General features: G+C 42.5%; 4 protein-coding genes across 5 annotated transcripts in view; all 4 read left to right on the plus strand.

The window, feature by feature from the left end:
• The first annotated feature begins 42,738 nt into the window (after positions 1-42,738).
• zfp64 (zinc finger protein 64 homolog (mouse)) lies at positions 42,739-48,123 on the plus strand. 2 transcript variants are annotated; one of them, XM_080763754.1, is made up of 6 exons: positions 42,739-42,953; positions 43,190-43,342; positions 43,524-43,670; positions 43,889-43,951; positions 45,263-45,514; positions 46,072-48,123. In XM_080763754.1, the coding sequence occupies exons 1-6, from the start codon at positions 42,932-42,934 to the stop codon at positions 47,490-47,492; spliced, it is 2,058 nt and encodes a 685-aa protein (XP_080619880.1). In that variant the 5' UTR covers positions 42,739-42,931; the 3' UTR covers positions 47,493-48,123. The 2 variants fall into 2 exon arrangements, with proteins under 2 accessions (XP_080619880.1, XP_080619881.1); XM_080763755.1 differs by having other exon boundaries at positions 43,193-43,342.
• A 25,592-nt stretch (positions 48,124-73,715) lies between these two features.
• On the plus strand, positions 73,716-80,963 carry sall4 (spalt-like transcription factor 4; the record flags this gene model as incomplete). The annotated part of the gene is made up of 5 exons (XM_080763753.1): positions 73,716-73,782; positions 75,952-78,011; positions 78,384-78,828; positions 78,929-79,233; positions 80,529-80,963. 5 exons carry the CDS (start codon positions 73,716-73,718, stop codon positions 80,961-80,963), a joined length of 3,312 nt encoding a protein of 1,103 aa, XP_080619879.1.
• Positions 80,964-83,072: 2,109 nt separating this feature from the next.
• atp9a (ATPase phospholipid transporting 9A) lies at positions 83,073-116,473 on the plus strand. The gene is made up of 28 exons (XM_080763291.1): positions 83,073-83,196; positions 85,889-86,033; positions 87,989-88,102; positions 88,336-88,444; positions 90,144-90,202; positions 91,235-91,286; positions 92,473-92,567; positions 92,872-92,952; positions 93,083-93,158; positions 93,396-93,472; positions 93,652-93,812; positions 94,022-94,164; positions 96,509-96,621; positions 97,657-97,866; positions 100,871-101,032; positions 102,120-102,212; positions 102,674-102,757; positions 104,530-104,700; positions 105,477-105,575; positions 106,596-106,685; positions 106,876-107,020; positions 108,075-108,139; positions 109,585-109,740; positions 110,990-111,054; positions 111,364-111,472; positions 112,115-112,172; positions 113,052-113,255; positions 114,472-116,473. The coding sequence occupies exons 1-28, from the start codon at positions 83,129-83,131 to the stop codon at positions 114,606-114,608; spliced, it is 3,141 nt and encodes a 1,046-aa protein (XP_080619417.1). The 5' UTR covers positions 83,073-83,128; the 3' UTR covers positions 114,609-116,473.
• An 8,565-nt stretch (positions 116,474-125,038) lies between these two features.
• nfatc2a (nuclear factor of activated T cells 2a) overlaps positions 125,039-144,179 on the plus strand; it is a 30,114-nt gene continuing 10,973 nt past the window's right edge. The window contains exons 1-9 of the mRNA XM_080764065.1: positions 125,039-125,530; positions 125,911-126,874; positions 127,107-127,275; positions 132,134-132,336; positions 133,296-133,468; positions 137,220-137,360; positions 141,671-141,726; positions 141,899-142,031; positions 142,458-143,387. Of these exons, the coding sequence (XP_080620191.1) occupies positions 125,398-125,530; positions 125,911-126,874; positions 127,107-127,275; positions 132,134-132,336; positions 133,296-133,468; positions 137,220-137,360; positions 141,671-141,726; positions 141,899-142,031; positions 142,458-143,387 (2,902 nt within the window). The 5' untranslated portion in view covers positions 125,039-125,397. The remainder of the gene's footprint in view (positions 125,531-125,910; positions 126,875-127,106; positions 127,276-132,133; positions 132,337-133,295; positions 133,469-137,219; positions 137,361-141,670; positions 141,727-141,898; positions 142,032-142,457; positions 143,388-144,179) is intronic.

Raw genomic sequence — 144,179 nt, forward strand, 5'->3', positions numbered from 1 at the left:
ACGCACACACACGCACACACACACACACACACACGGGGGGAAAAAGGCATTCAGGCACAACATATCAGTATTCTTCTCAAGCCTGTATATGGGAGTGAAAATACAATAACTGTTTGGAAGATGCAAGCATTCATCTTTGAATGAGCCCCTCTACCTCACCCCACACTTTGAGACACAACGTAAGAGAAAAGAAGGAGAAAAAAACCCTAAGGTTTAGGAAGAAATGAAAGCCCCAGCGCTGCTCACTCATCTAAGAAACATTAAATGTACGGTTTGTTTACCCGCGTGTGCACTTATGAATCCCAGGGGTGCTGCAACCTGTGTATAACTCACCCTTAGGGCCTCAGAGTATTTTTCACTATGAAATGAAATTTTATAGCATGCGAGATTAGCCGACACTAATGCAAGGTCAAAAATAATAGAATCAATAGGCTGGGCTGGGCGATGTTAACATTTACAGAAAATAATGGGGCTGAAAAACGCTGTTGAAAACAGAATGAAATGAGTCTCTGCAGAATTCTTATTGATGGCTTTTCATTATTTCGAATATAATTTGACTTTCTTTTGTGTACTGGTGCCAGCGGTGTGGCTGTAGCTCTGGTGTTGCGCTTTATCTCCTCTCTCACTCCGAGTGTGTATGTGTTTGTGCGCTCGCACGCACGCACACGCGCAGACACACGTTTGTGCATTTGTTGACGTGTTTGTACATTTGTGTGTTTATGTGCTTTATGGTCAATAAACAGCTTTTTTTTTGCCAATGACTTTCTCTTGCTTATTGGATCTCTTGTTGTAACACAATTATGGTAGTCTGAAAGGTGGAGTTGGTTGGGCACATCAAGCCAAGCTCAGCTTTGTAGATTTGGGCCTTATTGCCTCCAAGTCAGGATCATTCTAAAAACGCTGGCTGTTTATTGCCTCAGACAGCTAGCATTCCACCATTTCTCTAGGAGAGTATAGGAGCTCATAAAGTGAGGTGTCCGAGATAAACCCAAATGACGGTTCTCCGTGACCCCATGTTTTATAGCCCATCAGAGTGTGATCACACGGGGGGTCTGAGATCCCCTCTCCAATATATACCCCCACTTGCTGGTGGTATTGTCTTTCTCTTATATACTAATGGAAGAAAAAAAAGAAAAGAAAAAAACCCGGTTATGAATGTTTTTCCGTGCACTTTGATTGTCACATCAACTGTTTTTATTGCTGTCATTATGGTTTAACATCGCACTGTTAATTCTGTTAATTAAAAAGCTGATTGCTTTTGCCAGTCTGTGATCTCCATTTGGTGAGTCCATATGGTAGAGATTGCTTGTTGTAAATTTCAATGAAGCCCTTATCGCAGTGCTGCTACGTATAATCAAGCAGTACAAGTGCTTGAATTACCTAGAAGCCCCCCCATCATCTTCTATACTGCAACTCTTGTCCACGACTTCAAAGATTACAAGGTCATTGTTTGCTATAGCAAAGCAGGCAATTTAAAACTGCATCTACTGAATAGTACACAATATCTGACACATAAAGAAGATGGACATAAAAAAAAAAGCTTGTCTAGTGTCAATTCAAGTGTGACATCCCAACTTTAAATGGCAACAGTACACTATAAAATGCTGCAACTGTTAACTGGAAATGAACCCTAAAAACGGTATAAAAGGTTGCCAATTGCATATTATGATCATAAACGCGATGCTATCTGAGGTAGATACAAGTATGTTTGTGTAGCTAGCTACCTCAGATACACATAAAACACAATGCCACTATTTCTTTTTCTTTTTTTCTTTTTTTTATGGAGGGACAGACAGTAGGCTGACAGGAATGGGGAGAGAGATGGGGGGGGGTGACATGCAGTAAAGGCCGTTGGGATCGGGAGTCGAACCCGCGGCACACTGCCAGACTGGATTACCAGCCAAGGTGCCTGGACCGCTGAGCCACGGCCCAGGCCACAATGGCACTATTATACTGTATTTTCAGAGCTCAGTTAAAGCTGCTATAAGCAATATGTAAAAATCGTAATGACCTTTTTTTTGGTCTCTGTGACACATTCAGGGGCCAAAATCCGCATTCAAAGATGTTCCTAGAAGGAACATTGTTCGAAAAAGAAAAAAAACTGGTCGAAATGACTAACCAATCAGGAAGTAGACAGGCAAATCGACCAATGACAAAGCTTCTAGGAAAATCTTTGAATGCAGATTGTGGGCCCCTAGATGTGTTACAGAGACATGTTTTTAGTTCAATGTTTGTTTTAAAAAACGCCATTGACAATGAAAGGAAAATTTACGTCATCTTGTCCCCAACACAAACATTAAATGCCATTAACAGTATAGAGGATTTAATGTTTGTGTTGGCACAGTTTGTTTTATATCACCATTACTTCACCTAATCAACATGAGTTAGACTTTAATAGATTAGCGCCCCTCACTTCACACAGGTGTGGTTTTTTGGGAGCGTTTTACCCATTGCTGGCTGTCTGAATACCAAAAGAACCCCCCCAAAAAAAGGTCATTAAAATGTTGACATATTATTGCTTATAATAGCAGCTTGAGGGAGGGACGGACGGACAGACAGATAGATACTGTAGAATTCTCGTTTTCCCAAAGCAGGGAAAACATTACATTACGATACTGTTTACAAGTTTAAATCACAAACACCGGGCTATATACTTAAGACAAATCTAAAACCTATCCCCATCACCAAACTGTGGCTCAGGGCCCAGGACAGCCGTCCTTGTTGCCCCCCCCCCCCCCCCCCCCGCCCCAATGGCAGCCCTGCATATCACTATTCTAAATTAAAGAGGGTTCATGATTCGTGCTGCATGGAGTCTAGAAAACACACCATTCTCAGAGAGCTCCATAACTCTTGTCTTCGCAGGTCTTTGAATTCTCGTTTAAAGTTTTGCCAGATAGTGTTCTCAGAGCTGTGGAATGTCACTGTTTACAGAAGGGAGACAGGGAGAGTGAGCACTCACTGACATGTCTCCCCCTATCAAGCCCCGCTCTGGACACGGACGTCTATCAGTTCAAAAGTCAGGAACTTGCACGAGTCACCCATTTCTCATTTCTTTTCCCCTCCGACAGGCCAGGGTTCTGTCTCTCCTCCGCAGTATTTACAGGGGTGGAGATCTGTTTATGTCACACAGATGTAAATGTTTATGTTTGATGAACGCTTGCTGGAATTTTTACTGTCCAAAGAGATGTGTACAGTTCTGAACATGTTGAGATGGTTCAGTTTAATTTACTGTCATCGTTAGGTATGCAAGATCTGTCTCGCAGAACTGACTTGGTTTTAAACCACTTAAAGGACCACTTCACCACTTTTCAACCTATCTTCATATGATAGGTCCTCACTAATAATCATGAAAAAATGGCGCAATCTTTTTCTACTCGGTCTGTGTCTCATAGGAGGGCTGTGGGCAGTTCAGAAACCGTCTTCCAGTGACATCATCAATGAGGAATACAAGCTAATAAAAACTGCAGGCTTTCTAGTCCTGAAAAGTTACAATGCGAAAATGGAAGCCATCGTTCTCACGATAATGAAAATCTAAACATTTTTGTAAAATAATCTTGTTTAAAAAATAATCTGCCTAATGATGATGTCACTGGAAGACGGTTTCTAAACTGCCCACAACCCTCCTATGAGACACAGTAGAACGAAATCGTGCCATTTTAACATGATTATTAGTGAGGACCTATTATATGAAGATAGGTTGAAAAGTGGTGAAGTGGTCCTTTAATACTTATTTGACTTGGATCTCCCAGGATTTTATACTTGCACCCCCCCCCCCCCTACTTTTTCCCTCTACACCAAATATTTTCGCCGAAAATAGCCAAACAACAAGATCACGAACGTGTTGTAGATCATCTATAATCGTCACTTTGAATATTTTTTGTATTTTACCTGTGAAATACTCAGGGAACAGGGATGCTATAGGGTTCAAGTGGTTTAATGCATGTTGCCAAGTTTATATTTTGAATATTAGTGTCTTCTTTGAAGTGGGAAAAACTGCCTGCATCGCTGTTACTGTAGGTGGATTACATTTGGTGGTTTATTTATTTCAGATTATAATCGCCTCTTTAAAGCATACATATGGCAATTCATGCTTGCAGAATTAAAATACAAAGCATAGCAATTCAAATAAATGTCTTAAACATTAACGATGAAATGACAGGGAGGATAATGTCTATGTTATTCGCACAGGTCTGAGGAACCTGCATGCAGAGTCTAATAATGAACTGGACACAGTGGTGTCATTACTAGTTGATATTTTGTCGAGAGAGGAGAGAGAGGGCAATAACACCTCTAAAACAGAACGCTGCAATCTTAATTTGTAGAGGCCATTGTCCTGTGCTCTTTTCAGGAGGCGAGCCATTTATCATTTAGTCGGCCGTTATTTTTAATGAGTCTGTTATCATTCATTTTAGGGCATCCCACCTTTCCCTGACATGGATAGTATTTCTTTTTATATAGGACATAGGATTTATGTCTCCCTCTCTCCTCTCGGCATCCCTACCTCGCTCCCTTAGTAAGGAAGCTGTCAGCCGGGCTCCTCCTGATGGCTGTTTGGTGGGGGTGTTGGTGGCATGCAGCACAGACTCCCCCCCCCCTCCCTCCCCCCCTCCAGCACATCAGGGCCATGGAGGCTCATAGACTCCCACCTGTCTCTGTGAATTCACTTAAACAACATAAAAATCCGCCCACCCTGTACCCTTTCCTTTCTTGAACTGTACTGGGGTCTGGGGTGTCACCAGGTGTGTTAGCCAGGGATAAAGGATGCTTCAGACATGGGCAGCGGTGGCGAACGGTTTGCGGAGCGGTCTTGATATCGGAAGGTCGCTATAGTTCGTATCCCCGGACCGGCACGTTAAAATGACCACCGCTGAAGTGCCCTTGGACAAGGCATGAAATGTTCTATGAGCAGGGCCTGGCTGTAAACAAGTTCATGAGCTTAGTCCAGTTACCCTGGGTAAACATAGTACCTTTCCTTTCCTTTCCATAGCACTGTGTGGTCCCAGGTCAATTCAATGTTGCTGCATATATGTTTCTGTGATCATGGGCTGAGACTCGCCTGTGATGACATCTCAATGCATGGCATAGACCTGCCCTAATGACAACGAATGCACTTGATGGATGTCTGAATTTTACGTCAAATCTCAAGCTTTGAGATTGTTGTACTGCTACCAGTTTTGAACTAGAAAAGGTACCCAGATATGCCTTCTCCACAAATACACAAAACACCGCCCAGACGGTTAGCTCAACCGTCTGGGCACCTATAAGCTGTTACGCCAGCCTGACGGCGTGCCGTATGGGTTCGACTCCCGATCGGCCTCCTGGTGTCACTATAACATGCCGATGTGAGAGATTTGAGGCAGAGGTTTTTATGTGGCCTCCGGGGAGTATGCGTAGTTTCATGCCGATCAGTCCAACTGTGCCGGAGATTAGCTGCTCACAGACGGACGGACGGACGGACAGGATCTCGGCCACACCTTGGGCCTGGCGGAGACAACAACTTGTGTCCCACCTCCCCTTAAGTAACCTCACAGCAGCTGTGAGATAATGTCTCAATTCCACATTGATTTGACCGACTCAAAACTCAAAAGATCCCGTACTGGATGGGTTCGCTTTATATCTCTATAGCGCCATACAACGGAGCTACTGCATGTACGCTTGCATTGGGCATATACTTTCCTGGGATGGGATGTGATTGCTGTTCCCTTTACTGTTGATATGGGCCATATGTAGTGCTGGCAGCACTGGCAGGTGAATCCGTGTGCATTTCACATCACACATGCACGCACGCGCGCACATGCACACACACGGACAGAAAAACTAAAAAAGGACACACACACACACACACACACACACACACACACACACGCACAACATCGGATTTTCTTGCTCCAATGGAAATGACCCGACAGGTTTGCACAGCGAGTTGTTTTCTGCTCTACTAGATTCGTGGACGGCGGTGGTCTCAGAATGTCTCCTCATTGCCAATTGTTCTTTACAACACATAAGAGACACTACACATTATATGTTTTGTCTTTCGAAGAATGCATTCGGGAGCCTTTATTTGGCTATACTTGAACATATTGAACATACCTTTACCTACCTAACAATGTTTACAATGGAGGCCCCCTGATATTGAAGAGGGATAAAGTAACAGCCTGTTTCACTAGATAGGCAAAGCGCCCTTCATTGAAAGTTATTGCCAGGCAGCCAGGGGTAATACATCACGGCTTTTTGTGAGGACAATGCTACGAAGCCGAATCCGAAGTACAGATGCATCATAGTTGCACAGTGAGCATTTTGTTACAAATAATGTTGTCATCAATTTTCATCTTTTGTTTAAACATATTAGTCTTTTGGACAAGATAGGTCATATTTCAGCAGCTTGATAAATTCTCTCCCCCTCTCCTCTTCACAGAATGTGCACTTAATTAATTACACAACCTTTAATTGGACAGATTATTCCTAATGGTGGCATAGTGCTAAATGTACAAACTCTGAGAGGGCTCAGGAGTAATTATTTTAATGCCACTTTCTCGGCTAGTTGTAATCAGTATATTTCAAATAATTAGTCATTTTCTCTGTGCAAGATACATACGCTAAAATAGACAAATTACATTTGCATTTGTATGTTGGGGCAGATACATTTTTTTTTGCACGTGTGTGCAACATTTTCACGCGCTGAGGCCGTACAGTGTTAAGGAGCATTTGATCACCACTTGATATTTTATGATATCTGCAGGCATTACCTCCTGTTTAATTACCTCAGTAATGTGCGTTGATGTACATGATGGATTTTTACGGAAGTGGGCTTCTTAACTATCGGATGCAACGACATGAATGATCATCTCCGCGCCGCAGTGCTCTTAAAAAGATAAATTAATAATTTTGATTGAGGAAGTCTAACACATTAGCAAAAAAGCATGCACAGTCGAGGAGAGAACACAAACATGAAATGTGCTTACATAGCGCGCTGCATATAGCTGGCAACATGTGTGCTATGCTGTATAGACACATACACCGATACAGGTTTTCCTTTCTTTTCTGTACCAGTACTGTATTTCTGAACTGTATTGCACTGTTTTGTCACTTCACTTGCACTTCTTTTCTGTTTTTTTTTGTCTTTTTCTTGCACTATAGATGTTTGTTTATGTCCTGTGTATGTAAGACTGAGAGTGCTCTGAGGAAATAATAATTCATTGTATTTATACTCTGTATCTATACATATGACAAATAAACCTGAACCTGAACCAGTATGACTTAAGACAAAAACTCAAAACAGAGAAGATCAGGGTTCCTAAACAGCAAAGTGTCTATGTTAATTCATCTGTATACTCTCAGAGTTATTTAAATTAAAGCTGCAATCCACAGGATTTATGTCTTACCTGGGACTGGAACCCAGGTCTCACCGCTCGAGCGCCAACAATTCTATTCCTGAGCTAAGATGGAGAGCCCATTTTGGCAGAGTTATTACGCTTTGAGCTTCACGCTATAACTCTTGTCAACCGGTATAGTAGTCGTGGCCGTGTTAGTTATATTTGTATTAACGTACTCTACCATACGGATTGTTTAAAAAATTATTCACACAAGAAAACGGATAGATTGCAGCTTTATAACACGGAGGGTTTTACCGTGAATACATGCAGTAATGTGGAGGTGGTACAACTGAGATCTAGGGGGGAAGGGGGGTAAAGATGACATTGTTAAAACTTCACAGCTTGACTCTGTTATAAAGAGACAGTGGTTAAACTAATGGCGAAGGCCTGGTTTCGGGCCTCACAGTCATATAATACAGGAGCATGTACGTCAGTCCTGCACTCATTACCATGACTGATCATACTGTCTGCCAGTATCCTGCCCGCCTGGCACCCAGGACCTGCAGGTGGTACTTTATTCGACGTCCAACGTCAATTACTCACAGGCGGCATCTTCTCTGCTTAAGCAGACAGAAATGTCAGGTTTTGGGGTAAGTAAAAGGCAAGGGGAGGGGAAACAATGGCTTTATATCTACAGTTGCAACAACTGCATACACACCTGCTGTTTTACCACCCAGGGTAAAACAAATGCTGCTGCAGTGGAGTGTATCAACGTATTCTGTAATTCTTAGTAGAGGGGGCAGTGCCCGGCTTTCAGTTGGCGATGGACAATACAATTCAATAGAATTCTGAGCATCTCTTGTGGTCCGCAAGCCAAACGCTCTACACGCCGCCAGTCAGGTTTGACAAATCCTGATTTCATATATCTAAGTGCTCAAATGCCCGAGAATCATGCGTCAGTGACCATCATTCTTCCCTCTCCAGCTCCGCATCGATGGATCTTTCCTTTTTTTGTTTTCTCTCTCTCCCCCCCCCCCCCCCTCTGTCTCTTGTCCTTCTCTTTTATTGCTTTGTACAGCAAAGCACCATTACTGATCCCTTCCAAAGCACAAACTAAAAATCTATCCCGTTGTCATTTGCTGCACCGCGCCATCTATCATCGGGGGTGCTTGGCAGCGTCTCCGTACGAGAGAGGAGGTGCTGGAACAGGAGGCAGAGTCAAGGACTTTCACGCGCAACAAAAAACTTGTCACAATTATTTATGGCTCTTGCTGGGACACATAATAGGACACATCAAACTGCTGTTTTTTTGTGTGATGAGCGCCCTCACATCGCTGGCTCCCTTGTCGAAGTGGGTCACAGGCATCTCCTTGCCTTACACATACAATTTCCAAGACAATGGCGGAGCACTTGGGGAAGTGACAGTGACAAATACTGGAGCCCCCACGGAAAGCTGGGCAGGCTGTTACATGAGTGATTGCGCCAATAATCATGCGGAGTCGTCACGTGTCCGTGGAGCAGGAGGGAGATGGGCAGCAGGGGTGGCAGGGGGTGGGACAAGACAGAGAGAGCGACAGAAAGAGAGAGAGAGAGAGAGAGAGAGAGAGAGAGAGAGAGAGAGAGGGGGGGGGAGAGGTGGGGGGTGTATGAGAGTGTGTGAATGAGACAGGGAGGAGCTGTGTGTGTGTGTGTGTGTGTGTGTGTGTGTGTGTGTGTGTGTGTGTGTGTGTGTGTGTGTGTGTGTGTGTGTGTGTGTGTGTGTGGAGGGGGGGGGGGGCAGCAGTTCCTGTGTAGAGAAGTGGCTAACAGGTCCTGGGCAAATCATTTTTTATTTCCTTATCATCCATCTCCCGCTTCCCTCTCCTCAGATGAGTTGCTGCTAAATGACTGTCACTTTGGACGGTGCTGTGATATGTTCTGCTGTAGCGGCCCGTAATTGGGAAGGGGTCACCAGTGCCTGTTTCTCGGCGCGACCTTTCCTAAACTCGGCCGCCCAGGGAATTGGGCAGAGGCTCAGATTAAATTACTTCTCCAGCGCCTCGGCCCTTCACCTTAAGTGCTGGCACTTGGCTCCAGTTCATGGGAAAGAAGCCCCTTGTTCCCGCTTCAGCGCTTTCAGGCACCAAGCACAGACTTGCCCTGTCTGCCAGCCTATAAGCTAACGGGAGAGAGAGAGAGAGCATGTGGGCCTGCGTTAAGAAACCGTACTGGCCCCCAGACTTAAATCGTCTCTACCGCTAAACCATGTATTTACACTGCTATTTACACATGCATTTCAGATAAACAGTGGTTACACTTAGTAAGCACTCATAAAACCTGTTTGCGGTTGAGTGTGTGTGTGTGTGTGTGTGTGTGTGTGTGTGTGTGTGTGTGTGTGTGTGTGTGTGTGTGTGTGTGTGTGTGTGTGTGTGTGTGTGTGTGTGTGTGTGTGTGTGTGTGTGAGCGAATAATATTATGCCATAGATAGGCTACACAACAGGCAATAGTGGTGTGAACAAATATAACCAAAAAGTTAATGTGTTATTAAGTAATCTCCAAAAACAGGAAACGGCAGCTTTAAATGCAAGTAATCTTCTGAAGGCTTTCACATCAAAATTGTTCATACTGCAGTACACAAACAACCGCGTATGAGAAATGGCATATGGCATAACGTGCGGGGGTAAGATGATTTCCTTTTTTCCCTCATATTTGTTTGTGCCGTTGGTAAACAACAACAAAGAGTTAAATGTGAAATCATCGCCTTGCTGTCAACAATAAACCCCCCCCCGCCTCCTCCCTTCCGTCACCACTTAAAAAAATGGCACATTGACCTGACACAGCAATGTGAGGAGAGAGGCAGCTATTCACTGCTCTGTTAGATATGATATAATGAGACGCCACCGCCAGCTGAAAGACTGACAGAAGAAAAAACACCGCCCAATTGTTCTCCAAACATTGTGGGTACATCTAAATAAAAATGTCACATTTTGGCTCTGTATCATGCAAATTAACCCATTCTGGGCGGGAACCCCTTTTGGTGTTTCAAACAATATAGGTTATAATTTAGCTATTGAAAAATAGCAGATCCACAAGCTCATACCTTGTAGGTCTGCTATTTTAGAAAAATCGTGAAAATGTGGCACAAATCTTTGAATATATATTCTTTTAGAGTGAACCTTTTTAACTCAACTCTTTGATTCTAGGGTCCCTGGAACAACATATTTTCAGATGGGGGTCGGCCACCAATTACATATATTTTTGGGGGTCCTTAACATGAAACTGTTTGAGAACCACTGACATAGAAACATGAGGTTTTTCTAAATTTCAACGTCAGGCCTAAATGGGTTAATGGCATATCTGGCCATAAAATAGACATTATGTGAAATCAAATCATCTCCAGAGACATAAAAATGCTCTGATCAAGTGTACGTCCTCCCCTTGGAGAGCCTTCAACAGCCCGACTACCTCCTCAATTACGTCGGGTGTCAACAGACAGCTATCTACAACAAGGGCATGTTTTCCCTCATAATGACAACTGATAGCTGGTGTCAGGCAGGTTATGCTTTTCAATTTGTGTCTCGCAATAATAACAATTACAGCTCACGCAAGTCCTCATTACCTTACAGTATACGGATTCATTTTCCCATGCGCACATTTCCCCAAAACACTCATCTCTAGTGCCCATCATTGGGGACAGACAGCAGGTATAGGACGACATAGTGGAAAAACAAAATGGCAAACTTTCGTTTAGCTGACATATTTCACCGCAGTGAAATAGCTCACGACGTTTTGTCATGTGACGGGTTGTGAGCTTGTACATTTCCCTGTTTTGGAAACTTTTATGTCTATATACAGACATAAAAAATATGGATATCAGGTTGAAATTAGTTCACTGACTTTTGAAAGTTTTGATACAGTCATGGTTTTCTGCCCCACCACAACAACTCACAAGGGAAAAGCAGGGTTTCTAGTTCTTCAATGTCAAAGACTTTCTACTTAGTGAGGAAAGATCCTGTCATTGTTGAATCACTTTGAACAAAGGCTTCTACTTTGGCATCTTTGAAAGACAACTTAAACTACTGGTAGCAGTTTTGTATTAACAAAAACCTTTGCTTTTGCAAGGAAACATTGTTCCGCATTGTTAATAAGTCCTGTTTACAGGCTTTCCCCAAGTACCAGGGCAGAATAATACAATGCAAGAATTAAATATATTCAGCACATGAAGATGAAGATGTTATTAATAACAACGAAAGACAAAAATACAGCACAGTAACGAACAATTGTTTAGACTGTAAACAAACAAAGCACTAAAATAATATGAAATCTGAGCATGTTTTCTTGCTCCTTGCAATTATAGCTGACCTGAGTTACTGAATGCAAATACAACAAACAGATAGATTGCTGAAGTTGTGAAGTGAAGAATAGTTGCATAAAATCTGGGATCTGACAAATATAATTGACAGCACCTTTAAGCCACGCTTTGGTAAAGTGTAGTTACTAGTTACTCAGATATTGAGAGCCAAGTAAGATTCCTTCATTAGTACTTGTTGAGAAAAACATAAAAGCTATACTGTCATTTTCTTGTTGGACATCGAGCGCCAGTAGAAACAAGACATCGAGGACACTATTATTGTGTTGTGCTGCACTGGAGTCTGGAACACTGCGTACTGTATGTCTAGTTTCGTTTACTTGCCGGATCACATGCAGTGTGCTTCGGCCCAAGAATTCATATAGGATCTATTTTAAATATCAAATATCCAATGTTTTTAAGCATGAGTTCAAGTCTGTTGCTCTCCCCTTGTCCCCCATATATGGGGACTAGGTTGGTGGAGGGTGTGTAGAGCCCAGATGATTGACACAGGGGTGAAAAATGGGTTACAAAATATATTAAAAAAAAATCCAATGTTGCTGGCTAGAAAACCATCATGGGCGCTATACTATTATCTTCAAAACAAGTGCAAAGTGACGGCGTTATCACGGCTTTGAATTCGATACAGTACATGAACCCCAATTACAGTAGGAACTATAGGAAACCACAAGACATTGAGAAACATTTACAGCAAGGCTGTTCAGGTCACTGTTTCATTTGATTTGAATGCTGTTTGGCTTATACAGTTACATGTCTGTAACAAGTGTGTTGGCTACTGACAGTAGGTGTTCCATGGCCAAAAGGTCGCCACACACCGGGCGCGAATTCGGATTTTGAAGCTGCGTTTCTCCATCGGTTTTCCGAAAAACGCGGCCGGTGTGCGACCACCATAATGGCAATGTCAGGATAGGGACACTACGCTAAGAGTGGCAATAGAGGAAAGCACGTCTGGTCTTCAACCTCCTAACATTTCCACGTCTCCACTTCTGTGCTCTCAGTCCACTGGCTCTCAGTTGCTGCTCGTATATCCAATTCAAAACACTAGTGATGACCTACGAGGCAACCAAGGGCATGGCACCCCCCCTATACCTGCAGGATATGATTCAGACCCCTTCCTGCAACACTTCCATCAGCAAACACAGCACGTCTGTGCCTCCCGTCCCTACGACACCCTGGCCAATGCTCCAAGAATCCTCTCTTTTCCCTCCTGGCTCCCAGGCTGTGGAGTGACCCCCCTCTGTCAGTCAGGATGGCAGAGTCACTCCTCATCTTTCCGCTGTAGCCTGAATGCTCACCTCTTCATACCCCACCTCAGCTCCTAGCACTCCTTATTTCTTTGTTTTTGCCTATTTAGAACATTATCCGTGTATATTTACTTGTTCACATATGCTATATGTAACCATTTGATCCCTAGTGTCCCTATTCTGTGCATGTCATCATAGGTAAACATTTCTGCAAAAATAGCCAATCTACAAGCTCACAATGCATCCTAAGGCTGTTCTTCAACAGCATTCTGTCACATTGGATCTGCACCACTCACAAACGGAAAAACCTATACAGCGGGTGGTGCATAAACGTGTGTAGTCAAAGTTCACCCTATGATCAAGGACAGTCAGCAGCACCTCAGTCACAACAACCTCTTCATCCCACTTCTATGGCTATAGTCTACGGATTGTACGGAAGGAGGTACGGCAGTATCACATAAATGCAAGAGCACCAGATTTCTGAACAGCTTTCTTTCAGCTATACCATCAGACTGTTGAACAAGGCCTGAATACACATCCTGTCACCAAGCTGGCCTGCCAGACTGGAACACTTTCCTTTGACTGACCGTTTTCCTATGTTGGATTAACTCCCTTCCAGTGGATTGTTCCCCTATGAGATCTACATTGCAACCACTCCTATAGACAGCTATGTGTGTCCCTGGGTCCCTGGGTCTGTCCCTGGCTGGGTCCCTGGGTTTGTTCCGAGCACGAAAATAGCGTTAGTAAGTGTAAGTGTAAGCGTAAGTGTCACTGTTGCACAGCCTAACACACATGCACACACACGCACACATACACGTGCACACACACACACACACACACACACACACACACACACACACACACAAAGGCCAGGGATGAGGGCTTGTAAAGTACTTACAGCACCACTCACTTCAGACGGGTCTGATTTTAAACTTGGATTGTTATCTGTGACGTTTTTATTAGAATCACCAGACTCGTTTTTATATATTGCATGATTTAGGAGGGAGTTCCACGGGTCTTCTCTCTTCTGTCCTTTCTGGGGGGGGGGGGGGCATTTAATGACACGGAATCACCAACCACAGTATGGTTTATCATCCTTCAGGAAGGAATTAATGCTTGCTCAGCATATTTACAATTTAGGCATTTTGCGGATGCTCTCATCCAGAGCGGCATACAGTAGTCACTTAGTGCAAATCAGAGTAAGCAGAATAAGCCTAATCAACAAAATGACGGTGTAGTGCACTGTAGTTCCTCAAATAAACTAGGATACCGGGTAAACATCAAACCTAGCACACAATGTATGGAGAGAAAAACGAGGTCCCACGTTCGTGGCAAAGATTGTGTTTTGTGCATAAGATAACATAACATAATAACAAAACGGTTAATTAAAACCATGTGAACACTATAGTATAGCATCCATTTTGTACACACTCAGGATTAACACTGATACATGGTCTCCACCAGGCCGAAGGCGAGGGAAGAGTGTATGTTTCGCCGTGTGTCCGTCCATCCGTTCCTCTGTGTGCAGCTAACCTCCAGCACCGTTCGGCTGCATGATCTTTTTTAGTCATGTGATCAAGACGAATCTGTGTGATTCTTTATATTCTATCGTGGTTGGCTAAGATTTACATCTAAAGTTTGTAGGTGTGGCCTGTTTTGAACAAAATGCCTCGAATCATGAACAGAGCGTCCAATTGCTGTGAAACTTTGCACGCACATTTCCACTACGTTGAGGAACAATATTAATGCCACCCTTTTAACATTGCCCTATAGCGACACCAGGAGGTACATTTTTGCACACACAAAAAACACACGTCTATATTACTCCTACACATTTTGTCCAAACACCAAAAATGTTCCTGACCTGGTGGAGACCTCTAGTTTTACTATGTACTGAGCCTTGTTTTTGTCACCATCAGTACTTGGCCATCATTAAAGGAGATATAGCTCACTTACTTACCACTCTCCCCCCCCCCCCCCCCCCCCCCCCCATTCACGAAAGTTAATTGATTGAAGAACAGCTTCCCTCCCAATAACGAGTTACGTTTTCATTGTTTAATTCGCGTTTTTAATACGTTTTAACTTACAGAGTTTCCATCGCACACAAGTGGGATAGGGGACGCGTTTTGATGACAACATCCGTCGCACTGGCATGCAAAGGGTTCTGGGAAATTGAGGCCCGGTGCATTTCAATGTGGCGGTGGCGCATTCCTCCTTCGCTCTGTTGTTGTGGGATAATCTTTCAACACTACGACATAGGATCACACCATTTTAAGGAGGACTTTCATGAAAAGAAACGATGACGTCGGTCCGGTCGTTCTTCAAAGGTTAGTTTAATCCAGGCAGTGAACGTGGCATTGGGATTTAATTAATTCCGCAGTCAAACTGTTAACAATAGGCAGCAATACTGTAAAGCCTGTAAAGTTATTGTGTCAATCGCGGGAGTTCCGCACTGAAGATATAGCAGATCTGCAAGCGCCACAGCACGTTGTCAACGTGTATACATATCCTATTGTCTGTGTGCGATACATGTGTGTGACTAAGTATAACTCCGGCTTAAAGAATGATATTAACACTGCATTCACAACAGTAAAGGATTGAGCTGAGGGTCACTGCATCTGTCACTGTGCTGTAGCTTCTCATTTTCAGTGCTTGGCATGAGGCCCTAAAGTCACCGCCCTCAGACTGTAGCCTGACTTGGCATATAGAACAAAGAAAGAGACATGCTTGGGCTCCATAGCCAAGGTCTACCCACACCGGAAAGCTAGCTACTCTTGGGGTTTTTTTAAGTCACAGATTTTTTTTATCTCGCTCATTTTTGCTTTCTAGTTTTACAATCTCATCAATCAACATTTTGTCAGATAAATACACGGGGGGAAAGAAAGAAGAAGGAAAAGAAGGTGAAGCCTAAATATTTGATTTTCAGATGGAACCCGTTCTTAAGAAGCATACTAATAGGCCTACATGTACTGTATGTAGCCTGAGTCCGATCTGACCCAAATACGGTGAAATAGCACGGATTGGCAATTCCGTACATACTGTACATACACGCCTAGAAAACCCCATAATCTGTACATATTCCACTACTACAGTTGACCGCGATTTTTGGGTGAGTTTGGGTTTGACATTAGTGTGACATCTGTGCCATTGGGTTACAACTTGAATGGGGCTGAGTCGGCTCTACAGAACTTCGCAAAGTTCGACACGGCAAGTCGCTCGCTTTAGCTCGCTTGGTGGTGTCTCACGTGGCTCAAGTTCGGTAGAGGTTTCAGTGTAATATGTACAGATTTTCTAGGCGTGTATGTACGGAAATGTCAATCTGTGCTACTTCACAGTGTTTAGGTGAGACCGGGTTGGTAAGCCTACAGTGTGTATGACTATGTGTGCATTTGTGTTTTTCTTTGATGTTGTATCCTACTGGCTAACTTGCCAGTGAGGAGCCCCCACCGGGAGGACTGTGTAATGACAAATACCGCCGTGGGAGCTTACAAAAATGGGCCAATTGTGTTCGTATATACGCTCGACCAAGCCGAATGCACTGCAGTGGATTCGAACCTCTCAGAGTCCATGTGGTGGGCAGGTTTACCACTGTGCCACCTGAGTGTGAATGTGAAGTGTGCCAATTTAGGACTTAAATTGTATATAATTGTAACTCAAGAAGTAACACAAGACTCTAGAAGTGTTACATTCTGTTATTCAAAGTGACCCTTAACACAATCAGTGCCGGGATTCCTTCAAAATAGGAGCTCTGGGGTGCGGCGCTTTTACTCTGAAAGTAACCCTCAAATCCCTAGGAGGTGTACACACGTCCAATGCATCCCTCGATTGGATTCCCTAGGATGTGTGGCCAAGTCCTACGGACGGAAACGGTTAAGAGTTACTCTCTCTCGCTTTCTCTCTCTCTCCATATACAGTATAAAATATGAATCTGCTAAAGGTTTTTTTATTTATAAATCTCTACCTGGGCACGATGATGCCATTACAAGCAACAGGTCCTCAAAAAGTCTACAGAATATTCACTGTTACAATAGAAATATGTTGGGATTAAAATGGACATGATTTTGGATTATTTGAAGCTACTGTATAGCACATGCACTTTCAGAGGTCGAGCATAGTGCAGTGAGTGAGGGATTTAACAGATTCAGTGCGCAGTCGTCACTAATCCTAGTGGACATCTTCTAGAGGAGGGATTGTATTGCACTGGCATCCATGTGTGCTGCCTCCTTTTAACGCCACAGATGTGTGGCCAAATCTGCACTGGAGTATGATACAGCGCGATGCCCCCCTCAAAAAGCATGGGAGTGGGGGAACTTGTTAAATAGGACTTGGACACTGCAGCATGATAATGTTCTATCACGGCAGCCTATAAGTATCTGACAAGCCCGATGCTGACTCGGCAGTCTGTTACAAAATGGCAGGCGTGCCCTTTTATCTCGGCACATGTTTCACGGCAATTGGACAATCAGCCACTGCAGTGAAAATCCATAGTATCGATCGGCCGCTGTATCTTCTCTATAATTCTCCAAGCAGGAAATCCCTGATGACAAATTATATCTGCACCAGTTTTTGATTGGTGCTTTGATGTAAGCGATCTCCGAGGGCAGGCTTAGGAACCGGTTTGAGGCTTTATTAACCGCGTCTAACCTGGGTTCTCGGTATATACTCTCACACCTGCCCCAAAGCCAGACGTCCTGTCAGAGGGGGGGGGGGGGGGGGGTACACTCCAGACGCCTCGTCAAAACCTGCTTCAGCGGTTTGGAGTTTACAGCTGTGCTCACGGGCCACCCATTTGTAGCGAGGACCTGGTTGTTCTCAGAGGATAGCTATAGCTGTGAAGGTGACCGTCTGCCTCTAGTGTCTAGACTTCAAGAACTCTCTCTCACTCATTCACACACACACACACACACACACACACACACACACACACATGCTCGTGCGCACACACACGCGCGCGCAAACACGCATGCATGCACACACACGTGCATGGTGACACGCATGCATGCCAACACAAGCACAGAACAATAAATCTTGCATCAGATATCAGACAACTTTTTTTTCTTTTCCCTTCCTGTTTATTTCCAGATCGGGAGGAAAGTCATTGCTGTATTTCATTACAATTTTACAACACATGTACCGCTTTTTTTACAAGTCCATCCTGAGCCAGTCACTGGCTTTTATTATGGCTTTGTAAATTGTGCTGCAGTGTTAAGTTTCAATTTACTGTCAATGTAAGCAGCCTTCTTTTTTTTTTTCATGCAATAGAGGAGACCAGGTCCTAAACCATCCCCCTGCATCTGCCATTATGATCCCGCTACAGTGCAGCCAGCCATCGTCTCCAATCTGCTGTTTATGAATATAAAACAAGAGCGATGGAAAAGGGAGCAAGAGACAAATCAAATGTGATGGTGTTCCATATTGATTCTGAACAAACACATACACTCTCTCTCTCTCTCTCTCTCTCGTGCGCACTGCTTTCAGGGGGCTTGATGCGCATAACGAGCCTTATCATTATGCACTATGTACTAGTACCGCCATCTCCTTCAGTTGATAACCCCTGGACCACAATGCACTGCTCAACACAGTGGATGGCACACATCATAAGAGGCCCCCTTTCTAATCCTACTCAAAGACTTAGCAGGCGTCAAACTTTACCCAATCCGGTGTCATAAATCCGATGATTCCTGAAAGGAGAAGAGGAGAGAGAGAAAGCCTTTTATTGGAGAGTGTGTGTGTGTGTGGGGGGGGGGGTGGGGGGGGGGGGTGCAGACGTAATCCAGCCTCTGACAGGAGGGAGGGGGGGGGGCAGCATCGTTTACAGAGAGGCATATGCTCTCCCTTCCCCTTCACACAGACATGAACTACAGCAAAGCAACCTTTTACCAGCCAGTCAGAGGAGGATAATCTTTCCCCTCGCAGCACAATGCGGGAGATTACAACGGAGAACATGTCAGTCTGCACTGGATTTGCCAGACACCAGATCTCTTGTCCCTATCGATTTGCAGGCTGCTCATCCATGTTTTCACACGGGGCTCACAGGCGGCGTATAGGGGGCCAAAAGCATATGGTTGGGGAGGCAGCCATTCTCCTCTTTCCGCTCTCTCGCCCCCTCTTTGTGTGGTTCAGAGTCCAAGTGTGTGTGTGTGTTCGCATGTGTCAAGGGTGTCTGTGTGTGTGTGTGTGTGTGTGTGTACGCTTGCGTTTGCGGCTCGCATTTGCACACGATCGCAGCGACGGTGTCAACGCAACACCTGCTCCCGGGGAAATGCGTTTTGTAATCACAGGACAAGTTAACCTCGACACCGCAGACTGCAGATGTTGTAATCCCCCGTGCCATTCTGTCGCTGTTGATTTGGTGTCGCACAAGCACAATCCTCGCCCTCATTTTAGGGGTTATCGTTTTCCCCGAAGCTTTGCGTTTATTAATCAATTATTGCGTTACACCCCTTAACCCATTCTGAACGGGAACTCATTTTGGTGTTAGCACCATGTTATGCTTTAGCTATTGAAAAATAGCAGATCTACAAGCTCATAGCGCGCCACCGAGTGGCGCGCTACGAGCTTGTAGGTCTGCTATTTTTGAAAAATCTAAAGAACGACTGACATTTTTAGAATCTGATCTCAGGTCAGAATGGGTTCATCAGACCAGCGTGTGTCCCAGTGGAAACCTCGTATGAATCTGATCTCAGGTCAGAATGGGTTAAAACAAACAAAACGGGCTGCAATGGTGCCCTTGCCACTGAACCCAGGTGTCGTATACGAGCTCGCCGACGAGGTTCTTTCTATGTAGTGTTTAAGACAATGCCCGTTGTTAATGCGTCACTTAGGATCATTTAGCTGATGAAAACAGTGCTTCATTGTGCTCCAAATGTATCTAGTTTTATTCAAGTACATTATTTCTTAGTGTAGCTAGACAGGAAAACCACGGGCGGCGAGTGACGGTGCCTTCGGGGAAATGCGTGAGCTGACGTCAAAGGAACAGATCAAGTTTAAAAATATCTAATCTATATATCTTGAGACGGTTAACTTGTAGATCCATAGAATGACAACAAGCTGGTCAATGTTTTCGAAAGAAAGAAAGGCAGCACTATAGTGTTTAACCACTTAAACCCTATACATATACTGTTGACCGATGACCCCCTATTTCCCCCCTTGCCGAAAATAGATGATCTACAACTACAACCTCACATCATGTCGTAATGGTTACATGTTGTGAGCTTGTAGATCTTTCTTTGGCGATTATGACATCCCTAGAATAGGAATCAATGGTTCATGTGGTTGCCTCATCACATTTTTTCATAGAAAATCTGTTATTTCTGCCCACTCGGTATAAATTGTGCTAAAGGCAACAGAGAGCTTACCGGGACATTCCTAGATGGTCCTATAGATGGTAAAAACCCTTTACATTTTCATGGGACTCTGGTCTCCCAGTTTGAGGGCCCACTACTGTGGTCTCCGGTGGAGAAGTGCGGAAAACTCACAATGCCCAGTTTAAGGGGCAGAAAACAAGAAGTCCTCACTCGAGCGTTTCCCTGGTGATCAATATGCTAACTCGAGGAATGCTAAAATGGTGGCAGACGCTTGACAAAGATGGATAGATTTGCACCGTCCGTGAAATGTCACCGATTCAGTGGAGGATGTCACCTCCGGATCGCTCGGCTGTGTGATAAGCCTGACACATCAGCTTGGTGCTCTCGCTCGCTCTCTCTCTCCTCCTGTCAGAGCAGACGGATGACAGCGACCACCATGGCAGCAGAGAGAGAGGCCCCTTTGGGACCCAGGTAAAAATGAACACAATTAAAAAAATGGATGAGTTGCAATCTGTGCGAGGAAAGTCAATGTGTGGGGTTTCGGGTGGTTAGCGACTCAGTGGTCTCGGGAAGAAAAAAAATCGTTAATTTCCAAGTGAGCGTTGTCAATCTAGATTTGATGCAAACAACTTTGAAGTGCGGCTAAAAAAAACTTGGCTGTCTTTTTTGGTTTGTTGTGTTTTTGAGCGGTGCCCGTCTGTATGTATATCTGTCTGTTTGTTTAGAGTACCACATGTCTGTTTAGAGCTGCAATCTGCCAGGGATGTTGTTGAGCAGCCATGGCCACGTGTGTATGCCTCACTCACACCTTCGCATCTAGCATACAACATTAGTGGATGCTAGATGTAAACAAAGGGTAAGTGTCATGGCCGCCCCAATGCATTTCCAATGGAAGTCACATGGTTTGACACAACATTTTCGGCTGTGTTTCGACTGCCCCCCTCCCCCTCATACAACAAAAACCATGTGACTCCCATTGGAAATGCATTGCGAGCTTGCATCAGTCAACACGTCTCATGCATCAGCTATACAACAATCTGTTGTGCAGGTGTGAGTGAAGCCTATGTCTGTCCTAATGTTTGTCTTTAGTTCAATGTTTGTTTTGTAAACGCCATTGACAATGCAGGGAAAATGTACGTCATAATGTGCCTCATTACGTCATATTGTCTCTTAATTGTTAATGGCGTTTAATGTTTGCGTTGGCACCGTTTGTTTTACATCACCATTACATCACCTAATCAACATGAGTTAGACTCTAATGTATTAGCGCCCCTCACTTCACACGGGTGTGATTTTTTTTAACTATACATTGCATATAGGCAGGGGTGGCCGAACGGTTTGCGGAGAGGTCTTGATACCGGAAGGTCGCCAGTTAGAATCCCCGGACCGGCACGTTAAAATTACCACCGCTGAAGTGCCCTTGAGCAAGGCATTGAACCCCTACCATGAAATGTTCTATGAGCAGGGCCTGGCTGTAAACAAGCATCTCGAGCTTAGTCCACTTCCCTGGGTAAACAAAGAACTTTGCTTTGCTTTGGCATGTGCTCCTGTTTAAACAGCGGAAGTTAACTACTGTACATAATCCTGACATCATACTGTAGTAGTGTACGTTCATATCCACAGTAATATATTCAGGCTTACATGCATCACTTTCATTTTTTTCTCTCCAGAATACCAGCCACGGCCTCGCTGCAGATCGCTCTGATGATAGGAACAAAGCTCGTCATTTTCCATACATAATGTAGTTGCCATAGGCGATGGAGCCATAAAAGGTGGCAATAAGGCGTTTTAATTTTACTGTCTTCTTCCAGCGTTTGACCCTACGTGATGCCCCCCCACATATCCTAATGCCTGAGGCTGAGACATCCCCCATTTGTTCAAGATCAAAGGTCTGTCTACCAACAGCAAGCACAGACACGCCTGGCCCGCCGCTCGCAAAAGGGATACAGTGAGAGATTCCTGTTTACTATTTACCTCATCACTTTGCAGGGAGAAACCACTGTGTGCGTGCGTGTGTGTGGGGGTGTGTGTTTGTGTGTGTGTGTGTGTGTGTGGGGGGTACAGGGTACTTGTAGCCTGGCATCACTATTTTGTCATTGCAGTCAAATGTCAATAACAAAAAATAAAAAAATTAAGATTCTTACATTTGAAAATAAATTCAAAAGGTTCAATCTATAAGCTCACAACCTGTCAGCTTAGGCTATTCTTTTGCTATTAGGCAACGAAGTATAGGGTTTAAGACCAGTCAAACTGACCAACAATCCTCTCTACTGCTTGTATCTCCACCATTAACTTCTGTAGCCTGGAATACTGTTATATTTTATGTTCCCCTCTGGCAGATTTTGACTGATTCCTTTTGCTTAGACTATTGCCTTTTTTGATGTGTCCAACTCCTGCCCATCTTCTCCGTTTCTCTTCAAAGCACCAGGGGGGGGGGGGGGGGGGGGGTTGAAGAGATTGTAGACTTTGATTGTAATCCTGTTGCTTTCTGCTGGATAAACAGAAGAGCTTTGACAGAAGACAAAGCACCATCCACCCACAGGATCGCGTGTAACTAATAGCCCAGGTCAATGTCTTGTCCTTTTATTTATAATCCCCGGCAGCGTGAAATATGAAGGTGGTGGATTGAGATGCATAACTTCACCCCCCACTTTGACGACACCCCCCCCCCCTTTTTTTTTAAGCAGGAAGCCCTCGGACACCAAAAATGATGAAATGCTATGGCTGAGAGGTATAAGCTATTAATAGTCTCCTCCACCTGAAACTGTCACTGTGATCCTTGCTCTCCTACGGCCTGGTGTACCTTTCAGGAGCACCTTTCAGGGACCCGTGAAGGGCTTGCTGAGAAGGACTATACCACATATGTTGAGGTGCACACAGCACACATACTGTACAATACACAAGGCTATCGGAGGCCGACACCTTCTATAATACATAGGAACATGAAAGTGTGGGTAACTGTTGATGGCAACGATGATGTGCATGTGAGCAGAGCCTCGGCTTGTAGAAGATTCAAATGATGCCGATTCTGGGTACATAACTGCGAATGGAATACAACAGCCCAAGTGTTGAGTCAAATGGAGGATGATAGTGAGATGGGTATTAAGAAAACCATGCCTGCATTTTTCATGGACGACTAATTAGCTGCTTCCCCCTAAGAAGCATGATAAGAGCTCTTGTGTGTCACTAGCGTCTGGCATGGATCATGAATAAAATGCTCATTTTAAACATTTTGGGGACAACTTCCAGGATGTAAATCAGCCAGCAGTAAAGTTATGTCAGAGGAAAAGTCACTGCCGGTAGCGACCACATTCCACAAATGATCATTTATTACCCAACACTATTTTTAAAGGGGAAAATGGCAGCCTCCCTTTGTCAAATCTAACAAGGGAATAGCTTTCAGGTGCTTATACCACTATAACTCATCTCGGTGACCTTTTGAGCAGGAATTAGGGCACTTTCATCCTTGCTCAGGTGCTTGTAGAAGTCCATTAGCATTTTTTAAAAGTGTTATGGAGTCTAAAGAAAAGCAGGAAATCTTTCATTAATAGACCCAGTGAACTTTCAGACGTTTGCTAAATTATGAAATATTGTCCAAAACCATTGTCCAAGACTGTCTAACCATCAGGAGCAGAGTGCAAAATGACTCTTCAGTTGATTGTGTGTCTTCTGTCTAACAGTAACTGGTTTATGAAGTATTTCCTATTACAAAGCCAAAATGCATGACGACTTGAATTGCACGCTTTTTCACATTTCCTTTCTTTCATTTCTGCCATTATGTACTCAAATGTGCGTCTCCTTCAGGGAAATTACATAGCCAACCACCTAATCCCAGTCACGGTGAATGCCATTCTACGCCAGCAGACCAAATTAAACATCTGACTGAGATTGGTGGGATAGACAGGACTATAGCAGCCTTCCAACCCATTCTCTCTTTTTGACGCTTCGAAATAATTCATAGATAAGACAAAACACAGCAAATACCTTGAGACGTGTGCTAGCCAGTAAATGAATCCCACAATATGAAATAGAACTTTATTCTGCGGCTCAAATTGAAGCAATACCACGATATTAAAGTGTGTGAGAGAAGGAAAACATTGCAACAAATAACAAAATGCTACAGGGAACTGCAGCAGTATTATGGAGGGCGGACAAAATACTGTTTAATTTCAGAATGCGGGACATGCGGCTCAATATTAAGTGTTATTGTCTGAAAATTGTAAAAATTATAAACATGTGAACCAGTTGGAAATTCTATTAGCTGTAGTAATCCGATCCATAATACACATGTATTTGCATTATTAAATATATACCCTCGTCAATCTACTAATAACAGATGACTAAAGAACTGACAGCCACCATGCTTTCCTTTGAATTAACAGTGGAAAACAATCCCGACAGAGCCAAACTTCACTAGTTTTGGGATAGTTATAATAGAGACGGTCGTTTTGAATTACCACTTTGTGATCAGAAGCATTAATCTAAGAAAACAGAAAAACAAGAGGGGTATGTGGAGGGAGGCTGTTGTCCGAGAACAAATATCATATTTGTATCGCCCATTACTTATTAATCTTTATGTTCATTCCAGGGCTACTAAGACACGTCACCTACGATGTCCTCTGAAAGCAAATGGCCCGGCACGGCGTATTGAATTACACATTTGCCTGTTTACCGGAAAAACAGGTCTTGGAGATAACAAGAAAGGTGATATTTACAGTGGCCTGCGACAGTGTGATGTGCCCTTCCACATCACAGCTCAGGTGGGGAATGCTTGGGCACTGATCCCATGTTGGGGAAGGATGTAGAGCAATGGTTCTCAAACTTTTTGTATAGTATTTTTCCACAGACCCCCATCTGACAATATTATTATATACTTTTTAAATAGCAGCTATTGTCAAATATCTGATGTCCATAGGGTTAAAGTAAAGCGGCACTATGTAACTTACTTAACTTTTTACATAATGTAATTTTGTAAAATAAAAAGGTCTCACCTAGACACAGGACGTGACACGAATTTTGACCTGTTGGCCAAGATTAAATGTATCCCCTGAGCAAGCAGGCAGACTCTATCAGCTCAATTGTAAAAAACGCTAGCGAAGAGGAAAGTTAGTGCAGCGATTTTGATGATATATTAACTCATTTTGCTGTGAGGGACCCCCTGGAACACCCCCGAGGACACCTGGGGACCCCCTGGAACACCCCCGAGGACACCTAGGGGTCCCCGGACCCAACTTTGAGAACCACTGATATAGAGGATGGAGCCAAGGAAGACAAGGCAGGATTATATAGGCCTATATATAGATTATATATACCGGTAATAATAATAAAGGTATTTAGATTGTTGTCAATTAAAACTGACATATTTTCTCTGTCGTTGACCTCTAACGTAATGACCTCTATATACACACGACACATTTTAATTGGCTTGCGGCGACACATGACTTTTCCCGAGATACGGTTTACTAGAGACAGACACACTCTCAGTCTGTTCTCCTGTTATGGTTAATAGATGTTTTGATCGTCGTCATGTAGGCTCGGGGAAACAGGTGCGGGGGAAACAACTGGAACACATGGCGTGAGCCAGAAGCCCCGCACACCTGTTCACTTCCTGCTAAACAGCCAGTCTCTGGAGCACAAAGTAAGTTCCTCCGTCTCACACGCGGCCATTCCTGGAATTCTAATTGTAAAGGAAATGCGGAGAGAGAGAGAGGACATTTGTTCCTTTCAAGAGCCAGAGGAATGGTCATAAATGGAAGCGGGGACTCTCTCTTTTGCTTCTGGAAGATCTTAATGCATTTTTACTTTGGATCTGTGTGTAGACACAGAGCTCCGCAGGGAGGGAGGGGAGGATAAGTAACTGTAGGAGGTGGTAATGGTATGTTGGTATCGGGGCTTGGTGTTGTTTGGCCGAGCTGTATTGAAGCGGTGGTCCCTGAGGAGAGCCCCGGCACAGGGAGCCGGGTTTGTCAACCTTGTCTGAGGGACTTAATATGAAAACAACACTAATGAGAACCATTTCCATTGCTCTGTTTATTTCCAGAGATGCATTGAGCTGGGCATGCACACACGGCTCAGTGATCGCACGTTGCATTGCATTCATTATGGGGCCCTGGATGGACTACTGATACATTACACACAAACACGCATAATTGCATTTCTTTTATACTGCGTGTGTGCGCACGTGCGTGTGTGTGTGTGTGTATGTACATACATACACTTATATACATACTCATACACTATATATACATAGAGAGAGAGAGAGAGAGAGAGAGAGAGAGAGAGAGAGAGAGAGAGAGAAAATAGCGTCCATCTGAAGAAAACGCAATCATAGAGTTAGTCTTCTATTAGAAATCCCACCAATTCTGGCCGAGAACTATATGGTTTCCGTCGGTCAGAACTCAGCAGTACCAACTCTGTAAAAACAAGACTTCTCTCATACACCCAAACGCTATCAATCTTTAGATATAGACCCGATAGCGTACAGAGGTATTCTCTCCATCGATAAATGACAAGCTTGAGCAGACAAGTATCATTTCCTCGAGCAAAATGAATCCTCCCGACATCCATCTATTCACTCACAGACATGCCATTTTAGAAATCTCTCTCTGAAGTGACATCACTCCGCAGATTGAAACCACTATTTCATTGAGCAGAAAATTGCTATTGAATTTGGAGCTGAATAATTGGAAGCCATGTTCCAATGTGACCGATGGAAAAAGGTAGACTTATGTTTTACTGTCACACTCAAACCAATGACATTCTGAAGCTGAGCGGCACAAATGGTATGGGTATTGTTGGATGGGACATTGCCCTCCTTTGTATATGGGCCATATCAAGCAAAGGAGTTTGCAGAAGGCAATTTGGAAAGGATGCATTTCACTTTCATTTGATAGCAGGCCTTGAATGTAATGGAAAAATCAGCATTTTATAGAAAAGATCCAACCACTCAGCTGAATTGTTATTTTCTTTATATATATTTCTTAAAGCATGGGCTACATGTTAATTGTCCAATATATCTGATACATATTAACTGGACAACACAACTAAATGCTATCTTTCTATAATCATTCATATGATTCACATGATCAATGCTGCTGATTGCTTAATATATACATTTTAAAAAGTAAAATCTTTGGCTGGTCCTCATTGACATAGAAACCCACAAGTGCACTTAACAAAATAATAACTGCTTCAACAGCTCTCCTAGCTGTCCATTTGCTGTATTTCTTGTGATGAGGCTGGCCGCGCTGTCTCTTTTTCTCCCCCCCCCCCCCCTGCCCCTCCCTTTAACCGGTGATCATTTTGTGAACCCGTTAGCCTGTCATTGGTTTAGAGACTCCAAATGACCCTGTGTCTCAGCAGAAGACCCATTCATCCGCTCCCTCTCCCTCCCCAGGCCAATGACAGTACTGATGACCACGAGACACACATGCATCTCACACACACACACACACACACACACACACACACACACACACACACACACACACACACACACACACACACACACACACACACACACACACACACACACACACACACACACACACACACACACACACACACACACACACACACACACACACACACACACACACACACACACACACACACGAGAGAGAGTGTAGCACAAAACCACACGAGAAAAGATTCATGCAAACATGCATGCGTGCATACTACACGTGCACACACACATACTGTACGTACAAGCATGTACATTCATGTGAATATAGACATGCATGTGGAAAGACATGCACACACACACACACACACACACACAGACACACACACACACACACACACACACACACGCACGCATGCGAGTGGTGGCTGCTGCGGTTTCCTGGTGTAATGTGCTTTGTTGTGTGAAGGTATCAATCAGAGGGGAGCAGATTATTAGAGTGTCTGAAAGAGATCAAACAATGTTGCCGTCTGCACCCACACATGGCTGATTTACAGGCAGGCTGATAAAGTACTGCAGCTCTCTGTCAGGGGCTACATGACGGCTCGCCACGCTCTTAGGATAAATTATTGCAGAGGCCCGCGGTAATGTCTCTCCACCTAGCAACCAGCGGCCCCAGTGGCTGCCAGGGGAGCCCAGCCTCGTCTGCCGTAATGGCACAGTGTCCGGGGTCAGCAGTTACTGTATCGTGGCAGGGGGTGTGTGCGTGCGCGTTTGTGTGTGTGTGTGTGTGTGTGTGTGCACGTACAGTATAGGAAGGAGTGGGGGTTACATACTTGCGCACTTACACACCTATACCACCTTTTCTCAACACCTGCCATTGGAGCCCGAAGCAAAAAGACTCAGGGATGACTGTGGGTGGGCTGCATAGCCATGGGGGGAGGGTGTCTCACTGGTGTCTCGCTGCAATATTGTAACATTTTGAAAAAGTGACACCAAGGTTCCATACAAGAAGGAACTCGAGACAAGGGGTGATGGGGTGGGGGTGGGGTGTCAGTGTGTCACTATTATCAAAAATAAGCCCTGGCGAAGACACGATATAAAACCATTCACAGGGCAGGTAGTTCCTCCTACTCCATCTTGATGTTGGCCGTGTAAATAGATGTTGCTATACAAGTATACTTTTACAATAATATAAGTTAATTCAGTTAAATCATCTCTTTTGCAGTATATCCAATTCAAAATACTGATTTCTGCACACAACACATGGATGTACACTGTTGATTTATGGAATTAATCTTTCATGTTGATAAAAAAGGCTGGTAGGCCAACATCTGCTCTTTTTTGTGAGTCAAAACAACGGCATCTAATTGCCATATCCTTTTTTTCAATACGAGGCTGTCTGCATATTCTGAGCAGTGCCATGGGCCATGGGGTACAGTACAGAGGGATCTAGATAAGACACATAGGCACAGCGGAAATCAAAATGAATAAGTCACCTCCTCCAAGTGGATTTCAGTTCAGAGATGAAGCATAACTATTTCATGCCCTCTTGGAGTTTCTTCCCTTATTTTATTTACTCAAGAAGGCATTTTTCTGGACATTGAGCAAGGTCAAAGAAAGTGGAGCGCGCCACCAGAAATTGACAGGGAAGAGTGGGAGATGCTAAAAGCTAGACGCTGTCAATTGAGTGAAATTAATATTTTACAGTCTTTCTCCATTAGAGCATTTTGACAGTATGATAAAGAAGTCGCAAATGGTAAGAATACAAAAAAACAAAAAAAAACATTAAAAAAAACATATTCGGTCTGAACCAGGTTTGGACAAAAGTACAGTAGGAGTTGCAGAAACTGTCTTTTGGTAAGTCGTCTGCCATTTTAGCAGTGACTGGCTGATCGCCTCTTCCCTGCCCCCTCCCTCTCCTGTGTTATCTTGCTCAAAGCAGTGCCATCCCTCCATTGTAATAATGCTGCTTCCCGGCAGCCCTTGGAATGACCTTTCTTTAATTAACTGCATCTTGATGAGCAGATCTACATAGAATGTGAAGGTTAATTAATGAAGTATCACTGCTTAGTCTTAAAACCATCACCTAACGGATGACAGCCAGCCCACCACTCTCAATTTCACTCTCGATCTCATTAGCAATGGTCGGCCAATGGACAGCTCAGCTTAGACCGGTGGAATTCAAGTAAATTGTATCAAAGACGAGGCTGTTGATATTCTTCGTATAGCTAGATGGTTCTGACCCTGCATGCGCTTTGAATTATATATGAGAGATACACAAAAATACATGCACAGTCTTGCATCACATAATACGTGTTCGTGTTTTTCTCTAAGGTATGAATCTAGTCAGTAAATCCCATAAATAATTCAAATGAAGGTAAAATAATATTTCAATTAAGATCCATGTAATCTGTTTCCCGGCAAACAAATACATGATGGATGGTGATGGATAATTCTCGTATTATTGCACAGTTTCATCTTGATAAGCTTTCGGTTTCCGCGTGATTTCATTTCAGGGCACATCTCAGCATTGCTTATCGTCGCAATTTGGAAAGAAGATCCACATTAGCGCATGTTGGCCGACTCCTAGATGTGTCTTTCTGTGGCAGTTTAAGCGGTAAAGGATGAGGACGACGATGATCTAGGGTCTACAATTACAGCATATTTCCCCAAAAACTGGCTTTGCACAAGCAGCTTTTTTTGTCTATCTATAATCTATCACACTATAGTATGGAGGTGAGATATCACCTCACACAGCACTTAGAGCACTAATACCAGGTGGAAATGAGATGTTATCCAAAGGATATATTTTGTCGCTTGTTGACTGCAAGGTTGAACGTTCCCCCTAGTGCATTACAGGCCATACAGGCCACCTGGCGTTGACATTGGGGGGGGAGAAAAAGAAGTATATCCCGGGTATGCATGGGTTTACGGCTACTTTTATGTTGAATGACGTAAAACAAGAACAAATTACATAAATGTCAATTTGTGACTGAGATAACCTTTTCCAACGAGCCATCTCCCGTCCTGGCGTACAACCCACCCAACGCTCCCAGACTGTCCCTGTTCTAGAACTTTGCGTGCTGTACGTCTGCCTTCAAATGTACCATTTCACTAGCCTGGCATGGCCAGAATAATATCACCACGTATAGATATTAGTCTGGAACTTCGGTGTGGGAGATTTATTTCCAAGTGGTGGCTACAAACAGAGAAAGTCACAGTGGAAAAAGTCTCACTTGAAAAGAGGGCTCTAATTGGTCACCCACAACACTGGGGTGAGCGAAATGTACCAGACCAAATCTCCCCAGGGATTGTTTTCCTGTGGCAGATTCATCTGGTTTCCAAGGCTGCCGTTTCACATAACAGTGACGTCACTGACTAATCCTTGGTATCTTTGTTCTAAACACCCGCCGCGACTAGTGCCTTTATTTTATTTTTTCACACTTGCGGTAATGAAACACTAGCGGAATTATTATTGCATGTCGATGTCAACATTCAAAATCTCTGTCTCAGTCCGTCTTGTCTGTATGACTTTGTATGTAATTCACGTATCTCGAGAACCTCCCATCCATATGTGGGCATAAAAGGGACACAGACAGGCAGACAGACGGGTACAACGGGTACTCCGACAACGGGTACAAAGGGTTACAAAATCAGGTGGGGAGTTTATCGCTCCCTGGGTAGGTGCTGGTGCTGGTTTACGTCTAGTATTAAAACATTTAAATATGAGGTATTAAAAAGCATTTCAGTGTGTCATTTTACCTGTATCGTTTCTCAGGCGTTTGTTTCTCAGGCAGGATCCCGGTGACACTCACTGGATCCTGGCGCACGCACACTTCAGCCTCTCTTCCATCTGCACAGATCAAAACAAATTCCACATTCGTAACATGGCCCAACAAAGCAACATATTCCGTGTGAGTCAAGCAATGTGATATTTTGATCACGTCCGGTGCAGATCATGTACATTACAGTAACACTCACCGGACCAACAACTTTAATCTTCTGGATATTAATTTTATTACATGTTTATTTGTATCTGTTAAAACTCAAATAAAGTGTATAAAAGAATGAGATTAACATAAATGTTAGTTGTTCATGACAATCGTTGGCGTCTTGGCGAGCTCCCTCTTGTGGATATAACTGTACTGACCAGTTCAGACATCATGTTTTATGCAAAATAATATATTAATAATCAAATAAAGTTCAATATCTTTCAATTTTTATTACTGAAATTCTAATGTAATTTTAGAGCTCAAATGACAGCCCCAGATGTCACAGGCCGAACACCTATCAGAGCCGCACTAAAGACATGCATTGATCAATGAGGAAGTGATTGTGTGTGGCGGTGCGTTCAGCGTTTGCACTTACAGTATCTATGTTTCTGTTTGAACGTCATCAAATTCTGGGGCATCAAATCAAATCCGTAGGAATGTTTATTATGATTGAATATTAGGTGAATGGGATTGTGGGGGCATTATACATTTGCATATTCATAGTTCCTGTATAGCGTACAAAATTAAGGCAAAGCTAGTTGTGGCCTGCGGGATATTTTGTGGGGAGAGAATTCAATTGAATATACACAGATAATATCTGAAGGATTTAAAGCACACCAGGGGTGATGGGGAAGGGGACTTTAAGACTCGGGTGGGGGGGTCGGTGTGTATAATGAAATATAATAAATACACAAGTCTATGTGACTCAAGTTAACTTGTGACTGGTCTCCCATTAGCCAGTCATAATGTAAACAACAGACAGACGACAGAGTACAGCACCTTGCACTGGGTCCACAAGAATCGACACACCACCAGGATACCCATGTACCTGTCTAGATACTTCCTTAACGTCAACGAAGTCCACACCCACAACACCAGAGAGAGTTCAACAAACCATGTGCAACCTCGATTCGGCACAAACAAGGGTCTAAATCATAGACTGTAAAAAATATGGACAAAGCGTTCCGCGGGTCTAACATGAACGTAAAATGAAGCCTGTCAGTCCTTGCAATGGAAGTCGCCATCTTTCTAGATCCGTTTGGGCCCAGCGGGCCCATTGGCTGGCCCAGTCAACGAGGCGGGACTTCCCCCCTTCTTCTTCGTTGGTTTTTATTTTGACTCGAGTGGGTGGGGGATCCCGTTCATAGACTGTAACGGTAGCCACGCCCCTCAGAATATGCGCAAATTTATGGTCATTTTTTTAAATAAATGGGACCATAATTTTCCAAAAAGAATATTATGAAATTAGAAATGAGACTTTAAACTAGTGACTGGAAGCAAAAAGTATTCATGACCATGTTTATTAAGGTAATACAGTCTAGGTGAAGTTGGGCCCAAATCAGGGGGGCAGTCAGACAGATATTTTGTGAAGCCACTAAGGAAATGAAAGTTCATATAATGGCCTGTTGTGGCGCTGTCATTGGGCTCAAAAAAACCCATAGCCCCATAGAAGTCCATGTATTTGGGCCCAACTTCACCTAGACTGTATTACCTTAATAAACATGGTCATGAATACTTTTTGCTTCCAGTCACTAGTTTAAAGTCTCATTTCTAATGTCATAATATTGTTTTTGGAAAATTATAGTCCCATTTATAAAAGAAATTACCATAAAGTCGCGCATGTTCTGAGGGGCGTGGCTACCGTTACAGTCTATGAACGGGATCCCCCACCCACTCGAGTCAAAATAAAAACCAACGAAGAAGAAGGGGGGAAGTCCCGCCTCGTTGTCTGGACCAGCCAATGGCCAGCTGGGCCCAAACGGATCTAGAAAGATGGCGACTTCCATTGCAAGGACTGACAGGCTTCATTTTACGTTCATGTTAGACCCGCGGAACGCTTTGTCCATATTTTTTACAGTCTATGGCCCAAATACATGGACTTCTATGGGGCTATGGGTTTTTTTGAGCCCAATGACAGCGCCACAACAGGCCATTATATGAACTTTCATTTCCTTAGTGGCTTCACAAAATATCTGTCTGACTGCCCCCCTGGTCTAAATTCATTTCACTGCTATGGCACTAAAATGTGGAACCAACAGTCATTAAGACATGCGAATCCCTTGACTCCTTCAAAACCGCCCTCAAAGGGCACCCACGGACGGCTGCAATTCGAAACTGGCACCCGTAAAATCTGAATCCCCCCCCCACCGCCCACCCCTTTTTCCCCTCACTGTATATGTTTCTTTTCCCTTTTTACCTCTATGATGAGTTCCTGTTTTGACTAGTTGTGTATATTCGTACGTCTCTAATTGTTTTGATGAATTGAAAATGGTGGGCCCTATTGTAAACACGTGTAATGCTTTATGGTGTCGTCCACTCACAGTTAACAGTTGTTGTATTGAGTTGTACTTGAAATGTACTGTAATTCTGCAAACTGTTAATAAATCAATCAATCAATCAACCAACTAAATGTATGACTAACATAGGCCTGCTAATAATACTTGGTTCACCAGCTATAACAGTAAGACGCCCTGAGGGTGAGAAGTGCTGAAACAACACAGCTTCTTAATACGGCACAGTTAAGAAGCAGGAGTTATATACTGTATGCAGTGTAAATGAGTTTGTTTGATGAGGGCTAGGTGCACAGAAGAATGACATACCAAAATCGCCATCGTTGCCAAAGATATATTTCTTCAAAGGTTTCCAAAAATTAAGGTTCAAAATAATTTCGCAAGAAAATATTTTTCACAAAAATAAAATATAACTTCCAAATAAAATGAAAATAACAAACTTAAATGACATGCTTAAATTCAAGCACCCAGTCTGGACATTACCAGTCCTAACACTGTCCTAGGGCAGAGCTTCCCGCATTGTGCTCCTTTTCCCCCATGTCTCACCATGGACTCATTGGACTGACTACATCAATTCAAACTCAGGCCTCTGACTAGTGGCCCATACCATCTGTCTAGAGACAGGTTTCCCCAAAGCATTCACTTACAAATCTAGTGAACATGTAACACAGAAAACATTTCCCAACCTTTACTGTATACTTGTCAATACTAAAGTAATTAACAAACCAGGTTTTAAACAACCTGTCTCGTTGCAATCATACTAAAATAGTATGTATTGCCAGACACATGCACCCCTGCAACATGGTGCAACCCAATTTGAATCCTCCACCTATAAAAGGAGCAGTGGATTCAGTGGTGACTCTTTTGTGTAACTTTGACCAGGAAATGAGGATGGTGTGAGTAGTGGGTGTTTGACAACATAGAACATAGTAATGATAACTTAAAACTGTTTGACTTTGAAAGGAATAAAAGTATGTTTGACCAACCAATTGTCTCTGTCCAAATTATGAAATTAAATAGAATATATGCATATAAAACTGTAGAACAAGTCGAGATCAACTGATTGCTAACTTTAGCCGGCATAGTTAGCAAACAGTGTTTGATAATGACCATTGGGCATTGACTGACATGTGGGAATGTTGAGTATGAAATGAGGTTATGATAAACAGAAAATGAAATGCAATTAAACATGTGTGGCTCAAGAGGAAATGTCTTTATCACAAGGGACTAGTGGACAAGAGATCCAGTATAAGTAATTTTATAGCAGATCTACAAGCTCACAACGCATCGTGTTGCATCACGTTGTGAGCTTGTAGATCGGCTATTTTCAGCAGGTGTAAAATCAGCCATTACGACCGCATCAAGGCCTGCCAAAATACTAAATCAACTGTAGATTTAGTCGACTAAAATCTTATGATATTTAATTTAGTCAACTAACACTAAAACATTCCAGGTGACTAAAATGTGACTAAAACTAAATTAAAATCATTCAAAATGTGCTGTCAAAATCAACCCTGATCAACATATGGAATGTCAAAACAGGTTAGCTCCATATATGAATTATGTACTGGCCATATATGGAGCGTGTCTTGAGTGTACAGGGTTTGATGAGGTCAGATCAACATTTGGAATGAATTCTGTATTGGCCATTGCTTATTGCTGCCTTTCACTGTATTTCTTTGTGTGTATGTAAATAGAATTGAATAGCATTTCACTCTCTACTCTCTACTGTGTTGTCACTTAGATCTCTGTTCCGCATTTGTTCTTCATGAATTGTTACTTTCTCAAAGGTGTCCATTAAATCCTTAATTAGTGTTGCTCTCTCTACCGCTGATAGTGTCACAGATGCGCCTGATGACTGTCAGGTAAACTTCCTACGTGGGAACGCAACCCCACCCTCTCAGTTGTAGCATCTATCCGTTTTTCCTTTCACACACCGAATGACACCACGCTAAAAGCTGGCACAATACGCCCTTCCCCGCACATAGCGCTGTCACCAAAGACAACTTGGGGAGAGAAGCGAGTGTTTTCGAGAGTTTGAAACAAAATAGCTGCTGCAGCATTTCCCAGTCTCCGTCTGAAATCCTTGACACTAGAGGATTTGCAGTGAAGTGAGGTGGTGTGGGTGCTGTATGGAACGAGCCACGTCGGGGCTGGGGGGGGGTTGGAGGTGGGGGGCCTCGCGCTACACTGGTGCTGACAGGGATCCTCCCTGTAGCGCCACACTTCTCTTTTTTCCATTAGTTCCTTACTCACTCTCTCTTGCCCTCCAGACCCACAGACTGAGGGAGATTTAAGTGGCCAGTCAAGTGAAATCCCCAAGGTTTGGCAGGTGTGAGGCCTGGCTTCATTATCTACCGACACCTCTGTCCAATTATGAGCCTTACTCCCTCTGTGACGACGATGCTGCTGCTGCTCCTCCTCTCTCTGAGTGTGTGTGTGTGTGTGTGTGCGCGAGAGAGTCAGACAGAGAGAGAGAGAGAGACCAGGGCATGAATGAGCCAACCCTGTTATCTGTCTAACTATCAAGATTCTCCTGACATAACAACATCATTGACAATTTCACGCACACACACACGCGCACACATACACACCTATTTCTTTTGTCAAGCTTTAGTTCGGTATGTCTGTCACAGTCTTTTGTATAAGGCCTGATTTTCTTTCTATGTTCAGTCTTCAGGAGTTGAATTGTGAGTGATGATAATTCAGAACTCACTATTAAAATAACATAACAATGATGACAACAAAAATAATTATCTCATAGTCAAAACGATTCGCCAGGCTGTGATGCATCTCTGCTGCTAAACTATTTTGCTGACCCCACTGGTTCCAAAATGTCAGCTGCAACAAACTGGAGCAGTTGGCTTGAACGCATGCTGGGCCTCTTTATGTAGCCTGATTTTGGACACCCCCTACTGACACTATACTTAATTACAAGGCACCTCCTTTCAAGAGCAGAAGGCGCTTTTAAATATTTTGTTTGGCTTCAAGTGCAGTTTTGTAAAGAAAAAAAAGGTTTAATCACCCCGCCCCCTACTCCACTCACATTGATATTCACATATAATTAGCATACCTTCACTAATAGTAACAAAACCTGGATTGTGTAAAAATGTAGTGTAAAAAAAATGTAGTGTAAAAATGGACCATAGGTCTTTTTGAATCCATGATTGACTGGGGATTTTTACAGTGTAAAGGAGTAAACAACGTATAATCTAAGTCAGAACTGGATATTGTTTATGAAGCCATGCAAACCCTCTACTCATCAGCTGCAACCCCATCATCTGCATCAGTTGGCGGATACAAAGAGGACAACGCACTGGTTGCGTGTGAGCATGTGCTCCCTTTGTGTGCAAGTGTGCACTGTTCAATGTTCATATGTGTTATTATACTTAGTCGTACAACTGTGTCCTGCTTAAAAGTAGCCAATCTACAAGCTCACAACATGCGTTGAAAGCTTATAGATCTGCTATTTTTGGTTTAGGACACTGCCACACCATCGTACGACGGTACGACATGCTAAAGCACCCCTGTATGCACACCGTCTTTTTCGGTATGATAAAGTGGATTGATGCTTTCCAGACTTTGGGTCTGTTTTATCTGATGCTGAGATGGCAGCTGTTGACCAAAGGAATTCATACATGTGTGTATAATTTGTCTTGCAGCTCAAAACAAACATGCAGGGCTTGTTTGGGGACTTATTTTTTCCCACCCAATTTGACATGTAATTAATAGAAGGGTACCATCAATGTTTGGATTCTGTGTCGCTTGATTATAACTTGAGGGATGGGATAGGGGGCTGGTCTATAAATAGAAATAGCTACAGTATTATTAATGTACATTGCACAGTCTTTTGTTATTTTTGTGTGTGTATATATAACAGAACATCTTCCGCACGACTTGAAACAATGCAGGCAGAGGCATGGCCACGGCACGACTTTGAACTCACCATCTTATTTGCTTCCTCGTCTTGATGATGATAATCTTCAGAATGGCAACTGCAAATGAGCCTCCACTGAATCACACAAAAGGGAAAAAAATATATGACATGAATTAGTAATGTGTAAAATTACTCAAACTCCGCACACCACGACCTGCCGCAGCACGGTAAGCAGCGGGCCCTGAGGTGACATACCTAGGTAAATATTTTATGTATAAATATGATTTCGGAGGGTCCTGGGCTGCTGGGCTGACAATTCCACCCAACTCATCACAACACACACCTAAATCATTAAGCTAGGAGTATTCTTAGAACCAATTTTCTATTTCTATTATTCACAGAAGCATGCTCAAAGTTCAGTTTTTCCCCCCACTGGTGTCCAGCATAATATGAGCCGATCTCTTGAGTAAATGGTGTTCCTTGGGTGCACTCTAGTGGAGGCTTGGTATAATTGCTGTTGACAACTTACAAGTCATTGTGCAATTAAAGCATCTGCCTCTCCTGTGTGGCAGCGGGCTGTGATGGCTTGTGACAGCTCTTAGCCATTAAGGAACTGTAAGCAGCTGGCGTGCCTCAGTGGGGGAAAATAATGTGACAGAGGCGCTCCCCCCCATTGTTGCCCTTGTCTCGCAGGGGAAAAGAGGGACATTACATCACTCAGTGAATACGGGGGTGTCTCAATGAATGGGAAACGGGGAGTGTCTACAAATTAGAACTGGCACAGCTGGATGTCCAACTGATATTGTATTCCCGGCGTAAATTGTTGAATAAGCAGATCATTCCACAAAAATGGCAGGGGAATTTTAAACTGGTATCGAAACGTATTTCAGTGACAAAATAATCTTCCTTTGATGTCTTGTAGCATTGGCAGCGTTTCATTAGAAGACGATTAGCACTGGGAACCTTAAAATCCTCAGTGTTCATTTATCCATTTGTCAATTAACACTAACGGGTTTTACTGAGTACCTCAGAACGTATTTGGCTGCACAGCAAAATGATCAAACCACCACACAGCACAATACTGAGACGTCTCCAGCAGAATGAAGAGTGGAGAAAAGAAGCCTCCTCCTGGATTAGGGGGTGTCTGTCTGTCTGTGTGTGCGAACTTAAGATCAAAGTTGTGAACGGCCCATTCTCCACTTGCTTGCCGGGGTGAAATAAGTCGTTCTTTAATTACTCCATCTGAGTGTAAATGTGGTCTTTTGATGTAAACGAGTTTGTGTTGGGATTTACGTGCACGTGATTTCGATGTTCTTCGGGTCAAGCAGGTTTAATTATTTATTTAATTATCTTCCTCTCTTTTCTTTGAACCAATGAAATGTCCCAATTCCTCTTCTTACCCTGAAGTGATGAACAAATCAAGGCTTATTAATATTACATAGATAAATGTGTGACTTGTCAGTCACACATTTATCTACACCCCCAAAACTTGAGGGGCACATTTTCTTTTAGACCAGAGGTAATGAAATACTGGCTTCATGAATGTGAACCTGAGGGGGGGGGGGGGCTGGCATGTTTCTGTGTGGACCCTAGAAGTTGCATATGCACTAGTACAAGGTGCATGCCATTGCCTGTTTGCAATGCATGTGCCTTCCCATTGTCTCTCAGGATTGCTGCTTCGGCAGTGAAGGAATCATTTCGGTGCCTCCTTTTATCATACAGTACAGGAAAGTCAGTGTAAGGACATTCCTGAGGTTCACAGTGGCAAGCAGGCAATTAAGTTAAGGACCTGTCACTGAAAATGGAGCTGCATACAACTATGTTTGTTTTGAACTTGATTGTTTTATATTGTGTCCACTGTACAGCACTTTGTAACCTTGTTTCGAAAGGTGCTTTATAAATAAAATGTACTTACTTGCCCACCTGCCCCTGGCAGTTGAGTTACATTTTCGGGCAGGTGGAGTTTGCTTTCAGGTTTCCCCGACCAGAAAATGCTCATTTGAGAGTGGGCCCCCCTTACCACGTGGCCCGCGATTCGGTCGTGGACGGATATTTTGTTTTCATTTTTCTGTAATTTTGGGGTACCCTGCAGCCCCCCCAAAAAGAGAGAGAGAGGCAGGCAGGCTTGAATTGGATTGCAAATATGCTGGAGCCCCCGGGCTCCAGCCCAACTTAGCCCAACGGTAGATCCGGCTCTGCTGGCGCTATACACCAAATCAAATCATGTGATTCACGTGCACGTAACATAATCAAGAACAACCCTTTTTTTCTGTTTTCACGCCCAGTGAAACACTGATGTGCGTCCAGCGCACCGCCAGCACTACCACCCCTGCTCCCATAGAGTTATAAGGCTGCTCCCTGACGGTGGATCTGCTATTTTCGAGTCTCCTCTCCCACAGAGTGGTTAAGAAACTGTTGGACGACCAAAAACACTAGCTGGGGTTCCTGTGTTGCGTCACATTGAAATCGGTGACTATGAATACGGTTTCGACGGAAGCAACAGCTATTTGATATAGTCTCACACAGGGCCCTGCAAGCTGCGGGCCCCGGAGCTTAAGCTCCACAAAGTTCCATTGTTAATACGGGCCTGAGTGGACGCAACCGTCTATAAACACAACACCAGATATCTGTCTAAACACCTGAACGTGGCCAGAACACTCTGTCTTCTGGTCTGTGGAATGTAAAATAAGAGCAATGGTCACTGCTGCAAACCTGTGGGGACGCACAGTCATATTCATAGCTATTTAGGTATTTCACATAAATTTGAAGTACGTATTCACTTGTTATCGTAAGTGTCATTTATATTGGACCATTTCCTTTTCGGGCAAGTGGGCAATACCTTTCTTTGGGCAAGTAGAACATCTCTGAGCGTCTCTGAGACCTTAGTGTCAGCCCTGTAGAAGTGAAGTGTGTTTATGTGTCTGTAGAACTGAAGTGTGTTTGTGTTTGTGTCTCCAGACACAGCATTTCTCATCTCTGTTCGCCTGCATGTTCAGTTCGGTACCTGCTTGGTCCCGAGGTTCGGGTTGGTTCCGAGGTTCGGGACCCACCCCTAATCTCAGCTGTATAGTCCCGTCCCTTTTCAGAACGACGAGGGTACCAGGAAATAATTCCCCATTAATTTTCCACATAGACTTTCCAAAAAGAAGCAGAGTTGACAGTTCATGACAATAAACACTTTTTTGGGGGGGGGCGGAACAGATAACTAGAAAGACGGAAAAAAGGGCAGGGTACAACACTTTTTTTTCCTTCTTTCTGATTATTTTTTCGGCCCAAAAATGTGTTTATTGTCATGATTTGTGCGAAAGGCCATTACTCGATCCTCCATTATTCACGGTAGACAAGTAAGTTTGAGTGTTCACCTTGGCTTAAGCAAGGTCACAGAGAGACAGAAAGATTTCTATATAGGTGTCTAAAAAGGTAAGACATGTCAGAGCTCTCCGGGACAGACATGACAGCGCTGGCCTGCGCTTCAAGGGGCGCCGCGACCAACGGATTGATATGATCGAATGATTTGATTTGTGATGTAACTGGTCATATTTGCTTTCATCCATGTGATTTGCTGTTCACATTCATATCACATGGACACATTCATTTTGGGATAGGTATCCCGGGCAATCATTAGAATATGCCAGTTCTTAAGATTCCATTACTTTTTTGTTGGACTGTTTACTGTTTATTGGACTTTATATAGCCTTTGAACAATAACGAAGCATTACTATACCCCATGTTTTGGTGATCTAGGAATGCAATTAGCATATACATTATAGTCAAGCAATTACAAGTACAATTATATATTAAATCACTTGGTTATAACAGTGTAATTAAATTGGACAAATGTGAGGAGACCTTTGCAGTGCTTGCTCCTACTATGTGGAATGCCCTGCCTTTGGCTTTAAAAAAGTCAGTCGACATTTTTAAAAGCAGGTTAAAAAACGTTTTTGTTTCGTAAACATGTTGTCACCTGATTCTCTTATACAGCTGTTCTATGTTTTGTTTTGTTTTAATCCTTGAGTACTGACTCAACAAATGTTAAATTAGTTAATTGTCTGTTGGTTGTGTTACTTTACTTGTGTATCAGTTGTAGGCCTACTGTAAATGTGGTGGTGTAGGGCTTGTTTTTCAAGTATTTACTCGACCCGAAAGGTCAGTAAAGTATCTGCTGGTTGTTGTGGGCCAGTCTGGGCCAAATTCCGTGAAAATGTCCGGTGTTACAGTTTGACTTGTGCCTGGTTTGTCTCAGTCCAGCCCTGCTGCATGTCACTTTCATGGGTTATACAGGGGTTCTGCGGTATTAAAAAAAAGGGGGGATTTTCGTTCACTTACCCAGAATCACTCAAATTCCACGCACTTTTGTGTGATGGACGACGCCTGGGTTTCCGTAGCCTAGCACTCGAGTGACCTACAGTTAATCGATGGAGAGCATAATATATATTAGGCAAATTAAATGATGCTTTTGTTTCGACGCTAACTGACCCAAATTGGGCCGAATTAACTTTACAGCTGGAAGTTCTACAAAGATACTACAGCTGAGCTGAGTAAAAGCCATGTTATTGGTTAATAAGCGGCCTAGGCAGGATTGTAAGTGCGACTTCTCCCCTCTCCCTTTTAAAATTGTCAACAGTCAACAGTCAGCAGTGCACCTCACCAAACCAGGTGTGCGTTACCTTTCCAGCCACATAATAATGTAATAATAATACGGCAATATGCATAATTCACATATACATGCAGAGCATTTGTTTACATCATGTATAAACTGTCATGAATATGTTAACGTTACATTACACATTTCTGTTTATGAGCTACAAACCTTCAAGGAAAGCATGCATGCATGGTTTTCATTCAGACGATCTCCTGCACAATAGGTGGCAGTAATGGTCGTGTGATTGATTCCACGGCCAGACCAGACTGTCCCACCGCCGCAAACTTGCCAATGCTGTCGTAAAAAACGAGCTGTGTTTACAATGTTGCCAAAAGAAGTGACTTGAATCGGATCCGTACATTTGGCATTGATGTAGACATTATATAGTCGCAGCGTTCGCTATCATAAAGGCATGAAAATTGCGCTGGCTTGCTTTATTTTTGGGTAAGTCACGTTTTAGCTGTTTTGGGACCCTGAAAATGAGCTGATCTCCACCAAAACAAGCGTGCAAAATGGCAACATATAACACCGAAGGTAAGGAGTCACACTAACTAACGTTATCGAGAATTAACTATTGATTAAAATGGTTGACATTTCAATATAACTATGAAGTCATAACAATCAACGTGCTCAACAACATTCTTGTGCAGCATGTAGGTCTGCTTCAAATCCGTTTACATGATGTAATGCATAGTCGACAGTCGACTCGTAGTAGGCCATATCAACTTGTTTAATGATATTTTTCATGCCCTCTCTTCCACTGTCATTAGCAGGTCATTCTGTTGTGTTGGAGGTTAGCCCAGATATCCACATCTGTGGTTTCTGCAAGCAACAGTACAATAATTTTGAAGTCTTTCTTGCCCACAAGCAAAATGACTGCCCCATATCGACCCCTGACATATCGGCCACCACTACTCTTACAGGTAAAGTATGGAATCTGTTTGCAAGCCGTAGATCTGATCCTATAATTTAACGCTTAGGTTTATGTCTGACTCTGAAAACCCCACTGATGCAAATTGCAAAACTGCAAATCTGTTCGTTTTCCAATACTGCACTTTTTGTTTAGGATGTTGCAGTCAAACACCTGCTGTTCTTTCTCATCAGATTCCAGCACAGAGTTTGTTTTTGAGGAAACCTATCAGACCTGTGTCATGAGAGGTGTCAAAAAGATCCTGACCAAAGCACAGAAGACACCTTCTAAAAAATTAAAAACAGCGCTCACTTCAAAGAGGCACAGCTGCTGTTTCTCAGGTGAGTTGCTGAAGCTTCCTTCAAACCAGCTGCCAACCAAGGTCAAAACTGTTGGACAGTTTGTTGATTTTGATGCAGTAATGGTCTTTCTTTCTTTCTTTCTTTTATATTTTGAGGTATTAAAAAGTCTTGGTCAATCTAAGTCTTGACTGACTTAGATTGTCACTTCACTGTCATCTTTTAATGATATAAAATACAATATATCTCCTCTGCTCTAGGTTGCACTTTTAAGACGCAGTATGGCCAAAAAGATATGGAGCGGCATCTCAAGACTCATACGGGTATGTTGATGACAGTGTTTTTACGGCGTGGCCCCTCTGAGGCAAGACATCTACTAGACGGGCCTGTCTGTCTAGGGCAGTGGTTCCCAAAGTGGGTTCCGGGGACCCCTAGGGGTCCTTCAGAGAGTTCCAGGGGGTCCCCAGCTAAATGATCATTAGGAACCAAATGGACTCTTATGGGACTGTAAACTCAGAGAGTGTTGTTTTACATTTAACTCGAGAGATGACACTCTCAGAGTTAAATTAACATTGATTTTACAATATAAATTGGGGTCTCGGAGATATAAATGACACAATTCAATTCAATTCAATTCAAAGGGCTTTATTGGCATGAAAAAACATACGTTTACATTGCCAAAGCAGAAAGAACAATACAACGATACAGCAATACAATCAGAACAAAAATTATGTACTTTGAAGGTCGGAATCTTCAATAGATCAACTTCTGTGTACCAAGATCACTTGATGCAGGTATAGTGCAGGAATATACACAATGATTAGTCTTTAGGGTGGTTGTGTTCCATTTGATATCCTTCTCTCTGACACAATGACGTCATTAAATGGGGGTCCGTTAGCCTAATGCATGTCAAGCTGGTGGTCCTTGAAATGAATCGGGTTGAGAAGCACTGCTAGAGCCATACAAATCTTCTCTTATGGGGGTCCCTGGCATATCTTTTCAAATGGGGGTCCGCAGGCTAATTAGTGTCAATTTGGGGGTCCTTGACATGAAATGGTTTGGGAACCACTGGTCTAGGGTTCATTTACCTCCCTAATTTCTGGACGGATCAGTGATTTGGGATTGCAGTCATTTGTTTTCACATTAGATTTTTTACTTTTCTGAACTGTAATTTTATACTGGAAGTCCATGGGGGACTTGATTGGTCTTGAACTGCCCAAATGTGGAGATAACTAAATATCATCGCGATTCGCCACATGATGTCTGATATTTACATAGATGCCACACTATTATTATGCCCTATCTTGTTCTCTGTTATTTGTATAGGACTTTTCAAAAACAAGTTTACAAAAGTTTTAGTGTGTTTATGTTGTGTCTTACTGTCTTAAAACATTTTAAAATAGTGAAAATAGCTAGCTAGGTCACAAGCCTGCAAACGTGTTGTGACCTTGTAGATCAGTTTCAGTTATAGTCACTACTTTTGTGTGACATGCAGAAGAAGGCATTCATTTACAAAACGTATATAAAAAGTTGAAATAGGGGGTTCAAGGTTTTACAATAGTCTATTGAGTAAGATTGATTTCAGGTCATTGATGTACATCTTGTGTTTTGCTACCTGTGTCGCTCGTCTTCAGGTGAGAAGCCATTTGAGTGTGAGCTGTGCCACAAGCGCTTCAGCCGGCGAGACAAGCTCAACATGCACAGCCGCTCGCACACGGGAGAGAAGCCGCACAAGTGTAAATACTGTCCCTACGCGGCAGCGGACAGCAGCAGTCTGAAGAAGCATCTCCGCATCCACTACGACGAGCGGCCTTTCAAATGCCAGATCTGCCCTTATGCCAGCCGCAACTCTAGCCAGCTTACTGTTCACCTCCGCTCTCACACTGGTGAGTTCTTAAACGTCCTGCTGGTCTGGTCTCACGATGTTCTAAGAGTTTGGGGGGTCCAGGTGTTACAGGGGTAAAGTTCCTGCCCACAATTATCCATGGTGCCTCTAGCTTGACCGGGCACTCCAAAGAACATAAGCTAAGCCCCTCCCCAAACTGCTATGGTCCAATCACAGCTAAGCATAACATGGGTTAGACAAACCTCTCCACCAATAGTTTTCCTATCTGATAAAACACTGTTTTAAAAAAGAAATGCCACACACATATTTTTACAATGCATATGGCAGGCCTTGTTGACCGATTTGGAAGAGATTTTGAAGGTCTGGTTCCAGTATATGAACCAGTATTTAATGTGTAAACTCCATGATATTTACATTGGAAAGAATGAGCCCGGCTGGAAAGTGTCTAAGTGGGAGAGGCCGGGTCTTAGCTATAGGTTGTGTGTGTGTGTGTGTGTGTGTGTGTGCGTGTGTGTGCGTGTGTGTGTGTGTGTGTGTGTGTGTGTGTGTGTGTGTTAAAATAATTTCAAGTCTTGTTTTATTATGACATTTCTGCAGGGGATGCACCGTTCCAATGCCCACAGTGTGACGCAAAGTTCAAGATCAACTCAGACCTGAAGAGGCACGTTCGGATTCACTCCGGCGAGAAGCCATACAAGTGTGACTTCTGCGACTACCGCTGTGCCATGAAAGGTAACCTGAAATCCCACATCCAGATCAAACACGGCACTGACAACTCCTTCCGCTGCCCCGACTGTGATTTCCAGTGTGCCAACAAAACCACCTTGCGGCACCACTCGCGAGAACACCAACCCACACAGCCTATTCAGTGCTCCAAGTGTACTTACTCCTGCTCCAGCAAAGGGGCACTCAAAGTCCACGAGCGGATCCATTCGGAAGAGCGTCCGTTCCGGTGCGACTTCTGTAACTTCGCCTCCAAGCAGCGTAGTAACCTTGTCATCCACAAAAAGAAGTGCCACTCGGATAGGCTCGAGAAAGGTGGTGGTGGTGGTAAAAGTGGAAGAGGGGGGCTGAAATCTGGGGGAGGGGATTCTCCCAAACCCCTAGGCTCACGGTACCGGGCCAAGCTGGATGCGGCGCGGGCCTTCCGTTGTAACTTGTGTGACGCGTCCTTTGTCAGGGAGGATTCCCTGCGCAGCCACCGCAAGCAGCACCGGGACAGCCAGAATCCACTGCAGCTTCAAGTCACCACTCAGTCCACTAACATTGACTTGGATCCCGCCGTGCCCTCGCAGGACAGCGCCCAGCATCAAGTCCCCGTCACAGCTGAGCCTCTTATTGCCTCTTATTGCAATGCAGATCTCAAGGTGATCATCGCCCACCCTCTGGGCCAGGAGAGCCCCTTATTGCGGCCTAGCGCAGACAGCCAGCAAAGTAAGCCTCGCATGGTACTGCTAACGCCCGACAGCCAGGACATGGTCGTGAACTCCATGTTGCAGCAGGTCAACTTACTAGCGCCCATGCCACACCTCGGCTCCTCCCAATCGACGGAAGGCACGATGGTGCCACAGACTGTCCTCCTGACACAGCTCGGCCCCGACGACAACGGCAGCAGTCGGCTTCACCGGGCCCTGCTGCAGACTACCATCGCCTCACACCACGGCCCCAGTGGTGCCACGTCACAGACCTTCATAACGTCCTGCTCGGACCTAGAGGGACTCAACACCTTGATCCAGGAGGGTGGGAGCGAGGTCACCGTGGTGACGGAAGGCAACGCCACCTTGGCGGCCATGGCTGCAGCTCCCGGTGGTTCGTCAGAGGACGCGTCCAAACACACCGTCTCCGCGGTGCACAGAGACAGCGCTTTGCCCTGTGGTGACGACGGCTTGCTGGTGCCAAACGTCAGCATGGGCGGCCACGGTGTGGTCATTCACGGCCTTCCGCTAATAATATCTGCCCAATCAGGGCAGCAGAGTGCACTAGAACAGCTAGCCCCTCAAACCCTCTACTCTGAATAGCATGCCCATAGAAGGGCATCCCACAAAGACTTGGGTAGGGGGGGGTTAATAAGCTATATTAGCCTATATACAATAGTTGCATCGTAAGCTATTTTCATGAGTTCATTTCATGAGGCCGAGTATGAACGCCAAGGCCTAGACATTGACTGTGCAAGCTATACAAAATGTAATGACAGCTTCACTCTTATCGTTACTTTGGAGAACATGATTCTGTTTCAGCTTTTAGAATAATGGTAGCTCTGTAATCCAAGACAGAATATTCGTGTTTTTCATTCTTAAACTATGACATTCAAATAAACATGTAGGCCAATCAGAAAGTGAACACGATGGAACTCATTGTGAGGTGGTACTCTATATTTTCACTATTTTATATGCTGGACATAGATTCTTAATTTCTCTCTCTCTCTCTCTCTCTCTTTGTCTTTCTCTCTCTCTCTCTTTTAAGTTGTCATTTTGTATTCTCGTCCTGGAGGCATCAAATTTAAGTATGATTTTTTTTTTTGCGTAATTACATTTCTGCTTCGATGAGAATTACGTGCTGTCACTGTCAACACTTATGTCAAAAATATGTTATTTTTGTCAAGTCACACAGCACTTTGTCGCAGAAGCATATATTATGTTTTAGGGCAAAAACAGAAGTGGTGTTGAATGCATCAATTAATAAAACAATTGCTTGTTTCTCATTTTATCTATGTAATGAAGTTATCCAGTTTGTCCAGAGGGTGGCAGCAGAGCATGCGAAGGCAATACAATTTGCCTTTGTATTTGGTGTTTGGCCCGTCTATGGTTTGGCCTCAGATAATGTTATGCTTAGATTGTTCAAAGTTTGTGTTTCCCACTGCAATTGCTCTTGGACATTTTTAAACATGGACACAGATGCCATTATGAGACCATATCACCGTCTTTGGTTTCTAAACGCCTTGCTCAGCTCCTAGTAGACTTGAATAGAATCAACGTTGATATTGCTGGTGAGCTATTCTGACTATTTCTAAAACCAAGATTTGCTTTTAGATTCACTTACAGTAAAGAAAGTGAAGGTTGCACCTACATAAGTCCCCCTTCCTGATCTTAGATGGCCACAAACTATGGTAATTTTAATTAATGCCTTTTAACATTTTAAAAGGAAAACATTTTGAATGGGTTGGAAGACAGCTTATATACAAACAAAGCAAAGAAATTAATTGAAACCCGTAGATGACATGTAAAACATGATATTGAAAACCTTTCTGTACTAGATGTCTGCCAATTAGAGTGGAGGAAAGGTTATCAGCCCACTCACTATATGATAGCATGATTCTGCATTGGACATATTGATTGAATGTGATACACATGTGTGTTACATCACATGCACTGTCAGCAACTTGAGGTGCAGCATATTACAGCACATGATGATAATGACATGAGAAATCCCATTTTGGGCAGCATGTGGGCTGGGCTGTTTTATGCACTTAATCTGTATTCCTTATTGTGAAAGTCTTGTGAAATTCCATTTTGCATGAGCCTTATGTATACGGTGAACAGATGTAAAAAATGGCACGTCTACAAGCTCAGGACGCATTGTACCACAACATGTGATCTTGTAGAACGTCTATTTCCACTACTTTTTTAAAATTGTAACTTAGGTGATTATGGCCCTGGACCCTGTTTGGGGTGTTTCAAAAATATGGTCACCTAGTTATGTAGGAAAAGCAAAACGCTGCTCTCTGATGCATCTCTTTGATCTATTATCTCACAGACTTCCAGGCACTAATTCCAAGCACCCTTGAGGAGGACGTAGGTTAGCGGCAGCCCCCCCCCCTCTCACATTCTGCATGAGACATCATAGCTGGGTTAAGTGCTTTCTCTACAGGCTACAACAGAAACGTGCTCCTTCCTGAAGCTTTGAACGGGTCCATGGTGTAATCTTGCGTCACTGTGATAAATTCAAAATTGGATTCATGGTTTTTGAGTGTCAGATGTATAATGATGGGTGTGACATGTTAACATATGTTAAGTGCATGCACGGTAGGGGGTTTCAGGTATATTTAAGAAGAAATGGCTGACCCACTCCATAGTTCTGTTTTCAGTAAAGGTGTTGAGGTCTGAGGGCTTTGTCAGATAGGCTACAGGAATTTTAATTTGATCTCTTGATACTGTATGGCACTATAGTTCAGTTCCTTCCTTCCTGTGTTTTGAGATGTCAACCTTTGAATGGGGTCATAAATGTCTCCTTAAAAAGCAATTTCCACTCACAGCTGCCTAAAGAAATTATGCTTTCCTTCTGGTTATAAACAGATCCAGAGAGGTCCAGGTGATGGGATGGGGGGGAGAATGACCAGCACTATCGACTACGTATGATCATTAGTAACATGAGGTAAATACTCTTGATGGTGTGGAAATATTTAATTATAAATTAATTTCACTCCTCTCAGAGATAAAGTTGTGCATCAATCTATAGTGCTCCTATTATGCAGCCTTGAGAGCAATGCCAAGCTGCTTTTAGAAACCTTTCTTCACCTTCCCAACGGCTTCCCACTTGCAATCTCTCTGCATTGTCCCTTGTTTTGTGTTGGATTAATAGAGTAATACATTTTCACCTTTGCTTTGTTTGCACACAACATGCTCTCCCGTCCCGAATGCCTTACTGTTTGGCCCAGAATTGACATGTACTTGTTTTTCCGATGCTAGCATCTTTTCACTCTGACAGCACTATTGACATTTAAAGTGATTTTTCATTCCTTATGACACTTACGTTATTTTCTAATTGTTCCTATTCAATAGTTTTTTGTCTATGTGAGAGAAATACAGAAGATGATGGTTCCTTTGATGGCCAACCAGATTTAAAGACAAATTAATGTGCTCAATGTGTTTGAATGAGGTTAGGTTATTTGTAGAGTCTAACAGTGAATTCCACATTGAAATTTAGCCTATTTTTGACCTAATAAGTTTACTGTCTGATCTGAGTGATTGCTTGTTTGATTCTATAGAATTCTTGCTAATCAATCAAGTTAAGCCTTCTTTTTTTTTTTTACTAACCATTTTGTCCTGAAAGTATTGCCTCCTAGATTTGGCATTTGAGTGTTTAGGGTGTTGTTTTTGTCTTTTTGTCTATCTTGGGTTGTCAGGAAGCATTACCCTGACAGGGTCTTTTGTTGTTGTTTCTTTAAGATTGAAAGCAGTGGTTTAAAAGCAGTCCTCAGGGGGCAGAAAAATAAGTATAATTTTGAGCCAATGGGGATGGCCACAGTGAGCTGACCAAAGCCTATAAAAATCCTTTAATGGTCAAAGGAATGCTACAGTATCTCCAGTAGTCCTTTGAAACAAACACAGAAGTATATAGTGGCATTATTACAACGTCCTTTATAACGATGTGGGGTTTCACTGTTTGGAAATGAGCGCTCGGTGTGATCTTGTGAATGCAAATAAGCAGCTATCAGCTTTTGTGATTCAGTAACAAAAGACATTTTGCCATTGTTTTATTGTCCTGTTTCTGTGCCACTACCCATTAACAAATGCATGTTTTGACCACGTACACACACGGTGCCATGCATTGAAAGAGGAACAATTACCCAATTGTTTGCTGATACTCCTATTTTTGGGTAGATGGTTTGCGTTTGCAGTACGAGCTGAGAGATGGGGTAAAACATTTGGCAACATATTTGTTTTGCCTGTGCTATCAGGTCCGTCCTCAAGCTCTAGACAGAAGTTTTTTTGTTTACTTTATGCATGCATCGTTTTGTGACAACCTCTGAGTATTTTAACGTCAGCACGTTGCTTTGTATCATCTGTCATCTCCGTCCACATTGCCAATGTTTGGAGGGACAGGACAGTCACAGGTTTGTGCTTTAACATTACGTTTTCAAAGCCAACTTGTCATTTCCAATTATTTTGCGTACTAGAGCAAGAAAACCTTTCCAACTGCCCTGGTAATATCATAAGCTTCATAACAAACTTGTTTTCTTCAATTTTGTGTTTCACTTTTAGTAGTACACAGGGGTTGACACTAAAGGTTGCCCACCTGCCCCTGACAGGTCAATACAACTTTTCGGCAGGTAGAGTTTGCGTTCAGGTTGCCTGATGATGCAAGTGCTTGTTTGAGAGGGGACGCAAACTGTCTATAAACACAACACAAGTCTTCTGGTCTGTAGAATGTATAATTGCGACCGAAGGTCACACAACTATGAAACCTTGCGTTTTTTTGTCACGTCACGTCACTTACGTCACTCACAATCCCCATACATGGGGAAAGCCCCCATATATGCCCAGGTCTCATGACATCACTGTGACATCATCAGGGATGATAGTATATCAGGGATCATATCATTATAAATGTGACCTGCTGTCGCAATTAAGCCCATATATGGAGATCCCTGATGTCATCAATATTAATATATGGAACAGAACCTGTTGACATTCCGTATATGTTGCTTTCAACAGATGGCCATGAGCAAGCAAAATATTTTCTTTGTTCACTCATGCCTTATCCTAAGAAAACAAACATGATGGAAATCTGATCTTTACGCATATGTGTGTGTGTGTGTGTGTGTGTGTGTGTGTGTGTGTGTGTGTGTGTGTGTGTGTGTGTGTGTGTGTGTGTGTGTGTGTGTGTGTGTGTGTGTGTGTGTGTGTGTGTGTGTGTGCGTGCCATATCCACTTGAAAATCTTCTTAATGTAAATTAAGCATTATACTACTGATGCCATACCACTGATGGCAAAGTAAACTTGCACAATCAAGGGAAGAGCAAGGGTGGATTTTGGGTAATTGGCAATGTGAGTGCTGTCTTTTCAAGTGAACACCCAAGAGAACAGGCCTACGTCAGTGTCCTTTATTGTGCATATTTTACTGAGCACCTTAGTGGCTTACAAGAAGAATCTTTTGTTCTTCAGTTTGAAAACAACAAAAACACTTTTGTACCACCCGCTGGCATGGATACCAATGGGCCAGTCTTTTCTTCATGTATACAATTAGTTTTTGTTCACACAGGGATGAAGTTGAAGAAATTACCCTTTCTTGCTGAATTGATTCAGGATGATTATTGTTTCATCTTCATTGTGTACAGCGGTCTGGTTTTATTAGAATAAAATACACGATAATAGATCAAACAACACGTGTTACATAATTTCAGTGCCTGTCTGCTTCTTGATTCCAGTTCTCCATCTTAACTTGAGGTTGTAGCTAAGGACTTAGGTTACGAGTCTTCACAGATGCAAGGCAGATTGTTGTTTTCATTTTGAGATGGTATGGTGTTTCTCAGGAAACGCCATACCAATGAGGCGGCGATGAGCGCAGTGTGAAGATAAGATTGTGGTTTTGTGTGTTACTATTAAAATTGCGCCTGTGATTTCGCCTGTAGGTGTGCAAAAGCCTTGCTTTTTATTATTTTTTTACTATTAAAATCACAAAATAGCATCGTTCCAACAGCATTACTTTCCTAGGATTCCTTAGATCAGGTTATCCCGGCCCTTTGTCACAGTCATGTCCACCCAACAACTGTGGATTTAAGTCATAGCCTGTCCGTAGTTTGCTGTTTGTTTGACCCTATAAGGGCATGAACCCCAGGCTGATCCTTCATCTGAGGACAAAGCTTATGTTTGCCGTGACATCATAAATGCCTGTGAAGAGAAAACAATGGCCGATGAATTCTGCTGAAGAGTCGACGGGCACAGTGCACAACAAACACAGAGAGAGACATGGCCCAAAACTTCAGTGTCATGGAAAGTTTGAAACGAGAACAACCCACGCCTTGACCAAACACAGTGAGCTCCCAAAATGAAGGGCCCTCTAGACCTTGACATGTGAAACCCTATTTATACTTTGTCGTACGGTGGTGTCACGCGACGCCGATAAATTAGCCATGTTTATTCATGTTTCGCTGTCATTTTACACATATCGACCCCAAATAAGCACCTGTGATCTTCGGGGTTATATTAGTGAATGCTTATTATGTAAGAAGCCCTGCCAGCTTGTAGAGATAGTGGCGGCGGGGGGTTTGCTCCATTGGGAAGAAAGTTAAGATGCATTGTTTTTTATTGGCTGCCTGGAATGTATTTAGAACTGGTGGACATCTGCTTTATTAGCATAATGTGATCCCATCCCTCCCCCCCAGCTATAATTCTGCTGGTGGTCTGATTATGTTTCATAGTGTTAGCAAGTTCTGTTAAAAAGATTGTGAATCTGCAGGTTTTGCACATTTTAAGAGGTGCATTTTAGTCCATATTAACGATTAACAATTGAGAAAACGAAGATTTTGTGTGTTTTCAGAGTACGACAGAGTATTTCAATTTGACTGCATAGAGATTAAGAGCTAAATGAATAAGTGACCGAAAGGATCCCTCTGTTATGTTATGGTATCCTGCAGGTTATTGGTGTGAATTCCTCAGAAGCATTCTCTTGGCATTAAGGATGCATCCCACCCATGCACACATACTGGCTCATGGATTACCATTACCTTTGTTAGGCTAATAACAACAGTGTGGCTTTTTTTAAATCCACTAGGAGGTATATGAATGCACGATTACTTAAAGAAAGAGTCAGTATTTTTCCTATGTAAATGTCATGGAAATGAATTGTTGACATGAAAACAAGATGTCATTATTTATTCATCATTATTCAGCTACATACGTCAGGAGATGTTTTGCAGACTAATTATTAAAAATCACAAAACATCACACTTTTTCCCAGTTTGAACATGTTCATGGCAGACAGTGAATTAGTTCATGAAGCATTCAACCATTTCTCCAAATCACTGCATGATAAAGATCCAACATATATCATCTATTAAATAGGCCAGGCCAATGTAACATAACACCGTTTGGTGGAATGCACTCAATCACGCCTATTGTTTCTGGCCACATACAGTTCCTCTCTGTTAGATAAGTAAGCACTGACCACAAAGATAACAACAATGCCTAGCATGGATGAGACAATTAGTGTCAACATCTCGCTTTGTGAGATTCCCACTTAGATTAAGTTCAGTTAGAGGGATGATGTGAATGAAATGTATGGAATATTGTTGTTTTGTTTATTTTGTCAGATTGTGTGCATTGAGCACACATTCAACTACCCCGTATATGACAGTAAACGTACATATTGTATTTTTAATACCTAGACTTTTTGCACAGTCAAGCCATTGTCTCGAATATCCCTCACGGTTTGCCAGTGTAATTGTAACGAGGGATGCCGATACTATGGGGTGAGTCAACCAGACGTTTGATTAGCAGCGTTTTTGAATGGACAGCACAAACATTAAGGCAGGGTGCCTGTGAGTCAGGGGACAGAAGAATCCAGTTCATTGGCCCGTTACTTGAGTTGAAAGGAAAGAGAGGAAGTAAGTAGGAAGATTTGTCACCAGCAGATTTCTGTCTTTTGGGAAGGGGGTGGTCTGTACACAGCTCAGGAATGTGAAAATTAACCTCCCAAAAAACCTGGGGTCAGGGAGCTTCTTCTTTAAAAAATTTTTTAATTATTGTTCACAAAATCATCAAATGCTAGTACACATAGTATCAAATGTAATACTATGTTCTACTTCAATTAAATATTATATACATAAATATAAAAAAACACTTGATTACCAAATCTAATCCTAGCCAACTCAGAGCTGTGCCATGAATTATTTGTGATCCCCCCCCCCCCCCCCCAAGACATTCAGAATCATCTTTATTGTCACATCACAGGTGGTTTTTTTGCACACAATCCATTTTTGTTTCAAGAGAAAAAGAAGAGAGGGGGGGCAGTGACACGCAAGATAGAAAAAACATGGTGGTCCCTGTTGTGTATTGCTATGATTAAGCCTAACAATGTACACTAACAATCCAGTAAGTAGCACAAAATGTTACATTATCCCAGTACTAGCGGTTTATACACCTACATTCCTCCTCACAACACGTTTGAGACAATCATCAGTGGTGCTGATGTATCCATCTGCGCCTACGAAGGGGCACTAATCCTTGACAACTGTGCCCCTCTGGCATCATATCTGTTGCACTGCTGGTTGTGTGATACAATGGACTCCCCTCCTTTGTCCTTGAAATTGTTTTAATTAGCCTCTCAGTGGGGGTAGGGTTTCAAACATAAGACTGACTCAATGGGATTGTCAAAATCACAGGAGCATGATCCTACAGGCCTGGAGATGACACATGTGGTGCATATACAGACAATGGTCTGTATTAGTCACAGAATAGATGATAACATTATATTTAGATCATTGTTTCTTTTTCAATTGAGATTGGAACAAAAAAAAACTTGTTAGATACCCTCTATCCAGAAGAGAAAAATCTGCAGGCTTCTGGTATTCAAGTGTTCAAGTGCAAAAATAAGTAGATGATTTAAAAATATATTTGATACAATAATTGTAATTATTAGTTTATACTAGGCTACTCCTGATGTATACTATCTACTATGACTGTGTGTTGTAGATCAAGTGAAATACTGTATATCCTAGATATACTTGCAGTGTATTAGAAATTCCAGCTGTGGTGCTGCTGAGGTGCATTGGAATCGTTGGTCAGCAGAGAATGTTTAAAATGGACAATATAAAAATAGACCATGAGTCCAAAAAATACTGGTTTTCTCCCCCATCTGTCACCTGCCATAATTGATTGCTAAACCTTTAAACCTGTTGGACTTGCTGGCCCATATTCCTTCACTAAACAAATGCAATTATGTGACTCTTTGCATAGCATTTCCAGTTCAACTTCAAATTGCATGAGCAAAGCTAGAGTGAGACCACACTGAAAGACTGATGTTTGTGTGTGCGTGTGTGTGTGTGCGTGTGTGTGTGTGTGTGTGTGTGTGTGTGTGTGTGTGTGTGTGTGTGTGTGTGTGTGTGTGTGTGTGTGTGTGTGTGTGTGTGTGTGCGCGTGTGTGTGTGTGTGTGCGTGCGTGCGCGCGTGTGTGTATTGGATGTGTAATTGTAGATAAGCCATAGATGCTTGTGTCTCCAAAACTTCTGGTATGGACCACTTGGACCTCCCAGCAGCCAGCAAGAGGTGACAAGTAGCCAAGCCGTTATGTGATCCAAGAGGATCATGTGACTACTAAAATGCCACTATAATCCAATATCCCTGTCTTTTTTTGTGGGTCCCATTCCAGAACTCCATTTAGGGAATCCCTGTGGTATGCAACACAAAGTCAGTGATCCTGCTTTACAAAATGATGCTAGGTCTTTATCATGTGAAGAACAGGCAACAGGCTAAGTTTTTTTTAACTTTTTCTTTACCGTGGCATACAAGTATCAGTTGATCACCGATTTTCTAAGATTTTGCATGAAAAAAAAACGATTTACAAACTCACAACACGTAGTGCATGTTGCTGTGCCTCCCTCAACTTGTTTGGCTATTTTAGATGTTTGTGGTATGGCGGAGTATAGGGGCTTAAGTGGTTAACTAACTAGCCCAGAGATAGCTGTGCGGATATGCAGTGACAAGACAAAAATAAACTTAGTTTGGCCTTTTATGTAGATACCCCTGCCCCCTTCCAAATTCACCTCTCCCAAGTCAAATACACCCATCCCCCTCCTCTCCTCACCCGGCCCTATGGGAGGAGGGGTGGTGGAGAGAGATCCCAAACCAGTCAGTGAATACCTTTTAGTGGTCAGAGTAGAGTAGAGTAGGGCATTTATTCCACAGTAATGCATTCCTTTTCAAAAGAGGATGCCATCACTATGCAACACATGGAATGCAAGCTGTGTTATGGGCATTTATGGCATGCCTCTGTGTGCTTGTGCACAAACAGAGAAACAGGTGCTCACAACATTCTAACAGAATGACAGTGGCATGAGCAGTGGTCCCAATTGGAGGGAGATAATACATTTGACATATTTGTCATAAATCATCATTCCGATTTGAACCTGAAACTTTCAGAGTTTATGTACAGAATATCAAAGCTTCTCCAGGATCTCCAACCAAAAATATGCATTACTAAATAATGTTTGCAATCTGTTTTTACGGCTTGAATAATATTTTTTGCTCCATATACCGTAGCAACATGGAAATTGAGATTCTTAGATACAGTATATTAATTTCAAAATACAGTATATTCTATGATATTTTGTCATGGAGGCATATGGTGAATTTAGTTTGCTCCCCTTGTCCTCAGAAGACCTAGGTGAAGAAGGTAAATAATCAAGGTTATACCGGTTCAGTGATGTAATTACACACTTTTTGTGCAAATAGCTGGCCGCAAGCTGCACTGCGTCTCTGCAGATTATATATGCCCTCTTGTCAGGACGTAACTTTGATGATTTACGTATTTGTCATTTATGTTGCTGGCCAGTTCCAGGCACTATAAACACAGGCTAATGACGGAGAAATGCAGCTGTGGCATGTCTGAATAGAGAAGCCTACAATTAACAAAGATTAATAATGGTGTGGTCTAGATGCTGCCCCTCCTCTATACTGCCCCCCCCCCCCCCCCCCCCCCCCCCAGGCAAAGTTCTGCAAGAGGGAGGGAAAAAAACTGTTTGTTTGTTTTCGCCATTCATAGTCATGCTGATTATGAGAAACTGGAGACGTCGCATTCTTCACTGCATGGAATTTTAGGTTTTCTTCTCTCCCCCCATCACCTTTCATCGTCAATTAATTTCAAATGTAATCAAAGCGGGCAAATGTGTAGGTCTTGTAAACGATCCATTTGTGAATGAGAGTGTACAGGTTCATTTATACACTCAAAATTAAATTGGCTCTCAGGAATTTTGAGGTAAGAACTGCATGTGTCACTTATGTAATCCTGAAAGCCCATTTTACCTACACCCCACACATACCTTATAATGATGTATTGTATAATACCCCGTTCTGACACGAGAGGCACTTGTTTATAGATACATGTGGAGAAGAAATTATATCCTCAGCCGCACTTTAGTATGACAAAGGACACGGGACTCGATCGCTGTGTGGCCTGCACTTCCCGAAACCCCACCTGTAGCTTGCACAGTATTGATTGCTTTAGAGTTGAGAGAGGCCAGCAAAGTCCACTTCTTCAGTGGTGTTTAATGAAGCTCAACATCCTCCACCAATTCACTCACCGTTTCCCCTGAAACTGGACACTTGGGACCATGTATCAGCCAGCATCACCTTTTCTTAGGAAGTGACTGGAGCGTGGAGCGAGAGCATTCGCACCTCTTTTTAAGAGCGAGACAATAAGGACAAGACAAATTCCCTGCTGACCAGCTGTGTGGTGCAAAACACTTCCCTTTGTCTGGTCCTTCCTACTGTGATATAGGGGCTGTCATATGCTGAGTATTTGTTTGACTGTTGTAGATGGGTTTTTGAAAGCATGTTGGGTGGAACAAAACAAATTTGTATGCGTGTGAAAGTCAGTAGAGGAGAACTTGGAAGGGTATGAAGTCAAATGTACGCATTATTCCATACCCCTCTCTCCGCACTCCCGAGTCCCTCATCTTTGATGCAACAAGTCAACTTTCTGTGATTGAATCGCCAGGAATTTGAATATTGTACATTTAGCTGCAAAACAAACTACACTTGAGTGAGTTGACGTGCAAATCCACACATTTCAAACTATTTCAAACTTTACAATGGACGTTTAAGGCTGAAATGTGTGGGTTACACATCTATCGTCATCTGCTTTTCACAGTGACTGTATTGTATTGTGTTGGGGCGGGGGGCAGATTCCATGCTCTGACACCAAAAGCAATCAGCTAAATGTGCCTTTGTGATAAGTCTCAACCCCAGGCCTTTCATCCCCTGGACATTTGGACTGAGACACAGACAGGTCAGAGTTAATGACAGGCTGCCATTGTACCTTTTAATGTACTATGTGTTGATTAAAGGCTATTTACCGCTCTCCAACATGGATAACTGTTTTGCATGGTAAAATATAAACGATGGTATCATCATGGACATCCAATAATTAAATAGTACAGGCAGACTCACAAACATATACAGTCTCGCTGGCCAACAATTTTGCCATAATCAAGAGAATAATATCAAAAATAGTCTTAAATAGTTATGACCACTTCAACTAACCTTATCATAAGTGACGTGCCATACCTGTACCATGGATCATATTCTGCTCTCCTCACAAACTGCTAAGAATGAACAATTTTTTTTTGTTGGAGATGGCTGACTGTAATGGAATACTTGTTAAAAAGAGAAGAATGTGCTTTAATTTGTCAAGGGGATCTGAGCTGACAACTTTAGTAAAGTCCACTATAACAACCTTCCAGGGCCCCTGACCCAGGGAGGGGGCGACCCCTGACCTTATTTGGGCCTCTTTTATGAGGACTTTTTTTCGGCTCCGGCCAGATGGCTAAACTATCAAAGGGTTTTTTTATGAGAAAAATCTGCAGGCAAGAGTGGAGTAGTATATTTATCTCATTGTGTGAAGGACGAAGCCTCTGTAACTTCCGACTCAGTGGGGTTGAGGTGGAATTGAAAACATGGATGGGCGCGGTGCGAGCATGTGCTTACCTCCACTGAAAATTTGTTTCTGTTGCTTTGGTAAATATAAATAATCATTTAGGAGACGAGAAGGGTATTTTTGCTTAACATATTGAGCGTCACTTTCCATCTTGGACTTCTACTTTGTGTCTTAAACACGTGCCATGAACTTCACCGTTATGATATTACCGGTACTGAAAATTTTCAGTGTTTTGCGTCGGTGGGCTCTTTTCAAAGATAATCTTCACGTTGCCCTTCATTTGTTTGTGTCTCTCTATTGACTTTGTCTTTCATTGACACCTAGCACTAAGAGCATCAACAAACAAAACTGCAATATTGATTTGACGTCTGAAACTAAAATAACTACCCTGGCTGCGTCATTATGATGATTTGCAGTAGATGTTTCATTCTAAAAGAGGTCTATTCTCAATGGACAATTTAATATAACTGCTTCTCTTCCATCTAGAAACAAATGCTGCCAAAATATATAGGCAGTGTAATGATTTTTTTAATGAAAACAATCTATATAATCAGCACCTAGAGGTTGCCGCAGGTCTGGCTTGATCACAAATCAGAGGAATTTTCATGTTTGGAGAGGAGAAGAGTTGTATGTCCCTGGGTCACTATAACTCGCTCCGCTCACGTCACTCATGGTGTGTCTTTATGAGCGATGGACTGTTTTGTTGGATTAGGTTTCTGGGGAACCATTCATACCAGGCGCAGGTATATAGGCATGAACAGAGGGAAGGTATAAGAAATGTTTACTTACATGTGGTGGCTGAGATGCAGGAAGAAATATAGGTTTATTATGCATATGTTTGTTTGTGTGTAGTTATAGGTGTGGTAATTTGGCCATTTTATGAGCTTGCGGCAGTTAAGCTGCTCTGTCTGTGAAGTCGTGGTAGTTACCTGCTCCAGGATGTAACTGTAATAATACACACACACACACACACACACACACACACACACACACACACACACACACACACACACACACACACACACACACACACACACACAGCTGTTGTAAGCATTACATGTTTGCTGTCCACAGCAAAGCAAATTCATGACCCTTTTTGTCTTCTGTGAACTATAACTAATATTTTCCCATGTTTGATGTGCGCTAAATTGAGATAAGCATGTTCTGTAGCATCTTTACATCACCGGATTCATCTTGCAATCAATCAAAGATTTGGAGAAAAAAAAGAACAACACAGATCAATCACTCAAGATGTCTTTTCTTCCCCCCAAGTTGTACTCAGCTTGGTTCGCTATACCCTTCATAACTGGAGTAACCTAAGCTGTCCCCGGCCTGGTCGTTTTTAATGTGGCCATTCCTGCTCTTGATTGCACTGGAGCAGGATCTGAAGTCACTGGAAGCAGTTAAAATAATAGGAGCTGACCATGTGTTTGAGGTTATAAGAAGGGGCGTGTTGGCCCCCTGACACAGACCCCAAACAAGCACTATGGGAACAGTTGCAGTTTGCCTACATATTATGAGAATCTGGAGAATATAGTTCTATAAAATAAATGGGCTACAATACAGTCAAGTCTTTCTTTGTAAGGTGCAAAATATAGATAAAAAAAGTTTTGGGAGGTATGATTGTAGTTGTCTTCCACTACACATTTATGCCCACAAGTTATACGGAACATATTTGTAGGTTTGTACAGTACACATATACATAAGTTATGTATTATATGTGTAATTGTGTATATATTTTTTAAGACGAATACAATAAGAGAAATACAGAGTTTCCAACAGGGAATTTGTGTTGATACAGTATGCACAAAAGCTATAGCCTACTGCCACAAAGAATAAGACAGGGTGGGGGCTAAAACTAAAATGAAACTACAGTGAATGTACAGTCTACGAATATCCCAATAATACAGTAGGGCTATCTAAAACAAACAATAGTTCAATAAACGTGAAACACTTTTATTTACACTCTTATTAAGGGTCTTAATAAGGACCCGCTCCATTATGGACACTGTCCAGAGCCCGGGCAGAGGCCTTTTGGGGCGGTTCTGGACAACCGTGGGTCTGACCGACTCGACACCGGGCACTGCACTCCCTGTGGGTGTGGAACGAGTGAAGTCTGTGGGGCGAACGGTTCTCGAGTTACGTGGATTAGTACACACACAGAGACAAACAGAAACTTGGTGCATTTATGGTTAGATTAAGAGAGAAACGTAAATCAGTAATAAATATTTCCCCAAAAATGTCAGTACATGTGGGTGTTTTAAGTCAGTCTGTACAGCCTTCCTGTTTACCTTCCCCTGTGGGGCTCCCTCTTGGGCTCAGCACATGTACACACTACACATGCATGCACACGCGCATACTTAACTTACCCCCCTCTGCACACTCACACACATATACGCTACATAGTTGCGCCCACCCACTTTCATTCACAAAGAGATATGTGGTCATGGAGGTGGAGCTAGAGTTGACCTAAATTTGTATGTGTCACTGAAAGAGCACATCAGACGTCTGTGCCGCAGTGAAAGTCACTTGTCAGTCCAAATTATTTTGTTATTGTGTAATAATCCACTCAATGTCACCTGCTTTCTTCTGTTTTCCTGCTAGTCAAAGAACAATACTCACACATTGTGTTCTTTGACCAAGATGTCTGAAAATGTTCAACTGTATGGTTCATACAGTGTAAAATCCAAAGTGTTAATTTAACTGTGTAAAGAACTCATTACCCATAAATGTTAGCAGAAGAATGCAATAAACTATTGCAGTTTGTACTTGCAGGACAGTTTCAGGAAACCTCTCGCTTCTGAACATTTTCTTTCTTTGTACATCCCCTGAAGTTTGAAGATACAAAAGACCCCTCGGGTGCAGGCCAGCCCACCCTGCAGATGGAGAGGATCAGAGGCTGTCAGCACACTTAAACGAGCCAAGAGTCGGGGCTTCAGCCCCATGGGGGAGGACAGCGCATGAATGGAGCGTTTCCACCAGGCTCTATAGCCCCCCGCTGGGCATTTGTAAAATGATTTGTGGCAAATTTGTTTAATCAATATGGATGCGGGGGTTTGGGATACCTCCTGTGCACTGTTTTCTTTCTCTTTTTGTCTGGGGATGCATCAGCGGGTCATTATGCATTAAATAGCTTGGAGCTTATGATGCTCAGTGGCGCTAACTTGGTTTGTGGGTGTGCCTGTCTCTCGCTGTGTGGTTGAGCACAATTACTGAATGGATAAGTAATATACCTGATCAAAGGGAAGTAACCCATCAGAAGATGTCAAACAAGCTTTGCGAGTCAATAATACTGTATATGAATATACCGTATTATGAATGATTGGAAGGAAGATCAATTATCAATTCTGTTTCCTCCCTTTTGTTTTTGACCACATGAACCATAGTGTCCCTAATCTGGGGAGAACATTCTAGAAACATAACTGAACTGCAAGCTTGCAATGTTTATCTTTTTTCCAAAGTTATTTGGTGTAGAGAGAAAAAAAGGAGCGACCATAGACTCCTGAGGGACTAAGTTAGCTATAACACTTAAACTTTAAGTGTTTCTGGATACAATTATTACTGATAAAGTGTCTTAAAACAATTGATCCACATAAAACATGTGTTATATCTCTCCTTGGCAGAGATTTAGATCCTTTTAGTTTGGCATAGTTTGTGATTGTTCAGGAAGAAATACAGTATCAATTGTTAGCACTGATGTATTATGTGTGTGCATTCGGCACGCTTTCTTTCACAAAAAAAAGCTTAAATCCTTGCTCTGGCATAGGAGAGCAACAGGAGTCTCTATGCTTTGGTGTCACCGTGTGCATGGTGGCTTAGCATACAGGCAGGTGGCTTGAATCCTACTCTACCTCTGTCCATGCTGTCCATGTGGAACCGGAGGATAAAAGGCATCACCCCCCCCCCACACACACACACACACACACACACACACGCACACGCACACGCACACGCACACACTTTTCACCCAGATAACATTTTTGTCCACCTGAGCAAGAGGGTCAAACAAGCAAATACAGTAATCAAGTTGTGATCAACAAATCCATTCTAAGCAATATGACTTATAATTCTGGTGTGCCAAAGCCAAAGCAAGTGATAAGAGAGGTACAGGACTATATGCATCTAAGCTTTTAGAACATCCATAACTGAAGTCTGCATACCTTTCTGGTTGCCACGTCCTGTTGTTATTTAAAGCTTATGGTATCCTGCCTCTTCCATTGGGGTGGTTTGGTCGATATAAACTCAGGAGAGCATGTAAGTGCTTTTGTCACAGACTTATTGAACCGCTGAGCTGAATAACTTTGAAATATCCTCTCTCTTTCTCCCGTGCTCTATACTGTGCTGCTCGCGTTGGTGGCCAAATTGCACTTCTTAGACAGATGTTGGCAGAATTCCTAATTCCGCTCCCATTTTCTCAGCCTGTCAGTTTTGAAAGGGGGAAGCAGGACAGAAAATAATCGGCAGAACATCCCATAATTCTGAATGGAGAACAGCAGATGTGTAGGTGGAGGGGGGGTTGCTACTGGGCCTCCCCAAGGCCCGTCCGACCATTGTGCGCCACCGGAGCCATTTATGTGGTTGCCATGACAACAATAATGCACTTTTATCCATTTCCCCCATGTGGGGAACATAAGATGTCAGGCTTGCATTTCTTGTGATGGCAAACAAGTTTTGTTTTCTATGAAGTCATGCAAGTGGAAATATATACAAAGGTTTATCATTAATAAAGCATAATGAAACTAGATTGTGTTGAGTGTTTAGAACTCTGTATACTATATGCATACTGAACAGGAGATTTGTGTAGATTGGCTCATGAGAGTGAATGTTGTTGTGGGACGACTGTGGGGACAAAGTGGTGAGTAGATTCACTATTCCTATTCAATGGTTTCCAGAAGGCTGACAGGTCTTCTGCTGGTCGATGGTCGCTGTAAACCTACAGTGAAGAGCCTTAAAACACACCAGGTGTCTTATAGTCTTTGAGCCCCGCTAAAATGACCACATTCATTGTCAAGTGCTTTGTGCTGTGTGTCTCTTTTGTATTCAGTCAGGATGTTTTCCCCCCTCCTCCTCCACCGAAGGAGACTTGCATGTGCCCTTTGCTTATTCTAAATACTGTACATCCGTCAAATATTATATTGACCTTTTTAAATAGCTGTTTTTCCAGTTTACAGTTCTGACTTCAAGTTCTGACTTGAAGACTGCTTTTTGAAAGGTTATACATAAACAATGTTGATCACATAGACAAGATAATCCAAAGTAAACACATAAAATCTCGTCACACCTGAATAGTTGAAATGTCTACTATCTCAACTCTGCTTTGTCTAAAATGTGTAATAGAAGAAAAAATATTTGAAAGTGTCTGACAATGCATCTTTGATGTACTGTACAATCATAATGTGTCATTTTCTAAGATACTACAGCTATGCTACATTATATTAACATATATCAGATTACATTTGGCAATTAACAAGCAAACAAAGCCTGTTTGTTTTCTCTTTGCTTTTAACATAAAATGTAGCCTTTTCCTAAATGTGACAGGTAGATTCTTTTTTACAGATAATTGTCCATATAAATCACTAGACTTCTCTATTCATGTGGTAAAGTCTCTGTACTATTGTATAGACAGCCGGCATTCATATAATGATTTATATATTTTGCCTTGATGTATAGGAAATCACCAAAGTGGTCTTAAACAAGTAAACAAGAACTGATTGTGAATTACAAAGTACACTTTTTTTCTTATGTTTCGTGTGAAATCTTTGTGAATGTGCATCTCTGTGTCGGTGTGTATGGGTGAGTGTTTACAGTAAATGTGTGTGTGTCCATGTCTACCTCTGTGTATGCATGAATGCGTGAGCATGTGTATTAATATTATTTATATTTATATGGACTGGGGTGTATGTGAGTATGTGAGTGCATATATTCTCATGAGCGTGCTTCAATCATTAATGTTTCATCAGCACCATACTATACCAGAACCTCATCACTTTGCCATCTGGCTGCAGTTTCCACAAAACATAATCAATCAGTGGAAATCAGCATAACATGTGGGAAGGCCTGTATTGTCAAACCATATTTGAGTTCTATCTCAAAGTTACCAAAAAACTTTATCAGTATACAATAATACAATATGTGCTTACAACATTGGTGTCAGTGATACACTGACAAAACATGTTTTTTATTTTTTTAACTCCCTAACAATGCTGTTTTCAATTAGGATGATGTGATTATTAGTCAAACATACATTTGATAAAGATAGTTTGTGAATGCTATATTCTTGGTTTTATATGATACCCTTCCACTAAAACACAAGGTAAAAAATTATCACAATGTCACTCAGTGCAGTATGGTACCACAATGTGTGATTATTGTTGCTATTAGGTTTTGTAATGTGTTCATAAGGACATATACTGCATAACGTTGCTGGCGGTGGAAAAACAAATCACGCCCGTGTGAAGGGCCATTCATTGTCAATGGGAATTTATTGTTTGTGTAAGACGAAGGCTCTTATCATCAGATTCATACGTCATCATACATCATCTCATTCTGGCCAATCACAATTTGCATCCACACTTTTGTCTTCAATGTTTGTGTTTACACAAACCCTCAAAGCTGGACATAGGAGGGGCTAGCGCCCCTCAGACATTGGCTTGGAGGGCCGGCCGGTAAACCACAGCCATGTCACTCTCCATACGGCCATATAGGCAGGCCGTCACCCACATGACTCGGACATAACCATTAACAAACCTGATATGCCTATAGGCATATATGGCGAACCGGAACCGGTTATCCAGAGCCACAGATCCGACCTCTATGCACCTAATGTGCATAAACTGTATGGGACCGACCAACTTCACAACGGCAAGGGCTCAAAGGAGTGCGGTGCCCACCGCTGAGTTGAGATAATTATGCGGTTATCCAGAACCACGATCCGACTGATATGTCCATATGTGGGCATATATGGATAAGGATATCCACTTATCCAGAACTGCCGATCCAACCAATGTGCCCATATGGGCATTCCAATATACAGGGTATGTATGGGCATATACTAATGACATCGAGGATCTCCATATACAGTATGGGCATAAAAGGGACACTGCTAGACTATTCTTGCGTGGCTAGACTGTTGCCTCCCACAAATTTCAAATGCTTCTGGGCATTTTCGTGAACGAGCAGATGCCAGCTTCCTTGTTCTGATTTCAATTTGGGGAGGTGTAGTTCCAGACTCTATATAGCATTCAGGGATTAAACTACTGGTAGAAAGACAGATACCAGACAGAGATATCCATACTTACTGGCTGCCTTTTAGGGCATGTAGGGATAGCAACAAAAGATCTCCACTCCTGTCTGTTCTGGGCCAGAGTCTTTATAGAACCCCTGGTAGCCGGAGAGGCCAAAAGCTCAAGTAATAGAGATTAACCTGTGATGTCATGACATACTTTTTATTTGTGTTTTTTCTATTCACTTGGTCATTAATAATGAGAGGTATGCTCTACCGGAAACATCACAAAATTATGGCCATTTTTGTATACCACACCATAGACAACCAATATAAGGCAAAATGTCATCATACTTTTAAGTACCATGTGAAACTAGCATGTGAAACTATACCATGGGGTTTTGATCATTCTGAATCCATTCCAAGCATTCGTTTTGCACGAAAAACACTCCTTGGCCTAAATTCGGCCATATCCACTTGCCCAAATGTGCTGACCTCATCATCACATTTGTGCTGACCTCAGCTCTTCAGCTCTCTGTACAATGTCCTACGACAGGTGTTCTTGGGTCGGCCTCTTTAAGTTTACCGTCTGGCGTCCAGTGAAGTGAAGGGCAGTTTGGGTGATGTTGTCCTGCTCTCTACGCATTACATGCCCAATTCAATTCCGCCGAATGATGTTGGTTTATAGATATGGTTTGGGTCCGAATATTCTCTGTAGACAGACAGTGATGTCACTGTCTGCACCACCATTGTGGCTCACAACGTTGACTCTAGTCGGTGAAATGATCGGTTGTGAATAGGTTTATTCTGTCTATGGGGGGGGGGGGGGGGTTAGGATGTTCAGCATCATCAGCTCTGTTTTCTTCAAAATATTCAGACCTATACTTGCTTTGCAAAGGTGTTCAGATTACAGGTTTTTTCGTTTATGTGTGTGAGAGATCAAAGCCACGTCATCTGCAAACTAAGTCGAGATCGTCCAATTGTGAGATATCCATATATGGGCACAAAAGGGACACAGACAGACGGGGTACTCTGACAAAGCCCCCGATGTAGGTGTGAGAGCACGCTGGGCAAGACATACTCGCTGTAGACTCTAGAGTGTATCGGCGAAAGTAGCAGGGTGGTGGTCAATGGCAAATCTTGAGACATGTGGGGACAAAAGCTGTTTATAGAAGGGGCTAGCGCCCCTTAAAAAACACAGACACATTGTGACACGTTGTGACTTGTGAGCTTGTAGATCGGCTATTTTTGCTACTTTTGTGTGACAATATTGCACAAAGTAGTAGGGCATTGAAGGTAGGTTAAAATGATATTGCTTTGTTAAAATATGTGTTAGATTGTGTGATAATAGGCCTACTCATTGCTAGATTTAAAGTGTTTGTTCATTAACAGGGGTCTCCCTGTCTCTCCAGCTCTTTAAAAACAGAAAATACATTTTCAGGTTGGGATATCAATTTTATTTAATCAGGAGAGAGACTCACACAGGATACAGGTTAAATAAGTGAAATTGGAAGTGATTACACAAATAAATGAGCAAACAAAATTGGAAGTGGAACACTTCTGTTTGCTAACGAGCTGGCGAGACAGCCCCCCTGTTACTGAATACGGTAAACACACTATAAGACAATAATAACTATCCGAATATAGTACTTTAACCTTTTAACAAAAAATCACTTACAAAACAAAAAAGTTAAAATGTGAAGATAAGAGGTACCTGATAGTGACAATATCCAATCCACTTTATTTATAAAGCACATTTAACAGTGTTGAACCAAAGTGCTGTACACTCACCCAAATATACTAAAAAGCAATAACAATAAACAAGGCGACATAATGCAGTGGAAACAGCAACTCTGGTCAGCATGTTCGGACGCCAAGAAGAACAAGTGAGTTTTCAAACGTGATTTAAACACAGTCAAGGTTTGGGAAGCTCCAACATGAGATGGAAGATCGTTCCACAGCGTGGGCACTAAAACGGAAAAATCACCCCGGGATTTCAGCTTTTTGACTGGTGGATAAGTGACTGGTCAGTAGACCTCAGTCAGGGTCCTTGTAGATTATTTAGGCGACGGGGGCGATGGTGGCTCAGGAGTAGAGTAGCCGGGTGGTAAACGCAAGGTTGCCAGTTAAAACTCAGGCTCCCCCGGAGTTAGTGTCGAAGTGTCCTTGAGCAAGAAACTGAACGCCTAATTGCTCCTGATGTGCTGGTGTGCCTTGCATGGTTTCCGCCACCATCTGTTTATGAATGGGTGAATGTAATGCACAATGTATGTAAAGCCCCTTGGATAAAGGTGCTATATAAATGCACCATTTACCATTTAGGAGGTACAAGCTCTGATATGTGCAATGGTGCCAACTGCCAACCCATTTAAAAATATATGCAATACATGTAATGTAAATGTAATGTTACTTAGTGCACCACATACAATATAGAAATTTGTATTTGTAGTTTTGACTTTTTTTCTTCTCCATAAAGCATAAAATATTGTAAAATAAAAGGAAGTGATTCCTAAAGTCAATAATAAAATGAATACATTTTAGAAATGTACACTATAGCCTAATCTATTCTACTCAATGATTACTATAAGGTAATGTGGTTGGACAAGGCTGACTGACATCCTGCAGCCCCTCTCCCCAGCACTTCCCACCCTGTAAATGTTTATGGCCATGGCACAGATTGCATCTCAGATTTGAAGGATTGGCCCCCTGTTGACTCACAGCTTGATGGTGACTGCCCAGATTTCTTTCTGTATTTGATGTGTCTCAATTCCCCTTCTAACTTCATCCCCAACAGCACGCCATTCAGTATCATTTCACACAATATTGTTCATGTACAAAGTGACCAAACACAAAAATGTAAATGCACACTTTTAAGACATTTCAGAGAGATCTTTATGGGTTTTACTTTGTCTGATATGGGACTTCAGTTTTACTGAAGCCACTCTTCTGGTAGCAATGGTTTTAACACACAGACTCATCATAATCGACAGACGGCAAGGTGAGAAGTAGACACACAGTGGGGTTCACCTCATACATTAATTCCTTGTTCCCCCGATCTTCTATTGTTTGTTGATGGAAGCAGTTGTCATAGTCATGTGATAACAAAAGCCTGACTATTAGGGTGTTTACCTCTGCACAGGAACCACTGGGCAATTCTCCATTAAATTACAGCCATGTGTGGGCCACTGCACTAACCCGCTAGCCCCCTCTGCCACAGAAACACAGGCTCACACCCATGGCTGAACAAGGATATATGTTGACTGTTGCTAATGCTATAAATGGAGTTAAATAAAAGACCACAGTGCTTTAATTAGAAGGGGAAGGGGAAAATGATTGAGGAAGAAAACAGAATATAATTCTAAACAAACTCTTGTACATTGCAATTATTATTCATACCTACAAACTCAACAGGCTACTGACCAGAGTTCAGTTGTTTGTGGAATGCTGTGGCACATAATTTCCTCCAGCCCAACCCCCACTTCCAAGTCAACAGTGTGAGACAAATAAGCAGTCATTTTGTTATCTCTGACAACTCACATCTCTGGGTTTAAAGACAGACATAGACATTTATACTTCCTGTGTCCTTACCAACTGACTTGCTTTCACCCAGGTGTTACATAAGCATTTCTGTGCTCCGCAAGAAGCCGACTGAGCACCCACATGGACGTGTGGTTCTTTGTTATTAGTATTAGAATATGTAGTCATTATATTTGTATGATTGTGATTTTTAAAAGCAACAAAGGAAACATCCGAGTTTCACAAAATGCATACATACATATGTGTATATGTGTGCTGTGTGTGTGTGTGTGTGTGTGTGTGTGTGTGTGTGTGTGTGTGTGTGTGTGTGTGTGTGTGTATACATGTATGTGTACATTACAAATTGTCAAAGGACACGTCTGCAGGACCCTTTTCCTTGTGTTTCTCTGCTATAATGCATTGCCCTTTGATAGACGATTCTCTGCAATCAATCACTCGTCAAAGTGTGTGATTGAATGCAGCACTAAGAGGCAACTAATTAAGCACCTTGAATGAACCACTAGATAGACAGATCATAATGTGACATTTCTGAAATGCCACAAATACCCGAATCAGTGCTACTCTGAGGTTATTGTTAATAATGAAAGGATGCATGACCTTATTTAGATTTTTTATAAAGATGTCCATACTTTGCTTCGGGTTATTAAAAACAACCCTCAAAGCTCAATCTCAGATTTCCGGACCACACAAAGACAGACTTTGTTGTTCCTTTAGATTGTCTTTGGCATCACTTGTAAGATAATAAGGACTTAAAATATTGACAGTTTAGATTAGAAGAAGGACTGTTCAGGGAGGTTTTGATGGCATTTATATTACAGTGTTTAGTTTAGGGACTGTCATGCTGATGTGAACTACCTCATCATTCCAACGCTGCTTCGTGCCTTTCATCTTTTACTGAGTCCTAAAAACATGTGTGCAATTTACAATTCATCAGCAAGTGTTAAGACTGTTATTGTTGGTCCACTGCAAGGCCTGTTTCCATTGTAAAATACTTTGAGTGTTCTGCTGGAAAAGTACACATCCTCACATGCCTCTCCAACAGCCAACATTTTTCTTGTCATTTTTCAAGTACCCACAACTCCATGTATGAAGTACGAATGAGAGAGGAGGGCATGATATAGAAAATGTGCCATATGTTCACTGACTGACTCACCATTGTCACATAGATGCAGGACCTGGTCAAGGTTTATTTTTCATCTGTATAATGTTGTCTTTGTGTACCGTGGCCGTGGAACATTGGTTTTGTATTAAAGCCCTTCTAAATAAATATATATAAAAATGGCATTGACCAATTCAAAGATTACTATACATTGGGAGCAAGGAAATTATTACCACTTCAACAATAGGCATGAAAAGGCCAAGGTTCCGTCCATAGGCCTATACAGCCCCTACAGTATATGATTTGTATTGCTTGGGGGGGGGGGGGGGAACCTATATATATATATATATTTTTTTTTACTTGATTTTATATCTGACATCGTGTTCTTACACAAAATGTGTTCTATAAATCATGCTGCTTCATTTTCGGAAGGAATGGCCATGCAGTTTATATCCTTCGGTTCCCACAACTGCAGCTTTATGGCACAATTGTGCACAGTCTGAATTGTTTAGAGGACTGAACGCAGCAGAAACCGTGTATTCAAGCATTGTTTCTTATTGGGGCTATAAACTGTCTAGACAACACTCCCCTCTTTTTCACCTTGAAGGACATTTGTTGTTTTTTTCTGAATACATTGGCTTGTCTGTCTCATAATTATCAGCCAAGGTATCATAAATTCTACTCTGAATTTATGCATGCTTCATTTAACTTTAAAGACAAAATTAACATCCAAGCCTCTGTAAGAGGGTGACCTATAGTGCCACGATTAAGCAAGACATACATTGTTTTAGGCTAAAGCTAAATGTGTAGTGTTAATGTATTTATTTTTCAAAGAGTGTGCAAATTGAACATTATGTGTCCATTTTGTACCAGTATTGGGTCAATTGGTATGTGAGACACCAACACCTTTCTGACTGGTGACCTGTGACAAATTGAGTCAAAGCATTGTATTCACAGCATACTGTAAATCTAAGCAGTTTCATTTTCATTGAATAAACGTTTACAAACTAATAAAACCTTGTGCATTAGTCTTCGTGATAAAAATAATGAATAACTGTAGTACACAGTGTTTATTTAACTCTGAAGAGAGCACAGTCATTCTTGTCTTGTCTCTACTGTAAACTTGTTAGATGAACACTAAGGTTTATATTGTGTATTTACACCCCAAATATTCTGGTACTTTCTCAATGGTTGCAAACAATTCTTTCTCGCCCAGAACATTCACCAATCCTATAATTATCATGTTTGTTTATCATTGAATATGTGAGTATACAGGTTTTTAAGGAAGAATGTTGAGTTTTCCATCTACCAAGCCGATTAAGAAGCAGGTATGTTTGCACAATGAATATAGGCCTACATTGAATCATAATCCCATGATAATACTTTGTTTATTCTCAACTGTCTTTATCTTACTGGAGCACAATTTCATTAGTCAATCAAAACGTAAATGATCACATCTAAACTGTTCAATCTATGCAGAAGTAGGAGTAGGACGCATGTTCTTTTAGTATATGCCTAGTTTAGAATTTAGAATGTGGCCTTCCCCAAACAGCTGAGCTGACTACAATTAATTAGGATGATATTCTGTACAGAATACATCGAAATAAATCGGCATATTATATTTAGACTGTAGGGTAGGCTACCCCTGCCCCGGACTGACTGCCCGGAGGTAAATAGACATTTTCGTCAGTGACAAATTTTTCATGAACAGGGACAGACCTATGACTTGCCTGCCCTCCCTCCACCATCGCGTCCACCCACTAGTAGCTCTACACCCGCCCCCTCCTGGCACTCTGCTTTTCTCATCAATAGGTCCCATTTGAATAATGTGTGAGCTCTTGGACTGGAGCCAATCAGCTGTCAGAGGACCATGATAAATCGCAATGCATTATTGATAATAATAATTACGTTGACATGCGCATTTCTACTCAAGAGGCTAATTTTCCAACCCGGAGAATTTGTAAAGAAGGGAGGAAAATCGTAGCGTTATTTGCCCCCGATGGTTGCACCATGTCGAGGCGCAAGCAAGCAAAACCACAGCACATCAACTCGGATGAGCCCGGGTCGTCAGTAAATGGTAAGTTTGGACAGAAACTACACAAAATTAGCGATAAGTTGACCATGTCGTGCTGCAAACTTGTATATATTTATCGAAGAGTTCGGGGCCATTTTACATTGTTCTGTCGCACTTTGACCTGTAGCCTTATGCTGACCCTTGGAACTGACCATGTTCCGAGAATAAAGTACTAGTGTTATGTCTTATGTTGGCTAAAAGATGAGCTTATCGTAACTTTTTAACGAGTGCAGGTGGGGTCACGTACGGTATGGCAAAAGACGCTGTAGGTTCATCACAGTTTGTCAGACGATTCAGACTGACTCAAACTTTTTATTGAAAACAATGAAATTTGTGAATATATGTGAATTAAACTTTATTAAGCTTTGAATCAGACGTCTTTTTGCCAACGTGTCTTCTACTGGTGTATAAAATACAGTTGAAAATGCAGTTGCAATTATGTGAACGGTGTTCACCATCAATAACCTGCTTGAGTATAACTTTAATTCAAGCGCAGCGTGGTTATTTATTTGATTGGAAACTAGCTGTGATCAGAGCCGGCTGTGATGATAGCATAACTTTGATCTGTGTGATTTCATTGGTCTTTCAAAAAAAATTGTGGTCATGTCATGTTAGTTTTGACTGCGATTGACTGGTGAATAATGGGCTTGGGTGCTTTTTTGACGGAGTATTAGATGGTCGTCTAAAGTTATGGACTTGTTGCATTTCGGGTATACAAATGTATGACAAAAAATTGAATCATTGTTCTCCACGTTTGTTGCTTAAACGTGTGTACACGCGGACGAGTACCGTGCGTATATAGGATATACGTTTTAAACAAAGGTAACCAACTGTGTATGAACTATGAAATGTGACTAGTGGGGAGTAAGCTGACCTAAAGGCAATAAATCCCCCAGTTTTAATGCATGACTGTTTCCTTTCGTACATCTGTGGAGAGGTGGGGGATGGAGCAGTGGTCTTTTTGTGGAGACAACCAGGGTGGGGGTGCGTTTGGTGTTGCCATATGCAAGCCCCTGCAATGCTCTTAATGTACAGTCCACCTGAAACCTCAGATCAGACTTCTAGATGGAGACGTTAAGTTGTCTATTAATCGTTAAGAACATTTATTTTCGGCATTTTGTAGCCTTTTTGTAGTTTTTGTATAGTTTAACTTTGCTGAGTCTCTCAGTAGTATATTGAACGAGTAGTCTCACCTCGTGTCATGAACCTAAATAAAGGTGATCTGATTCAGGCCATGCGCCATCAAGTGGTTATGTCATTTCACTTCATAATTTCTAGCCTAATTGTGTTTCACGTTTCGTGCTGGACTCGTTTGACTTTGGTTGGTATAAGATATTCGTTTTAAGGACTGTATTCATTTAGCCCCAGGCCAACAAGTATGCTGCTCATTTTAGCATATAGCCCTACTTGGCACAGGAGCATTTTGCATGGCAATGCCTGCAATATTGTGGGTCTGTGCCTCTGAATATACTGCAATGCAATATGCATGTTTCTTTTTCACTTAACGCCTGGTGTGCAATTAACAACTAACTAAAAGTCAGATTCATTGAAGAATGCTAACATGACTACACCTTTTCTGGGAGCACATTATCATTTTGATGGTTGTGTGAAATGAGCCCTGGTGACCAGACATGAAAATATATCCTATAGCTACAATACAGTCTTTGGCTTGGCTGCAAAAACGTTTGCCCAAAATATATGTCTGAGTGGTTTAAACTTACTTTGACTTTACATAATGCAAGACAAGCTGTGTTATTGATATTTAAGTTCGTTCTTTAATCATCAGTAGCCTATATCGGATAAGCATGTATTAAAAAGCGATTTAGGAGTTTGTCTGGTTTATGCCAACATTAAAAGTTTATCTCTGTTGCAAATGAGTGCAGTGTCCTGATGGGGTTTACAGTAGATGTATGCCCTCTGCTGGCTCTTAAGTGCAATTGGCAAGTTCAAGTTTCAACTGTAAGCTGACATTCTCTAGATGCATTGCTTACCTGTTACTTCTCAATTACATTTGGCATTATCCACAACTGAGGTGTAAGTCCACATCATCAGACCTGCATTAGGACATACAGTATGTGATTTATTTAATGGAAATTATTAAGTGTGGTTATATTCCTAGTATGCTGTGAATTTCTGTTTGAGATGTTAAACTTGATGTCATTCTGTTTTTAGGCATTGCTCCAGATGGAGAAAGTGAAGAGGCAGGGAACGAGGTGAAGAGGTTCAAGATGGACGAGACCAGGGTCTGCAACAAGTGCTGTGCTGAATTCTTTGATGAGGCAGAGTTTCTCGACCATGAGAAAAATTGCACAAAAAGTCAGCAGGTGGTCATCATGGATGCAGAAAGGCATGAAGTGCCTGAGGAATATTCACAAGGTTCTCCTGATGGCCTCACCAGTGACCATGATAGCCAGTCCAGCAGCCATTCCCCATCGAATATCAACACAGAGCTTATGGAAAGGGAAGAAGAGGAAATTAAATTGAACACGGATGATTCAAGCCAACAGGAAGAAGCAGAGATGTCCGCTTGCTCAGAGGTGCCTTTCCATGCCTCGACCAAGGTGCAAAATTCGAACGTCACCCTTGAATCAATGCCTTCCACTAAAGTGGCTGTCACGCAGCATACGTCCACCCACATATCTGCCCCGTTGTCCCAGATCACACAGCAGGCTATTCCAATGATTCTAGAACAGTTGATTTGTCTACAGCAACAGCAGCTCCAGCAGATACAGCTCACCGAACAGATCAGAGTTCAGGTAGCTATGATGGCTCCACAGGGTCTCCACTCAGCAGTGGACCCCCTGAAAGCCCTCGGTGCCCACCTCTCTCAACAGCTCTCTGCTGCAGCAGCTCTGATTGGTAAAAGAACAGGCTGCCAGAGCCTCTCTATAGAGACCCTGAAGCAAGGAAAACTACCTCAAACCCATGGCATGCCTACCTCTCTGGGTGGAGGAATGGGCACAGTCTCTTATTCTAAAACAGACATTTCGAAGGACATTCCAGATCTAGCAAGCCGCCTGCCAGCACTGCTGCCCCTTTCTCCGGCAGCTATGGCTTTCCCCAATTCTTTCCCCAGCCTCCAAGCAGGTGCTGAATCATTCAAGAAATTAAAGGCAAAAATTCCTAGCCTGCCATTAGACTTGCCAAAGACTGGTGAGTCATTGGTAATCAGACATAAGTGCAAATACTGTGGGAAGTCCTTTGGGAATGACAGTGCTCTTCAAATACATGTGCGTTCCCACACCGGAGAGAGGCCCTTCAAATGTAACATCTGTGGGAACCGCTTCACGACCAAAGGAAACCTCAAAGTGCATTTCCAAAGGCATAGGGATAAGTATCCTAATATCAGGATGAACCCATATCCTGTGCCAGAGCACCTTGACAATGTTCCCACAAGTAGTGGCATTCCCTATGGCATGTCGATGCCCATAGAGCTCTGCAACATGGTTGATCTGAAGCCCATTGATATGAAGCCCATACTAGGTCCTCCAGTTACCGGGATCCACCCATCACCCATGCCAAGTTTCAAGCCCACATCTGAGACTTTTAGGGCTGACCCATTCACCCAGAGACCATCTCCATCCACAGCAGGGGATGGGGCATCACTTTCCTCAAACATGTTTGGCCACGAGATGGGGTTGAATCAGAACCAAGATCCCAACATGAATGGAAATGCCGTCTCGGGAGAGCAAAGCTCCGGAACGGCAAAACTCCAGCAGATGGTGGACGGCCTAAAGAGAACCAGTGACCCAAACGAGTGTGTCATCTGCCATCGGGTCCTCAGCTGCCAGAGCTCGTTGAAGATGCATTACCGCACGCACACAGGAGAGAGGCCCTACAAGTGTAAGATCTGTGGCCGTGCATTCTCTACCAAGGGCAACCTCAAGGCCCATTACGGAGTCCACAGGGCCAATACCCCTTTGAAAATGCAGCACTCATGCCCCATATGTCAGAAAAAGTTCACAAACGCAGTGGTTTTACAGCAACACATTCGCATGCATATGGGGGGGCAGATCCCCAACACCCCAGTGTCAGAAAATCAGTACGACACCGCTGGACCAATGGATTCATCTGGAGCAGACGAGAAGCCCATGGATGCCACCAGATTCAACAAAAGCATAGATGAACTTGAGGCTGAGCTGGACGCCGAGATGGATTCTGATGAGAAGATAAATGACACCTCAGATTCCCTCCCACCGCCAACTCCTGAGGAGGAGCAGCAGCCTTCTCCAATGCCATCCATGTTGCAGCAGCCTCCTCCAATGCCATCCATGTTGCAGCAGCCTCCTTCTCCAATGCCATCCATGATGCAGCAGCAGCCTCCTCCAATGCCATCCATGTTGCAGCAACAGCCTCCGCCAATGCCATCCATGTTGCAGCAGCCTCCGCCAATGCCATCCATGTTGCAACAGTCTCCTCCAATGCCATGCATGTTGCAGCAGCCTCCGCCAATGCCATCCATGTTGCAGCAACAGCCTCCGCCAATGCCATCCATGTTGCAGCAACAGCCTCTGCCAATGCCATCCATGTTGCAGCAGCAGCCTCCTTCTCCAATGCCATCCATGTTGCAGCAGCAGCCTCCTCCAATGCCATCCATGTTGCAGCAGCCGCCTCCTCCAATGCCCTCCATGTTTTCCAGCTTGGACGTTCTGAAGAATCTTACATCAGCACTCGCACTGAAACGCCAGAGCAGCACGGCATCAGAGAGTGAGAGGACACCCAAAGAATCCCCCTCAGCTCTCAGGGAGCTGGAATATCAGAACGGCCGTAGTCCTGCCGTCTCGGACTCGGCCATGTCGTTTCACTCCTCTTCCCCAGTGAATTTCAATATGGGAAGCAGCCTGTCAAAATCTCCCGACTATAGAATGGCTGATGCTGAGGACTTTAACCACAGCGGCTCGAGGCCAGACTCCGACAGTGGCGCTCAAGATGGCAATGAGTCGAGTGGGGCCCTTGACTTGACTGCACCCAATAGCTTCACACCTAGAACAATTAAAGAAGAACCAGATCTGCCCTTCTCTAATGGAGACTTCCCTAATGGAGACTATAGTGAGTTTATTGTTTTATTAAAAGTATGAACAGTTGTAACTTGTAAGGTTGAATGCAGAATATATGTAATCTAACCCCCCCCCCCCCTCCATCTCTACAGCTGCCAGTCACATGCATTTCATGAGGATGCCTCCAAGTCTGGCCGGTCTTGACATGAAGATCCCTCAAGACAATCCCCTTGGACCCCATTGCTTGTTTGGTTCCCAAATATCTCAGGGCACAGGCATGTCCTCTGCTAACTCCAGTGCGGCGCGGCGATCAACTAAACAGCATTTGTGTAATGCCTGTGGGAAAAACTTCTCTTCAGCCAGTGCCTTACAGATCCATGAGCGTACCCATACAGGGGAGAAGCCGTTTGCCTGCACCATCTGTAGCCGTGCTTTCACTACCAAAGGAAATCTCAAGGTAAGACGTTTTACCCTTGTGCATATGATCATACTGTAACGGTTACCCATTAAGACCTGAGGCCGTTTCTACAAATGCCTTCTAAATCAGTAGTTTTTACACAAAGAAATAGCCCATTTAGGACAAGTTTTCTGAAAAACTGCCAATATTTATAAAAAAATTACAAAACATTAATGTTGATATATATATATATATATATACTGTACCAAAATGGGTTCCCAACTTGAAAGTTGTAGTTACAAAAAGGGGTTCCCACTGGAGACCTGCGGATGAGCTTTTTTGTCACCCGAATCAGAGTGTGCATATTTATAATGCACCCGTTATCCGACTGCATTAATTAATTAATCCAATTTATATATCCGCAACCACCCACAAAACCGCTGCAGGGAAGCAGTCTACAAGCTCACAACGTGCCGCTGGCTCGCTGCGACGCGTTGTGAGCTTGTAGATCGGCTATTTATAAGTTGTCAATCACCACTGCCGACAGTTGACCAAAGTTGTGCCATGGTTGTATATTCCCATTTCCATGGCAACAGGGCTGCCGTCCGTTCATTTACCTTCTCACATCACAACGAACGTCTTTTCAGTGGCATATCCAGCCCTCGGGCATATGCATAGGCATATGCACTTATGCAGTCCCACCGACTCCCACGACAAACTCATATTCCTTCCTTCTGTTTTAGTTAGTTTTAAGTTTCTTTCATACTCTTAGCTGCCTGCCTAGCAGCTAGCAGACCACTCTGTTGTGGTCCTTCCTTAGCCAATATAGGCGTCTAATTTGTGCCTGATGAAAAATATTAAAATACTACTAACGCACGCACACCGAGATTTTGTGTGTTTTTAAAAACTATAATATACTATATAGATGGATGCTATTAATTAATTTCCATTTTAAAAGCTATAATAAGCCTATAGATGGATGCCATTAATTTATTTCGAGCATTTTTTCACCCGCGGTTTATCCAATATTAATTTATAATATATTTTAATGACTCATATCCACCCTAAACTGCGGTTACCCGCGGCTAAATCCGCGACCCGCTGGTCTCTAGTTCCCACCCATAATGGGATAGCAGATGTACAAGCAGTGCGGCACGATATGACATGCCGTGAGCTTGTAGATCTGCTATTTTTGAATGGCCAACGCTAAAATCTAAAATGACACGGATGCTTTCCCAGTTTTAATGGGCTAAACTTCAACCGTTAAAGCAATTGGCTCAATGCGTTGTTTTTTTTTTCACAGCAATGTCCATCGCTTTTTTTAATACTAATTTTTGTGTTTTTTTTATTTTTAGGTACATGTTGGAACACACATGTGGAACAACACATCAAGGCGAGGCCAGCGTTTGTCTTTGGATAATCCCATGGCCCTGATGGCAATGAACTCGGAAGCCAAGATTTTGCCAGAGATGATGCAGGTCCCCAAAGAGCTGGGCACTCCACCAATTAACTTTGACCCATCTCTGTGGAACCAGTATGCTGCTGCCTTCAGCAGTGGCCTGACTATGAAGGCCAATGAAATCTCTGTCATTCAGAGCGGAGGCATCCCACTCCCAGGGAGCCTCGCTGGTGGGCCCTTGGTTGGGTCTACTGGAGGCCTCATGAAGATGGATGGGTCTCACTCTAGCATGCCAGTTACCATGGCTGAAATAGAAAAGAACAGCCCTGAAAGTGTGCCAAAATCACAATTCCCACATTTCATGGAGGAGGGTAAAATTGCAGTTAATTAGGCTTGTGACTCACCACACAGAGGCAATGGGTACAATCAGTTTTCATAGTAAACCTTCACTGAGCATAGTTATGTTTAAATTAATTGCTGTTTTTTCCCTTCCTGATTTGAACAAATCACAAGTGTTATTGATATAACTACTGTAGTTGTATTTACTGTTTTTCTTTTTGTTCATTTTTTTTTATGCGGGTATTTTTGTTCTGTGACTTTTAGTTGCATATTCAGAAATTGAATGTATAACTTACTTGAAACTGCTTTACTTCAGACTGTCTCCCTGATGTACTTTTTGAAGGATTTATTTTACTCTAATTGTGGAGGGAAAGTTTCAGGGAGTGACTGATATTATGGACATGATGTTTTAGTGTTGATGGGAACAATAGTGTAGCTAACCATGTTCATGACTACTCTTCTATTGTGCCAATTTTGAACTTTATGGATTGTACAGTTTTGTAGTGTTGCATGTTCTTTTGAAGAGTTTTGTCATGACTCCAATGTTCTGGCAAACTTTGTCTTGTTCCACATCAAGGCACTCTTGCTCAACCATCAATTTTTCGTAGTATGGTTTATGAGTGTCATTCACAAACGTCTTTTGTTGGGTGCTGAGATTCAGTAGTAGGAAACTGTTTTGCTAAGTGCCTACATGTAAATGTTGCTGTTGACTTTTTAATGCACCATAAGATTGTAATGAAGGTTCTGTTTGTGATACTTCCAATATGTTGTAGCGTTTAAATCTTTCATTGTAGCGTTTCATCCCAGTTTACAAGAATATCTAATGTTTTCAGCTCCTTGTACTGCTGAAGACTCACTTTGGATTGCTGAAGGCTACAAACTTCCCAAATGTTTTCATACCTGCACTTTATATTTCCTGTTTTGGTAAATAACTTTTCTTTTGGGGGGGGGCGGGGGGTTACATTTCATATTTCTTGCTTGTTATAACCATGATGGTCATACTGGAAGAGGGCAAATAAACTTTGTTGTCATTTTCTTTCCTTCTCATGTTTTTGTAATCTTAGGTTTGTTAGTTGATTCTGATTATTTTTCCTACATTATTGTGTCAACTGTCATAGCATTTGTACTATTTATATTGTAATATGTTTTGGAAGGTTACATTTCTACCTCGTTTTGTTTTTCTTTGAGCCTTCCTAATCTCAGTGCCCTGTACATTCTCCAATACATTGAGTATGTGATATTATCTCATTCTCAACCTGCTGAGTTGGATCGTACTGAATGTACCACTGGACACTTTACACATCTCAGAATGGTCAGAATAGTTATAGGCTCCTACTGTACATTCCCCATTGATGTGCATTTACCAAGTTGTGCCTTTTCAAAATGTGTCAGAACTGCTTTAAAGTTGTCTCCTACAATTCAAGAAAGTGAGCCCTTTTGGCGTGTTTACAATGTAAATGTTTCTCTCAATTTTTGTTCCCTCACCTACATGTTTTGGTTTTTTGAAAAATAAAATCAGGATGGCTTTTCAAATGTTATTCATTTTTATGGTATTTTAACCATAGACCCTACCAGTGTAAAAGTGTTTTGTGCAGTCTTGAATGTGTTTCGTCCCTTCCCTTGCCTTGCCTAATGTTTTTTTTCCATGTTGGCTTGATAACATTTGCATCCCTCTCCCTGATTTCCCTCAAGTCACCTTCAGATTGGAACTTGCTGATCTCCAGTAGCCTACTGGCTATTCAACGACTTCTGTTTAGTCTATTATCCCATTATTAATTTGCATCCTCGGATGAAATACATTTGCATCCACAACTAAAGCATAATGCCCAACGTAATTGTCTTTCCACAATCAAATTAAGTCAACTAGCCTGTTTTTACTATAGTGTATGCAGGCCTCTGGGAGAGAAAACTAGTAGGCCTCTCACTTAATCACAATTAATAGAATTACTATGGTCCATAGATCTTAAAAACCTTTAAAATGCATGAGCTAATGTAAATTGTTACGCTAAATAATATAAATGCATTAAAATCCCTAATGTTTTACTGGAAAAACCAGTGAATAGTTGCCCTGGTTACTGTCGCCCTGCCGTTGCCTATACCAGAACCCAGAACCAGACAATCCCAAGAGTGACAGAACAGCCTCCGCCCAGAACATAGATTAGAGACAGCGAGGTGATTGTGTTGTGCCCGCAGCTTCGACTGTCCGGAGCTGCAGGAATGACGGACAATATTCCGCTACAGCCCGTGAGACGCCAGAAAAGACACGACAGTAAACATAGGAATGGGTAAGGGTATTGAATGTGGAATATAACATACGTCTAAATAACGAAGTAATCATTTGGCAAAGGCAGATGGGACTAACGCTCGTTCGCTAATGACGATGACACTTGTTTACAGAGGCGCGGTGGGTCGGCATTGTCCCGTACTACTGAACGATATCGTGTTTTATTTCTAAATTTTAACAACGCGAATGCTAGTCGCTTACTCGCTGCGGTTCACGTATAAACGCGTTGATATTGATTAGGCTATGTTTCCATTCATTATTGCTAAGCTCAAAACAGCTACAGCGCCAGAAGACATCCTTGTTCCGGTTGCTGCTATCGGAGCAAGTCAAGTGCAATAATGACGCCCATGCCAATATTTGCTCTGTTCGCTAGAGGACTGACCAAATTACTGCTATTATAGACCACAATTTAGATGTTATTTTAACTACCGTTTCCTAAATCTATCTGGGGTGTTATGAATTATTGTAGAATTACTGTAACTCGCACATGACCAGGCCTTTTGATGATGGAGAAACACCTAGCTGCTATCGCGACAAGTAGGCTAAACTGCCACTGCCAGTAGACATGATGTCACACAAATGAGAAACACACTTATTACAAAAAATGATAGGTATTCAAACGCCAAAACATATCATGGAACTGTACAAAAAGAGCAATGTTGATTTGTGTGAAATTGTGTTAAAATAAGAAAGAAAGGCCCTGCATCCAATTCAGAGTTGGAATTATGGTGCATTCGTAAATATTAACGATGCATATGCCTATGTTATTTAATTTCAGATCATGTGATTGCAATGTTATGTAGATCTGCAGTAGTATACCTTAATGATTAAGGTTTTTACACAGAATCATGTGCTAGATTATACAGAGGATTAGACTAGACAAACGTGCACAACTTGAACCCCTGGAGGTCAAGAATCGCTTGTGCAGTGTCATCTCTGACAGACTGACACTGGGGATCGTCTGCTGGGAGCCTGGCCGGGACATGTGGCTTGAAGACCATATGCTGTACTTTAATTGCTTAACTTTGTAGGCTAAAATAACACAATCCACACAAATATACAACGCTTTGTAAAGTTGTGAGCTTGTCGATTGTCTAAATTGATTTGACTAAGTAAAGTAAAAGTACCTCAAAATTATACTAACCGGTAAGTATAGTACTTGTGTAAATGTACAGTACTAACTTACTTTCAACCACTGCTTCCTTATTACTTGCGCAAGCAGAGCATGCAAGTAATCAGTCAGGTGCTACGATGCGCATGTCCAGGGCCAGCATATGATATGACGTCATATGCTGGCATAAAGCTGACCGTGCAGGTATGTTTTCCGTCATGCTACGAAGCATATGTCCCATGACGTGATGAAGATATGTACCACCGCCAGGGTCTAATTGGTTTACGATGGTGACGTAATGATATGTTTCAGTGTCAGGGACATACGCATCAAACCACCCGAGTAACCACATTATACCACTAACCAACTCAAATACATACATAATGACATATACATATATATAGACATATGAGCATATGACGTGATGAATATATGTACCAATGCCAGGGTATAATTGATTATCGATGGTGACGTAACGATGACATGTCGGGTGGACTAAAGCCCCTATGTAATGCCCCTATGTATACATGTATGTAATCTGACACCACTGCCATCAGATTTGCGCACACCCTGATTGGTTCACCGATCTGTCCGTCAGCCCCGGTCCCCCCCCCCCCCCGTGCAGCACTGTTATTGTGTCGACCAGAAGCAGAAACCACTGGTTGCTGGAGTATACCATTCTAACGGACTGTCAAAGTTATTTCCACAGTGTCGGCACACGTTGGTTTTTTTCTTAGGTGTGGTGGGTTATTCAGCCATTCTCCTCATTTTCCTCGCATAGCCTCGTTTGAAGTTCCACTGGTAATGATTTCCTCACTGTATTATTTTGAGGGGTGCACACCGCTCAGAGCCCTGATGTCATATCATTTGGAGCGATCCCACTTTTAGGCCAGTGCAGCCCATGTGTAAATCCAGGCTTTCATTATTCGCGCAGACGAAATGAAAGTCTGGGTATCGAGGTACCGTACGTAGCAAATAGCTAAACCTAATAATTCAATATTGCAAACGTTCCTTCACAGAGAGGCTGAGATTTGAAAGTTTGTAGCGGTCTACAGTACTTGCACACTAGTAGGCCACTTGCACACTAGTAGGCCAAGTGTGCAACAAGCAAGTAGGCACTCGACAGAGTGCAGTTCTAGTTAGGTTTGTAATCAGTATTTGATAGTCCAGGAAGTAAGTATTGAATCCACTGCATGCTATGAGGTCACCGACCTCTGTGTTAACTAAAATGGAATGTTTGGGTAGGGTGGAGACGAGGAGGGACTGGAAAGAGCATATGAGTGTCCAATCCCATAGTCCCTCATGGTCACATTGCTCTGTCTGCTCTGTAGGTTTGTAGCTTCAATAAGCAACGCATTAACAAGATGTCTGCTTTTTGGTTTAAACTAGCCAAAAAGGAGAGATTATCATCTCTAAGCGATATCGTCTCTTGAGCAAAAACAAATTTCCCCCATTTTATTTACACCTGTAAACCTGTGATATGACAATAAAGATGTTTCTGATTATGACAGGAAAAGCTGACCATATATGCTTTTCGAGTCCAGTTATAAAACAATGAAACAATTTGGCTGCTCTTCCCCAGGTGCTGCCCATGGTCGGGATGCTGTGGCATGGGGGACTTCCGTCCCCGTACGGTGTGGCTGGGCCACCCAGAAAAGAGGGAGCAGAGGTACCCCAGGAACGTCATTAACAACCAGAAGTACAACTTCTTCACCTTCCTGCCTGGGGTGAGTGTCAGTCAGGGGTCACTCCCCTACCCCTCTCTCTCTCTCTCTCTCTCTCTCTCTCGCCAAGGAGCACTATTATATATCCAGGGAATGGGATCCATAACATTGGGATATTCTTTGAAATTATCGATGTGGCTTTCACCCTTGCACAGGAAAATTCTCCATTAATTTCACTCTGAAAGTGTTCAAATGGAACCTTACATGTACAATTATATAAGACTCTGATCTAGACCTTTAGCCTTGTTACACTCATATCTTACCCTGGATGAGAACGCTTGCAAAATGCCTATAATGTATGAGATTGTTGGCATACCTCTCTGGATGCTTGGAAGCATGGCCCCTGATGGATACCGGAGAACTCGCCAGTTTACCGACTCGCCGCGGTTTAGTGCATTTTAGTTGTTCATTTAAATTGAATTGAATTGAGAGAGAGAGAGAGAGAGAGAGAGAGAGAGTATAGTTGTTTAGAGTTAACACTAGATGAAGTGGTAATGCTAAAGTTTAAACACCAAAGTACCGAAACAATGTAATTCATTAGTAAACAATATCCTGAATTGGTAGGCCTAGTATTCACATACTCCACCTTTTAATAGCTGACCATTTAATCGCACAAAATAATTTGATCACTTTGGAAATGAAATCTGTGGGTTTGACATACTAAACTGATGAAGACGGCATGTTAGCATAACGATGAAGACATTGATGAAGAACTTTCGCTGCGGCGAGTTGGTAAACTGGCGAGTTCTCCAGATACCCCCCTGATGACACTTGTCACAGAATGTGACTGATGTCATCAGGTCATGCCAGCAGTCATTTTGTGACATACAGTATGTTCAGTGGTCTGCAATGCTACAGGTTCTTTGAGGACAGGTCTGTAGGCAGAGCTCGCTGTGCTTTTATGTAGATGCAGTAATTTTAAGGTGTTATATGTTGTTCTGTACTGGATTTAAGCCCGATTTATACTCCCGCTCCAGAAATAGCAAATCTACATGGTCCAATTATATTGTTTCCAAATGTAATAAGTCATATGTGTTGCACAGTGCACACAGATTTTGTTGTTGACCACGTGTTGGCCTGCGTTATCATAACATCACTATGAGCCCATCCAAAAAATGCATGAAAGTTCAGTGTGTGTAGATTATAGATAGATAGATCTTTATTGTCATTGCTTGCATGAAACAACGGAATTCAGTTTAGATCTCCTATAAGCTACAGGTTTGGAAATATCTTGGACAGAGGTTACTAAGTAATGGTTTCTTACCATCAGATTGACTGAACATTCTTTACATAATTATGCATTTGTTTCCCACATTGACTACTCTTAAAATCTTGAGAGGCTTTTTTGTATATGAAGTCAGACATTAAAAGTAGCTCAGATTTGTTTTGGAGAATCAAGTGACCATGGCATTTTGCGCTGCAATGCTTTAATTTACTTAAATTATTTTAAAAAATCCCCTTTCAGTTTAAGTGTCAGATAATATATTGCACTTAATGTGTAAGTCTATCTGTTCGATGGATGCTTATTATTTTCTTCCAGTTTGCGAAGTCGAACAGTTTGGAAAATCCCCTGCAGTAGCTACAGTATGAGAATGCATAAGCATTCCCTTTACAGTAATCTTGCACCTCAGTTCTAATTAATCACAGTTGCAATGTAACATGACAGTTAAATTATTAATAACTTTGGTGTAAAATGTTTTAGCTGTTTGCATGGTGGGTTATATAAGTGTATTAAGACTTTTTGTGAACAGTTTATGGAATCTGACAATTGACTGCATGCCATGCTTTGGTTGACTTCGGCCTCTTCTAATATACTGTAGTGTACACACACATTTTTTTTATTCAGAGACTTGTAGGTGTGAGTTAAATTAGCATTGAAGATTTGACTGTGTAGTTATAGCCATAATACCTTTTACTTTAAGTTCTGTGTTCTATAAAATATCATTGTGTGTTCACAGGTGCTGTTCAATCAGTTCAAGTACTTCTTCAACCTGTACTTTTTGCTCTTGGCCTGCTCTCAGTTTGTCAACGAGCTTCGGTTGGGTGCCCTCTACACTTACTGGGTCCCTTTGGTATGTTATATCTTAGGTCACAAACACTGTTTTGTGCAACTACTGTGAAACTTTAAAGAATTATACCTGTTTTATTGATTATTAGGTAATCATTTCTTACTATAATGAAATGTTCAGGTGTTGGCTGAGTGTGCAAACAAACATTCAACAAGTATAGCACACTATAGTATAGCGATGTTTGTCACTGCCATTTTGAAGAAAACTATGATTAATAGTTGTTTTGCCTTCTCTAGGGCATTGTCTTGGCTATTACGATAGTAAGAGAGGCAGTTGAAGAGATAAGATGCTACCTCCGAGATAAAGAAGTGAATTCACAGATTTATAGCAAGCTTTCCACAAGAGGTAAGAATTTGACACCTGAATTCCCTTTCTTTCTGAAACGTGGTGTTTTGTTTTCTTTCAGCATTAGTATCTATTAACTGTAGGAAGTTGGTCCTGTTAAAACTTATAGGGGCTAGGGGAAATGTGGAGTAATTGAAAGCAGAAATGTAAAAGTGTACATGAGAGGGCTTGGGATAAAGTGCTACTAGCAATAAAAAGCAGGAGACCTCTTGTGGTTTCCATCACTTTGCCCCTTTGATGTGGCAGCTTGTTTTACCCATAAACACAATGACTGGTTGCCTCCATGATAGTGGCCCCCGGTGCACGGGGGTCTGTGGTTTATGGAAACTCTGTGAGGTAAAACGGCTGTGATTTCTCTCATGAGGAAGGTAAGAATCTAGTTTGCATAATGTTTTGATATTGCAATAACATCACGACAGTCTGCTTGATCAGATACATAAATAATAATAAATCACAATCACAATTTTCAATCAAATGTTCTGCGATCTTTAGCTTGATAATCTGCATGCCTCATCTCAAATTAAATTTAAGAATTATGTTATTTGCAGGTCCCTATTCTTCCTAACATCTTTTCGTTCCTTTTGTTAGTGGAACAGAATACTATGGGAAGTGTTGTGAAGCTAACGCATAGCAATATTAATGTGCTTTAATGTCTTGCATATGCAAAACCCAGAGGTCACAGCCGAGGTCATGGGTCAGTGACCCCTGCCAAACAATTTTGCCTGCTCATTCCAATTGGAATGGGAGAAAAGGCTCAACTCTGTCTCCCCCAGCATTCTTTCAAATCTGCATGGAAAATTACTTTCCCAAATTGCAATGGGGGTGACTGGAGGGGCATGTTGAACAACAGCTCACTCTGCTTTGTTACCCAGAGGAGATGAGTAGAACACTAAATGTATTTGCACAGCCATGGGAAGTGAGTATAGTGTTTGGGTGTCAAATCCTATTTCAAATAACAAAAATAGCCAGTCTGCAAGTTCACAATGGATTGCACTGCAATGCGTTCACTATTAAAAAAGAACTGGACAACTCACCAAGGTGCTTGCCCGTTTTTCCTCCCGGAATTTTCCCCAGTGAGGGGGATAACTGCTACAACTGCTATTGGCTGTTTGTATTCTTTTTGGAAAAATATAAAAAGATACTCCTATGGAAAGGCTTTATCATTTTACTTATATTGACCCTATAAACAATTTAGTTTAAAGGTTTTGCCCATTCAAATGGTACCTCGTCAGATACACCCCAGATAGCCTACAACAACTTCCGTGAACCGACTTCACTGTAGTAGCCTTTTCATAAATTATATTTGTACTTAGGCTGTCTGCTGTCGTGAAAGTTTATAGATATTCAAAGTCCAGCTGTCTGCTGTCCATTCTCACCATTCTCATTCCGGGAGGAAAACAGAAAAGGGGTGAGTTGTCCTGTTACCCTTTGGATGACATTAATGGTAACAGGATGTTCCACAGTGATAAAATCCCTTAAAATCCATGTTGAACGTTTACATGGATGGTTTGGATTTTTACTTTGTACTGTCTGTCTGCATTCACTCAAAATCCGATTTGGAATGTCCACTGAGTGATTGATAACTTTGAATCTCAGATGTTTCTATTCTTCAACTTGCCTTCACCCAATGAAATGCATAGACTATCAATAAAATATACACTCATCAGCCATTCACTTTATTTAATATTATATCTTTCAGGCACCGTGAAGGTTAAAAGCAGTGGGATCCAAGTCGGAGACCTTATAATTGTAGAAAAGGTTTGTATGTTTATATACGATTTTATTTGTGAAATGTTGCCTCAGTCACTTTTCTAAAGTTTCCATTTATATGACCAAGCATAATGAATGCCTTGTTAATCTTCTGTGCTGGACTGGTGATTGAGGTGAAAGGAGTTAGTAAAGATTTTGTGATCTTGTGATCAATGCTTAGCTTCGGTCTGTCAAACTCAATGCATACACAATTGACACAAAGTTATATGCCTATAATTGGCTCCCAAACAAATCAAATGAAGTACCATTTATTGATACGATTTATTTTTGTATTTTTTTAACTTGAAAGCAAACTAACACTATTCGATTGTTTAAAAGATGTAATTAAGCCCACCTTTGGTGGCATTCGGCTTCAGCTATCTGTGTCCTTGCTATCTTGTAGACTGGATTCTCTAAAGTCTTTGTACATGAAATATGAGATGCGAGTCTTGTCTTCAGTTTCCAACGGGGGACTTCTTTTGGAATCACTCACTTCAACACAGCTGAAGGAAAGGTCACATATGTTACTGGTCCACACATTTCACTCTCATGATTGAGTGATTCAGAGTTTGCTGAATTAAAATGATAAGATATGGAAGCCGTAGAGCTTAAAGTGAATGGCAGACAAAACAAAATCCCAGAGGTTTTTGCAAATTACCTCAACTCAAGAGCCATAATACATCTTTATTAAGACCATCGACCACTTAACAATAATCCATGTCCAGTCCAATGTTTGGAAATCTGTCAAGATGAATCGGATGGGGTATTCATCTTCCAATAATTCTATGTAGCTTTTGTAGCTGAGGGACTGGGTCAGGCAGAGTGTAAAACCTGGTCAGGGTCCTGTTCAGGCCATGGCAGGATGATTTGCAGGAGAGCTTATTATTTTGACTGGCTTGGATGCAGGTAAAGTGGCACATGAAAAGCTCAAAGTCCTGCTTCCCTGCTTTCTTCAGTCAAAGTGCAGAAATGGAGGCAAAGTGCAGCACCAGGATGTCATACTGACGGCATGTTTTTCTTTCTGTCTTTCTTTCTACGCAGAACCAACGCGTTCCTGCTGACATGATCTTTTTAAGGACTTCTGAAAGAAATGGTAAACATCTGCTGGTCATTCATCCAGATCTCCACAACAGGCTAGTTGGGCTGGCTGGGGGAAATGGCCTGTTTAAAAAAGGCGCTGAGGTGCTGGGATTAGCCCTGAGCCAGGACAGGAAGTCCTACAATGTCTAAATTGTAATTGGGTCCAGTACTAAGTTATCGCTCAAAAGTGTGATGTGCATGTGTGTAGTGTACTAGTGTGATGGTGATGATGGGTCTGGTCAGAGGAACATCAGCCTTTCTTTTAGTCCGTGCCGTATAGTGAGGCAAATTTTGTCTTTCAAATTATAAGATAATGAAAAGTAAAATCAAGGCGGGTAAAACAAAATCTAGAATGCAAAGAGAAAAAGGCCAGGCGATCAGGCCAAGATGCCTCATTGGAATAAACAAATGTGGATCAGAACAAGATTTGTCGGCGAAGATGTGGTGAAGCGCATTGCAGTGTTCATTTGCACATATGCAAAAAAACACTCATGTCCAATCCAAAATAACGTCCTCTCACAACAAACAGGCTGCAGCAACACAAACAAACAAAAGAATCTCCCATCTTACATTCCCGGGTTGCTTTGCTTAAGACTTCTAGCTTTTCAATCAGGTGGCAGCTTGATGCCTGTTGTCATTACCTCTTCCTGTTGGGGGTGAAGAAAAACAACAGCTTTGTTTTACTGGAAATAGTGCTTGGTTATCTCTCTTCCATGTGGAGGCCATTAGGTCAATTATGAAGAGTTTAGGCCAGGACTGGGAGTTGTGGGCAGGATGAAGCATGCAGACTGGTGGTGGGGGATGGGCAAGGCTGGATTCCTCCCTACATTTTACTCTCAACTTGATCCCAGCAGACCGTAGCATGCAGCTGAGAGCCATTCATAGGAAGTGCCTATAGTCATTTGTGACTACATAATACATTGCACACGGTTATTGGTTTGCCAATTAAAGTACTACTACAATCTATTTTAAAGCGTGTATGCATATCAAAACAACATGACAAAAGTTGGTTGCTAACTCATTAGCAGGTTGTATAGGTGGTAGAATATTACTAGGGTATCCCATATTTATCTGTATAATAATGCCAATTCCATGGATTGTGACTGAGCTACAAGATAATGTAGCAGTGCCCCCTAGAGGTGATGTGTTCACATCTCACACACACAAGTAGCAGCTGCTTTCTTTCTCTCTTCTTCCAGGCTCTTGTTTCCTGAGGACCGACCAGCTGGATGGAGAGACAGACTGGAAACTACGCCTCCCAGTGGCCTGCACGCAGAGACTGCCCACTGCAGCAGTGAGTCCCAGCATACAGAGTAGGCCTGGCAATGAACCAAAAATATATAGAAACTGATATTTAGAACCAATAACCGACGTATAACGGAGTAACTGAGAAGCAAGGTTTCTTTTTTCCTTCTGTTATTATATATCAACAACAAACAATTCTAAGAATGTATTTTAGTTGAGGTCAACCCTAGTACTGTATAACTTTGGTAACACCGTCTATGAAGCCAATGTCTATAATGCATTATAAACATACTTATAAAGCATTATAATCTACATCTGCAAAGGACATAAAACACGTTATCATTGCCTCACAGGACCTTCTCCAGATCAGATCATATGTTTATGCTGAGGAACCAAACATCGATATCCACAATTTTATTGGTACTTTCACCAGGGTGAGTTCTGACTGTCCTCAGAAATATCCCTATTTCATAGCTACCTTTTATGTTCTTGACGGACAGTATTTTGTTGTTTTGCTACGATCCCTCACTCAGTGTATTTGTACGTTGCCTTATCTTTTTATAGGAAGATGGAGACCCACCGGTCAATGAAAGTCTGAGCATTGAAAACACACTATGGGCCAGCACTGTCATCGCCTCTGGTAAGTATCTGACTGAGCACTGGTAAAGCCTTCACACTAGAGCCAGACTTTTGGGTCTGCTTTTCCTATACCACCTATACCTCTCTCCCCCTTTCCTGTCTGTCTACTGTTCACTATCAATAAAGGCATCAAAAGCCTCCCCCCAAAAAAAAGAATGTAAGTCTGGGAAACATCCTATCAAGACCGGGGGCTTATCTCTTATATCCTGAGGTGATTTGTATTTCTTTCTTTCTCCAGGCACCGTGGTGGGGGTCGTGATTTATACAGGCAAGGAGATGCGAAGTGTTATGAACACCTCCGACCCTAAGCACAAGGTGCAGTTGTGTGTGAACCACAATTTGAAGGCCTGCCTTCAATTATTCCTCATATAGCTTACTGAGAAGTACAGTACATTTACTTGTTTTGAGAACAGTGACGTTTGATTAACTGTGGTTTGAGAGTGTTGATACAAGTTTGTCCCTGCATGTCCACCACCTTTTGTGGCCTGTAATAGGTGGGTTTGTTTGACCTGGAAGTGAACTGTTTAACCAAGATCCTGTTTGGAGCTCTGCTGGTGGTCTCCCTCGTCATGGTGGCCCTGCAGCACTTCGCCGGCCGCTGGTACCTGCAGATCTTCCGCTTCCTGCTGCTGTTCTCTAACATTGTGCCAATCAGGTGGGACTCGTCTCTTAAAGGGAAATGTTGTATAATCGGGCATACATAATCCTGACCCGATAACGTAAAAACAACCCATTTGATGTTATTGGAACCTTTCACGCCAAGCCCATTTCTGTCCGTTTCCTCAGATTTAAAGGAACTTTTCACATTTAATGTGGTTTTGACTTAATTGACTGATCTAGTCTAATTTACTTATTTTTATCTAGTTTGCGTGTCAACCTGGATATGGGAAAGATGGTTTTCAGCTGGATGATCAGAAAAGACTCCAAGATACCAGGGACAGTGGTTCGAGCCAGCACCATACCCGAACAGCTGGGACGCATCTCCTACCTGCTCACCGACAAAACAGGTTGGAATGGTCGAGAATTATATTCGTATACCAATGTAGTACACAAATCCGTTTTTGGAAGACAATGACGTCATAGTACTGACATCACAGACTGGCCACATGAAGTCCGACAGCAACACAGTTATTAGACCCCTTCTTATCCTCCTCCGCGTCATCAGTGCCCATACCCGAAGGCGGGGTTGGCGAAAGGGCCTTTCTGTGTGGAGTTTGCATGTTCTCCCCGTGTCCCCTAGGGTAGGTACCCTCACAAAAACATGCAATAATCCTGGTCTCTAAACTGCCTCCCCCTGGCCAGCCGGGGCGCCTGATGGAGGGGAAAGGAACTGGTTGGAATAACGTGTTCCTTCCACGCGCTACGTCCAACCAGGGAAACTCCCCCCTGTCAGGTGCAAAGGAGCAACTTGGACACTCAGGCATGAAGGGAGCATGAGTTAAGTCCGTTGCTCTCCCCAGGTTGGCGGAGGGTGTGTAGAGCCCAGGATCACAGTAGATGATTGGCACAGGGGTGAAAAATGGGTTACAAAATCGTGGGATATAAAAATATATATATATAAAAAAAAAAAGACCCCTTCTTATTTATCTTTTCTCATTCATGAGTCCAATAATTTAATGTATTTCTATATTTTTACGGCATGGCTCTGCAGTAGTCTGGTTGTCTCTAATATTTATTGTGCACAGTAGGCCACAGATATACCTCCACTCACTGTTTGTGTTTTTTTTTGTATTTGGCTTTGTCAAAGAAGCACTGAAATAAAATAAAAATGTAAAGACAGAATGTTGGAGTAGTGCAATGAGAGAGGCCATATCCAGTAGCTGGGTGTTTTCCTTCCCTGGGGGGACTTACTCTGTGCTACTTTCAGAGACATTCTTCTTATTGCATCCTTAAATCAAAAAAGCCCTGAAGGCGCACGCATGCACGCACACACACACACACACACACACACACACACACACACACACACACACACACACACACACACACACACACACACACACACACACAGTAGCATGCCTTCCGCAGAACACTTCCTCATGAACAACAGGCACCACTACCTGTCAGATTTACAGCCACCCAGCCCAATAAAATGATCAGCCATTTTCCCATCCAGAGCGCGAATAAGGGCAGTGCGGTGTGCAAGGCTCATACATCAGCCTAATGTATGTGCGGGGCCCCTGAGGTCATTTTGATATACTGACGGAAACTGCTTTTAAAGTGAGTGTGAGGTTACAAAGGGCATGTATAAGGTAGCACAGAAGCTTCTAGCCTTTTTTCCTTTCTTTTTCATTGTAAATTCACACCTACTGAAATCACATTAAAACCCAAATATTTACTCTGCAACACACTGTTTCAGAGTAAATATGAATGTTATTTAAGACTTTCATACACTTCCAAGGTTCTTTACTGTACATATAAGGCATAAAGTCATTTACCGATATATGGGCGGTATATCGTATCGCATGATATTACCTCGTTGACTGCTATCGGCATATCAGAAATTAGTTGACATTCACTGATGACAGTATTTATTGTCTCCACCAGGCCGAAGGCAGACGGACGGGGTGCAGTATGTTTTGCACTCCGTCCGTGTGTGTGTCCGTCTCTCCATCCGTCTGTGTATCTGTTCAATATTTCATATTCCGTCCTGATTGGCTAACATTGGCTTTCAAAGTTTGCAGGATTGGCCCGTTTTGAACAAAAAGCCTCAAATCATGAACGCAGCGTGCAATTTACGTGAAATCTTTCAAAGACGTTCCTACTAGGCTGAGGAATATATCCCACCATTGGCCTGTTATAGCGCCACCAACATGTGGAATTTTGCAAAACACATTTTTTGGAACAAAATGCCTCAAATCATCCAATTGCCATCCAAGGGGTAAGAAAAATTGCACTCTTTTTCACATTAACAAAGGAAATAGAGCATGCACCTCCACTCTAGCCCAAAAGGCAGTACAAGAGGAAACCCTTTTTCACATTGGCTTATTATAGCGCCACCAGGAGGCCACAACCTGACCTGCCCTGGTGGAGACCTGTGCCCCGAGGGGCACTTTTTCTAGTTTGTTGTGTGTTGGTTATCTGCAACCTACCAAGCTGTATATTCAGAATAGTTTGTTTCTCTGGCACAAAAGTGGAAATAAATAACAACAAAACTAAATAAATAAATGTCGGAATTGGTATGGGGTATCGGCCAAATTGGCCCAGAATTTCTATATTGGTGCATCCCTAATTTGATGACAAAGATTTAAAGGCATTTAAAAGCATAAAATACAGAATGAGAAGAATATATTTTTTTAACTTTTGCCCTATTGTTTGTTTTTATATAAAAAAGTACACTGTATTTCACAGGGACTCTCACACAAAATGAGATGGTGTTCAGACGCCTCCATCTTGGTACTGTGGCATATGGAATGGACTCAATGGATGAAGTACAGAGCCATGTTTTCAGCGCATACACACAGGTAAACCAGAGTTATAAATGTAACTAAGGTTATGAAAATGATCGCCATAGACAGTGTTTTAATATCTGGATATTCATTGCGGACATGCAAACTCGGTTTGAAAATAGAAGATCTACAATCTCGCAACGCATCACATCGCAATGCTTTGAGAACTTTTAAAGTGGCTATTTTCGGTGCGTGACTCCCCTGCACAACTAAGTAAAACTCAGGCTTACTGAACATCCAGTGCTCAATACCGCCTTTTGGGCCAGAACAGAAATCTGCTGAAGATTCAGAAATTTGGGAATGTTTTGGGAAGAGAATGGTAGCGAAAATACCCTCGTTTCAAATGCTTTGGAAAAGGTTAAAGAAAATAGTCGGAGCCATTGTTTTAAGATGCATATTAGTTTGTGATTATTGTTTGGTTGAATGCTTCCTGACCTCAGATGACACTCTTTGTCCATTTGACACCAGGGGTTAGCGAAGCAGGAAACAGGATTAGCCCACTGCTTTAATGACGCCACCATTAACCCCTGGAACACACACTCTCCAAAAATAGCATGCAGGGCCATCATGCAAAAAGCTAATTGATCACATTTTCTTCACACATCTGTTTATGTTTACATGCTACTACTGCCACATTAATGATATGGTTGGCTAAGTGGTTCTTTATCCTGTGGAAAAAATGCTCATCTGAGAAAGAGTTTAGCAGCTTACTTTTTTTTCGGTTTAGAAATACTTTATTTTATTTGTTTCATTACTGTTTAAACATTCTTTTTTTAGCAAATGTTTTATTACTATTTTATATTCTGACTTTATTCAGACTTTGTGTTTTGTCTTGCTCTATTTATTTATTTATTTTCCAAAATGTTGAGGAAGTTGTAAGTACAAGAATTCCACTGTCTGCTGTGTTGCTAACAATCTTGAACCGAGTGCAAACTTTCATGCCGTTTCACTGTTCGTTGTTCTGTTTGACTGTAGGTGTACTCGTTAGATAACCGCTGGTGTGTCCTCTGCTCAGACTGCTCTTGTCCTTTATTTCATCCTCCTCCTCAGCCCACCCATGACCTTCCAGCCTCCAGAGCTCCAGCGGCCACAAAGGTCCGTAAGACCATCAGCAGCAGGGTCCACGAGGCGGTGAAGGCCATCGCTCTGGTCCACAACGTCACACCGGCGTACGAGTCTAATGGTGTGACGGACCAGGCCGAGGCAGAGCAGCACTACGAGGATACCTGCAGGGTCTACCAGGCCGCCAGTCCAGATGAGGTATATGCAGCCGGAGCCAGCGGTCACACAGAGTGGCGTTTGTTATTTTTAATCTATTGTACTGTGGACAGGTTAGACGGATATGTTTCCTTTTCTACTGTATACTCTTGATTGTATAGAGAAAATGAAAAATCATGGTATATGGCACAAACACGCCCACACACTGCCATATTTCAAGCAGGCTTGTCGGAAAGTCGCCATTAAAGCAACGAGAGCTAATTCTCCCAAGGCCAAACACTTAAGTATGATCAGAGAATAGAGTTCCGATCTTGAGATGCAGGCGTATTGGGTTTTTTTTCTGTCGTGATGTTTATCTGTGTGTCTTCACTGCTTTCTTCCCCCCCCCCTTAAACTGGAACCTTGAAAAGACAAACGGCATTCCACTTTTATGTCCTTGATCATTATGAATCTTTGAACTTTAGGAAGTGGGCTGTGGAATCCGACTTGATCCCTTTCCTGCCGTGTAAATACGGATTTCCTTAATGTGCTCCCCAGCCCATTGCACTTATCCCCCATTGAATGTCCTCCGTGATAGTACATTATTTTAATATGGCTGACTGCATCTGTCGCTTTATGGCCATTAGAGAAAAAATGCACTTAATATTGGTTAATTGTAATTTTGGCAGCCTAGGGATTTAAGATGATTCTCATTTGATATTCTGACACTAATGACTGGTTGAGAATGTCAGCTATATGTCTAAAACAAGCTGGGGGAAGATCCTTTTCAGGTACATGATCTCTAAGGCTGTGTGTGATCACCTTGTGCCACACAGTGAAGATGTCTCACTATAGGCTTCTAATTAGAATAATACAAGCATAGAATAAGTCAATAATTCAACAAAAAAAAACCTAACAAAAATGAGAAAATAATTGAATATGAATAATAAAGATAGGATAAATTCGGACTATCTGGGAAGACAAGTTTTATGCACATCAAACAATAATGGTTAATACTTTTATTTTCATTTTCTTTAAGTTAACAAAAGTCTCTTCAATCGATGACCTGGTCGATTAAAAAGAGGTGGTTGCCTACCCCTGGTCTAAAACATGAATGTAAATATCCTATTTCATACAGTGAAAGTTTATGCTAATTGCTAATATTTATCATGAGACTCTCATGAAAATGCTGTTGAGGAATCACTTTCTCATCATCAATAATGCAGAATTAGTCACTTGGTCACATTTGTGGTTGGTGATTATTCACCAACTAAGCTGAACTTCAGTTTGCTTTTCTATGTCTTTCAGTAAGTCTACTGTCTTAATATAGACATGGTTTTGGCAGTGATGGTCACAGTCACAATGCAAGTGATGTTGCTTACATGGTTGCTAGGACCTACCCTAGCCAAAACTACAAAAAACAAAAACAAATCTAACATGATCTAAGCTGCAAGGGTGCTGTGTGTGACTGCTGTGTCTCATGACAACGCACTAGATTCTATTAATCAATATTTGCAAATTACGAGACAAAAAAACATGAACATTTCATTTTATTTCGCACATAGTGTATCACAATACAGTACAAATCATAATAGATAACAATTCATCTGTCTTTCATAATTCATTTGTCTTTCATACTGATACACCCATGACGAAGGTTATATATGTCATAAATTATTAACTGGATAAAAAAATAGGACCACCAGGCTGATTGAGAGTGATTCACAAATATGGGACATCTGAATCATTTTCTTCGTCGACTTTTTCTTCATGAAAATCTGTCAAGTATAGTGGTTATGACTCATACGCAGTACCGTTCATCTCAGTAGCAATCAGCTGCAATTCAAGGCACTGGCATTACGAGGTGGTGGTGTTGCGGTGGAGGCCAGTTCATAAAAATGCCTCCATGGTGAATATTTCTAGACTGTGACTAAGACGTAATCCTCATATTTCCCAACTTGGATGACAAGCATTACGGTAGTTGGGACGTTTGCTGACGTTCAGAGTGCACTCTGCCAGGCATTGTCAGACTGCATGGTCATGGGCGGTTTTTACCTAAATAAGTGGTTCCGGAGCTGCAAATTCTTTGATTTTGGGATAATAATCGGACCCCAACCTAGGCCCCACGCCCCTTGACCCCCCCCTTCTCAAAACTCTTAACCCTAACCCCCCATCTGTGTACATCCGTGTGCACTGACATATGTCATTAGACTTCTGTCTCAGAAGACATGATGTATTGGGTTTGTGATCTTGTTCTAATCCCTGGTCTGGAAGTTATTGGGCAATTTGGTCTGCCCCCTCACACACACACACACACACACACACACACACACACACACACACACACACACACACACACACACACACTTCCTTCGCATCTACCCCCCAACAATACACTAATGGATGTCATCTGTTGTGACCTTCAGACAGAGAGGAAGAGGCAGAAGCCAGAAAAACAGTGTTTTCATCAATAATAATAATTTTAAAAAAAATCATCTTTCCCAGTTTTTCAATCAATAGGCTTGAGTGCTGAAAATGCCTGAGTATTTATTGATTAAGATAAGGCTGAATGGTTAGATTGCTGTACTCTCGGACAAACTGCTCAGACCAAAGTGTCCTTGAATGTTTCTAATTTATGAAATGTTCAAACTAGAAAATAAATAAATAAAACAAAACTCTTGATTTATCTGTATTTTGACTGCATCCTTTGCTTTATGTGCCCCCACCCCCTCCCCCCAACAATACAAAAAGCTTTGCCATAATGGTATTGATTTTTTGTTTATTTTTCCCATCGGGCAAAAGAAGCAATATCAGCCTGTTCGTTAGTCCTATCCATCATTTCCCCTACGTTGTCAATCAAGGTCTCTTTGTTTGTGTGACCTTCCTTCCACTAACTGTGGTCCTTGTTTTTGGGGCTGTGGTTGGGTAGGTGTCTCTGGTGTTGTGTGACCTTCCTTCCACTAACTGTGGTCCTTGTCTTTGGGGCTGTGGTCACTAGGTGTCTCTGGTGTTGTGTGACCTTCCTTCCACTAACAGTGGTCCTTGTCTTTGGGGCTGTGGTCACTAGGTGTCTCTGGTGCAGTGGACGGAGAGCGTTGGCCTCACGCTGGTGGGACGGGACCAGTCCTCCATGCAGCTACGGACCCCTAGTGGTCAGATTCTGAACTTCACCATCCTGCAGATATTCCCTTTCACCTATGAGAGCAAAAGGATGGGCATCATAGTTCGAGTGAGTGCAGAGATGATACGATTTAAGATTAGATTATCCATCATGTATGTGTTATAATCCATTGAGCAATTATGCATTGAATGCCCAACATTCAGATTGATTGATTGATTTTTTAATTTATATTGACTATTGTTTGAATGTAAACTAACCGTCACTAGGGATCATTGGTTGTTTGGTGGCATACACCCTGGGACTCCACCAAGGATGCTATCTTAAACAAAAAAAAACAAAAAAAATCTGAGACAGGGTTCAACTTCCAGTGAACTCTGACTTAAGTCTGATGATGACTAACCTTATTTTTGTTGGCTTGGCGAGATCTGCTAAACTTCAGGAAGTCTGCGATTGAAACCTTGCTTCCTCATCATAATCGTTTCAATCTTCTTTTTTGTAATGTCCCTTATGGATATACCAAAATAAATTTTCCCTTTAGGCAACAGACAACAGTCTTAGTTGGTTTCGGGTTCTTCCCTGAAAACAATGAAACGATGCAGCTTGCATGAATGTCACCCACTTATTTAACCTGCTCACCAGTGATATGACAAGAAAACTGCTCTCCGACTTGGACACTCATGCATGAAGGAAGCATGAGTTCAAGTCTGTTGCTCTCCCCAGGTTGGCGGAGGGTGTGTAGAGCCCAGGATCACATTAGATAATTGACACAGGGATGAAAAATGTGTTACAAAATCGTGGGATAAAATGTTTTGGGGAATAAAAAAAAAAGGCTCTGATTCATACACTTCTGGCTCATACATGTGTGGACCAGTGGGGCTACAGTGGAAGTATACGTATTCTATTTACATCGTCGTCTCTCTATCTCCATCTTAAATCTTGTTTTGTTGTGTTGTTGTTGTTTTTCCTCATAAATTAACACCATATTTGTGGCACATGTAAAATGATGATTTCCGCAATAATAACCAACCCAAAATAAGGGACGCCAGGTTGAAAATGGTTAAGTCTGTATGTGGGTTTTATATAAATAAAATAAAGTGTGTTTTAGACATGGGTTTACACCAGACAGTCACAGCGACAATACAATTCTTATAGTGCAAGTGGTGGATAATGATTAATGAATTGTTTTGTTTTCCAGGATGAATCGACAGGAGAGATCACGTTCTACATGAAGGGAGCGGACGTGGTGATGGCAGGGATTGTCCAATATAATGATTGGCTGGAAGAGGAGGTAATAATGAGCACCTCACCTGTGTTTGATTACTGAGTTTAACCACATTTCAAACATCCTTTTATCTTGTGTCGGTTTGTGTCATTAACCCATTTTGGACGGGAACCCTTTTGGTGTTTTACACATAACGTTATAATTTTGCTATTGAAAAATAGCAGATCTACAAGATCATTGTAGCTATGAGCTTGTAGGTCTGCTATTTTTTTAATGTGGCGCAAATCAAAAGAAAATTCAGAGAACATTCTTTACGAAGATATTTGCTTCTGGGGGGTCCCTGGAACTACATATTTTGAGATGGGGGGGGGGGGGGTCTGTGGCCCAATAGAGATAATTCTGGGGGTCCTTGACATGAAAAAGGTTGAGTACCACTGACATAGAAACATGGTTTTCAGATTTTTTTTTAATATAAGGTTAATATCGTTGAAAATCTGTTGTGTGCCTCTCTCTCTCTTCGTGTCAAGTGTGGAAACATGGCTAGGGAAGGTCTCCGGGTCCTTGTAGTCTCCAAGAAGTCCCTGACAGAGGAGCAGTACCAGGACTTTGAGGTGAGCAAGCGGCCGTTCATTGGGTTGACTTACATGGATCTGAGACTCATGCTTAAAGATGTAATCTGGAAGTAATTTCTTACCACATGAACCTGGCCTCCCTATTCTGGGGGGGCGAACATTGGGCAGGAAAAAAGGCAATCTACAACCGCACAACTCGTCGCAAAACACAGTGCATTGCGAGCTGTAGATCATCTACTACTCAGTAAAAATATTTGGTGTAAGAGGAAAAAGGAGGGGGCTTAAGAAGACCCCTCGGGTAAAATGGTTAACCATTCTGTATGGTAAAGTATGTTGTTAATACAATATAACTAGCACTTTGGAGGTGGTCTCCCTACTCTTCCAAAATGTAGCCCCTGGTGACGGGTAGGACACCTACTGGTTGACAAGTAGCACTGCCTGAAGCTCATAGGTGCAATTATCTGCTCCGGGCAAGCGGCCAGGCTGTTAGCCTCTCGGTCTGTCGTGGAGATGGTCCCTGGTGGCAGTGTTGCAGTTACTATAGCTCTCGTGCATCATCCCCGGGTTCAAATCCCAGGTAGGACATAAAAAGTTATGGATAATGGCATCTTCTACAAGTTCACAACGTGACAAATTGCTAGAGATCTGAGCTGAGTAGATTGGGCCTCGAACCACAGCCTGTGGTTCGACTCCCCCTGTCAGTCTTAAAATAAGCTAATTTTGGTGTTTCAGTTTGTTTTGACTATGTTTTGCCAAACGCATTATGAATGACATACGTTTGCCAGATATCAGAGAACATCCAACAGCAGCTCCTGGCTGTACTCGCGCTATACTCCAAGCAGGGATGTACTCTGGCGGGATAATATGGAATTGTGCGTAGGCATTTCATTAACATTGTTTTTAAATGTCAAAGGCTGTCTGGTGATTAGGGTCACCCTCTGGACACCCCATCCTCCCACGCACACGCCCATATCCCCACCGACACGCAGCCCACACATACATATTACCTCCCATTGTTTGGGGCTGGGCAGGGCAGTGCCTCCCCTTCGGCAGTCGAGGCCCCAGGCCCATTTTTCTGAAGTGTAATTGTTGTGTGAACTTGGGGCTGGGCTGAGCTGGTGGGTAGCAGTGAGTCATTCACTGAGTCACACACACAGTTTGCGTTCCTGTATGAGTCACATATAGAATTGTTTTTGCTTTATCTCACCAGAAACTTTCTCTCGAGCATTTCAGATAGGCGTCGACATAGCGATTACTATCAATAACATATTTCAGCGATGCAGCAAAATCCATAGGGTTACTTTGACTCTGTGATGTGTTGCTGTGTACATTGTGTCATAGTTAGCAGTAACCAACAAGTTATTCATGCAGTATGCAGCTTAGTTTTGGTCTTGGTAACATTGCTGCCTTCATGTTGAGCTGTCTTATCCCATTTTGGGGTGGGAACCCCTTTTGGTGTTTTAAACATTATGTTATAATTTAGCTATTGAAAAATAGCAGCTCTACAAGCTCATAGCGTGCCACCGAGTGGCGCGCTACGAGCTTGTAGGTCTGCTATTTTTTTTTTTATCGTAAAAATGTGGCGCAGATCTTTGAATATATATTCTTTCAAAGTGAATGTTTTTAACTCTGGTCTAAATGGGTTATATCTTACTGCTGGCTAGATATGACATTCTTACTTTTATTTCCCTGTTTTTCTAATGGTTTTACTTTGACCACATTCATAATAGTATCCATTCACCCCAACAACAACACACTTTTTCACCACCTACGTTTACACCAGCCCTTCCTCCTCCTCTTGCTCTCCCAAGGCGCGGTACATCCAGGCCAAGCTCAGCGTCCACGACCGCTCCCTGAAAGTGGCCACTGTGATCGAGAGCCTGGAGATGGAGATGGAGCTGCTGTGTCTGACCGGAGTGGAGGACCAGCTCCAGGCCGACGTCAGGCCCACACTAGAGATCCTCCGTAACGCAGGCATCAAGGTCTCGCAAGCCTATATTCTTGGTTTTCTTTTTTTTTTCACTTAACCCATTCTGACCTGAGATCAGATTCTAAAAATGTCAGTCGTTCTTCGATTTTTCAAAAATAGCAGACCTACAAGCTCGTAGCGTGCCACTCGGTGGTGCGCTACGAGCTTGTAGGTAAAAACAAGGCTGCTTTATTCATATTACAAGATACATTCATTGAAATCCTCATACATTCCATGACATACAGTTCCTCAGTAATGTCCAATCCAATGTTCTTTCGTTGGTGGGTCCTGTTGGTACCAGCGTTGCGTGATCGCTTTCTTACTTGTTGCTAAGAGGATCTTGATTAAATATTTATCATGTATTAGAGAAACTCTTCAGGGATATTTCCCAGCAATAAAAAGGAACAAGTCTGAGGTGTCTTAAAACACAGAATGGTCTCCAAGGTGGAGTGGATATCCTGCCAGTATTTCTGAATTTTAGGACAAGTCCAGAATATATGAGCGTGGCCCGCCTCCTTGTGGCCACACTGTCTCCAGATACTCTTGGTTTTCAGTGGTAGTCCAAGGAACCCTAGGGGTTCTAGAAGGGATACCAGCCAAATGAGTGGTAGTTTAATTTCACAATGATTTCATGAACTTCAAATGATTTTAACTAAAAATAAAGTTACAGTATGAGACTATTCTAAGATTACAGTAGCCACTATGAGACACCTGTGCTCCGGGGATAACTTTTTCGAGTAATTTTTTTGGACTACAAATCTTAAATACTGTTATCTGATATCTATTTAGGTGTGGATGCTGACGGGGGACAAGCTGGAGACAGCCACCTGCACCGCCAAAAATGCCCATCTGGTCACACGTAACCAGGACATCCATATCTTCAGATCTGTGAGTACAGAGGAGGGACCCCCCTCTTTCCTCTCATGTGGATATAAAGTGACCAATAGTTGATTTTAGTACAAGTCCCAGGGCTTGTCCACAGTTCAAAAGGGCACTCGTGGTTTCCTGACTACGATGACCTGTGGTGCATCCATCCTTTGCACGGCCACGGCCCATTTGCTAGCGTGGCCCATTACGGTCCCACACAACTACACAAGCAACCAAGCCAGGATCCACAGCTGAATAAATCACCTCCCACCAGCGTGGCTTCATCCAAGTCACTGGCACACAGGACAAACAGGCCGCCGCTCACACTGAGCGCGGAGACCAGCTGAGCCACTCCCAGAGGGAACACACCGAGGGCTCGCTTCCTAATTTGTTTTGCAGATTTTGGGGTTCTCGAAACCGCTTTGATAGTCCCTTGACTTCCCCTCTGGACCCTCGCCAGAGCAGACGGAGAGCCGACCATATAGGAAGGTTACAAATTGCGTACAACAGTGGTTACTGGAAGAGCAAAACAATGGCTGGCACCGTTTGAAAACTGCTGTCCCAGTGGACACGGGGGAGTGCTGACTGGGCCTGTAACACATGCATCTGGAATAGTTTCCTGGTTGACACCAATGCCATGATCGGGATTGACGTATGAATTGTTAATAGCTGAAGGATATTCATACCGGAGCGTCAACAGTTGCTGACAGATTGATCATATGCCAAGTCAGTGCCACATGTTTTAAAAACAACTCTATATTTGAAAGTGGCACGTTCTTGGAGTCCGCTTATTGATTGCTTAGCATATTTTTCTCCCCTGTGAGTTTAGTTGTCGTTGCGAGATGATTGTTAATCGGTTACTGTAGGCCTTCCCGTGATTCTAATCATTGCAAAGCAAATGTCAGTAATAGTGTGTTGAGCCGTCACACTTTTATGCGGTGGGTTTGATTGCCATGAAGTTAGGACTGACTGCATTTTGTCCTGATACTGTTACATTATGCACGTGCACGTGTGTACTATAATATGGTGTCCCTGTCATAGGTAACGACACGAGGGGAGGCTCACCTCGAGCTCAATGCGTTTAGGAGAAAACACGACTGTGCGCTTGTGATATCTGGGGACTCACTCGAGGTAAGTGCCCACGTGTGTGTCCACGTGCTACTGAAAGACCTTAGTTTAGTGGTTGTCATTATTGTCTAAAAACCCCACACCAACTGTAAGTTGTGACATGCTGAAGATAAACACCCACAGTTGTTGCGTCGTGCACCGTGTGCCGCCGCCGCCGCTCAACCCGTGTGTTTTTCCGCTGCTTTGCACACAGGTGTGTCTGAAGTTCTACGAGTATGAGTTCATGGAGTTAGCGTGTCAGTGTCCCGCCGTGGTCTGCTGCCGTTGTGCTCCCACTCAGAAGGCCCAGATCGTGCGGCTGCTGCAGGAGCGCACAGGCAAACTGACCTGTGCTGTAGGTGAGTAGTAGCCAGTGTTGTTTTCGTCGACTAAAACTAAGACGAAAAATGTTCGTCGACTACCTATTTTCACTGACAAAAACAAATGGAAACTAAATTAAAACTAAGCTACGGTGACTAAGACTAAATATACTGACAATTTCGTCGACAAATAAAAACTAGACTAAAATGTTAGGAAGGGACTAGTGGACAAGAGAATCAAGAGATCCAGTATAAGTAATTTTACACTTTGTTGCATGCTGAGAATAGCTGATCTACAAGTAGATCGGCTATTTTCAGCAAGTGTAAAAACACTCATTACGACGGCATCAAGACCCGCCAAAATACATTTTAGTCGACTAAATCAACTAGATTTAGTCGACTAAAATCTTATGACATTTAGTCGACTAAAACTAGACTAACACTAAGACATTCCAGGTGACTAAAATGTGATTAAAACTAAATGAAGTGTCAGTCCAAAGACTATGACTAAACTAAAAAAGAAATTTGCTGCCATAAACAACACTGGTGAGTAGCAGCCCCAAGAGCGCATGACAGGCTGGAGACACAATCCATAACCCATTAAAGGCCTGACCTCAAAAATTCTTCTAAATCCTCCAGTTTTCTGAAATAAATATTTTCATGTCACATTTCAGGAACACTTTGCCATTCTCTAAAATGTCCACGTTCATAATGAAATGCTGAATTGTATTGCATTTTATTTCGCCCAACTAGTGCTGTGCAACTTCTACATGGTTCCCCAAATAAAGGAGGAAGACGGACATAATATTTGTTTGCAGGTTAGATAGATATGGCCAAATATCAGTCAAATTTGGACATTGGCAGCGGAAATATTGCTTACACAAATCAGGAACATCATGGCTCACAATACGTGCGAACCTCAGCTTCCATGCGGAACTCAGAGCCTTTATTGGCTGGTTCTGTCAGTTAACCACCCTCAAACTAGAGGTGACTGTTTTAAGGGAGTGTCTTACAAGCACACACACAATGTGTTTGGTATGTCATACACAGATATGTGAATCCTGACACTTCCACGTCTGTTGTTTTCTCTTAGGGGACGGAGGAAACGATGTCAGCATGATCCAGGAAGCCGACTGTGGCGTGGGAGTGGAGGGCAAAGTAAGACTCTCTTCCATCTCATCGGCTCACGCTGCTGCTGCTCTCACACTTTGTCCCAGTGTGTGTGTGTGTGTGTGCTTCCTTTTGAGATGGCTGTCACAGATTGTCACAGATGTAGAGCGACGTGCACAGATGATTCCTCTCCTGTGAAAGTTTGTCGTGTGTGCACAGAGAAAACCCAAACACGAGTCATCGTCCTTATCGGGGCCCATAAAATACCTGGACCGTAACAATGATCCACCAAATTGATTCCATGATCACAGAATCAAAGACCTTTTGTTTTTCCACTGCTGTTTTGCAAGTCCCATTCACTGACCTTAATACTTAAATATCTCTATCTATCGATCTGTCTTGTGTTTCAATATTTTTATTAAACAGAAAAGGACATGGACAATACATGAATGCATAAAACACAACATAACACACTTAATTAAGTTTTGTTAAAGGCATTTCTAAGATCAGCCATGGTCCCAAAGCAGAAGGCAGCCATGCTTCTACGTATTCGGCCAAGGTGCCCCGTAGGACACATGAGAGCCTCTCCAGCGGCATTAAGCGTAGCACTTTTTCAAACATTTCATATAGTAGAACACTAGGAGGGCTGTCATCTATCTATCTATTTATTTATTTAAGTGTGATATTTATGTCTGCCCCTAAGACATAATACATTGGATCTAATGGTCTTCTAATTCCAATCAGTTTCAGAATTTCATCTTGAATGGATACCCAGAAGGGTCTGATTAGTGGGAATGTCCACATCATATGACTGTGGGTGCCTTGTTCAGTTTCATGCTGAAGTAGGCCTTCATTTCAAAGTTGATTTAAATGAGATGAAGAAAGTCACCAGTCGCACGACACATTTCTCTGCGAATGGTTTTAATACTGCCACATGTCGATGGGTGTGTGTGTGTAGGCTAAAGAGGCTTTAGGGAAACGGGTTTGTGTATTCATGCAGGCCTTACGTGTGCAATGAGGACAGGTATGGCTGGTTGTGTATTTCTATGTTGTTGTGTTTGACAGTGTTTCCCAAAAAAAGGACATGCCCTGCAGCCAATTAGGCTGCACACAGGTTTCATGTGCGGCCTAGAGGGCAACTGAGCATGTGCAAACCGGGCCATTGTAATTCAACCAACACTTTAAAGACATGAGGGCCAGAGATCTATCCAAGCGCACCCCAAGGTATTTCGGGGCTTGTTGGAACTCAAGGCGCTTGTTGTCAACGAACACATTGATTTCCCTCTTAGCCTCTCGGTTGTTGTATGCCGCCGACACTGTCTTGCCTGTGCTGAGCTGCAGGCACCGCCTGCAGAGGTAGGAAGCCAAGATGTCCATGTCCTGGTTAAGGACCATCTTCCATTGCCTTCCAGGTCGGTCATCGTAGCATGAGCTTACAAAAGACCTTCTATAACCTGCGTTCTTTTCTCTGTTGCTGTGTCTCTCTCTGACAGGAAGGAAAGCAAGCGTCGTTAGCCGCTGACTTCTCTATAACTCAGTTTAAACATTTGGGCCGACTCCTCATGGTCCACGGGCGGAACAGTTACAAGAGGTCTGCAGCCCTCAGCCAGTTTGTCATCCACCGGAGCCTGTGCATCAGCACTATGCAGGTAGGTAGGATGGGTCTATGTAGGTTAAGAGCTCCTACAATCATAACAGAGCACAAATCAGACCTGTGTGAACTGAGTGGTGCAACTTATACTGATTCAAGCCTTGACATGAAAAACTTTTGAGAACCACTGGCATGGATAAATAAATCCAGGGTATGAACAATGACATTTAGAGGATTGACAGCAAGCTAACGGGATCAGATCAGAGGTCAGGGAGTTGATGGATGGTCAACATCAACATTCATGATCAGAAGAGTGGGCCCTGAACCTACATCTTCAATGCATAAAGTCCCGTGTCACAGTCCCAACATCAGCCCACACTGGGGCGTAGCGGGAGAGCCCATGACTCACTCTGGCTTTACAGAGGGGGCCACCCTCCACATGGCACACATTATAACACCGACCACTCCCACAGCTGTGACCCGTTTGGTATGATGGGACCTACCAATCTGGTTGACTGACTCGTTGACTGGCTCTACCCTTGTTAAAGAATCATACTACAATTAGTCAGTGAGGTTACCTTCTATGGCAGTGGTTTTCAACCTGTGGGGGGCTGGTGGATTTGGGGGGGGGGGGTCCACAGTGAAGAGACAATTTAACCCTTTGGGCGGGAAGCCCTTTTGGTGTTAGCATTATGTTATGCTTTAGCTATTGAAAAATAGCAGATCTACAAGCTCATAGCACGCCACCGAGTGGCGCGCTACGAGCTTGTAGGTCTGCTATTTTTGAAAAATCGCAGAACGACTGACATAGAAACATAGCTTTTTCAGAAAACTGTCAGGATGTAGAAGACATTTTTAGAATCTGATCTCAGGTCAGAATGGGTTAAGGACCATTAAGACCTTCTTTTTTTATACCTAAAAAAAGAAAAAGACAATTTCTGTGTAAAAAGTAATTAAACTATAGTATAAAAACGGGTCATATACATTGCCCAAATTGTCAATAGAAAGAGGCAAACATTGCGAAAATAGCCGATCTACAATCTCACAATGCTTCGTATAGATCTGCTTTTGTATTGTTCATCAGTGGTTCTGTTTGTTTTAGTTTTTTCCTAAAATTTCTTGTACATTTTACATTAGTAATTTAATCATAATTAATTTTGCCCATTAGTGATATTTTTGTGTTTAGCATTTGAAAGGTGACGGAAACTTGTCTTCTTCCATTGATGCCATCAGAGGAGGATTGATGGCAGCTAAAGGATAAATGATGATTCATTCATTAATCTCTCCTTTTTTTCTTCTCCCCGCAGGCCGTTTTCTCATCTGTTTTCTACTTCGCCTCTGTCCCCCTCTATCAAGGATTCTTAGTTATCGGGTGAGCCAAGCATTATGAATAGCGATGACTTATCACAAGAACATTTGGCCTGCTGTTTCCATGGCATTTCATTTGTGTAAAAGGACTGTCGCATTGACAAAACAGGAAACTATGCAATCTTTATGCTGTACTGTAACGCATCCGAGAACTAAATCAAAGGAATTAAGTGCCCAAATAGAAGTGAGTGGCTAAAACAGCTTTAAACTTAATTTTGGATCAAAGTGGCTTCCCTGGATGTTTAGAATTAAGCTTCAAATCAATGAAGCCCAAACTTCGGCAGTTTAAATAACACAACAATTTCTATTTCAGCTACTCTACTATCTACACCATGTTCCCTGTGTTCTCTCTTGTGCTCGACAAAGATGTTAAGTCAGAAGTCGCCATGCTTTACCCAGAACTATATAAAGACTTATTAAAGGTATTTATTTTACAATCAAAGATCATTCATACTTTGTCGCATGATCCTTTTAACAAGTCGTTTGACACAAACAGCATTATGTTTTCGGTTACTATCTAGTAATGATGTATTAGCCAGCTTTTCACATCTGTACTGATTCTCTTTTTTGCACTCTTATTCGGAATGTTCTACAAATTAGACACTGTACACACTTTACTTTACAACTATTGCAGCTAAGTATTTACTCCTCATATTATACCTGTTTTTATTTTTTATTTATTTCATTCTTTTCTCTTTTCTTTTTATTGTTCGTACAGTGTGGTGGAGTATGCCACATAATTGTTTGAGCCCGAACAATAAATATCTTGAATTCATCTTCTATCCAAAACCAAAACCATTACTCTTAACCAAATGGCGAAAAAAAGAAACTGTGTTCCAATGGATTCAATGTAGATATTTTCTCTTATTAATACTTTGCATTGGTTAAATATTAATAAAACCCACTTTCAAAACTGTTCAACATGAACAATGTTCATGTTGAATGAATGAATTAGTGAATGAATTTAATTTACAAAAGAATACATGTAAAGGTTTCAAGCGTTCTGCCCGACAGCAACTGTGGATATGAAGTCTAATCACTTGTCATGTTGTGTTTCTTCACAGGGCAGACCATTGTCTTTCAAGACATTTCTAATATGGGTCATAATAAGTATATACCAAGGTAAGGAAGAACACAAGTGTAACACAAGTGTAAAAACTGCAGAAATGTGGTATTGGTAGAGAGTACAGTGGCATAAAAATACAAACACATGGCACCAGGACAACTGGACAATGTACAGCTTACATAATATGTCATGTGTTTTCAAGCAGCATTAGCGAATGTCCACTAACATGTAACTGCATGAGAAATATTTATACTATACTTTATGTGAGACTGTGGTATGTGGTATTAATAGACAGTGTTTTACCAACAAAGCTTACCTTAAGCTGCCCTTACAAAGCTACCAGAAACTACTGCACTCTTGCATTTTTCATGCGTAAAATCTCCCAAACTGCCCACACACTTTCGTCTTAATTACTAGAAGAGTTTATTTATGTCTGTGGTGGTTGTGGATGTTAAATAACCTGAGGTGCTTTTCCGACATGGGCCATTTATGTTGCAAAGGCGTTGCCAGAGCCATCCAACGTTACACCCGCGTGCCCTTTGTGTACAGACTTCACTCCCAAACGTCTCTCTGTCAAAACAGACTTTATTTGATGGATGCTCTACTCTATTCCAGATCCATCTTGAGCTATCTTTTCAAATCACCAGGCCCAGTTTCTTAGCATTCTAGAATTATTGTTGTTGTTGTTGTTTTTGAATGCCCAGGGTTGCAATGGAAAATCATGAGTAGCCCTTATTTTTTTAACCTTTTTTTCCTCTCCCCAATTTAGTAGTTTTAGTTTTAGTAGTATTACAATTAATCCAATTCAATAAAATCATCGCCATTACATACTATTTGACCATAAGATATGGCACAATGAGCAACAAGAGCATACACATATTACCAAGAATCGTGTTCAATGATCATAAATAATCATAAAATCTTTTGCCTTACAGGCAGCATCATCATGTACGGCGCCATGTTGCTCTTCGAGTCAGAGTTTGTCCACATCGTTGCCATTTCCTTCACTGCTCTCATTCTAACTGAGCTGCTAATGGTAGCCCTGACCATTCAGACGTGGCACTGGCTCATGATAGTCGGCGAACTCCTCAGTTTGGCGTGTTACATCGCATCGCTCGTCTTCCTACATGAGTTCATAGGTGAGAAAACATGCACGCATGCACAAAACATTTCTGCCGAGACAAGAGGGTGACACTTTTATGGACGGATATTGAGATTGGGTCAGTATGTTTCAAATAAGGAAAAGGGAAAAACAATGAGCCGCTAATTTATGTCAATGCACCCTCTGACTGATTGATGATATTGGGCTTTTCCTGACCTTGAAATACTACGTCAGCATTCGGCAGTGACAAGGACCGCTCCAGTTTTGTCATGCCTCTGGTGTCCAGTTTGTCCCCTATTAGGAAGACTGAAGGTGAACATAGTGACACATTGTGCTAGAGTGGCGCAAGCATGGGCATACCATAGTATCAAAGAGGAAATGCCATGCGCTCCTGTCGGTTTCCTGTCCCAGCTACCATTTGCTGCCAAGGTCCATGTGTTTATTACAGACATGGAGGTGCCAGAGTTTGGTAGAAAACATAACAAAGTCATTTTTTTGTGCTAGAGTGTCACAGATTTGTGAGCACTATAAGGCCCTATAAGAGGAAAAATATTTACTTTAATTGAGAAAATAGTTGTTTATATTTATATATAGTTTGTTTATATTTTTCCATAACAGTCTATTTCCTGTCAGGCTGTTGGGGATTTATTTACTTGATCTGACAGAAAAACGCTGTGTTTACTTATGCCATATTGCGTCTGCAGTGGTGACACATACAACACTCTCATGGAGCTTTCCTAACCTTTACTTTAGGCCTTTATGTGTGGCATGTAGTTCCAATTTCAGCTTGGAATCTCGACCACTGGGAATTATGACTGGAACGTGGTCAAAAGTACCCTTTTTGGGTCTTGAGGTCAAACTGAAATTAGATTTTAAAGACGGTTATTCTCATCTAACATTTTTAAAGATCTATTTTCTTTTTTTTGTTAAGTCAGCATTTTCCTCATTCAGTTTGATGTTTCCAGGAAAGGCATGAATATTCATGTCAAGAGGTCCTACAAGAGGGTTTTGCTTGATTCATTGTGCAAGTTTAACTGTCAGGAGGATTAATTAAAATGCCATATTGTCAATGCCGGGCAGAAACCAATTAAAAATAATAATACTTTTCAGGAAATGTAAAAACAATAACCTGTGTTCCAATTAATCCAATCTCGTTATTATTATGGTCACAAGCTCTTGTATGCCTAAATCACACAATTTGTAATTTGACAGTGCATGCATCTGACCTTTGTGTCTGTGTTTTGTCGTGTTAGACGTGTACTTCATCATGACAGTGTCCTTCCTGTGGAAGGTGACTGTGATCACTCTGGTCAGCTGCCTGCCGCTATACATCCTCAAATACCTGCGCCGGCGCTTCTCCCCACCCAGCTACTCCAAGCTCACCACCTAGAGAGAGCCAGCGGAATCTCCTCTCCTCCCCACCACCACACCCCCCAGGCTCGCTTAACTGTAGGAATACAGAGGTGCATGCCTCTCTCTCGGCTAACACGGGCTGCACTTGGACCAGAGAATCACAAATGGCCTCCAACCCCTTTAATTTATTGTGAAAGGCTTGCATTTGCAAACCCGTGACTGTGGATAACCCATTTGACTCGGAGGTGAGGGTGTTTTAGAGTTCGACAGTGTTACACATGTTTGCCGCAAAGGCTGATAAGTACTCTGGGTTGACAACACTCCCAGGGATTTGTGGGTAGCTTTGGGTAGCACTGATTTTAGAGTGCATCTGTATTGTATATCATACAGACTACAGGCAACTACAGGCATTAACATTTTCTGAAGAGTGTAAATGTAAATATGCGGGTGACATAACTGATTAACACAGGGCTATCGTGTCTCTTTTAATCAAGCCATGCACCGCTAAATTAAAATGCTGATATTTTCCCTTCTAATTCAACCAATGGATATCGAGAAAAAGAAAGAAAGAACGGAGAAAATAAATTGAGAACGGTTACTTACTACACAACACGGTTATGCAGAAGTTCAATCAGGTTTTGGTCTTGAAACATCACAGTTGTGGCTACAGTTAGCGCTTTAAACAGCAACGCTTTTATTATCGGAACTGACGTAGCATTTTCTCAGGACTCTACTCACGCTGTCCTTAACGATTGGTCATCTAAATAGAGCTGGAGAATGATATGTTTTTAAAAAAGAAAAACGTTTTACCGACCAGACATAAAATACACGCCTGGGAGATTTGTGTATTTGTTTGTGCGTCACTCCAGTGCTACAGCCCAACATGGCGGAGGTGTTGTGGTTGTTTATTTTAGCATGACCCACACAGTCTCTGATGTTAAATCTGTCTTTGTCTTTTTGTACGGATGCTGAATAGTAAAAGATGTTTGTGTGTTGAGGAGGAGAATGGTCAAAATAGCCACAGACGGGTATATGGGCTATTTGCAGTCAGACCTTCCGCCATGTCTCCTCACTGGCCTGCGTGTTCAGCGGTGTCTTGGCGGTCTTGACCCTCTCATGTGGGCACCACAGAGGCAGACGTTGACCACACTTTAGCATTGCATGGTGACTCACAGTAGATGTGACCTAAAGCCATAACCGAAAATACTCCACTGACCGATGTACGGCTGCCCTCTCCCCATCCACTGCTATACTAACACCCACAGATTATCTGTAGAAAGAAAGGAGAACAAATAACAACTACGCTGCCAAGTAGAATTTGAAAATTCTCGCTGAAGTTTTGCTGCACATTTGTCAAATAAAAAAAAAAAGGGAGAAAGAAATGCTTTTGATCCGTTCCTCATGGTGGTGCAGTGATAACAGTGTAAGTAATTAGTGTTGTAACATTATGCCCTCATTTCTTTTTGCCTATACAATGTAACTTTAACTCAGTCAATATCGACTGAGTTAAATGAGCACTGAGGATTTTAATGTGTATTAGCAAGTGCTGTGCATCATTGAAAGGTTACTGTGTTGATTTAACGGTGAATCCTAAAATAATGTGCCATAAGTAATAATTTCATGTACTCCTGTACACTCCAACTCCCATTTAACTCTAAGCATTTTGCACAGAATTGTGTTTGTACAACTGATTCATTATTGCTTTTTTAATATGCTGTGGATTTGCAAACCATGAATTATAGGCCTGACGTCGGTAACTGTATGTTAATTATTTGGCCAATGGCATTGTGAACTTGCTTGTAAATATAACATGTTTTAAGGTTTTATTTATTCATTCATTCATTCATTCATTGCACTCTGATAACTAGTAGAACAAAAAGGGAGGATTCTGTACATGTAAATTGGTGATGATTAATAAATGTCATGCTGTTTTCTAGTGCTGCTTTTCTTTATCATATCTTGAAAAATATTAATAGTCCAAGAATATAATGTATTGTGTGCATGTGTTTGTCATAAAGTTAGGTGGACCAATAAGCTGGAAGAAGTTCATGAATGACCTATTCTCCCCAAAGAGCAAAAGGGTAAGTCATGTGTTTGTCATGTTTAATTGATACTCCCATCATACGACAGTGGTATTTCCGGCTAGCAACACTTTAAAATGTAAAGTTTAAATGCATTGCATTTGTATTGCTGAACATCCCTAAACAAAGGAGCAGTAGCAACTACTAGCACCATTGTTCGGCAGGTTGACCCCTTAGTGAATGCTGCATTACCCAGGAACGTGTGCAGACTTTTAGTTATGTATGGGCAAGGCATCGTGTTGACATAAAAACACTAATAAACACTAACAGCATACATTTTGAGAAAGTGAAAAACGGGCGTCATTATTTTGGTGTGTGCTAATGAGCAATGCCAGTATGGAAATTCAGATCAAATGCGCCAGCCACCGAGGTGAACCGGGAAGCATAGACAGATCTTGGTGACAAGAGGTTTGCTTAATTATATGTAGGATGTAGGATAGTTATCTATGAACAAGTGTTTGGCCCACAGTCACCAGATGAGGGAGTCCCTGCCACTAGTACACATCTCTATTTAATCTCTACACTAATATTCATTTTTAGATTAGGATTAGTATGAGTATTAGTATTAGGATGAGTATAGATAAGTCACCCTCCTATCAAACACAGCTGTTGCATAAAATATTAATTTAAAGGCCTGGATAACCTAAAAGTTCTTGATTATTAAAGAAGGTCTCGTGGAACAATAGAAAATAGATGTTTTTTCCTCTTCCAACTAGGGTTGTTGACATTTTAAGCAGAGGCTTCTCCTAGGTTATCCTGCTATCTCAATTCAATTTCAATTAAATTCAAAGGGCTTTATTGGCATGAGAAAACATACATTTACATTGCCAAAGCAGAAAGAACAATACAGCAATACAATCAAAACAAAAATTATGTACTTTGAAGGTCAGAATCTTCAATAGATCAACTTCTGTGTACCAAGATAACTCGATGCAGGTATAGTGCAGGAATATACACAATTATTAGTCTTTAGGGTGGTTGTGTTCCGTTTGATATCCTTCTCCTATCACAGCAACTCACAAATCTTGCTGCTGTGTTTGCACATTGTTGTACTTCGCCCAGCAGATATGGGAGTTTTTTGTCATTGGTCATGTTTTCAAAATCTCTGTGTGTGGTTGTAATCTGTGGGAAGTATGTGTCTCTGATGTCTTGGTACAATGGGCAGATGGTTAGGAAGTGTAGCTCGGTTTCCACTTCGTTTAGTGTGCAGTGGGTGCATAGTCTGTCTTCTCTCGGGATACAGGTCTGCCTATGACGGCCTTTCTCGATCGCGAGACTGTGCTCACTGAGTCTGTACCTAGTTAAGATTTTTCTTTGTTTTGGGTCGGTCACGGTGCTCAGGTATTCTGCCACTGTGTATTATCTGTTTAGGGCCTATCTACTGTATATAGTTGACATACCAGAAGGAGCCCAATATGAAAACATGACCAACACTGTCTAGTCGGTGTACATTTTTTTATTTACTGTTTGTTTTACTAGATTTAGATTTTGCTAAATTATTGAGTGTGCAGCTCTGACTGGCATAAACATCATTTAAATTCAAGACAGCCATTAATACTTGAAAGACCAAACTGCTCCTGAAGAAACACTCCCTCTAGTGTGCAAGAATATACAACCGTGTTAAACATGGTACAGACAGGGTCTTATAATTGAGTGGTTAATCCAAATAATACCATAGATCTATATGCGAAATCCAAATTCATCCTTCAGATCAGAGTAGCTTTTTGATTGATTTATTTATTAACAGTTTGCAGAATTACAGTACATTTCAAGTACAACTCAATACAAAACAGTGAGTGGACGACAGTAAAGCATTACACTTGTTTAAAATAAGGCCCACCATTTTCAATTTATCAAAACATTTAGAGAATTTACACAACTATATAGTAAAAAATAAATCACCATAGTAGGTAAAAAAGGGAAAAGAAACATTGACGGGGAACAGGGGTGGTGGGGGATTCAGATTTTACGGGGGCCAGTTTCGAATTGCAGCCGTCCATAGGTGCCCTTTGAGAGCGGTTTTGAAGGAGTCAAGGGATTTGCATGTCTTAATGACTGTTGGTAGGGCGTTCCACATTTTGGTGGCATAGGGAAATTAATTTAATCCCTTGTTTGTGCCGAATCTGGGTTGCACATGGTTTGTTGAACTCTCTCTGGTGGTGTGGACTTCGTTGACATTAAGGAAGTATTTAGACAGGTACATGGGTATCTTGGTGGTGTGTCGAATCTTGTCGACCAGACCCATTGCAAGGTGCTGTACTCTGTCGTCAACCCTAAGCCATTCCAGCCTGTCAAAGTGGGCAGGGGTGAGGTGGGTTCGGGGAGTGAGGCCAATTAGTAGCCTGACCAGTTTGTTTTGGGAAGTCTGGAGCCTTGTTTTAAGGGCCTTAGAGGTGCTGTGGTACCAGGAGAATGACTGGGTCTTTTGGGAAACTGGGATGACTGGGTCTTTTTAGTTATAGAATACTATAGGCCACTGTATAAGGTCATGACTGCACAAATGTTAACACTGGATTGTATAGTGTGGGGTCAACTTTGCCTGTGTTTTAGCTAACTGGCCAATGTACAGTAGTCTTTGCCTCATCTGATTCATGTTAAACAATGAGCCTCATTTGTAATAGTATTGTAAAAAGAAAAAAGTTGAATATGTTTATGAATATTACACTATTTTTGAAATATTTGAAGCCTAAGTGGCCACAATGTTGCTACATTTGGACTGACGAGTGCAACATCAAACCGGTCCAATGCAGATTAATTGGTTACTACACATTGTTATTGTGCAGTGTAAACACAGGATCTCCGCGATGACAGGCCCCTAACAGAACCATTGCTCAGCATGAACACACACACACCCTCTTCTGTTGCTATTTATAGCTCACGCACTGGAATGCTTTGATTCGTCTTAGCACCGACTGCCGTTAAGGAAGGGTCTCCGATGTATTTCCTCGCCTATTGTGATCTCTAATAACACTTGTGAATGCCTCACAAATCACCTCGCAGTCGACTATCCAAATATTATCCTGGCTTTGAGATGGGTTAGAAATTTTAAGCACATCTAAATTCAAGTGCATGACAGGCGTGGAGCAACAATGAGTAAATAAAAGTGGAAAGAAATACAGTTGGTTTTTGTTCTTATAGAATAATTGATAGGAGTGACACGGTGTTAAATGGCTGGTTTCTACAGGCTGTATTCAACTGCTGACTGAGGTTAATCCGCCGCAATTGGCTACCGTATACACAAACAAGACGAGCTTGCCTTGCATTCAAGTTGTGTTTGTATTACAGATACAGTATATTTTAAAGTTGTGAATGAAGTATATGGGCTGGAAAGGGAAACACTATAGACAGAAAATAGTGTCAACAAGGGAGAGCCAATTTTCTAACGCTGCGCTCAGGAGGGAAAAATCCATGAGCTGCTCCACTGCTTTCCACTGGACTTAAGACACCAGAATTCTTTATACAAACAGTTGAGTATCGATCAGAATCATATTACATAATGTGGATATTCTCTCTAATGTGGATGTATGTAGTTTCCATATTGATGGAAACATTAGTTCATACAATTTGGAAAAAGAGGGAAAATGTTTTTCCAGGGATCACAATTTGTGGCAGGAAGGAAATAAGATTCCTTATTGCACAATAACATAGCAGCACTATCCGGGCTCATGGAACTCTACGTACTGTAGTGGAAACAGAACAACCTTAGACACATTAAAGTTTCTTCTCAATTCATCTTTTTTACAGTATTCTACAGAAACATGAGGTCTGCCTAACTGCCTTCCTTAGGCCTGACGTCGAAATTTAAAACAAGTCTTCGGAAAGAATACATTTTCAAAGATTTGTGCCTCATTTTCACGATATTTCAAAAATAGCAGACCAACAAGCTCGTAGCGCGCCACTCGGTGGCGCGCTATGAGCTTGTAGATCTGCTATTTTTCAATAGCTAAAGTATAACATAATGCTTAGTTAAAACACCAAAAGGGGTTCCCGTCCAGAATGGGTTAACCGTTCAACTTTTCAGTCACTCATCTCTACATAGCTAGTAATTATCTAACAAATTAACAAGGATCTGCCAAAAACATACTGTATATCACTAAGTTGAACAGACAAGAAATAGTTAGGACTAAAGGAGCCATGGGCAATGTTTCTGGGATTTTGTATACCCATTGAGGCAAAAATCCAAATTTCCTTGGAAAGGATTCCATGAGACATGATATAATGTGCCATTTCCATATCAAAGTTCCACTGCTTGGATTTAAAACTCGCTCACACATGTTACACTTGGAAAACTAAAAGGAGCTAATGCTCTAACCCAGACAACACAGCCTCAATGAGCTGTTTTACAGTGATGGAAAATACTGCATTAACTTGGAAAAAAGTGTGCTCTCCTAGCAAAAAAAAAAAAAAACGGAAGTGCAAACTCTGCCGTCTGGACAAACGTAGTTTTCCTTTTCTCGAGTTAGTGCCGTGTTCATTCACTCATTCATAATTTCACTTGCATAAGAGTTCTGTTTGCAGTGGAGGAATTTACATATGGTAGACAAGTCAGAGTGTTAATACCCCAACTCAAACCCATGAGCTCTGCGTGCTGCGGTTTTTACAGCATTTCTGCTGCACCCTTGATCACTCCATAGTCTAGCACAGACTTACACAACAATTCAAAACAGGCCCACTCATTAAAGGGCCCCCAAAGCACAGATTTTCCTATGACTATAGCCTTGAGTTTAACGTCAATGATAATATACGCTGTGTATCAATTTCTGGGCCAACAGCCTACAAAGACCCCCAAGTGTGAAGTGTTTGGGTTTCATGGGTTCCCTGGGCCTGCTGACTATTGTGTTATTATTTATTTTGTCTTTAAAGCAACCATGTCTAATAAGTCTTGACATTTTATTATTATTAGAACACACCGCATGTTATCCACATTTGTAGAAATGTGTTTTATAAATTGGCATAAGAAGAGGTTTATTATGTATAATATGAATAACTGATGAGAATTTCCAAAGCTTACCATACTGTAAGCAGTGGCACAGGTGCATGATACAGCAATGCGTGGACATGGTAGAGAAAATGGTAATGTCTCATTTACCTTGGCTGCATGTGGACGGCCCATTTCACAGCTTCCCCTTCTGGGTCACATATGAACTTGTTAATGTGGCGAATTAGCTTTTCTTGAAACATTTATTAGTTTGGATAACCAGCTCCTGTTGACTTAGGGAGAACTTTCCAAATGTAAATGTATTTGCCTGGTTACCCGATGAAACGGCAATGCAGTGCTTGAGATGGAAAAACAGTTGCAAGTGTATCTTGATAATATTTGAACGTTGTGCGTATATGGGGCAGAGCCTGCCCATGTTGCCTGTTGAGCTGCAGCTCAAATTAATGTTGGATCAGGATAACCTCTATTTAAGTTATACATCTATAATATAATCACCAGTGAGAATGCAAGTAGTAGCTGTTTAACCTTGCTGGCCTAAATTCTATGCTAAGACCTCATGCCTAGATCATATAGCACATTTCAAAGGCTGCATCCATTAGGCCCTATATACATAGTTGTAGTCCTACGACAAGGGATTTAATTCCAATTCCAAAATGATTGACATAGCACTTATTCTTAGAAAATGCACAGTAAAAGGGAGTTGTTATTAATAATAATTAATAATGAATAGTTCTGAAAGGTGAAGGAAGGGGGAAACTTCAGACTTACAAAAGTTACAAAGGGCAAAAGAAAATCCCTGGATGCTGACTTGTATAACCTCCATTACAATGGAAAATGTATTCTCATGACTAATTGGCTCAGCCTATATCAAGTGATCCTGTTATTCCCCCCCCCCCCCCAGAAGTTTTTCCAGTCAAGTATCATACTTTATTGTGTCAAATAATAAAGAAGTAGCAGCTTTCCATTAATGGACGCTAGTTCACTATACCAGTGGAAACAATGGAATTCTTTATATTCCATGTTGAAACCAGCAGCATGCATATACCCTGCATGGCCTGGTCATAATTGATATTTTTACAGCAGTCAGTTACTATCATTTACAATATTGTAAAGGCATTAAGCTGCAGAGCAGTCGACAAACTGTGTCACTAAGTTTTATGTAGTGTATACTGTATATCGTACATCAGAATTTTTTTATATTTTTTCTTCTTGGCAGAGCTATGTCCCACAGTAATTTCTTCATCCCCTACAATGAAGGTCTTGTGCGCTACTGTCTGAGAGAAGCCGCAGAAATGCCTTGGCGCAGCAGCCGGAGACGTCATGGATTCCTGAGTGTGGGCTTTGCAGGAAAGCCCTGAGTCTCCGAGATGGAGCCGGTCCAGGTTTCCATGGCAAAGCGCATAAACAGGAGGAAACACTGAGGGAATCCCGTTATTTTACAGCATTGGAGCATTATAAACACCCAGAGCGGGGAAGGAAGCCGCTCTTGATACTCAAGTAATCCTTAGAGCTAGGAAAGGGACTTTATCCATTGTTGCAGCTGAAGCAGTAACATGTTTCTTAACATATAAAGAGGGTTTACGAATAGCTGACAAGTTTTTGAACACATGGGAGATTTTTCTTTTAATCTCTTCTGAATTTGACTGGAGTGTTTTTTCCCTGCTGGTTATTTGAAGAGGATAACTTTTTTTTCATCATTTTTATTTTTGTTTTTGCTTTTACTTTGACTTATGCTCCAAATGTTTAGAGAGACTTGGAGACTGTCACAGTACCACACCATGCGGTCGATGGATCAAGGTATGGATGCCGCGCGTGCTGAAGTGTTGTGATTATCTGGTAATCAAACAATTTGATTTTTAATTGATAGAACAATACTAATCTGTTTAGTGTCGGCTATGCTCTTGTCGTCTAGGCTATTTGTTTCATTACTTCCATGTAACAGTACAGTAGTGGGCTTGCTACAGTAGTAGATCATAGCGATGGTTAGTGCGCGCGCCAGGTATAGCTTGTTCGCATACGGGACAGTGCACGCCTCGAACGCAGTTGGGCAACAGACGTCACCACAGTGGAGAATCATTTTCAAAACAGCAAATATAGCAGCCCAATTATAGAAATGACCAAGAAATTGAGGTGTTATCGTAAAAAGATTGGCCATTCCACGGGCCATTATAAGGCAACTATGTTTTATTTATTTATGCCTATGCAATATTCTATGAGATATGCAGGGTGGCCTATAGGGTGGACTGCAATCTAAATTGATGTCCATTTCTCCTATATATTCGTGTTGTGTTGCGAGTCGAAAGAAAACCTTAGCCAAGTTCCAATGTTCCATATTCATATTTGAAAGAGAAAATGCTTCACTTTGTCCTACAACTTTCCAGATGTTTTCCACACAGACTGTAAAACGTTTGCTATAGGTTTATTAATTCAAAAGTCTTTTCAGTACGCATTTTAGGCCTTGACAAATGACAATATTGTCTTGCTGTGGGTGATGAGATCACAGGCCACATCATGGCAGCACGGCTCATAGGGTCACAACGCAATATGCCAATATGTTTTGGCATATTAACTTAATTGAACAATTAAGTTGCAATTAGCCCATTAGTCTAATTTTCTTAGTCTTAATCTTCTGTTAATTGGGCTATACAAACGATGTGGCAGGAAGAAAAACATTTTAAAGGAACAAGTCGTCTAATGATTTCAAAATGTGCAACAAGTGCGCCTCGTTTTATTTATTTCTGCAGACATTGCATGAATTAGCCTATAATTACACAGCTTGCTACTGGCTCGCGTGTAGCCATAGCCTATACGTGTTTCCCTTTATAGGTCCAAATAAGTGGACTCCAACCACCTATATGATACATCCTCTGTTCCTCCTCTAGTTCTGGACCAGATCGAGCTACAAGTGGTGTAATCTTAGGCACCAAAATAGGCCTATAGGCCTACGTCAAGTTTATGGTTTCACGATTTTACTTGAATCAACTTGTCTTTAGTCAGAAAGATATGGGAAATATAGGCCTACAGTCGTAGCCTATAGGCACTGATGGCAAGTGGCTAAAAGCAGGTGGATGGACACAGCATGCTGACATCATGGTCCTTTCTCATCCTCCCATATTAAGTCATGGCTAATGCCAAGGTAATGGCTATACTAGCCAAAGCGTCCATCAAAATACAGTAGGCTATACTATAAGTTCTAATAGGCCATTAGGCCCTATACGCCCTCTCCCCAAACTGCTGATGGTCCTCAGGTCCTGGTCAAGACACATAGCATACAGGCCAATGAGGCCACTTTGGTTCCAGGAGGTTGCCTATAGTTCAGCGCGCCCTCGTGCGTATTGCAAACTGTCAAACACTCGGGGGCAGTATAGTAGCTTACATTGCAATGAGACGGTGTCCTACCTTGATAATGTTTCACGTTGAAGCTGCACTTTGTAGGCTAGATTTTGATCATGATGGTTTTACCGTCTTGTAGGCGTGAATAGTAGGCTACATTTTATGAAACGAGACATTTTAATTTGATAGAAAACTAGACCCGCCTTCAAAATATGTAGAGAAGTTGAACCAGGAAACTTTTGCGCTTTCATGTTGCTTGTTGCCTTTTTCACTGCAAGGCATCATTTGCACATTCAGCCGCCCGCAATATAGTTGAACAGGTCAGGTTATCTTGTTCACCTCATCACGGCTACGCCTTTGACATCTAATGGCCTCGGTGAAAGAAGCGCAGAGAAATTGATAGCCTACTGATAGAGAACATTATGAGCCTATATCATTTTGACTAAGCTGGAAACACTTGGAAATTAAGACAGATGACCTCTTTTTACGACGAAACCGATTTGGAGGAGAAACTCGGTCGAGTGAACTGCCCCGATGAAGATTTGGAGTTCGAATACCTGTTTGAATATGAACCACCTTGCAGCGCATTTACCGGGGGAGATCAAGGTTTGTCCATATAGGCTCTGTTGTTATAACGTTGCCTTTGAAATGGGAAATAAACGGGACGTTAATTTCTCAAAACGTTTTCAGGATCATGTCATGTGGAAAATTGCACTTCTATCCTTACATAACTAAAATAGACTTGATTAAAAACTAAATTAATTTTGCCTACCTATGTCAGTTTTAATTATTGCAGTAAAAGCTGACAAAGTTACATTCAAATATGTTACACAAACTTGATTTGAGCTGAGTTGAGCAGAGTAATAGAACCAGCCGTGGGATATGTGTCTGGAATAAAAGTTTATATTGACCCTTCCATTCAACATGACAATATGCCCCTCTTCTCTGAGTATTCTGACCAGTTTGTCTCTTGTTTCATTCCGTAGATGACCCAAACCTTGCATCTCACAAAGTCCTCAGTTCCGAGCCAGGCCACCAGGCCTACCATTTGGGCGAGGCGTACGGCATCAAGTCCTGCAGCCCGCCCTACACCAACAACACGGAGGTTCTCTCGGGATACGAGAACCAGGAGGCCAGGAACTACCTGGACAACTCCCGGCCCGGGGGCCTGGCCCTGAGCCCGCGCATCGAGATCACCCCGTCTCGCGAGCACTACAGCCATGGAAGGGAATCCTTGCAGAACCACCCGCTGAACACCAGCCCCAGACCCACGCTGACCGTGCCGGGCCATGACAGCGTGGCCTACCGCGAGCCCCAGTGCCTGAGTCCGGCCAGCAGCAACTCGTCCACCAGCTGGCACTCCGAGACCTACTCCCCCTGGGCGTCCCCTTGCATGTCCCCCAGCAGTGGCCAGAACCCCAGTGACCTCTGCCCTCGTTTCCAGAACATCCACACGGGCTCGCCCCGCACCTCCCCGGGCACCTCCCCAGGCACCACCAGCCTCGCCGAGGACGGCGGCTGCCTGCTGCAGGGACCCCGTTCGCCGACGTCCTCCCCGAGCCGGCCCGGCTCCCGCTCCGCCTCCCCGCAGGGCAAGCGCACGTACGACATGTACAGGAGCCACGGGTTGGTCCCTGCTGGACACCGCTCCCGCAGTCCCTCGCCCTCCCACGGCGGCCACGAGGAGCACGGCATAGTGGGCGCCCACTACGGCACACCCACCAGCCTCGCCAACGCCATGAACGGCTTCGGCACCGCGCAGCACAACTTTGTGCCCACCAAGATAGTCAAGACGGCCAACCAGGTGTACACCCTCTATCCGGAGAGCCACGCTGACGGGAACTATTTTGTGTCATGTGACCAGGACATGAAGACAATAAAGCCCGGCGCGGAGTCTTTCTTCGTCATCCCTCCGATCTGGCCCAAACCGCTGGTTTCCAGCAACTGCAGGTTTGAGCTTGATGAATTAGCATGCATCATTATTTTTTAAATTCATTGGCATTATAATAAAAAAAAACATACAAACAAACAAACAAACAAACAAACAAATATGAATTGTGAGATACTCACAGTTCCAAAGAGCCAGGAATGGAAAAAAAGACAACATGTATTAATTGACATCCTTTAGTTTGACATAACCTTCCTTCCAACTTATTTTTCTTTATTTTCTTTCATACTTCAGCATCCCTGTGACCTCACTGCCCCCACTGGAATGGCCGATTCCCAGTCGCTCGGACCAGTATGAGCTACACATTGACGTGCAGCCCAAGCCTCACCACAGAGCTCACTACGAGACGGAGGGAAGTCGGGGTGCTGTCAAGGCCCCAACCGGAGGACATACTGCTGTGCAGGTACTTAACCCATTTTGGGTGGGAACCCATTTTGGTGTTAGCATCATGTTATGCTTTAGCTATTGAAAAATAGCAGATCTACAAGCTCATAGCGCGCCACCAAGTGGCGCGCTACGAGCGGCGCGCTACGAGCTTGTAGGTCTGCTATTTTTGAAAAATCAAAGAACGACTGACATAGAAACATGGCTTTTTCAGAAAAGTGTCAGGATGTAGAAGACATTTATAGAATCTGATCTCAGGTCAAAATGGGTACCATTGTCCCTATTCTGGGGTGAACATTCAGCCAGATATACCAGCTTGTAGATCAGCTAGTTTCTGCGAAGAGCTTTGTTTGCGCTGTAAAAAGTAGGGGGCCATGCAGGGTATCACAAACTGCAGCCATTTTGCTCTCACATCATACTCGGGGGGGAGTATCAAATGTATGGATATGGTTAGGTGTCACGTTTAGCTTTAGGAGACTATAGGGCTGTCCACACCAAGAACAGTTACTATAAAGATAACCATACATTATTAATGGCACAATTCACACAACTGTATTTATTTATGACAGCAACAGTGGTGAAGGCTATCATTGGGAGGGATCACTTTAGGAGCGATTTGATGAATGATATATTTATTGAATGATATATTGACAGTGCATCAAAATCAATCCGAATTTACAGGCCATCACATTCCACAACTCACATTCAGGATGTTGCCTTTTAGGCTGGGCATCTCCGCAGCATTTGCTCATTCTCTCTACCAGTAGTCAATTAAATTCAAATATACTTTATTGGCATGACAAGCATTCTTATATATTGCCAAAGCATTATATACAGTATGAATGGTGCATATACAGTATAAAACAAAAATAATAAATTATACTTTCAGAATCTGAACAAATAATATAAACAAGACAAGGAAAAAACATAAGCAAAAGGACATTGGTCTCTACCATGGGGCACCCTGTGAAAAGCAATTGCAAAAGCCCACCACAGACATAATGACACATGATAACCACACCATATCCTCAACCCGGGCCCATCCCATCACTAAACAGTGCAGCTTCACAGATTTGTGCCTTCCAACTTAAAATAGTCCACTGCGGTGCCCACGCCGCTTAGGGCTTCAACCACACAATCAGCCATGTGTTTACGCTGTCCATAGATATATCAGTTTGTTGACTGCAGACTGTAGGTCTCACATGAGATAACTACACTATAGCGTTCTGACACGACAACATTAAGGCATTTTTATAACAGACGCAAAATAGCAGACAAAGACTGTGACGGAGAGAGATTTCTCACGTTCTGTCCGTGCGTTATGTGTCTCCGTTCGGTTGGTGACCGTCCGTCCCCAGATCGACGGAGATCAAACAGATATCACGTACGTTATAGGGCTGCAGTGCCCCGCATGGCGACCTTTGGTAACGGAGAGCAAGAACAGTTTTACTCTGGTCCAGATCAGGGGGGCAGTCAGACAGATATTTTGTGAAGCCACTAAGGAAATCGGGACTTCCTGAAAGTTCATATAATGGCCTGTTGTGGCGCTGTCATTGGGCCCAAAAAAACCCCATAGCTCCATAGAGGACCATGTATTTGGGCCCAAGTTCACCTAGACTGTATTACCTTAATAAACATGGTCATGAATACTTTCTGCTTCCAGTCACTAGTTTAAAGTCTCATTTCTCATGTCATAATATTCTTTTTGGAAAATTATGGTACCATTTATTTAAAAAATGACCATAAAGTCGCGTATGTTCTGAGTGGCGTGGCTACCGTTACAGTCTATGATCGGGAGCCACCCCCCGTTCGAGTCAACATAAAAACCAACGTTGTCTGGGCCAGCCAATGGCCAGCTGGGCCCAAACGGATCTAGAAATATGGAGATTTACAATTCAAGGACTGACAGGCTTCATCTTACGTCCATATCAGACCCGAAGAACGCTTTGTCCATATTTTTTTACAGTCTATGGTCCAGATCCCCTCTTTCCTCTTTCCCCAGGAAAGAGGAAAAGTTGACACAGGAATGGGCCGGGCATCGGGGACTCGCCTCACGTAGCAACACTGAACACCGACCGTCCGAAGGCGGCAATTTCAAAGTGTATAGTTCATATTTTCTCCAGAGCATATCGGGCTATTTTATTTATTTTAATTACCAGGCGCATTTACAAAACGAGTATTAACTTCTAGATCTTGAATTTCTTTAATTAAAAGAAACATTTTAACTTTTGATTCATGGGAGTCCTGGCCTAGAATGCAAACAGGACATCAAAATTAACTTTTGACATACAGTATTTTATGGCTTTGCCGTACAGCCTTAACTGTAGGTTTCACTTCACCTTTTTTTTACGTTTGTTACCGTGACAACATCTTTAGGGTTTCCTCGTCGTCGATGATGTTGATATAGGAGATCATGTGGAAAAATGAAACCTTTCTAACTTTTCCATTTTCTGGCCGTTCCCCGAAGGTCCATCCTGAGGTCAGTTGTTGCTGCTTCACTTGGCCAATCAGATGGTCAGGGCTGGTTAACCACGGACAGCCTGACCCCCCCCCCCCCCCCCCCGCCCCTTTCTCTCTCATGCCTAAATTATTATGCTCGGTGGTACCGCCAAAAGTATAGCAGATCTATAAGCTCACAACGCAGAGCGTGACACCAACATTACAAGGAAGTATCAGGCTTATAACTCTCTTCTCTCTCGTCTGTCTCTTTTCCCTCCTACGCCGTCCTTCTCTCTCTCTCTTTCTTCCCCTTTCCTCCTCCCACCTCATTTATCTCTCTCTCTCTCTCTCTCTCTCTCTCTCTCTCTCTTCCCCCTTCCAATCCTCTACTTTACTTTTCCTACGGTCCATGCTGTCATGACTCACTGCTGCTGCGGTTGTCATGACAACCGACTGGCTCACATGGCCCTGCTGAGTGTTTGCAGTCAACTTCCTCTATTTCACTCACTGTGTCAGCTATACCTGCACATGGGGCCTCACTGTGTCAGCTATACCTGCACATGGGGCCTCACTGTGTCAGCTATACCTGCACATGGGGCCTCACTGTGTCAGCTATACCTGCACATGGGGCCTCACTGTGTCAGCTATACCTGCACATGGGGCCAGCAGCACAGCACACTCATTCAGCTATACCTGCACATGGGGCCAGCAGCACAGCACACTCATTCAGCTATACCTGCACATGGGGCCTCACTGTGTCAGCTATACCTGCACATGGGGCCTCACTGTGTCAGCTATACCTGCACATGGGGCCAGCAGCACAGCACACTCATTCAGCTATACCTGCACATGGGGCCAGCAGCGCAGCACACTCATTCACGTTGCCATAGTTTCTATTCTTGATTTTTATACAGCTGCCTTGAAGTTCAGGCTCTGCAACTGTCAGCTATTTCTTTAGCGATTGTTCGATCGTTCACTCTTTCGATTGGGTGGACATTCGAGAAGCGTTGATTTAGTTTTAGATTTTTTTTGTATGCATATCATCAACGCATCGATTAACCTGTTACATTAGGATTCTTTGCACGACGGTGTCAGGCAAAAATATTAAAATAGCAGATCTACAAGATCTTCAACATGATGCACTGTGAGCTTGTAGGTCTGCTATTTTCACTACTTTAGATTTTTTTTCCAAAAATATATTTTTTATTAAATCAGTTAGTTTGATTAACACCCTCAGTGAAGTTAATGCGTATATAGTACCAGCCATGACAGCTGGTGTTACTTCTACACAATCTACAGGAAAGGGCAAAAGAGGCACTAACACCTGTTCCCTTATAACATATGATCTCCCTTATTTAATCAGGTCATTTTCATAGTGATTACATGTTTACTGTTACTGAAAGCAATACCACATATTGTAGATGTACTGTACTGGCTACTTGGTTCTGGTTCTCTCCTTTTGTTGAACCGGATTTGCCACCCAGTGCATGAATGTCACTTTCACTTTGTGGCAATCTGTCCATGCTAATGTAACATCCCTTTGTTCTGTGTGAGCAACAAGGAAGCTAGATGCAGATCCAGTATGTGTGCACGCACGCACATACACACACACACACACACACACAGATGGGATCATACAATCTCTGTACAGTATAGTTTGTTGTACGACAAATTGCGGAAAGTGTCGCAATGCGACTTGCTATGAGGTTTTGAAACTTGAAACTTTGAAGTCTTTGCGACAATAGAATAGATAGAGCATTGTTTTAAAAGCTATACTTAGTTATAATTGCCCTTTTTAACTTAGAAAATGTGCTTTTTTTCTTTATTTTAAGAAAGCACAACTTGTGGTTTGTATGCACCAACACACTTACAAGCAAGTTCATGCTTTGTGGTTCTTGCATGTTTCCTCAGGAGGTAGGATCTGGTTTGCTGATTATTACATCTCTCTCTCTCTCTCTTTCTCTCTCTCTCTCTCTCTCTATCTAGTACAGCCTGATTGATGTGTACATGATGATGACATGACACTAGAATAGAGTGTGAAACAGTACATTGAGCTTTCAAATTCAGAAAATTACCAATTTGCTTGTTTTAATTTCCCCAGGCCGTATGCAGGTACAGTACTTAAAATAGGCTTACATAAGTGTCTCATTGTGACACATTGTCTAACTGGTGGCTAGTACCAATGTTGTACTCTCTGCAGGCCATGGAGAATGATGATCTATTTCTGGGAGTAGCTATTAGCCTGTTAATGAGATGAGAGATCTGAAAAGTTTAAAGATGATGAATACATGCAATACTTGCATCAATGCCATAAGATACAGCTGGATTTGCCTTCCCTTGTTTGCCTGTATTCTATTTGAACGTCATTTATTCACGAAATTGATGCCAAAAAGTGTGTTATTTTTATTCATTGTATCTTTTGTGTCTATACTCTGCAGTTACTTGGCTACAGGGGAAAGGAGCCACTGGGCCTGCAGATTTTCATTGGCACGGCAGACGAGCGCATCCTGAAGCCCCACGCCTTCTATCAGGTTCACCGCATCACCGGCAAAACCGTCACCACCACCAGTTTTGAGAAGATCATCAATGGCACTAAAGTGTTGGAGATCCCCCTAGAGCCAAAGAACAACATGAAAGCCATGTGAGAATGCTATTATAGCTATCATATCGTCACTGTTAAGCAAAAAAAAAAAAAACGTATTTTATAGTATGTCGCATGACAAAAAAAAAGTCTTCTGAAAGAATATATATTCAAAGATTTGTGCCGCATATTCATGATTTTTCAAAAATAGCAGACCTACAAGCTTGTAGATCTGGTATTTTTCAATAGCTAAAGTATAACATCATGCTTAGTTAAAACACCAAAAGGGGTTCCCGTTCAGAATGGGCTTTTAAACATTTTTAAGAAATGTTTGGAAATTATCGCATATATCAAAATAGGAATGCCAACTTGAAAGTAATTAAGTCTTTCTGTGAGTTTTATAAATATTGAATGAAATATATATGAACAAGATCTTGTTGACTGAATGATGATTACAATCAGTGATTTTGAATGTACAACTTTTTCCACCAGACAGCAGCGACACATACATTCGTTCCATTCTCACTTCCCACTCATTATCTTGTTTGCTCTCACTCTCCCTCATTTTCTATCTTGTTCTGTCACACACTAACTTTCTGGACGGGAACCCCTTTTGGTGTTTTAACTAAGCATTATGTTATACTTTAGCTATTGAAAAATAGCAGAAATGCGGCACAAATCGTTGAATATATCTTTCAGAGCGAACGTTTTTTTTAAATTTCTACGTCAGGCCTAAATGGGATAATGCACTGTTTACATAGTGACCGATTGGTTCTGTCTTAGGGCCGATTCATACTCCTATATTTTACCGCTGTTTCGGCGCTGTAGTGCCGAAATGATTTCGGCTTGTCAGAAACTTTCAGTAGCACCGAAGAGCCGAGTTTAGGACGGTACCCACCCCCCCCGAACCTCAAATGACGTCAAATTGTAGGCTCTACAGCGCCGAACCGACTTTTATTCGGCTCTAAAATAGGAGTATGAATCGGCCCTTACTCTTAACCACCTTCCTCTGTCCCCAGAATCGACTGTGCAGGGATTTTGAAACTCAGGAACGCAGACATTGAGCTGAGGAAAGGGGAGACGGACATCGGAAGGAAGAACACGCGTGTCCGCCTGGTGTTCCGCGTCCACATACCTCAGCCAGGAGGACAGCTCGTCTCTCTGCAGGCGGCCTCACACCCTATAGAGTGCTGTAAGAAACCACATTAACCAACTTTCTAACCTGGTTGTCCCTATTTTGGGCGCAGTTCATAATGCGAACATGTTCAAAAATAGCATGAGCTCGTTAGCTATGGCTATTCCACCATTCGTCATATAACCTCAATCCCAGGCTTGTTAAAACCTCATAATGACCCCCCCCCCCCCAAATCCTGATTCATACTTCATCGCGGGTTGGGCATCACGCACCGGGAAATAGCCGACCTACAAGCTCAAATGCGACGCATAGTGAGGTTGTAGATCTGCTATTCTATCGCCGTTCTCGGTTGCGACACCATCGCTCGACAGAGCATAAATTAGCCTTAAGGGAGAACATGTCTGCTATAGGGCGGGACGTCTGTAATTCTTCCAATCACAACACAGGTTTTATTGGCCGGGGAATGTAAACAGATCTGCACAGCATCACGTAACTTCCTTGAGCTGCACTTCCAGTACTTCCGGTTACAGTTAGACACTCTCAGTATAGCGGCCGGTCTCGCCCAGTGTGTGTGTGTCATATGACAAAGTATACTGTACTAGAGGTTCACACTTCTCTGTATCTGTCTGATCCGCTGAGCCACGGCCCAGGCCAAAGCGTCCATATTTTGAACGAGAGGCGGACGAGAAGTCAGAAATGAAGCGCTTTATCCATCCGATCAAAACCACGGAGAGAGCCCTGGATTAGCAGATACGAGGCGTTCTTTCTGCCGCGCTAACAGCTAAGTGAACGGGACGCTAATATGAATGAAGAGCGAAGTGTGCGGTGGCCTTAGAGGCTCACTCAAAGAAAAAGAAGGAATTAATTCAGAATATTATTTTCTCGCCTGATATCATTGAGGATGCGCTAGGACGTGTACGTACACACGTCCTAGCGCATCCGTCGGTTGGATTCCCTATGACGTGTGGACACGTCGGATGGACGGAACCTGTTGAAGTTCACTTAATTCAAATCACTTATTTTTTTTGTTTTGTTGTGATAACCCTCCCGAGTCCCTACTATAGAGTAGTGCTGACCATACAAGAAGTTCCTCCCTGTCCCCAGTTAACCCCTGGGGTAAAAAAACTAAACCTAAGGATTTCGTTTTTGGCTAGGTGGCCCAGCCTTCATCCAATCAGGATTAGAGAGGGGCCTTCCGCTAATCATGATGGAGCCGGGGCTGGCTGGTGTGCGTGCTGTTGGCCTGTCCCTCCACTGTAGTGCGTGCATGTGCACATCTTGTTACCGGGGCGGACCGGGTTTTTTTTCCAAATCACCCAAATCACTGAATGCTCATTTAAGACAGTTTTAATATTACTAGACCGGTGCCCGGCTGTAGAGCACAGAGTCGGTAACGATGGAAGTTGGTGATCCATGCCCCACCCGGCTATGCAATACCCGTTATACCCGTGTCAGAGTACCCGTTCCACACATCTGTCTGTGTGTGTCCCTTTTATGCCCATAGATGTCTGTATCTGTCTCTCTGTGTCCCTTTATTCCTATATATGGAGTTCAGAGTTCTGTGTCAGGCACAGATTATGGAGTGTCAGAACAGGCCAGCTCCATATGGAGCCCGGGCAGAGGCCTTTTGTGGCGGTTCTGGACAACCGTGGGTCCGACCGACTCGACACTGGGCACTGCACTCCCTGTGGTGGTGTGGGACGCGTGTGTCGAATATGATGGTTCTGGAGTTACGTGCACTACAGACGTACACACAGACATACTGAGACGTGGTGCATGTACAGTATAGATAGATAGGACACTTGTTAAGACATCTTTTCAATACCTATTATGCTCACCATTAGACCCTGAGATGCACACTTTGGAGGTCTGTATGCAATGGATGGACTTTGGACTTCTTTACTGTATGTGATGCAGTGCAGCACAGAGTTTTTCATGTGTGCTTCCCCGGGATATAAATGGATAAATGAACGCTGAGGATTTTACTTTATAGTTCAGGCTCCTACTGTATATACAAAGGCCTCTTTATGTTTCCACTTGTGTCTTGTGTGAGCCCACTGTATGGCTGTGTCTGCGCCTCTGCGGCTGTGTGACTGCTCGTGTGCATTAGTAAAGTGTGTACCGGTGTGTCCGTTTTAATTAAAGCACCCAATATATAATCTAAATAAATGAAAAACAGCCTATCATCTTACTTTGAACAACTCCGTAGTCAATAAAGGGCACATAACATATCAGTGGAACACAAAGTAAATACGCATTGTACATTATGGCCTTGTCATTTTTTTAAGTCACTGTGATACAGCAAAATTACGCCAATATCGATGGTGTAATTTCCCTTGTCTCTTCCCATTCAGCAGCACACAGTAGTTATCTAGATACCTGTTGATTGATATGACACTGTCGTCTAGATGAACCACAGAACAATCGGCATGAGTGAACACCAATCAAGCGTGAACGTGCCTACTACAACACATCTGTCAGACAGGCTGATAAGCAAACTGTGTCAGCGATGGGGTGTTTGAAGAGACCAGGGACACTTTTAGTATTGTCCTCTTTGTTTTGTTGACTCACCGTCACCGGCGTAGTAGAGCAAACCCGCTCAAAGGTCACGGGACTGTTTGTCGACACCTGAGCTCGCCTCGTCGGGTGTTGAATTTCAGACAAGCTAATGGCTGATCATTTGTCACAATGAGCAGGATTCTCTGGATTTCAAGGCCGAGTGCATGACAAAAAACGAGCTGAATTACTGTTGTCATTGTTACCGACTGTGTCCTCTGAGAGAACCTTATCTGAATGCAGCGTTAATCTGTTGTCTTGACAAGTAAAATCATACGTACAACCAGCGATGGCTTTCAGGAGATATCGTCTGACTGTGATCCCGTAGCTACGCACATTAACTAAACATGGTTTGTGTTTTGTATAAGGGTCGCACCGAACACGACCAGAGAGGATGCAGGCTTATTGAGTATGTATGTTACAGTACGTGTCCCGGATACTTTCGGTGACACATATAAAGCGCCAGTGCAGTGTGTCATGTTACCACAAAAGAGATCCATTGTTTATGTTTCTATTGAGTTTGTAAGAATCTGATATACTGTATGTGTGCTACAGTATGATAAAGCGATAATTAACCTTAATTGGGTCAATGTGAGATTAATAATTTAAATAATAATAATTTGGAAAAACTGAAAATGAAAACCTTACTTGATAAATAGTTCGCAAGTTGTTACAATCTTTACTATATAAACTTAACTCTCAGTCATCCCAAGTTCAATTTAATTTAAAAGATTCCCCTCAAAATTAAGGAAGTTGTTTTAGGATGAGTCAGCATGCATCTGTTAATGTTATCTATTGTTAAAGATAGACCATTTTGTGGTTTTGTCCCTGGGTAATTGTATGCTTTTAGGAAATTAATGAAGTGGTTGACAGAAAATATAGATTCCTTTGCATTTATTCTGTGCTCCACTCTATGGCATTTACAGTATAAGCTATTTCACAACTAGGTCCAAGTTATGGATGTGTCACTAGTACTCACTACATGAGTCAATACTTTAAAGTGACAATAGTCTAGAAATGTGCAGTTAAGTACCGCACACAAGATTTAATTTGTCTCACACATAATAGGGATTTACGATATTTGGAAATAATTGACATGCAATATCTTATATAATGTTAAAATCATATCACCAGGTGAAATTATTCTAGGCTTAATTATTGTTATATTATAATTATTATGCCCTATGCTTGTGTTCGAAGCTTGTAGATCAGCTGTTTTCGTCTAACACCCCTATCCTGTGTGCGCCCACAGCCCAGCGGTCAGCCCATGAGCTTCCTATGGTAGAAAAGCAGGACATGGACAGCTGTTCTGTTCTGGGAGGACAGCAGATGATCCTGACCGGGCAGAACTTCAGCTCCGATTCCAAGGTCATATTCATGGAGAAGACTCACGGTGAGTTCCTGTTCATGTCCTCAAACAGAGCCGAGGGCCTGATGCACAACCGAGGAAGCCACACGCTAAGCTCCTACAAGAAAGCAGCATCCTTTTCCTGTTTCATATGTGCTCATGAATTTTGGTTCTTACTTATTTGGAAAGAGCAGTACATTACAGATAGCATTTTCACATATGACACACGAGCAATTCCCAAGATATATATATATATTTTTTCCACTAGCAGAGGAATTCTACATTTATCTGTGACGTTTCACAGTCTTTTCCTAGATTCGTTCTATCGTTCTGTTTGTGTCTTTTATTTCACCGACTCATTTCACGGAGCCATGAACAAAAGCTGTAATATTACTTGCTAACTAAATAATAACTGCCTTCGTCTTTAATACTAGTTCAGATGGAGTGATACGGCTTCCCCGCAATGATGTTGGTGACCCATTCAGTTTACCTCCCAATTTGCATGATGCAACTGATAGTGATAACGTTGGTGCCTCACTTTCCTTTGCCCTTTACTCTCCACGGCTGTATTCCATGATGTCTTTATCGCCTAGACGGGTGTTTTGTAGTGTTGGTGAATAGACACATAAAAGCCCTCTGCTGGGAATGGATTTAATGCAGTTTATGACATTTCTGTACCCTCTCCAGTCTATGCTCTGAGTCAAATTGCTAGAGATTTCCCTTTTAGATGTTTGTTTATGGTACTGGTACACAATACCCAATATCATCATCATTAAATTGCTAGTTGTCTAATATTAGGTCTACGGTCATTAAAATAGAAGTAATTGCAATTGAACGAGTGGGTATGATTGGTAGCAATCAACGAGTAAGCACTTTACTTAAGCAATACCACATTGTAGATGTAGACTCTTGTAGAGAATATGTTACATATATATGTTGGGTGGCGGTTGGCTCAGGGGTAGAGTGGCTGGATGGTAACCGCAAGGTTGCCTGTTCGAACCTGGGCTCCGCCAGAGTTAGTGTCGAAGTGTCCTTGAGCAAGACACTGAACCCCAAATTGCTCCTGATGTGCTGGTTGGTGCCTTGCATGGTTTCCACCACCATCAGTGTATGAATGTGTGTGTGAATGGATGAATTGATGCACAATCTATGTAAAGCGCCTTGGATAAAGGCGCTATATAAATGCACCATTTACCATTTTACAAATAATTTTACAAATAATAACAAATAATAACAAATAATAACAAAGTCCAGTATTCAAACAAGTACAAAAGTATTGGCAGCAAAGTAAAATGCTGAAAGTAGGCACACCAAAAGTAGAAGTAGTTATTTTTAAAGACTTTTCAAAATGTGTGACATTTTCTCCAAAATAGCAGATCTACAAGCTCACAATGATGTGTTACGAGCTTGTAGATTGGCTATTTTCGAGTATAGAATAGGGGTTTCGTATGAATAATCTTTAATTAATTATTCATTTTCAAAAGTAGCCCATCTACAAGCGTAGGTAAGACTTTTCAGCTATATCCATATCCAAAATATGGACACCAGGCCTAAATTAACAATCAAGATTTTGCAGTGTAGTTTGATATCTCATCGATGTTTCCTTTTTGTTGGTAGTCAACAGTGACCCTCCAGTTGCCTGTATCCGACAGTGTGTGTGTGTGTGTGTGTGTGTGTGTGTGTGTGTGTGTGTGTGTGTGTGTGTGTGTGTGTGTGTGTGTGTGTGTGTGTGTGTGTGCACGTGTGTGACTCACTGACTCCACTGCTGTCTGAGAGTGGAGCGCTTGGCGTTTACAGTTCCATTTCTCAACTCAAACTTGGAACTTGCATCTCCAAGCCACTTTTTTTTTTTTTTTGTCTCCGGGGTTCCCTGCCGGTGCGTTACGACACACCACAGTAATGGCTATAGCATCGTAGAGACGGAAAAAGAAGTCTTATGAAGAGGGTTTGCCATTGTTTTGGAGAGTTTCTCCATATGACACAGTCCTGGAACGGTGCAGCTGTTAAATCCCTTTGAATGGGAGACAGCTGCCTCTGGATGGGGCTCGATCCCCTGGCTCCTATACATGGACAAGGCTGTACAAAGGGGAAGAGAGGGTTCCCCCGGCCAAGCCTCAACTCCTCACTCTCCCTCTCTCCGCCCCCATACATAATTATCTCCAGAGAGAGAGAAAGGGGGGGGGGGGGGGGGAGAGAGAGAGAAAACAAAAACATGGGGTATCCCTTAGAGTAGAATTGGAACAAAATGCAAACTAAACATGACGCCAAGAAAGCAGCAGTCATCATCTTTCGTTAGTGAAACGGAGCAAGTTGATCATAAAAATAAAAATAAAGGTTGAGAAAAAAAGACAATTCTTGGCATAACAAATGGAATCCCCCTTTTGCTTGCTGACTCATTTCAGCCATGTGTGTTTAATTTGCAGTCCGACAGAGGGTTTCCCACCTAAAATAAAAAATGTTCTCACTAGGCTACATGTTGTACTGTATGTTACAGCTCCATAAAGGTCATTTTGGACCATAAAAGAACATTTTTGATGGCAGTCGTTATTACGTAAAGAAGTTGCTCGGTGTTCAACGAGAGCTTCACTGTTACTTAATTAGTGTGATCAGGTGTGATCATTAACCACTAGCGTCCCTTTTGTGGGCTTGTCATAATAGCGGCATCTCCTTTTTCCTGAACTTGTAGATTGGCTATTTTCGGCAAAGAGAAAATTAAACAGATCTTTTTTCATTTGTGCGATATCCCACCTCTACTTTCCCGTGACCAACTTGGGGTGCTGACCCATAGTTAGTCTGCACTGTTGACCCCCAGAAGTATCAGTATTAATTTATCAGAAGTATCAGTGTTAATTTATCCATTCGCAACTGAGAGTGTACATTTGTATTCTAAGAGTAAAATGAAAGTAAAATTCTGCCGATTTTAAACATATCGGCTAGTAAGATACATGTTACATGATACATGATACAGTAAGTACATGTCTATTTTCTGTCACAACAAGAAAAATAAAAAAAAGTGTTAAAAAAATCTACCGATTTTGAACCTAATCTCTGAGAAGGAGATTTTATATAATAGTCATAGCGTAACGTATTCCATGTCTGACGGTACAACCCATGACGTCAAGTATGTAGTTTGGTGTCATAATTGTACATTTTCACGATTCTACTGTGTATCTAATACCCCAAGTCCATTTCAGATACATCCTAAAATTCACCTTGTTATGCAAGGTGAATTTTAGGCTGTTATTCTGCCTCTACATCAGTGTAATTTGGGATGTGGACGTGTAGGTACTGTAGGTGTTTGAATGTGTACATCAAGGCAGGTGAGCCGAGTGGTGCAAGAGGAAGTGTTTTTTTTGTACAGATATGATCTACACGCACACAAGCCTCTTGCTCTCCACTTGAATTTTTAATCACATGGCAAACAGATTGCATGCAGACCAAGATGTGGCTCATATAGTCATAATGAAAACCCAGACGGCTTTCCTCTGTACAAATTGGAAAAGATAACAAAAAAGATTAATACAAAACGTACGTAGAGATATAAAATAAATTACATGAATAAGTCAGCTCTGGTTGTGCTATTCAACAAATAAATTCCAAACAGCGTTTCTTTAGAATCATACCCTTTTAGGGGCACGGTGGCACAGTTGGTAGTGCTGTCGCCTCACAGCTAGAAGGTCCTGGGTTCGATTCCCGCTCGGGGCACTGTGGGTGCTGGCGGCGTGTTTCCTCCTCCGCGTCATCATTGCCCATACCCGAGGCGGGGGTTGGCGAAAGGGCCCTTCTGTGTGGAGTTTGCATGTCCTCCCCGTGTCCCCTAGGGTAGGTACCCTCACAAAAACATGCAGTAATCCTGGTCTCTAAACTGCCTCCCCCTGGCCAGCCGGGGCACCTGATGGAGGGGAAAGGAACTGGTTGGAATAACGTGTTCCTTCCACGCGCTACGTCCAACCAGGGAAACTCCCCCCTGTCAGGTGTAAAGGAGCAACTTGGACACTCAGGCATGAAGGGAGCATGAGTTAAGTCCGTTGCTCTCCCCAGGTTGGCGGAGGGTGTGTAGAGCCCAGGATCACAGTAGATGATTGGCACAGGGGTGAAAAATGGGTTACAAAATCGTGGGATAAAAAATATATAAAAAAAGGAATCATACCCTTTTGAATGCCATTCAGTTGTAAAATGAGAACATGAATAAATAATCATCTATAGTAATCACTAATTCATTTATATCAAATTCTCTACACCATTTTGAGAACCTTGTATTGATTCCCCCACTGTCTCTCTCTCTCTCTCTCTCTCTCTCTCTCTCTCTCTCTCTCTCTCTCTCTCTCTCTCTCTCTCTCTCTCTCTCTCTCTAGATGGACAACAGATCTGGGAGATGGAGGCAACCGTAGACAAAGATAAGAGCCAACCTGTAAGTGTATAGCCTATCAAACTCCCATTTCTTTAGTAGACGACCTATAAACTTTGAATCGGATCAAAACTGTAAATTGTCACAATGTATAGTTCACAAAGGCATTTGAATGAACATGTAAAGTACATTTTCCACATGCTGACGCGTGGTGTATAACAATCACGCTCTGCAGAACATGCTGTTTGTCGAGGTTCCGCCCTACCGAGACCCGTCCATCTGCCATTCTGTCAAGGTCAACTTCTACGTCATCAATGGCAAAAGGAAGCGGAGCCAGCCTCAGCACTGCACCTACACACCACTGGCAGGTAGAGTCCTGCTAAGATCAATTACTTACTGCACACCATTTCTATACGTGTCGTGAAGTCATGCCACAGTAACATCCCGAGTACATGTAATTCAGAGAGTTAAGGGTACATTTTGGTTACCCTCCATTTGTACACAAATCACACCCATGTGAAGTGAGTGGTGCCTTTTAACATGATGTACGATGACGATGCCACATGACAGTAACCATGCAGACTAATAGACGAATGCTACACACGGTCACGTGTTGGAGCAGGTTAGTGCCGCTCAATAAAACGGATAAATGAACAACGAGGATTTGTATACGTGTATCTTTTGAATGAATACAACACAATACAGTTATAACCTGACCACTGGTCATTAGTGGGGGTCATCAAGAATGGAAAAAAACATATTTTCCTGATATCTAATCGTCTCCCCCTCTGCAGTTCCGTCCATCAAGAAAGAGCCTCTGGATGAATACGAGGCGGGTCACATGGGCTTCGCCATGCCTCAGATCCTGGGGATGTCCCCTCAGTCTTACTATCACAACCCTCACCCCGTCCTGCACCCTGGAGACAATGGCATGGCCTCCTGCCAGCAAGGGGGGGCTCGTCCGGGGCCGGGCCAGGCGGCCCTGCACCGCTTCCAGCAGCAGAGCCCGGCCATCGTCTACTCTCGCGGCGGGGCCAACAAGGGCCCCGCAGGAGGACTCTACCACCAGCAGACGGATCCTCATCACTGCTCGGTGCTGGTCCACACCGGCGCCCCGGGGCCCCAAGCGGGGGGAGGGGGGGTTCCCACCCACCAGCAGCAGCAGCACCCAGCGGGCCAGCACCCGTCTATAATCCAGTTCTCCCCCACCAACCACCAGCAATTGCTGCGGGGTGGGGGAGGAGGCGAGGCGCAGCAGGCTCTCTCGGCCCCGCCGACCGACAACGGCCAGCACGTCATCTACTGCGAGGGCTACTCCCCGCAAGTAGCCGCCGCGCACTCCCCCGGTGTGCACTCCCCCGGTGTGCACTCCCCCGGTGTGCACTCCCCCGGCTACTCTCCGCATGGGGCGGCCGCCGCCGTGCACTCCCCCGGCTACTCTCCACAGGCAGCGCCCGGCGGTGCCCACTCCCCTGCGTCGTCGTCTTCTTCACCCCAGGCTCAGGGGACGGCAGGCCTGCAGCAACACTTTACCGCCACGGTCATACAGCAGCAGCAGCCCTACATGCAGAAGCCGGGGCAGCAGAAAGCCAGGGCGGCCGCCGGGCCGCCGCCGGGCACGGCTGGGCAGGTGGTGGAGGCGCCGTCGACGACACCGACGGCTGACGGGCAGAGAAGGGTGACGGTCAAGGAGGAGAGCATGGACCAGGCCTACCTAGATGACGGTGAGTTGTAAGTCGATGCTTTTATCCTCTGCGTGAGTGTGTGGAATGATTGCCTGGTCACTTTGCGTGTGTCATTGTTGTCAGCTTAGGAGAAACTGTGTAGACTGTAAAGTCCTTGTAAAGAGTGTTCATTTAAACTCTGATTGTACAAGTGAAATGGTCCGTTTGGGTTAGGGTTTGTACTTTTACACTGAGAGTTTTACCGTGTATAAGGAGGTCAAGTGGGGCCTTTCTTGTACAGTGGCATTATTTTCACGATACAAAAACATTGTCTTTGCTCTTTTTTCTTGCCGACCAAAAAAAAAAGAAAAACAAGATTAATAAGTGCAGTCCCTTATCGAGATAGATGATAAGAACCTTCAAACGGCCGTTCGAACCTCTCTGGAGAACAATACGAGGATATTTACAGTACATGGGCCATCTCCTCTCTCCATCCATCCCATGCGCTATACGGTGTCCTTCTGAACAAGGCCAGAAGAACAGGCTCGCACTGTTAAAACAATCCCTGCCAGGAGGTGTAGTTATGTTCCACTCAAGGTGGAAATAACAGGGATTATGAGTCATATGTTTATACTTACACTTGTCAACCCCATTAGCCTCTGACAGAATTAATGTCAGGCCACATCCAGCAGCAGTCAGGAGGCTGAAGCCCCTCTTCCTTGTTTTCCAAAGCTCCGCTCGAGTTGTATCTTGTTACAGTGCGATGGCCTGCTCTGATACGGGGCGTATACACACACAGGTTCACGTCAGTCGGGTTACGTTTCACGGCAGCGAGTTGAGTTGTATGCCGTC

Source organism: Protomyctophum bolini (genome assembly GCF_963924005.1).
Source record: "Protomyctophum bolini genome assembly, chromosome: 5".
Lineage (NCBI taxonomy): Eukaryota > Metazoa > Chordata > Actinopteri > Myctophiformes > Myctophidae > Protomyctophum > Protomyctophum bolini.

Coding starts and splice junctions, on each gene's coding strand:
- atp9a (XM_080763291.1), top strand. CDS start 83,129: ATGACGGACAATATTCCGCTACAGCCCGTGAGACGCCAGAAAAGACAC. Junction 93,159..93,395: donor CAGCACTGTCATCGCCTCTG/GTAAGTATCTGA, acceptor TTCTTTCTCCAG/GCACCGTGGTGGGGGTCGTG. Junction 107,021..108,074: donor CAAACTGACCTGTGCTGTAG/GTGAGTAGTAGC, acceptor GTTTTCTCTTAG/GGGACGGAGGAAACGATGTC.
- zfp64 (XM_080763754.1), top strand. CDS start 42,932: ATGGCAACATATAACACCGAAG. Junction 43,343..43,523: donor GGCCACCACTACTCTTACAG/GTAAAGTATGGA, acceptor CTTTCTCATCAG/ATTCCAGCACAGAGTTTGTT. Junction 43,671..43,888: donor GCACAGCTGCTGTTTCTCAG/GTGAGTTGCTGA, acceptor CCTCTGCTCTAG/GTTGCACTTTTAAGACGCAG.